At 35.2% G+C, this 121,896-nt stretch overlaps 2 protein-coding genes, 1 non-coding gene and 3 pseudogenes across 7 annotated transcripts; 2 read left to right on the top strand and 4 right to left on the bottom strand.

Moving 5' to 3' along the window:
- Window positions 1-14,966: 14,966 nt before the first annotated feature.
- On the bottom strand, window positions 14,967-24,671 carry ENY2 (ENY2 transcription and export complex 2 subunit). Of its 4 annotated transcripts, XM_074201200.1 has the most exons (6): window positions 24,539-24,671; window positions 24,185-24,328; window positions 22,197-22,273; window positions 19,088-19,158; window positions 18,467-18,541; window positions 14,967-15,116 (listed from the first exon to the last, which is right to left on the bottom strand). In XM_074201200.1, exons 3-6 carry the CDS (start codon window positions 22,262-22,264, stop codon window positions 15,040-15,042), a joined length of 291 nt encoding a protein of 96 aa, XP_074057301.1. In that variant the 5' UTR covers window positions 22,265-22,273; window positions 24,185-24,328; window positions 24,539-24,671; the 3' UTR covers window positions 14,967-15,039. The 4 variants fall into 4 exon arrangements, with proteins under 4 accessions (XP_074057301.1, XP_074057300.1, XP_074057302.1 ...); XM_074201199.1 differs by having other exon boundaries at window positions 24,185-24,671; XM_074201201.1 differs by lacking the exons at window positions 24,185-24,328; window positions 24,539-24,671 and adding an exon at window positions 23,805-24,159.
- On the top strand, window positions 24,219-120,995 carry NUDCD1 (NudC domain containing 1). 2 transcript variants are annotated; one of them, XM_074201196.1, is made up of 11 exons: window positions 24,219-24,683; window positions 34,051-34,205; window positions 51,468-51,653; window positions 58,903-58,959; window positions 68,595-68,769; window positions 71,105-71,287; window positions 74,414-74,618; window positions 84,370-84,514; window positions 107,541-107,666; window positions 115,260-115,419; window positions 118,288-120,995. In XM_074201196.1, exons 1-11 carry the CDS (start codon window positions 24,566-24,568, stop codon window positions 118,578-118,580), a joined length of 1,803 nt encoding a protein of 600 aa, XP_074057297.1. In that variant the 5' UTR covers window positions 24,219-24,565; the 3' UTR covers window positions 118,581-120,995. The 2 variants fall into 2 exon arrangements, with proteins under 2 accessions (XP_074057297.1, XP_074057298.1); XM_074201197.1 differs by lacking the exon at window positions 58,903-58,959 and having other exon boundaries at window positions 24,224-24,683.
- LOC141503849 (U6atac minor spliceosomal RNA) lies at window positions 30,443-30,565 on the top strand. Its single transcript, XR_012473148.1, has one exon. It is a non-coding gene; the product is annotated as a U6atac minor spliceosomal RNA (small nuclear RNA).
- On the bottom strand, window positions 39,349-40,737 carry LOC141496911 (adenosylhomocysteinase pseudogene; annotated as a pseudogene).
- Window positions 41,261-50,917, bottom strand: LOC141496906 (non-histone chromosomal protein HMG-14 pseudogene; annotated as a pseudogene).
- On the bottom strand, window positions 78,899-79,408 carry LOC141496904 (erlin-1-like; annotated as a pseudogene).
- Window positions 120,996-121,896: the final 901 nt, after the last annotated feature.

The raw sequence follows: 121,896 nt of genomic DNA, 5'->3' as shown, positions 1-121,896 counted from the left end.
TCCTGTGTCGGTTTGAATTATATGATTTTTTCCTTAGATTAATTTACATGTTTAGATTGTGAAGACCACATTCCTCATTAATGAGGATGGGTCAGTGGGGTGGGGTGGGGATTGGGTTAGGATAAATGTGACTCTTGAGTCTTTTCCCTTTGCCTCAGTCTCTGTAATTCATTGGGGTCCATCTTCATACCTTGAGAGATCTCTGATATTTATTTAAGTAGCATCCTTCCCTCAAAGTGAGATGAAGAAATAGATAATTTTGATTACATTAAATTGTAGAGGTACAAATAAAACCAATGTAGCCATGATTAGAGGACAAGCTCTTTGAACAGAAGACTATGCTTAAAAGATTCTTGCCAGAATGAAACCTATTGCTGCTGCTTCATATCTTGGCCATGACAGAACTGCCTAGCCTATCTAGACTTGATAAAGATTTCTGGGAAGTTGAAAGCATTCTGGCAAAGCTACTGAGAGAGTAAATGAACTTATCAAAGCACTAAGTTTAAATATTTTTAAACATATTTTTGGGAAAAAAATAGCAACCCTCAAATCACTAAACCATAGTAGAAACCAAGAGGAGGCTCTTTCTTCAAAATGGACAACAATTAAACTAGGTTTAGACATATCAACACTCATCTAAAAGTAATTAGGCACAAATTATTGATTGTATAATTTAGTCCTTTTCTTCCTCCTCACTCCTCCACCCATTGCATGTTTGGGTTTTGATAACTCAGAGTGTAAATAGCAATTGTTTCTGTTAGGACCAGAAACCGAGGGTTTTCCCTTCCCATAATGAGTCTTTTGTGAAGGCAAACTTTTGCCTCAATGCTTACTTAGCTTTTTAAATTATTGAATGGGTGTTGTCTCAGACAAGCTGGGACCTGGGAAAGATCTTAGTTTTAAAAGGTCGGTGTCTACCATTGCATCCAGGGACATCACTTAACTAAACTATTATTATAGTTAAATAAATTTGACATTCCATTTGTTAGACATTCTTCATTTAAATTGATGATACTAAAAAATATCCCATTCAAGAGCTAATCCCATGTTAGCTATATGCAATAACTATGTTCTAAAACATTCAAAAAGAAAACCCAACTCAAAGTCAGACATTCTAGTATGATCAAAGTAAGCAATTGCTAACATGACATTTTTTTTCCCATATCAAAACAGCCTCTTCCATGGGGTTTGACACAAAACTGTAAGGTCTTTATTGAATATTTGTCAAAATACTTGGGAAACATTTAAAAGGGTTTTTTTTAATGATAACATTGCCTTTATTTGAAAGTTCCCTTATGTCTCAACATCTGTGCAAAAATGATTAGATTATCAGTTCAACCTCTCACATATCTGGCATATAAAAATATTTTGGAACCTTCATTAACATTGAAGAATGGAATTTCTAGATTGCAATGAAGAATCAACCATGAATGGAGAATAATCTGATACTTGGCAAAATCTTGCTTTAGGGCAGTTCATAGTTAAGAGAGGAAACTAAGATTAATTTTTAAAACTGATAAAAATAATGAAAACATGAGAATGAGTTCATCTGAGGAAGGAGTGATTATAAAACAAGATGATGGTGAATGCTTATTTAAATATAGCATTAAATGTCAGAGATGAAGAAACTGCAGAAACTCATCCAAATAGTTCTTGAAAAGGAATTTCCTTTACAATACCCCCAAAGAGTGGATGTTCACCTTTTGCCTCTTTTTTCAAGATGTTCACAGCACTTTACAATTTTCTGACTTTTCTACTAAACTTCAATATGATCTTTAATGGGAAAACCTCATCACCCTGCAAGATCTTATTAGTCTTAGTACTTCATTTTATCACTATCTTCTGTCCCTCTGTATGAAGGGTGGAGCCATGGACTCCAAAAATTCCAGTAAGATGGGAGTTCAGTTTTGAACATTTTACTTCTTATAGGCTTCACTACTTTGAGACTTCTCTGATTTTTCCACAATGGTCTGAATAGGCTATTTCCCAGCTCCCTCTTCTCCCCCTCACTTTTCAGCTTCCTTTTGTGTGTTGGGATCTACTTAACTACCCCTGAAAACCCTCTCTGGCTCTCATTGATTGGTCCACAATAGGTCCCAGTCCAAGTTTCATTTGCTCATTGTTTGGGTTTTGATGACTCAGGGTGAAAATAACAATTGTTTCTGTTAGGAACAGATACTGAGTCTTCCCCTCCCAGAACGGTTCTTTTGTGAAGGCAGATTAGGCCTTCTTTTGCCTCAATTCGTACCTAAGTTTTTTAAATTATTGATTGGGTGTGGTCTCAGAAAAGTTGGGATCTGGGAAAGATTTAACTTTAAAAGGTCAAACTTTATACAGCTCTGCTTCATTTAAATCCAATTCACTTGTAAAGTCAAGACATCACCCTCCTGATGTCATTAATTCTCTTCAAAAGAAGGATGAACCACAATTGGGTCTTCCCTCAGTACATTATAATCTCCTGGAGTGCAGGGACTATCTTCCTAACTGTATTCTCACCTCTTTCCACAATTTTTTGGCACATAGTAGGTATTTAATAAATGTTTATGGATTTATTGAATGATTTTACTATAAGACCTCAAATGATGGGGAATGCATACCTACATAGACAATGCATTATACTTTTGAGTAGTTCCATCTGAAAGGAAGTGTCTGCCTTACACTGAGTCTAAATTTGCCTTTTTGCAGATTCCATCCATTGTTCTCATTTCTGTTCTCTGGGGCCAAACATAAACCATGTGATAACCCTTCAACCCTTTCCTGATAAAATGTGCTCAATTCCTTGAAATTATATTGAATGTATATGAGGCTCTTCACCAATCCGGTTGCTCCTCTTAAAGTACTTTTAAATCTGTGGCTTCCAAAACTGATCAATATATCATATATGGTCAGACTATGGCAGAGTGAAATGAGACTATTAGATCTCTATTTTGGGATACTATACATATTTTAATGTAGACTGAGATCTCATTAGATCTCCTGTTGCCATATTGATGCAGGGAAATGATGTAGAGAATTATGAATGTAGCTTTAATGGTGTTAATATCTTGTTAATTGTGGAAGGCTGTTTGCTCCTGAGATGTAAGCTGACCTTGATTGTTGATTGTATTCTTTCACCCCTTGTTGTTTTGTATCTCCCCCCCCCACACACTTTCCCCTTTACCTAATCTTGGCCATAGATGCTGGCCTGACAGGAAATGACATGTTGTACTTGGGTTCAAGCACCTTCGGACTGGAAAGACCAGTATGTAGCTTGTTATTGGAAGATACCTGGCCCAAGGTGTAAGACCACTCCCCAAGTGCTGCCCTATGCCTACAATAAAAGGGTTTTTAGCAAGAAGTACAGTGCCTTCTGCTCTCTCTCTTTTCCCTCTTCTTTGACTCTGGCAGGAAGGATTTTTCTCACATTCTTTCTTAGGCTATGTGGAGCACCATGGGCCTCCCCAGGTCAAGTGGCCAGACTGCCTGCCCTCCTCTCTCTCTCTCTCTCTCTCTCTTTCTCTCTCTCTCCTGAGCAATTTTAAATTCCCTGAGAGCTTGGGAATTCCTTCACCTTTTCAGTGACCTTTAATCTTCCATCTTCAATCTCTAAATCTTTAATAATTGTCAACAATATGACATGTGAAGTACCCTAAAAGTTCCAGATCTTCTTCGAACAAATTGCTACCTAGCCATACTTTCCCTACCTTGTAATTATGGAGTTTATTTTTTAATCCAGGTGTAAGACTTTATATTTATCTTAATTATATTTATTTCATTAGATGGCTCAATGTACTAACCAAATGAGATATTTTCCAATGCTGATTTTTGTCATCTAGGTTAGTTATCCCTCATAGGTTTCTATCATCTTCATATTTAATAGGAATGTCATTCACATCTTCCACTCCTCTTCATGTGTTACTTACCAGTATTAGAGGAAGTTTTCCATCCCACTGACTAGATCTACATTTATTGACTATTACCTCTCCTATCACTTTTTCTTTTGTCAACAAGCATTTAACTACCATATGCCACACATTTTGCTAATCACTGGGCTTAACAAAGATAAGGGGGGGAACAGTTTTTCCCCTCAGCAATCTAACAGTTTAATTAGGGGAGACAACATAAAACATCTATTTACCAGCAATAAGTATATATTTATTATAAATATATATGCATAAATACACATATATGAAATAAATGAGAAATAATTACAGTGATAAGGCCCTATCAGAAAGAATCAGGAAAGGTTTTTTTTCCAGAACATTAGTTCTGAAAAAAGTTGATAATTTGAAGGTAGTCAGGAGGTAGAAGTAATGAGGAAGAACATTTCAGATAGAGGGATAGCCAATGAATGTGCAATGATCTGGGATTTGGGAGTGTCTTCCCTGAAAAAACAGAAAGGAGGCCAATGGCAAGGCAAGACTACAGACATTTATTAAATGCCTATTGTTGGCTCCTAATTACAAATCTCTTTGTATCTGGGGTGACATGAGTGTGCAGACATCCCGGAGGGGAAGAGACTCACATTCCTTTGTGGAGGTCTTTAGCATAAATATTAAGACACCTCTTTTAATGGAATGTCTGATATCTAGCTTCTTGCCCCCCATCCTGAGTTGGGACCCTCTCCCTTCTTTGATTGGACTAGCCAGAAGTGGCTTTTCAGATCCTATCTTCTAAATGTCAAAACATAAAAGCCCCAGTTCAGGATTCCATTTTAGGAATCTGGGTCTCTAGCCAGCCCCCCCCCCCCCATGCATGCCTGCATAATCAGTGAATTTAGAAAATATTAATAAATGTGCATGCTAATCTAATTCCATTTTGCACTTTAGACTAAACTCTGGAAGTCTGTTCCTTACTAAGATAAACTCTCAGGTTAACACATATGGCAGAGTACACAACAGGGAGTAAAATGTAAGAATCTTGGAAAGGGAGAAGGGGATCAGTTTCTAAAGGGATTTAAAAGTTAAAATAGAGGAGTTTATATTTAATCTTGAAGATAATAGAGAGTCAATGCATTTATTGAATAAACAGATGATATGGTCAGACTTGTGTTTAAGGAAGATTGTCTCCTCTCAGTTCTTAACTCCTTGCAATCTCACTTATGACATCATTTCTCAACTGAAACTGAACATCTTCAATTGACTTCTCTTCTCTGTCTCTGTCATCTGTGTCTCTCTCCTCTCTTTGTTCTTTTATCTGTCCAGTCATCTTGATGGAGAAATAGTAGAAAAATATTTGTCTAGCCTTCCCTGAAATATTAAGGAACTATAACTGTGCTTTCTGGCATTTTCTATGGGTCTCTAACTTCTTCCCCATTGTTCAGTCCAACCTTTTTTCTCAAATGTAAATTCACTAAGACAATAGAAAGAAATCTTAGCCCCTTCCCCCTACCCCTCCTCTACCTGTCTGGCCCAGAGCCTTCCAAGGTGATTGCTGACTCCAGTCATGTCTGGGTGGGTCACTCCTTGATACCTTCCCCTGACCCCTCCCTGTAAAGGAGGTGGCCTAGGTTCCTTTTAAATGTTCTATCCACCCTCTTCTCCAGGTTGTTGAATCCATGTTGACTCCAGTCCAGTCACCCATCTTGTGCCTGTTCCCCTTCCTCTTTCTTCTTTCTTAAGTGTTGGTGTTCTCACCAGCTCAGTGGTTTCTTCTTTGCTTAATTTCACTACTTCTATTGAAACTCATTTTCTTTGCTCGCTAAAGAAATTAACTTGGGACTTTTTTGCCATAATCTGTGAATTAAAATTTAAGTCTGTTCCTACCCTTTTAAGTCAGAAAGCCTTTGTAATTTCTTCACTGATGAATAGAATCCTTAAAGTGCCCCCCCCACCCCCAAGTCACTCTCCCAGCTTCAAAATATGATCCCCCTTAATCATATGACATCTCCTAATTGAATGATTACCCAAGGTTCTGTCTTGGGACTTCTCTTCTTTTTTGACATTGTCTGTCTTGGTTACCTCATCAACTCTCATGTGTTCAGTTGTAAGCCTTATGAAGATGACTTCTAGCTATCTATCCAGTACTATTCTTACTATTCTCTCCTGATTTCCAGTTCTACATTACAAACTGTGTATCAGACATTTGAATTGGATATTTTATAGGCATCTCATACTCAATATGTCCAAAACAGAATTCACTATTCTTTTCCATATTTTTATCCAGAGCAACATAAGATATCAGATGTATATGTATGTATCGATTTATCAAACTTTCCCGATCTCTTTCATCTTTGTTATAAGATTTTTGGGATATAGAAGGAAGGGTTCATTAATCATTCAGCAAGTTTTTATCAAGCACTTTCTATGTATCAGACATGGTTTTAGGTGCTAGGGGTCCAAAGAAAAGGGAAAAATCCCACCAGTCCCTTATATCAAGGAGCTTACATTTTAAAAAAGAAATCATCACATATATGTTTACATATATGTATTTACAAACTCATGTATTCACACCTAAAAGTAGAATAAATGGAAGATAATCTCAGAAATAAGATATTGACTGAATGAGTAGAAGGATTTATTCAGAAATGAGTGTGATTTTCTTTTCTTTTTCTTTTTATTTATTTAGGCTTTTGCAAGGCAAATGGAGTTAAGTGGCTTGCCCAAGGCCACACAGCTAGGTAATTATTAAGTGTCTGAGGTCAGTTTTGAACTCAGGTAATCCTGACTCCAGGGCCAGTGCTCTATGCTCTATACCCACCTAGCCACCCTTGAGTGTGATTTTAAAAAAGAATCAATAAAATTTAAAAAATGTGATCCAATAAATGCTTTGAGAGCCATAGAATGGGAGATTTAGAAGGTACCTGAGTAGTTTATTCCAACCTGAAGCAGGAATTCCCTCTACAATATTTCCAACAGTGGAAAGAGTAGTGAAATCCAAGAAGAATTTATTGTGTGTACCTTTGTGGATAGGAAATGGAAATCAGAGAACCTGACTTCAAATGTCATATTTGAAACTTACTACCCATGTGACCCTGTACAAGTCACTTAAACTCTCTTGACTTCAATTTTCTATGCCTTAAAAATTTCAGAGTTGGACCAGAAGCACCTGAGATCTTTTCTAAGCTTCAGACCTATGATCCTATGATTCAGTAATCCTTTACTTGAAGTCCTGTAGTGATAGGTAGCTCTTATTTCTTAAGTAAATTCATTCTTGTGGACAGCTCCTGAAAGGTTTTTCTTACATTGTAGTCAAATCTGAGTGGCTCTAATTTCCAAATAAGGGACTAGAAGGCCAAGAAGCTGTCCAATTATCTTCCACATAACAACACTTCAAATATTTTAGCACTATATCCCCTAATACAAGTCTTTTTTTCTACATCCTAAACATGACCATTCCGAAATTAGTAGTTATGGGGCATGATTTTGTCATCATAATGTTAAATTTATTAATCCGGGTATCTAGGGTACTTTTCTGAACTTTTGGTTTCGTTTTTCAGATCATCCCATTAAGTTACACTATAATTTGACTTTATATGAGTAGAATTACCTCCCTCCAACTTGTAAATGTGTGCACCAAAATGTCAGATAATCAAAGTACTTATAGTTGTATTTGTCAGTCTGTAATAGAAGATGACCTGTACTCTAGTTGCTAATGACCAACTGTCACATTGACATTGCTCATGGGAAAAGATTTGTTGTCATAGTTGCTAACTGAAAATAATAAATTTTACAGAATTCTTCATGAACTTAGGTCATAGGATTTCATAATAATTTATATTTAATTATATAATCTCATCTAAGTTATGAAAACCTCATTAGGTTAGAAACATAGATATTATCTCCATTTTACAGATGAGGAAATTGAGAGAAAGATTATGTCACTTATACATGGTCATACAATACCTAGTAAGAAAATTTACATGTCAAAGCAGAATTTGATTCTATTTCTTCCTGAATTAAGACTAGCACCCAAGTCAAGCACAATTTTCTACTTTTAAAGAGAAGAGAGATATTAATAATCACCTACTTCAACATTACATTTTAAAAGATATGGCAACTGAGTTCCACAGATATTAAGTGACTTGCTCAAGGTTATATAGGTAGTAAAATATCAGAAATGGATTTCAAATAGATGTCTTGTAGTTGTGAACCAGGGTTTTTTCCAGCTTTCCAGTGTTTGTCCCAGATACAACTGACATAATTTTATGAATATGGGGTTCTGTAAACCACATGAAATTAAGCATACATGTACATATTTATAGAAAAAAACAATGACAACGCATTACTTATGACAAATGCATAAAGACTGAAAAATGTCAAAGAAACATGTCCTAATAGAGAAAATTGATCAGGGAACCCTACAAGTTTGAATTTCTGTGCCTTAATTTTTCATACTTGAAAACGCATCTGGTGATGTAATACACAGGAACTGGACTTGATATAAGGATGTTCTGAGTTCTGATCCAGACTTAGATTTTTAGCTGTATGACCCAGAGCAAGTCAGTTAACCCATTTGCCTCAGTTTGTTTTTATAAAATGAAGATAAAAAGAACCTCTCAAAATCCTGTGTTATTGTGAGGCTCAATGTAGTAATATTTATAGAGCACTTCGTATGTCTTAAAAGTATAATCTAAATGCTAAATACTATTATTATTATTATTTTGTTTTTGTTGTTGGTAGTAGTGGCATCTATGTGTAAAAATCCAACTTCAAATCTGTGACCTATGACTTACACTTCTTTCACCTTAAGGAATTGTCTTTGTGTGTCTTTATTTGAGATTTATGCTCTACTTCAAAAAACTCACTTGATGAGATTTACAGAATTAAATGCAACATAAAACAAAAATATCCTGCATCTTCCACATACTAGCTGTGTGATCCTAGACAAGTTGCTTAACCTAAGAGGGTCACAAGCTACTGTTTCTAAAATTCTATATTGTAGAGAAGTTGTCATATTATTTGGTAGTGAAAATTCCTCACTGGGAGTTCTGTAGATTGGCAAAAAACACATTTCCAGTTTTGAAAAGAAAAAAGAAATTCAAAATAAGAGCATTACAAAAAATAAAACCAGCTAGGTGTTAACAAATGAGCAATGCATTTATCTCTGAGTTTCGGGCAACTGAAGCCTAAAGGGAAATGTACTGAATTATAGAGTCTGATATAAGATTTCTGACATAAAAATCCAGGAAGAATTTACTGTGGGCATCCAAAAGACCCTGGGCAACATAACAGACAATGTTTTCCCATGATCATTTTTTAAAAGAAAAGCTACTTAAGATAAACTTAAAAAAAATAGCCTTCCATAGTAGTTGAGGGCATCACATCAAATTTTAATGTAGTTGAAGTTAAGTTCTTGGAAGAGCAGGGATAGCAATCGGTCAGATTGCTTTTTGGTGATCTAACCATACTGAGAGAAGCTCAGAACTCTGCCTTGGGAGTAACAAGACTACAAAGGGGAAGAAATACTCCCTATCAATTCCTTCTGGTGTTTCAGGGTAAGTGATCTCCCATCCCAGACACAAAGCCAAAAGTAGAGATCCACAAAGCGATATATTTATGGATGTGGGAGAATCTCCTATAAAGTTATTATATGCTATTGAAGTAGTGTCTTATATAACATTTATCAATTATCATCTGGTTATTTTGTCTTTTACTTACATAAAGGCTTTCCCTTGCCCTGCCATCAAAAACAGACTCATGGGAGTATCTGCAGAATATTCATTAATTACAAGTTATTGCATCATACTCTACTTAAAATCATCACCTACATCATATTTATCATTGATATGTTTTTAAGATTTTCAAAGCACTTTACATAAACTAATTTGATTCTCACAACAACCACAGGAGAAAGTTTCTATTATTATTTCTATTTTTAATAGATGAGAAATTTGAGATCAATAGAGATTAAGTGACTTGAAACTGGCTGCCAAGGTCACACAACTCTTAGGGACCTGGGGTCTGATTTGAACTCAGACTTAACTGATTTCAGTACTCTATGAATTGCACCATTTTCATTTGGACTGTGAATATCATACGAAAGAAGATGAAATGTTGTTGGTTATTATCACCACTTTCCAGTGTTACTCCTTGGATAACTCCTTAGGAACAAAGATATAAAATATTTCATTTTTATTAATAATTTACTATTTTTTCTCAATAATAATTGCATTTATTAAGTGCTTTAAGTTTTATAAAGTGACTTACAAATATATCATTTGATTCTCACAACATCCCTGGGATGTTTTTGTTGTTCAGCTGTTTTTCAGTCATGTCAGACTCTTTGTGACCCCATTTGGGGCTTTATTAGCAGAGATACTGGAGTGGTTTGCATTTCCTTCTCTCATTTATTTTAAAGATGAGGAAACTGATGAGAACAGGGTTAGGTGACTTGTTCAGCTAGCAAGCAATTGAAGTCAGATTTGAACTCAGGAAGAGGAGTCTCTAAAGGTCTTGAACTTTACCTACTTTATCTACTCTGCTGCCTAGCTGCCCACTCTGGGAAGTAGGTGCTATAATTATCTCCATTTTACAGACAAGAAAACTATGACAGAGATTGAATGATTTGCCTAGGTCATACAATTAATAAATCATCTGAGGTTGGATTTGAACTCGAGTCTTCTTGACTCCAGGTCCAGTACTCTATTTATGAGGCTGTCCTAAACTAGCTGCCCTAATCATCCCAAACATTGCTAGAATCAAAGGACTTAGTTTATAAAAGATAACCATTTCAATAGCTGCTCTACCTACAGGAATCAACTCTAGATGGATTAGTTGAATTACATTTCTTTTTTTGAAGGGAGGTGTGTTTAGTTAACTCAAATATCAAAATTTGTTGCTTAGTCCTTCAAAATTTATAACAAATCCCTAAAAATCCCCAAATTAGACTTGAATTCAATTACCCCATTTTTGAAAGAGGTAATTGAGGAGAACTGAGAAAAAAAGGGATTACAATTTGTTTTTTCACACAGAGCAGCTGGCTCCAGAGGATCATAAGAAAGGCTCCAGGTGCTCCCTGCTGGCCAATAACAAGAACAGCTAGATAGCTATTTGAATTTTTGAAAAAACAGGCATGCTATGCTGTCAATTAACCCACATAGGTTTATTGAGTATTTAGCAGGTAATAGCCATAGCTTTGTACTTAAATTTAAATAACCTTCTCCCTTGCATCTAAACAATTTGTTCCATTTGCATTCACAGTGCTTTTAGTCAAAGCTCTTAAGCATTTTTTATGATATTGAACATGATCACATAATTAGTATTTATCAGAGGAAGGTCTTCCTGACACAAGACCTGGCCCTCTATACACGATCCTGTTCCAGCTTCTTTGATATTTGCTATCCAATGCAAAATACAGCACTCATCAATTCAACAAAAAAGTATTAAGTACATATTATTGCAGGCAACAATATTATCATTAACATTTCTGAAATCAAAATTCTAGGGAAATGAATTCAACTCAATAAACATTTACTTAACTCACCCGTGTGCAGGTGACTTATGCATAATAAAGATGCAAAGATATGAAGAATGGAGGGGTCTTGGGGGATGAGGATGAAGGTAATTTCTTTTAGGTAAAATCCCCTCTCTCTCTCTCTGTATATATATATACATATATACATATATATGTGTGTGTGTGTGTGTGTGTGTGTATATATATATATATATATATATATATATATATATATATATATATATATATATATATATACACACACACATATATACAGGTAGCTAGGTGGTGCGATGGACAGAGCACTGGCCCTGGGAGTCAGAAGGATCTGCAAACCAGCTCTCAGACACTTAATAGTTGCCAGCTGTGTGACCTTGGGCAAATCACTCAACCCCATTGCCTTAAATAAATAAAAAAATTTTCAAAAAGTCTATATTCAATGGTGGTATTCTTGCCAGGAAGAGGTCCTTCACTTATTTATACATTTTCTTTTTTTTTAAGGTTTTATTTATTATTTATTTGTTTATTTGTTTGTTTGTTTATTTATTTATGCAAGGCAAATGGGGTTAAGTGCTTGGCCAAGGCCACACAACTAGGTAATTATTAAGTGTCTGAGGTCACATTTGAACTCAGGTACTCCTGACTCCAGGTCTAGTGCTCTATTCACTGCACAACTTAGCTTCCCCTATTCATAGATTTTCCACAAGATCTCAAGCTAGAAAAGACTTTATCACTTCAAATTTATAAATAAGGAAACTGAGGGCCCAAGAGATGATTTAGCTAAGGTCATACAGGTAATAAACAATAGAGCTGGGATTTGAACCAATCTTCTGACGCAAAATTCAGTTTACTTTTAACTATTTTGCCAGCATTTATTAAGTACCTTTTGTTTGCACATAGCACATTAGAGACTCCATACCTGTTCTTTTTCTCATTCCAGTCTTAGGTATCTCATATTTCTTGAAAGACAGATTAATGTTATCAGATCCATTCTGCAGATGAAGAAATTAAAAGACTGCATCTTCCTTGAAAATTCAGAGATGAGGACTAGAAACCAGAATTTTCTGGTGCTCAAGTGCCTGGTTCTCCGTATTGCATTTGTTTAGAACTTTGGTGTTCCTTGAAAGAAATTTTTGATGATACCAGAGGATAACTCTAGATAACTTTTAAAAATGCTAATAAATAAAATAGGATCATTTCACATGTTGGTCGTGAACACTGTAACAATTCTCTTGAGTTGGAATGAAGCTATTCACAAAATTATGAAAATGCAATATTCAATTACATGCCACTCCAAGTGATCTGGTCCTTGCTTTGGTATTGTTGGATAAAAAATATATTTGCTATACCAAAGCAAAGGGACAATGTAAATAATTCAGTTTGAATTCATTTTACTTTACACTAGAGTATATAGTAGTTCTAATTATTGTACTTATGCAGTAAATAGGAATCATTTTACAATGAATTTCTAACACAGTTGACAACCAGTGAAAATATCACCCGCTCTGAAGTCAGAGGTTCAGCTGTTGGCGGGTGCATGGCAGTATGACCAGTTGGAATGAACATTAAAAATAAAAGTTTTATTTAAAAAAACATTATCGGGGGGTGGGTAGCTAGGTGGCACAGTGGATAGAGCACCAGCCCTGCAGTCAGGAGGATCTGAGTTCAAATCCTGTCTCAGACACTTAAATTATTGTCTAGCTGTGTGACCTTGGTCAAGTCACTTAACCCCATTGCCTTAAATAAAATAATTAAAAAATTGTATTTTCTTCATTATAGTGGAAAATTCCTTAATGGCAAAGAATTTTTTTAAGACGAAGTGGAAAAAAAATCAACACACACATTGGAAAAAATGTGACATTTTATATAATGTTCCATACCTGTTGATCCTTTTTTCTTGAGAGCAGCAGGAGGAGGCTTCTTTTCCTTGGAGACGGCATTCTAGGTTTGATTGTTATGTGGTGGTTTGTTGTAAATTGTTTTTTATGTTTTTTCCTGGCTCTGCTTACACTTCATCAATTAATATAAATTTTTTTCTGCTTTGAATTTGAATTTTTTAACAGTAGTTATATCACATTCATGTACCACAGTTTATCCCTAAGTCATTCCTCCCACCCTCATCAATAGGCATTTACTTTTCCAGTTCTTTGTTACCATATAAGGTGCTGCTGTAAATATTTTAAGTCATAAGCTTTTCTTGTTGTGCATGTGCAAAAAGAGAATAAATCTAGCAATGGAAACAAAGAGAATGGACATTTAATTACTTTGTTTTTGTCTTTAAGAACTCTTCCAGCTGCAATGCCAGTGGAGGGACAATCTATAAAGAAGCCTTGATAATATTTCTGACATCTGTTGATTAACCTGGATTGACTCATCCCATAAGCAACAGGTGGTGAATTTCTATATTAAAAACCATCTTCTAAATAACAAAAGCTATTGATACTTTTTGGGCTTGTTTCTTGATGTATCAAATTAGGGGGCTCAAACTAGACCAGAATAACTTTTTGTGTGTCAGACTCCTTTGGGGGTCTGATGAAGCCACACTACTGCTGTTTGTTGCCTACCTTACTTGAAGGAAATGTTAATTTTAGTCAGAACTTGGTGAAAATAAAGATGTAATTTTCCCCCATTTATTCACAGGCCACTAACCCCACATTAAGAATTTCTGGGTTAGACAATCTTCAAAAGGTTCTTTGTAGCTTTTTAACCTTTTAAAAGTCAATTTCTGTGTACCTATTCTAGGGACCAGCACCCTATAACTTTGCTTATTGAAAAGGGCATTGTGCTTGTACTTTATTCAAAATAGGAGCTTAAGAAATTTTATTTCACTTCTAAAACATGAGGTCATTTTTCACCCTTCTTTAGACTAAAAGCTTTAATAAATGGCCTAAGCCCAAGTAGTATTTTATATATGAAAGCATAGCTCTGAAATGCAGAAATTCCTTAATATCAAAATGGCTTAAGTAGGGTTAATTAAAATTGAAGTAATTTTCAAATTTAGTGCAAAATGAGCTATTGAACTAAATGAACTAAATAATGGAGTTCCCTATAGACCACAACAATTATCAGTTAGTTATACTTATTCTCCAAGCAAAGGGGTGCCCTCCTCCAAAGGTGTTGACTGGATATATATATATATATATATATATATATATATATATATATATATATATATATATATATATATATATGGGGCTTTCATCTCAAGACCAAGCCTCCAGATAAGGCCAAAGAATTGTTTTGTCAACTTTCTTACTCCTAAATTTGCAAGCAACTAGGCCTTAAAATACATGCCAAGGGGGAAGGATGAGGAGCTTGGCCTAAAAATTTTTAGAGGAGAATCTTTCATTCTTAGTTATTAAAGACAGTTTATAATAAAAGAGAATAATACTTGGAAAATGATGACAGAATTTCTAATCAATGTTAAAAACTGAAAATCAAGAACACAGTAATATAGTAGAAATATCATTTTTAAACACTTATATTTTATTTTTATTATTAAAATAATCTTCAAGAAAAAATATCAATACAACACATGGGTCATTACCAAAACATAACATTCATCATACAAAAAAAAGGACTCATTTAGAAAATGCACTTCAAACCGATGGCATGTTTTTAATGGATAAAAGAAATCAAGTACATGTCGTGATACTCTAGCCCATCTTAAAGGCTGGCATGCTGAGCAAGGAAAGTTCTTATTCTTTGTAAAAGCTCCTTCTTCACACTGTCAGGTACAAGAGCTGAAAAGAACGAAACAAACGATCAAAAGTAAAATGGCATATGTACTATTTCCAATTACTATACAATGAAGTCTGCCAAATAATTCATACCTGTGAAAGAGGATTCCTAGAGAAGTCAGATGTTAACACCAGAAAAAGAGGTTAAAAACTCTTAAGTAGGAAAGACATATACACATGTATGTATGTGTGCATATATGTACATGTATATATGTGTGTGTATAAAATATCAAAGCAAAAGAGGATTCCTAGAGAAGTCAGATGTTAACACCAGAAAAAGAGGTTAAAAACTCTTAAGTAGGAAAGACATATACACATGTATGTATGTGTGCATATATGTACATGTATATATGTGTGTGTGTATAAAATATCAAAGCACTAAGATTTCCTCAACATGGGTACTAATCCTCTACCTTAGTAGAGGATCTACCTGTTAAAGGTCATTTTTTTGTGGCCAACCTGCTAGATGATGCTCTTTTGTGCCAACCTACTTGCAATTCTAGGCCACCCTGTTCATCTTCTCTTCTATTCTCTTCTATACTCATTTTATCTGCCCTTAGGTGGGGCCCATAATGCAACCTGGCAATTGGTAATTCAGAAACTTTCAGGGACAAATTCCTCTAAAACTAAGATGATGAAATGTAACCTATTATGGGCTTCCTGGAATGCACCTTCTTTACTCCTAGTCATGTTTCTGCCAAATAGGGTAATGTAGATAGACACGGGAGTCTATCTATATAATTGTAGAGGCAATTTCTCATGCCTCGGATCCTTCTTACTCATATCGACCTGTTAAAACCAGAGCTGGTGAAACTTCTTTATTCAATTTTCCTTAGTATCTTGGCTATATGTGAGTTTTTACTCCTCAAATTTTCTTGTAATTATGTCTTTTGCCTTTGTCACATTCAACTTTGTGACACACTTGTTTGTGTACATAGTATATTTTCTATTTTAGACTGAAAATTTTTTGAGGTTGGGAATAATGTAGAACTTTAAAAAATTTTACTGGCATCTTTTGTTTTTATATCACATTCATTTCCTTCCTTCCCAACCTAAGAGTCCTAGTGAGCCTTACAAAGAACCAAGACTAAAAAAGAAAAAAGTTTAACAAAACCAATCAATAAATCATGGTAAAGAGTAATGGCTCTGGAGTTAGAAAATGTGGATGCAAATCCCTCCTCTGCTTGTGTAAAATGAGGAGTCTGGAGTTGCTCAAATTTATGAACAATCATGTCTGACTGCACAGAGGATATCCTATATCCATTGTTCCCATTGTATCCACTGTGATGAAAGGAAGAAAGATATTTTTTCAAATCATCTCCAAAGTCAAGCCTGCTCTTTATAATCATACAGCATTTAATTTTTTTTCACTTAGTTTACATTATTTTTTTAATTCAGCATCACTATGTATCTTTTTTTGTTCCTCCAAATTCCTCTTATTTATCATTTCTTAAGCATAGTACTATTCCATAGGGTTTACTTACCACATTTTGTTTAGCACTATCCTAATAGGCATTGTTTCCAGTTCTTTCACAAAAACTGTTATGAATACATTGGTATATAAAGGACCTTCCTCTGTATTTTGATTTATGGAATATATAGACACAGATACATACATACATACATATATACACATAATGAAAAATTTATCTTTTTTTCTTTACCTATAACCTCATGATTGATTTGGAATTACACTAAAACATTCTTTTACCCTGAGATCCTACTTTTTTTTTGTGTAAAATTAACATTCTTGTCTTTCTGAAGACTCTCCAATAGATACTATTAGAATTTCTGGCCATCTCTATTTGCTGAATAAGAGCTGAAACTATCATTTAAATTTCCATTTTTTTAAATTAGAAATTTGTAACAGTCTTCCACATGGTTGTCAAAAATGTGCAATTCTCTTTTGTTTTTGAAAGGCAATGGGGTTAAAAGTGACTTGCCCAAAGACACAGCTAGGTAATTATTAAGTTTCAGAGAGACTGCATTTCAACTCAGGTTCTCCTGACTCCAGGGCTGGTGCTTTGTCCACTGTGCCACCTAGTCACTCTGCAATTCTCTTTTAAAGAACTGTTTATATTCTATGATCACTTAATAATTAGAGAGTCTCTTGATCATTTTCACACACACACACACACACACTCCACATTTACATATGTAATTATATATGTGTGTCTGTGTTGTATTTTTTAACATGTTCTAATACCATCTCTTTCTCTGAAATTAGAACTTTATCAAAAATATTTGATATAGGCACCTTTTTTGGGGATGTGAGGTAATGTTGTCTAGACCTATAGTTTTGTCTATATGGGAAAATCCCATATGTAGAAACTCCTATAGATCAGCAACTATTTGATAACTTAAAAATAAAGCAACTGACTAAAGAATGTCACAAACTGAAGTGCAAAATCACAAACTGAAGTACATATATGGAATATTATGGTGCTATAGGAAATGATGATTTCAGAGAAAATTCATGAACTGATATAAAGTGAAAGACCCAGAAAACAATATAAACAATAACAAAAGAAAAACAACAAACCAGCACATCCAAATGCTATAAAATTTTAATAACTAAGCTTTATCTTGAAGAAGGCATATAAGAATGAACTTCCCCTACATATTAGGCATGAGGCATTGCATTCAATTCCAGAATTTTTTCCATGCATTATTAGGTTTTAAACTACTCCATTTCCTCATTCCTTCCTCTTCCCTCTTCTTTTTAGTTCTTTATTGTAAGGCACAAATCTCTTAAAGGGAGAAGGAAGGAATACATAGGGAAATGCAGAAAATACAAAAACAAAAATTAATTTTTAAGGAAAATCACCAGTGGCCTTGTTCATTATTTACACAACCATTATGTATTAAAGGCAAGACTTAAGCTACAGGTCCTCCTGATTTCAAGGCAGGTTGCCTCTGAGTATAAAGGGTCTTAAGGGCTATGTGAATGATTAAACATTATGAATAATTTATGACACAAAGAAAAGCATAAATGCTATTATGAGATCAACTTCAAAAGAACAACTTGACAAGATTTGTGAACTCACTGCTCTCTCCTGTAGCTCCAGATTTTGGATCAAACATTCTTTCTTTGACTATTTATGAATAAATAAAGCATCAAAGGAGTACAAGGGTCGATTTTTGTGACATTTGTAGCAGTATAAATTTGGGACTTGGAATAGACCTACTAAGTCAAGAAAAAAATATCAGAATAATGACTTAAGAAATTAAGAAAGACCACATGACAGTCAACTGACCAATCTAGTGAACTAGATTTTTAGTTAATCCAGAGTATTTAGCTCTATAGAATTTAGATTCGAAAAGGAGATTGTTACCAACAATTCGTTTCTTACCTCTGCCTTTTGGAGTTATCTCTGCCACCAAGTCATCAACAGTAACGTGTTCTAATCCTTTTTCTTTAATCACATCTTTAAAAGTCCAAAACAAAAATACAAATACCTTAATTTTTAATGGTCATGTAACTAATTACAAGAGTAGAAATCATGATTCATAACAGGTAAAGCAGTGGGTACAATGTAACCTTGAAAATGAATTTTTAAGACTTTTTATATACTACTAATGCATAACAAAATTCTTATGTTAGACATAAATAAATTGGTTAGCTTCAAAAAGCTATGAAACATTTTGTAGACTAAAAAGATGTTAATTGTCCTTGACATATCCCAAGCTAGTAGTGTGGGCAATCTTTAAATTATTTAAGAACTCGTTATACATAAGGAATTTTGTATGTAAGGGAAGATTTTAGGTGAGAACATGACATCTGTTTGTCTTTTGTACCATATTAATAGTGTCTTATAAAGTTGCATGTAGTTGGTAAAATAAATAAAAGTGAAAAAATAATCCAATAAGGATAAATTGAGTATTTATGTGTACCTCTTTAATAGACATAAGATCAGTAGACCCTAGTACAGCAAGAGTAGCTTAAATTTGTGAACAAATTAAACACTGATTACCTTTACAATGAGCTTTTAATTGATCTTTCCAACCACATTCAATTAATTTAGCTCTTAGCAATTCTTTAAGTCTGGAAAAAAAAAAAGAAAATTAAACATTTTACAGTATAGATTTTAGTTAGATTTCATTTGTGAATCTTAAAGACTCCCTTTGTCTTTCACGAGTGCAAGTTCAAACTATTTCCTTAGTAATTAACTGACTTAGCTCCACAGAACTTCCCTTCATAAAGGTTTCACTGTGTTATGTATGGTCGTGAAGTTACAATCCACTTAACATTAGTCAAAAAAAGTGCTGTATTAGATGGTTCCTTTTCAAGGAAGAAGGTAGGTGGAGCCGTGTGTTGAACCTAGAACTGGGAAGACATGACTTCAATTGTGACCTTACAATCACCTCCCTGACAAAGTTTTATATGATACCATAAGAAACTGAGATTCGAAGAGACTGAGGTGATATTTGAACTCTGATTATATCATCTTCCAAATCCATGCAATTAAAATATTGGTTGAACCTTGGTACTATTATAAAATCTAGAAGTTCTTCTGGATTAAAATATTTTCAGTTTTTCATCATTACTAATGATCTTATAACTTAATCAAGGCAGAATAGTTATTATAACTATACCAAGAGCTCAGTTATTAAATTTGTTAATTTCTTTTCTTTCCTGTGACTAAGAAATTCAGAACTGAGAGTCTTGACAGAGGTAGATATTTAGAAGTTGCACAAAAACAGGAATAAAAAACATCCTTTGGAAACTTTATTTTTGCTACAGCTTCTCATTGTTACATAGTTTTCTTAAGAAATTGGAAATGGATAAAAGAACTGACATTAACACACTACAAAAATTTCTTTTAAGAAAATTTAATAAATATATGCCACTCACTATAACAAAGTCTATAAAATACCTCAGGAAAAAGAAAATAACTTTTTCTCCTTGTCAAGCAGACATATGATAAGAACAACATTAGTTTAAAATACAAACTAAATTCTAAAAGTTTATGGAAAGGATGATAGATGATGTTGATTACTTAAAACGTCTTAAAACATTGAGAATTAAATGGAAGATAAAGTTTGTAGAAAGTTTGGTAGAGACCAAATTAGGCAAGGTCATGTAGAAACCATCTACAACAGCTGTGTCTAGCCTTTTAGCTCTTCTGGACCACAAAGCCCAACAAAAAGCCCTCAAGGGCTCAGAATGGGTTGAAAGGGCAGCAGCCTGGACTATAGGTCAGACATAGCTGATCTAGAAAAAGGAAACTCAATGGAGATATTGGAAAATCAATATTTCTGTAACATTTTTTTTTTCCATCAATAAGTAACGATGTAGATGACATTGCAGTCTCCTACATATATTACATGAGAAAGGAGATACGATACTAAAGAATACAAAACTGGAAAGAATTACTACATTAGATGAAGTACAGACAGAACAACAGGCTGTGAAAATAACAATGTGAGGACCCAGAGGAATCCATTAATCAACAAGCATTCATTAAGTACCTACTATGTGTCAGGCAGGGTATTAGGTGCCTGTTCTGAAGAAGCTTACATTCTATCAGAAGAAACAATTAGAGGGCAATCTGAGAATATATAAATGAGTATAATAGCATTTGGGGCTTGTGGGGTAGTTCTGCAAAGGCTTTTTTACTTTTTTATTTTTTCATCGATATGCACACATATCTGCAAAAACTTCTTGAAGAAGGTGGCATTTGAACTGAATTTTTATGTTAATTATAGATTTTATGAGGTGGAGATGAGAAAGGAGCACATTCTAGGCAACAAGGGACTGCATATATAAAGGAGAAGAAACAGGAGGGCTATCTGTGAGGAAAAACAAGGTCAGTGTGGTAGGACTAAGTACATGAGTATGTAAATATACTAAAGCCTGAAAAGTAAATTGGTCCATTGGTATACATCTTGGATAGATGGATAATGAATGAATAAAGCATTTTAAAAATTGGCACTTATATGCAAAGCACTGTACTAAGCACAGGGAATACAAATAGAAAAGTAAGATATTTCTGCTCTCAAGGAGTTCACATTGTGTTGGATAGACAACAAAATTTGAAAAATTATCAACTTCAGATCAAAAGGGAAACTCCTATGTTCCTTAGGGTGCATTGACAAAACAGAGAGTGATGCCTTTTCATTTATGTCACTAATGTCAGTATTCCCAAGGTTCAATGTCCTAGGCTATTTCCATTAGGTTCTGAGGGGGGGATGGTAGTCAAGGTGGTTGGATTGTCAGGATGCCCTGCTGCTTTATCTAGGCTGGCTTGCCTACCCTGTAAATGGCAACAGAGATATAGTTGGGGGGATGACTGATCCCTTCTCCATACAAGTTGCTTCTTTATACCCATGAGGGCTGGGCTGGAAACTACTGGTTGGGGGTGGGGAAGGAGGTCACAAGACTCTCATTCCCAGAACTGCTGTGCCTGTGCACAAGGCCAAGATTTGAGTAGAATGGGGTGCAGTGTCTTTAGGTGCATAGAATGACTTCTCCCTCCAAGTTTTTCAAGAGCAATTATTCAGTGATACTATATGGTTGTGAGTCATGGGAATATTATCTTTCAAGAATTAAAATTCTGATTCATCTAAAAGAAAAAGAAGAAACACATGGTGGGTATGTATAGGTTGTACCATATTACCCACATAGAATTTTATATACAAAAACAGTATAAAATACATAGGTGAAAAGTATGATTAGAAACTCAGGTCATATTTCAAAAATGAGAGATAATGGAATAGAATTTACATACCACTAGTATTCATGTTATATATATTAAGAGAAGGTTCCCAGCTTATTAGTTGGACTCCTTATGGAGATTTTATGGGAGAAGATGGATAAAATAGTACAGGATAAGGTGTGGATAGGTTTTGATCTATAATGTAAGAAAGAGTATATCTGATAAGATCCACCCAAGTATTGAAGTAAGATTTCCTTTTGAAGTAAGTTTTCTTTATAAAAGTTAGGAATGAAGTTCATAATCCAATTTTCTATAAACCTTTCACATGTATTCTGCTATTTTCCTTGATGATATAGACATTTTTAAGAATTTATGTTACAGAAATATAAAAGTGTTTGACCAATTCCAGCAAAATATTACTTACCGTTCTCTTTCACCAGTTTCTATCAGTTTCTGGTTAATAGTTGCTCTCATCTGTGCATCTTTGTTCATTTTGCTTATCTATATTTTAAAAAAAACATGTTTTAAAGCATTATTTTCCAAATCCAATAGGCACTCACTGATTAGGAATGCTGTTTTAAAAATGATTTTTTAACAGTATTTACTTACAGAATGCCAGGAAGCTAACACATTGACAAATCTTCTAATCCTATCTACCCACCCTCTACTTTTTAATCTTTGGTTAACAATTTCAATTTTTATACTCACATGGCATTTGCCAAACTGACATCATAAAGCCCAAGAAAACACTGACCAATCAGTTTACACAAGTGAGACACCATAGTCAGTGAGCTCCATCAACATCAACTAACCAGTCAGTTCACAAACAAGTGCTTGATAGCCAGTGAGTTCCATCAATATCAGCTAAACACTTCTGGGAGAAAACATATAACTTACTTTCCTGGGTCTATTACTATTACTACTTTGATAACTGTGAAGTATATGAAAAAATTTTGCCTTAAAAGGGTGTCTAAATTTTTTAATCAGTTTATATTACCTAGAAATAATTTTAAGAATTTTCACAGTTTGGGGCGGCTAGAATACCTGGGTTCAAATCTGACCTCAGACACTTAATATTTACCTAGCCGTGTGGCCTTGGGCAAGCCACTTAACCCCATTGCCTTGAAAAATCTTAAAAAAAAAAAAAAAAGAATTATCACAGTTGCTTAAAAATCTTAAACAAAGATATATGACTAGCTTAGTGGAAGGTCAACTGGTTTAGAAATCAAAGACACGAATTCAAATTCCAGCTCTGTCTATATAGCATTTAGCCTCTCCATCAACAAAAGGGTTGAATTTAATGATTTTTGAGCTCTATTATCTAGAAAAGTACATCTAAATCCATGAAAAACTTCATATTTGGTTCTGGGGATACAAAGGAAAAAATAGTTAACAATCCCACACTTCAAGGAGCTGATAATGTACTTAGAGAAGAATTGTAGGACAACATAATTAAACTAATAGGTAATTTGAGAAGTATTAATATCTAAGGATATTAAAGAAATTAATCATATTTTAATATTAATTATACAATTTACCCCTTTTTTACTCTACAGTTCTAGTAGTTTTTGCCTGAAATTTCTCTTGGTTGTACTAAGGAAGTGATTTTTCTTTATTAAAGGTCATACAGGTATTTCTTTCTGTATCTGCTTACTGATCTTGAAAGCATTCTAACTAAAGGTTAAGGTAGAAAATTGGCTGCTTCCTTTAGCAGGAAATAAATAGCCAAACTCAAACAGTGGAAAAAGTTGGTATTGTCACTATAGACCTGAGCAAACAACTTCAAGTCTTTACATTTCAGTTTCTTTAATTGGAAGGGGAGGATGAACTCTTTGATCTCCACAACTTCCAGCACCCAAATTCTTCGGATCTACGACTTAGGAGTTAAAACGGTATAGGATTTCCAACGCAATATCTCATCATTTGAGGGCAGGACGGGCAAAGAAATTTCTGCTTCCCTAGTCTGAAGTTAGCAAGGAGAAAAAGTACCCGAAAATGAGGGCAAGTCGCGATGCATTTAATAAGCGCTAACCTTGCGTTCACTAGGCTGATTTTAAGCCAGCCCGCTGGGCTAGTTGTACAGACTGACAGCTCCGCCATCCAAAGGTCCGCTCCAGAACACCCCGATGGGTGGGTCTGCGGGAGCCCCCTCACCTTGCAAGCTTAGCCGCCAAATGTTGAAGGAAAAAGGGGGGGAAAAGTGGGCTCAGGGGATCTGGAGCAGGGGAGCCAAGGACTGGTCCCGAGTCCACCTCCCTTTCTCAAACTCCACTGGATATGAGTGCCCGGCTGGGGGGGCTCTCTCTGGGTTGGCCCCAGGCCCTCGGAGGGAGGAAGAGGAACGAGCACAATCTCCGTGGAGGGAGACGGAGACAACCGAGACTCGGCACACAACTACCTACCGACACTTACCTCCTTCAGAGCTTACTGCAGAAAACTACGCCTCCAACCAGCGGCCACAGGAAACCAGAAGTGCTTCCGGGACATAGCGGCTCCAAAGAAGCCTCGTACTACGCGACTGGCTCTCTATTCGCTTAGCCTTCTGGGTAAACGAGTCTATGAGCCAATGGAGGAGACCTCAAAATGAAAAAACAGAAACTACTTTCCCCAGCATGCACCGCGATTTAAGACCCGCCTTCCCCGCCGACTTTGGCCTGTTTTTTGAAAACTACATTTCCCGAAAGCCCACGGAGCCGGCGGAGCTCCCCGGGACAGGCGGGTGCTATCCCCCCAAGACTACTAAAGCCGCAGTTTTAAAGTTGAGACCCGCCGCGGTGGAGCGCCCGCGGAGCCATGGAGGTGGCGGCCAACTGCTCCCTGCGCGTCAAGCGGCCCCTGTTGGACCCACGCTTCGAGGGCTACAAACTCTCCCTGGAGCCTCTGCCCTGTTACCAGCTGGAGCTGGACTCAGGTGAGAGGGGAAGGACCCCGGCCCCCCGGGCCCCGGCCCACGCGCTCCCCGGGCCTCGGCCCACGCGCCCCACGCGCTCCCCGGGCCCCGGCCCACGTGCCCCGGCCCACGTGCCCCCCGGGCCCCGGCCCACGCGCCCCCCAGGACTGAGGCTTCCGAGGGCTGCGGCCGCCCCCGGGCTCGGGCCCCGGCCCCGTCCGACCGCTGGCCCCCCCAAGCCTTGCTTCCCGCGAGGACTCCCTTTCCCGCCCTCCCCAGTTGGCCGCCTTCCCTTGAACCGGTGCCTTCGATTTACTTAAAGACCTTGGCTCCCGGAAGGAGAGATTGATTTTCTTTTTTTTTTTGGCTTTGACCCTAATTTAGGGGTCTTAGAGTCGGAAGGCTCCAAGTCCCCGTACCCCAAGGGCCTGCTGTGACTCCCTTGGGGAGCAGGAGCTCACCAGGCTTCAGTGATGGGGAGCAGAGAGACAGAGTGGAAACTCCCCGCGCCCCCCAAGCCTCTGTGCTTCCTCAACACTTGCATTTCAGCTACTCCCTTCCCCTTCTCTGCACCCCAAAATAGGCATCTGCTATTGGCTTGGAGATCAATGGAGAAGAGGCAGCCCAAGTGTTTTTTTGAAGTAAAATCATCTGCATCTTCTGCCCCACTGGTCCAAATTCTTAGTAGAACAGACAAGTTTAATCCTTTCTCACTCCTGCCTTTCCAATACTGTTATTTATACACTTCCACCCCTTGATACTAAGGTCAGGTTTTTTTTTTTTGTTTCTTCATTCGAAATGACTAGGAAACCGAGTTATTACGGGTCATCAAAGCATGACTTTTTAAAATTTTCCAGTAACATAGTGAATCAGTCAGCAAACATTTTATTACGCTACACTGGGCCAATCACTGTACCAAGTACTGGAGATACAAAGAAAGCAAAAAAAAAAAAATCCTTCAAAAGGAACTCACAACCTAATTGAAGGACAACATGCAGACAGTTGTATACAAACCAAATATTATTGGTGGAAAATCTCAAAGGGAAGACACTATAATTAAGGGGTTTGGGGAAAGACACCGTGCTGACTTGATGAGACTTGAAGGAAGCCAGGAGGCAAATGAGGAGGGGAGAGAGTTCCAGCCACGAGGGACATTCAGTGTAAATGCTTGTGGGTGGGGAATTGTAGTTTCCTATGCCAGTATCACTGTATCCCAGAGTCATTGAGGGAAATATGGTATAAGAAAATTGGAAAGTAGTAATGGATCATATCATGAACTATCAAGATAATAGTTTATATTTTTATATATAATAATTTTATATTGCATGTAAAATGTATTTTATATATGTTTATATTTATATAGTGCTTATCTTCTCGTGGTTTCTTGTTAGTATAAGGAATAATATACCCATTTTACTGATGATGAAACTTGTTAAAAAGCTTTTACTCAGTAAAAATAATTAAAGTGATTGAGCTGTGACTGTCTGAGACCAGATCCTCTAATTGTATTCTTCAACATCATGCTTTTCCTAGAGTAATTTTGAACCTATCAGATTATGAAGAAGTGTATTTTAGGCAAATTTTGTGGAGATTTTCTGTTTACTAACAAAATTGATATCATCAAGCAAACTCTAACATTGCATCTTCCGCCACAGCGTTTTTTTTTTTTCAAAGAACTGAAGATTGTCCTCCCATTCTGCAAAGCAAGCACAAGTGCTACCAACATCAAGAGTTCTTTCCTAGTTTCAAAGTAGACAAAACACTGGCCCTGGAGGCCGGAAGACTCAAATTCTTTTGCCAGATACTTCCTGGCTATGTTATCTTGGGCAATTCCTTTAACTTTTCTCTTGGTCACTCAGTTACTTCATTTGTAAAATGAGGATAATGCTCTATGAGGATCCACCTCACAAGAATCTTTAAATACCTTAAAGAATTAAATGTCAACTATTATTGTTATTATAAATATGATTTAATAGATGTCTGAGCTACAGTTGATCTTAGTAAAGTTATTTTCTCTGTATAATACCATTTTCTTTTTAAATGATTGAAGTTCATTTTAAAATTACAAACATTTAGGGGCAGCTAGGTGACCAGTGGATAGAGACTGGGCCTGAAGTCAGGAGGACTTGAGTTCAAATGTGATCTCAGACACTTAATAATTATCCAACTGTGTGACCTTGGGCAAGTCACTTAACTCCATTGTCTTGCAACCCCCCCATTACAAATATTAAAAAAAACCTGTCCTTCCTCACCCTCCATTGAACAAATAAAATGAAAAGCAAAAATGATGTCATTGATACATAGTTATCAATACATAGCAGTATAGTCTCCTCTAATAAATTACCACATCAGCCTTGTTTGAAAATATGTTTTTCTGTCTTTAAGTTTATTACTTTTCTATGAGGAAGTGAATGGCTTTCTATATTATCTTTCTAAGGAAATGAATGAATATTTAATCTTTTGGATTTAATGGTTTATCAGAATGGTAATATTTTTCTAAGTTGTTTTAAAAATATTATATAATACAATTTTCATTGTGTATGAAAAACTATTTGCAAATTTTGTAACTTTCTGGGTTTGATGATCAAGGAAAATTGCCATAACATTTGCCTAGAATGAGATAGATTTGTCATCTAGTGACTTTAGTCAGAAATAAAAGCTCCCCAATGGGACATCTACATGTCCTTTAAGAAGTCTTTACTGATAAACTTATAGGCTTGTTTAGAGATCCATTTGCCAGACCTACTATGAGCAATTAACATAAGGATCTTCCAGTGTTAAAAGAAACCCTTTTTCACCATAGTCCAGCAGCAATTGGCTTGCAACTTAATATCTTTAGAGAATGGTCTGGATTCCTGAGATCTTGGGGTAAACCATTGTTCCCAGCTAAAGAGTTAATATGTGCTAGAGTCTCTCCCTTTTTTTAAAGATTTTATTTTGAGTTTTACAATTTTTCCTTTAATCTTACTTACCTCCCCCCCCCCACAGAAGCTATTGCCAGTCTTTACATTGTTTCCATGATATAGATCCATCCAAATCGAATATGATGAGAGAGAAATCACATCCTTAAGGAAGAAACATAAAGTATAAGAGATAGCAAGATCAGACAATTAGATATCAGTTTTTTTTTCCTAAATTAAAGGTAATAGTCCTTGTTCTTTGTTCAAACTCCACAGTTCTTTCTCTGGATACAGATGGTATTCTCCATTGCAGAGAGCCCCAAATTGTCCCTGATTGTTGCACTGATAGAATGAGGTAGTCTATCAAGGTTGATCACCCCCATGTTGCTGTTTGGGTATACAGTGTTTTTCTGGTTCTGCTCATCTCACTCAGCATCAGTTCATGCAAATCCCTCCAGGCTTCCCTGAATTCCCATCCCTCCTGGTTTCTAATAGAACGATAGTGTTCCATGACATACATATACCAGAGTTTACTAAGCCATTCCCCAATCGAAGGACATTTATTTGATTTCCAATTCTTTGCCACCACAAACAGGGCTGCTATGAATATTATTTTTGTACAAGTGATGTTTCACCCTTTTTCATTATTTCTTCAGGGTATAGACCCAGTAGTGGTATTGCTGGATCAAAGGGTATGCACATTTTTGTTGTCCTTTGGGCTTAATTCCAAATTGTTCTCCAGAAAGGTTGGATGAGTTCACAGCTCCACCAACAATGTAATAGTGACCCAGATTTCCCACAACCCTTCCACACAATGATCATTATCCTTTCTGGTCATATTGACCAGTCTGAGAGGTGTGAGGTGGTACCTCAGAGAATGACTAGGAAAGTTTTAATTTGCATTTCTCTAATAAATAATGACTTAGAGCAGTTTTTCATATGACTAGGGATTGCTTTGATCTCCTCATCTGTAAATTGCCTCTGCATATCCTTTGACCATTTGTCAGTTGGGGAATGGTTTTTTTTTTTAAATTTGACTCAGTTCTGTGTATATTTTAGAAATGAATCCTTTGTCAGAAACATTAGTTGTAAAGATTGTTTCCCAGTTTACTTCATTTCTTTTGATCTTGGTTACAGTGGTTTTGTCTTTGTAAAAGCTTTTTAATTTAATGTAATCAAAATTATCTAGTTTGTTTTCAGTGATGTTCTCCATCACTTCCTTAGTCATAAACTGCTTCCCTTTCCATAGATCTGACAGGTAAACTAGTCCTTGATCTTTTAGTTTGCTTCTAATATTTTTTTTTATGTCTAAATCCTCTATCCATTTTGACCTTATCTTGGTATAGGGTGTGAGGTTGTACTAGAGTCTTAACTTAAATTCAAGTGTTTTTGACGGCAAAACTGACTATCCTGAGAGTTATGCTGTTCTCAAATCCGGTGATCTGTCTGTCATATGGGGTAACTAGGTAGTGCAGTGGATAAAGCACAGCCCTGGAGTCAGGGATTCCCAAGATCAAATCTAACCCCGGACCAAATCTAACCCCGGACGCTTGGCACTTACTAACAGTATGTCCTTGGGCAAGTCACTTATGTGCTCTATCCACTGCTCCACCTAGCTGCTCCCAGTCTCATAGTTTCTAAGGTCTACATCTAAGTTATAGTTCTTGAACATTTGATAATTACAGTACTTTACTTTTCCCTACTTCACATTTGCAAATATTATATAAATTCACCAGCAAACACACTGCACATCAGTTTCACAAAGAGTGAATGTTAAAGTATTTGTAATTTATAACTTCTAACAAAGAGAACCACATGACTATTGTTTATCTTGTGGAGGCTTTAAGTCTCAAATTCTACTTGCTGACATATTGATTAAAGAGATATAATCCCTGAATAGAATAGAAGCTTCTTGAGCACAGGTAGTTTCAATTTTTTCCTTTTGTGTTCTTGTCATCTACCATGGACACTTTGACCTAGTGGGTATTTAATATGTGAATGTTAAATTGAAAAGTAGCAATAGGAATATTTGAAATAGATCTTTGAACCTAATGGTAAAGGAATCTCTTGCACTGGTACAGATTGTGAGCTTTGGTCAAGTTTTGATTCTGTGGTGTATAAAAATCCACTTTAAAAATATAGAGGAGATTGAGCAAAAAAAAAGTTTATTTTGGCTTTTCTCAAGAAAAGGGCACATTCCAAGTCTCACAAAGGTAGTGAATGGAGATCAAGGAGCTGCCCTGAATTGACAGTCAAGCAAGATTATATGACCTAACTGAATCTCCTCCTCCTCCCTATCATTCCTCTGTTGACTCATTGGTTAGTCTTCAGAGTTACACTCTGCTTGTGAAAATCTACCCCAGCAACAAAAAAAAGAATGAAAGGTTTTCATAAAATATTACCTCACCATCCAGGTGGTGAGCACAGCAAAAAAGACTTTTAATGACCTTCTGTATCTATTTAAGTGAAATAATGTCTGAATATATCAGGTCTTCTACTATTGTCCTGGTCAGTAAAAATAGTCTTAAAATCAGACAAGTGGTTTATGAGTTTCTTTGGAATGCAAAGTTTTTCCTGTGGGAAAAGTCTACTATCCTAATAGTAAAAGTAGTCTTATCAAAAGTTAGAAGAGTGAGCCACCTGTTTGGACTACAAGGGGCTTTCTTCTAGAAATAGTTTAATAAAAATAGTTTCCTTATCCTAAGAAGGTTTTATTGGGGAAATATTCCACTCAATTCTTGTTTATGTCTTTGTGTGTGTGTCCCCGAGTGGGTCCATTTGTCCTTTAAAGAGAGCTGGCCCAATAAACTAGAAACACTTCTCTAAGGCTTACTCTTAATACTACATGTTAGCTTACCTGATGATTTACATTTTGCCACTGTGTTGTATGAAAGGAGAGGTTAACATTCCCCTTGATAAGGATGGAAGAGGTCCTAGTGACCTTCACAGCACATATGGCTAATGGCATTGCCACCTACTTGTGGTTTCCATCAATCACCTCCTGAAAGAAATTCCAAAATAAAAACTCCCAGGAATATTATAGCCAAATTTCATATATACATACATGTATAGGTATATATAAAAATGTATCACTGCTTTATATTCTTTTAAAAATTTACTTAAGGCAATGGGGTTAAGTGACTTGCCTAAGGTACACAGCTGTGCAATTATTAAGTGTCTCATGTCACATTTTAACTCAGGTCCTCCTGACTCCAGGGCTGGTTCTCTATCCACTTGCACCACCTAGCTGCCCCTGCTTCATATTCTTTTGCATTGCTTTATGTGTATTTTTAAGTTTTATCCACACAGTAGTGCTAGAGAACAAAGAATCACATCACTGAATGATACCTATCCAGTAAGTGTGATTAAATAAATGGGTTTTTCCCTCCTCTATTGTAAAAGATTGTTCCCTGCCCCAGGCTTTTTAAAATGATTTTTTCAAGTTTTGTAATGACAAATCAAAACTTATTAAAATTATTGATTAAAAATGAATTACCAAATTTACGATATAGGGTATTACAAAAATTTTAGTGCAGTTTTCGTCTTTAATAGTTTAAAGTTTCACTAAGACTCTTGTGATACTGTGAAAATGTCCAAGTAGTTGATTTTCCCTTCCTGATGCTGAGAATCTGGGCGATTATATAGGAAAGACTTGGTTCAACTAGGAATCTACTCAGATTTTAGGATTTAAATAATGAAGCTAAGTATAATCCTCAGAAACAACAAAATACAATTGCATCTTTTCTATCTCATTGATAAAAAATCTGTAGTGACAATAGTGGCCAGGAGAGGGAGACCTGATACTATTGTTAATATCTCTAAATGACAATTTGATTTTTATTTATTTTTATTAAAAGCCATGAAATAAATACTTAGTAAATGAAATAAAAGGAAAAAATGCTTCAATATCTGGTATGCAAGCCAAAACCTTTTGTAGTGATTTGTCACACTTTGTACTTTTACACTGTGATACTGTGTACTATAATAAGGAATATATCACTTTTCTCCTCGGTATATAGAATTATCATCTCCCAATTGTTTACTGTGATTGGATGCAAAAAATACTGTGGAATTTAATGTAGGGAGATGAACTTCTGAGTTGGGGAAACTGGGCTCTTGACTAGCTTTGTGGCTTGTTATTCAACCTTTGGCAAGTCACTTCTCTCTTGGTATTATTTTCCTTAGGTGTAAAATGAGCTGAGATGGAGTGGAAGAATATTGATCAAAATCATTGACTAGACTGAGGGAATATCCATATGTATATTAAAGTTTCCTAATATGAGGACATGAGTTGGAGTGGAGGAGAATTTATAAGACAGCCACTGAATTCTTTGAGAATGGTGCGGAAATGATGTGGATGACCATTAAATGAGGGAGAGAATGATTACCATTAAACAGCAAATCCCTATATTCTAATAAGATTTTAGTATTCTTTAATCAATAAATAAACATTTGTTAAATACCTGTTATGTACTAGAAATACAAAAAGAGGCAAAAGGCAGTCCCTGTCTAAAAGAAACCCACATGGGGCAGCTAGGTGGCTCAGTGGATAGAGCACTGGCCCTGGAGTCAGGAGGACCTGAATTCAAACCCAACTTCAGACACTTAATAATTACCTAGCTGTGTGATCTTGGATAAGTCACTTAACTCCACTGCCTCGCAAAAAAATAAATAAAATAAACCCACAACCTAATGAAGGAAAGTGCAAACAAACTATACAAATAAACTATATGAGAAAAATAGGAAATAATAGAAGGAAGACATGAGAATTGAAAGAGATTGGGAAAAGTTTTCTATAAAGTAATATTTTAATTGGGACCTAAAGGAAGCCAGAGAAGCCAATAGACAGATGAGAAGGAGAGGGAGCATTCCAGATATAGGGGACAAGCAGAGAAAAGACCCAGAACTGAAAGAATATCCTATTTGTGTGGGCTAGTATCACCACCTTGAAGAGTATGTAGCAAAGAGTAATGTATAAAAAGACTGGAAACATAGGAGCTGGCTAGGTTCTGAAGGTTTTTGAATGCCGAACAGCATTTTGTATTTGATCCTAGAGGGAAAAGGAAGGGAACCATTGGGAGTTTATAGTTTATAGGGAGTGACATAATTGAATAGGCACTTTAGGAAAATCACTTAAGTGTTTTTTCTAAGAATTAAAGTGATTAAGCATTTTACTTGGAATTAAAAAGATAATTGAAATTGCTTGAGATTATAGTTCATAAACTCAGTGCTGTTTCATAAATTCTGATCTGATGTATGTAATTTCTTAAAATCAACTACCAAAACTCATATAAACCAAATTGCTTGACTTGTGGGATCTTGGATACTAAAAGTCTGGAGCAGAGACTGAACTTGGATTTAGATGACTTGTTCTCTAAGTCTCAGCCACTAGTACAAAGACTAATATTAGAGGTGACTTTAGAGATCATCTGGTGTAGGGCTTCTTAACCTTTTTTTGTGTCATAGCCCCTTTCTGAAGTCTGTAGAAACCTGTGTGTTTTTTTGTTTGTTTTTGTTAGGTTTTTGCAAGGCAAATGGGGTTAAGTGGCTTGCCCAAGGCCACACAGCTAGGTAATCATTAAGTGTCTGAGACCAGATTTGAACCCAGGTACTCCTGACTCCAGGGCCAGTGCTTTATCCACTGTGCCACCTAGCTGCCCCTGAAACCTGTGTTTTTAAATGCATATTTAGGATTACAAAGGGAATGAATTGTATTGAATTATAGCTATCAGATATAAAAATTTATGGACCCCAGTTTAAAGTCTTTGATCCTAACCTGTCTTTATTTCCACATGAGAAAATTAAACCTAGAGAAACTTAAATGACTTGCCCACAGTTGCAGGTATAAGAACTGGCAATAGAATTTAAACCCACATCTTCTAATTCCAAAGCTATTTCTTTGCACTTGTACCATACTGTTATCTCTATGAGGGACTTTGGACCAGTCACTTTACCTTTCTTTCTTAGTTTTCTTATCAATAAAATGAAGAGTTTGTATCTGAAGATCTCTGATGTCCTCTTCCAGGATTGACATTCTGTGATAGGTGATTTGGCTTAAGATAGGGGTCTCATGAATTAATTTTTAAAAATTTTTCACAAGGCAATAGGGTTAAATGACTTGCTCAGGGTCACACAGCTAAGTAAGTCTTAAGTGTCTGAGTCCAGGATTTGAACTCAGGTCCTTTTGATTCCAGGGCCAGTGCTCTATCGCTATCCACTGTGCCATCTAGCTACCCATGAATTAATCTTTTAGAAATTATTTGGGAATTCTCTTTTCTTTTCACATACCTGTCCCAGTGTTGTGATTAAACACTTTACAAATATTGCTACTTGATAAGAGTATTCTTTTCAGAATTTCTCTGCTTTTCTTGACTGCACCTTTAGTAGTATGGAATACTATGTCCTTTTTTTTTAAATCTATTTGGTGTTTTCTTTAGCCTTGAAAGGAGTCTAATTACAAAAGTGTATCCTTTCTTTTTTTTTTCCAGCTGTGGCAGAAGTAAAGCTCAGAGATGATCAGTATACATTGGACCACATGCGTGCCTTTGGCATGTTTAATTACCTGCATTGTGATTCATGGAATCAAGATAATATCTACTTTGTTGATCAGCTTGGAAGAGTTATGAACTTAACAGTTACACTGGTAAGAATAAAGTCTTTGAAAAAGAGAAAATAGACACATTTATATAGTAATCATTCAATCTGTGAGCATTTATTAAGTACCTGCTGTGTATAAGGCATTGTCCTATACATTGGGGATATAAAGACAAAAGACAGCATCTGCCTTCAAGGAGTTTATAATCTAAACTTTATCAGTTGCTTTACCTATGAGGTAAAAGTAAGTATCTCATTATACTTGGAAAAACTTTCTTTTCTTGACATTCCCTTTTGATGTACAGAAAACAGAAACTTAAAACTGTTTCCTTTTTATATAATATTTGAAAGGTTTTCCCTAAAGTAACAACACACATGACAAATGAACTGGAAAAGAGAGGTTAAGGAGAATGTAGCTTTTGGGGAAGAAAGCAGCTGGGTGTAGGGTCCTTAGGTATATATCTTGCTCCTGGCTAGAATGTGGTCAGAGTTAAAATGTACAGGTCTGCAAGCTCTTCAACTGTTTGGAGTCCTTGATAACTCTGTATCTTAAGGGATACCCTATAGGTTTATTTTAATAGAGTTTCACCTCTAGGTATGTTCTTTCTTCCAGTTACTTGTTACCTGGCTCTTAAGGAAGTGAAAGTCTGATCCTGGTAGTTATTCTGTCTCTCTGGGTGTAGATTTTTTCCTTTTTGGCAATGGCGTTAAGTGCCTTGCCCAAGGTCACAGTTAAGTAATTATTCAGTGTCCCAGGCCAAATTTGAACTCGAGTCCTCTTGACTCCAGGGCTGGTGCTGTATCCTCTGGGCAAACTAACTGTAACTGGCCCCAGGCATGTATTTTTTTTTAGGTTTTTTTTTTTGCAAGGCAAATGGGGTTAAGTGGCTTGCCCAAGGCCGCACAGCTAGGTAATTATTAAGTATTTGAGACTGGATTTGAACCCAGGTACTCCTGACTCCAGGGCCAGTGCTTTATCCACTGTGCCACCTAGCCGCCCCCAGGTATGTATTTTTAAGAAGTATTCCATTGCCCTACTTGCTTTGGTGTTTGTCCTTTGTTTTTGAAGAAAACCATGAAATCAGGGAAATGATGTCATGACAAACACATGAATTGGATTTGAGTGAGAGAAGTGTTATACTAAATCATTAACCTCACTTTCTCCTCCAGAGTCATCTAGGTCTAGTGGCCAGATATGAATTGGGATGACTGGAGATAGTCCTGGATGTGAGGCAATCAGAGTTAAGTGACTTGCCCTAGGTCACATAGCTAGTAAGTGTCTGAGGGCATATTTGAACTCAGATCCTCCTGACTTCAGGGCCAGCCCTCTACACCCTGTGCCATCTAGCTGCCCTGATGCTTTAAACCAGTAGGGAAGACCCTGTGTTCTGGAGGTTTGAATGGAGGTATGCAAGTCTCCCTTTAGATATAGGCAGTGTGACACATTAGTTATTGAGGCACAACTAGACTTAATTTTTTATTGTTTTGGAACTTCACTCATTTGCTTAGGTACAAGTTCCTGACTGAGGGCTAAATAGGTACTTGCTTCTTTTTGTTTTTATCTTGTAGGTTACAAAATATATGAATTTGTACTATACCTTTCTTCCATTTGACTTCTTCAACTATGTCTTTTTTAGTGGCTCAGAGTATGAATTATCTTTTCCCCAGTATTAGTAAATATTCGTTTCATGTAATAATACTTGCCCTATCACATAAATAGCTTGGTGGATAAATAAAGGATAAATGGACATAAAAATAAGGGTAATTGTAGGTTGGTAATATTTAATCCTAGAAGAATACTTACTTAGTAAAGGGAAAAGAATGGAAATCAGATGAGATCTTGAAAAGATTTTATAGGTGAGGAAATTGGGAATACTATATGGGGACAGAAAAGGTAGTCATTTTCATTGGTGGCTCTTGATGTCAGAACAATCTGGTCCTTGAATTTTACTGGAGAAACTTTTGTATCACTTAGTGCAATATTCAGGAGCATGATTCATGTCACAAAGTTTTATAATTATTGTTTGCATTCTGTGACAGAGGCCCCAGAGATGAACCTCTTCTAGATGCATTTCACTGGGGTCATATTTTCAAAAAACTGTTATATTTGGATTCTCATTGTTTTGTATAGGTGTAATGAGTGTCACTAGTCAAACTGCCAGGGGATAAAATACATTTTCTATAATGACATTGTAAACATCAAGGCCCACCACATAATTTTTGTACTCGTTTTCATGATCCTTGAAGATCTTTCCACAATTATGTTTATAATCATCCCAAAACAGTAACTTTGATAGTCATTTATTTTTTAAGTGTAGGGTCATGAAAGATAATATGATACAAGTTTCATTCATTATTTTGAATGGTGAGTTGGCCAAGTGCTCTGCATACATCATCTAAATAGTGCTGTTTGTTTTTGAGTTCTGTTTTTCTTTTGATACTGAGACTCATAAAATAATTGTAAATCTTAAAAAATCCTGCTTTAAATTAAAAAAAATTTGACAGGTTTTGTTGGGAAGAATTATAAATGAACATGACTAGATTGTAGAGTTTGTGAAGGGGAGTAGTGTCTAATAATCTGGAAAGCTAGACTGGAGTCAAGTTGTGAAGGGCTATTCGTGCCAAACAGAGGAGTTTATATTTGATTCTAGAGATAACTGGGAACTACTGGAGCTTTTGAGCACTCATCAGACCTGCCCCATAGATATGAATAGCTGGATAGATAAGAGCATTTATTAAATGCTTGCTATGTGTTTGAACTGTGCTAAGTGCTGGAGATAGTAAAAAAGAAGTAAGACTGTCTTTTTTTTCTTCAAGGAGCTTGGTTGTAGCAGGGATGGAATAAAAAGAACTGCAAAGCAAGGAAAGGGAGGAGGGCAAGGATGGGGATAAAAGGGTTAGGGATGGAAGGAGCAGGTCAGCCAGTGTGGGGAAGGTGCAAATCAGAAAATGCAGTAGAGAGAAGTGAGCAATATAGCTAAAAAAAGTGTGTTATTGCAGGGTGGTGCCAAGCAGGGACATATGTAGACCTTAGGATGAAGTCATCTTCAAAGAAGCAAGGCAGCTGCTATGGATGTGGACCAACTGGGGAGAGTGAGCTAGAAGTGAATATCTCTTAGGAACATCACTTTGTCAGTTGTGTAGAACATGAATTGGTTTGGGAAAGATTTTAGGCAGAAACAATAAGAGGGGAAATCCCTTTAACTCGGAATTTTTTGTTTCAAACTTTTGCATTGTTGGTTGAGGAATAAAGAAAAGAACAAGTGTTTTATGGAAATGTTAACACATCTAATTCCAATAAAGATGGTAATGAATGTTAGAGGGAACAAACTGAAAAGAATTTAAATATAAAGTTACTTTGATCTGTGGAATATGGGAGGGTGCAGTTATGCATTTTATACTCTTATTTGTTTTCTTTTACTTCCAGAATTAAATATCAAATCATCTATTTGGTTTTTAAAGTACTTCATAGCCTGGCCCTTTCCCACTTTTTTTCCCCCACCTTTTTGTCTCCATATACTCTACAATCCAATGATTCTGGCCTTTTTTTTGTTCCTATCACAAGACCCTTTATTTTTCTGACTATATGCATTTTATTTTTAGACTTTTCAAGGCAGTGGGGCTAAGTGGCTTGCCCAAGGCCACACAGCTAGGTAATTATTAAGTGTCTGAGGTCAGATTTGAACCCAGGTTACTCCTGACTTCAAGGCCGGTGCTCTATCCACTGTGCCACCTAGCCGCCCCAGACTATATGCATTTTCATTGGCTGTCTCCCAAGCTTGGAATTCTTTCCCTTCTTATATTTACTTCCTGGCATTCCTGGTTTCCTTTAAGTTGTATTTAAAATATCATTTACAAAAAGCCTTTCCCAGTTACTGTTATTGATATAATGCCTTTCCAGAAGTGTTTACTATAATCATCTGTTATGAATTCCAATGGACTATAAATTATGTATGGTTAAGGAAGTCCCCCAAATTCTTCTGCATAAAGATGATGCTGTGCTGATGACATTAATATTTTGGAATATTGTAGACCTTTGTCAGTGAGAGCTAAAAAATTGGAAAGATAATGGCTTAACCATCCATTCAGAAAAATTAAATGAATGAAATATCTCTACTTACTTTGACATAGAACTAAAGAGGCAGCACAATGACTTAGTCCACAATGAAATGTCTCTTAGATTCTCCAGATATAGGGCAGCAAGGTGTGCCGTGGATAAACCTGAAGTCAAGAAGAACTGAGTTCAAATTTGGCTTCAGGTACTCACTAGCTGTGTGTCCCTGGTCAAGTCATCTAATTCTGTTTGTCCCACTTTTCTCAACTGGAAATTGAACTGGAGAAGGAAATGACAAACCATTCCAGTAGCTCTGGGGATTAAAATTGTCCAACCTACAAAAGAGACTGAAGCAAAGCTCTGAGCTGATGGCACTGGATCCATGGTTCCAAACTAATGAAGGTTATCTTAGTTCTTCCTCACGATCTAAGATGCTTCATTTTCCAGGGCTTTATTTTTTATAAGACTTGATGCCAGATTTGATACTTGAACATTCTAGAGGGGCTGCATGAAATACTGATCCCATTGGTTGATAGACTTTACTTCATAGGCCAAAAATGAAATGTCAGCAGAGGATCACAGGTTGGATGAAGCAAAGGGCACCTCCACTGACTAATGTTGGATAAGAAAGCATCATCCCCAGTAAATTTGGGAACTTTCCATGTAATTAAGTCACCTCTTCCATGCTGGGATTGATCACCATAAAAAAGAAAAACAAAGATGGAGAGTCATTAGTTAATTTCTTATGATTAAGCTAGTGAACTTATAATTTGTGGGTCACAGTTCTGGGGCCCAGTATGCATCATTTATAATCACTGCCCCAATGAATTATATCAAATTGATTAATACTGATAATACTATTGAAGGATACCAAATGAATTATTTCTCACATCTCTACCAAGAAAACTCCAGATGGGGTCATGAAGAGTTGAATATGACTAAAAATCAACTGAGCAATTCCAGATATGCAGTGATGTTGACTAAGAATTAAAAATAATGGAAATAACATCTGGATAATGTTTTGACAATTGTGCATGCTTCCATTAATTCCCAGCTTGCTGATCAACACAAAATTGAATTTCTTTACAAAAGTTCTTCAATATTATAAGATCATAAATCATATAGTTAATGCCCAGTATCAAAAGACTAGGATGTCTGTGATCCAAAGGGGTATGGAAAGGAGCAAGATGTATATGTCAGTGATGTCCAGCACATAAAAAGTAATATAAAAGACATCTAAGTATTTTTTTTTCAAACTTAGGTATCTTTTATTTACTCTTTGCAGGAGAAGCTGGAGAGGCAGGAAAATGTGGTTGGTCACTTGGAGTTTTTGAGCTGATTGGGACTCAGTCCTAGTATAGTGGTCAGGTATGAAGGGACCCTGTCTGGGCAGGCCAGGTACTAGGACTGTTTCTCCATTAGCTTTGTTAGCTTCATATAGTTTGTCAAGTTGGGCCTCAGCTACAGCTTCATCTAGCTTCTTGGGAAGGAAGTATACTCCTAGAGGGTACTTGTCTGGGTGGGTCCATAGCTTAATCTGGGCCAGCAACTGATTCCGGAAGGAATCGCTCCTGCAAAAAGCTGGGATGACCCATAGCACAGTCCAGGTTGATTGGATGGCCTTCTATCAACAGGATGATCTATCATCCATTCTTCAACTTGTAATGGTCCATCTGAGGCTTCATTTTCTCCCTATCCACTACATTTTGATTCAACCACTTTTCATCTATTTCCACATGAAAGTGGCCATTGTTATATACTATGGCATCATTCTTCATTTGCTCAAAATGCCTGCCGAAGATGATAACTCTGTATCTTGTGGTGGTGACAAAGGTGTTTCCCTCTGCAGGTCTCATCCATTGAGGCCTGCAGTGCGTTGAGGGGTCTGTCTTTGTGATGATGACTCAGGCACCAAAGCTGGAAGGACCTGAGCACAACTTTTGCCCAAATCATTGCCACTATAGCCATCTTGCCTGCAATCATCACATCTATTGGCTCATTTGAAGCCATCAGTGGGGAACTCAGGGCAGCCATTCACGTTGTCAAACTTGCCCTTGTTAACAGAGTCATTCACATTGATGACCAGCACTTTCAGAACTCCATTGGCCTTCATTGGGTATAGATTGTGGATGTTTGTGGTGGTTTCCTCTGAGATGCTTCTAATACCCTTCAGGAGATCAGGGTATTTGGCATGAACGAGATTGGTGAACTCCCTACCATCATCCAGGATCATATTGCGGGACTGACTTTTCTTGAAAAGAGAGGGTCTGCTCAATGTACCAGAGATACGTTCCAAGCATACACAAGAATGTCTGTTTTGGCAATGGCAGCTGCTGTGAAGTCCTGAGTGTCTCAAAAAGAACAGCTTCCAGCTAGCAGTCTGGACACCCTTCACTGACTTGGTGGCTGAATACATCTCTCAATTTTTCATCACGCCAGGCCTCTCATGTTATGCTATGTCCAAGGTCTTGCATCCCCAGGCAGCTAGGCTGATGTCAGCCACTTTGTAAGGCAGTTTGTCAGTCATGTTTTACTTTACATGTAATTACTTAACAAAGACCGCTGCTTGGAGACTTCGAGGATTAGGGCAATGAGACTGTTGGAAGGCCAAGGTGGATAGTGGGCAGCAGTCGGAGAGACTAAGTATTATTTCTTTTTTATTTTTTGTAATCAAGATTTTATTAGTTTGTTTGGTCATCAGTACATAGACACTATGAATAAATTGTACATTTAAAAAATGCTAGAAAAGTCTAAAAATTATGTAGTTGTAATCTTTTTCTAAACTGTTATTCCAGTGACTTTTCTTACTTTGGAGGCAATTCTCCCTAAAAAGAAGTCATCAAATACCAGTATCCTGAATATAGATAAGGTATTTGATCTTTTACAAAGCAAGGTTCCACCAATTCTGTATTTAATAAAACTACACTCATTATAAACATTTTCCAGTCTTTTACAGTACATTAATAAAGTTACCAGGAAAAAAATTGTACCACTATTACCAAAGATGACAATGTCACTGATAGCACACAATTTTGAAAGGGAGAGCCAACACCAGGAAGCCATTTTATTTAGGAAACAATTATACTGAAAGACAAGATGGATACAGATTAATCAAAATAAGATCTTTAAATTCATGGTCACAACTCCAAATTACTATCTCTGCTTCATTTAATTTGATGTAAGGACTGCCTATGGAATGTTAAGTCTATGCACAAGACATGAAACACCTTCCTAATCAACAGACTACTAATTTCTGGTTGTATTAAAACAAACAAACAAAAAACCAAACTGACAATCAGCACATGATCTCACCTTTTTAAATAGGACTCTAAATAAAGCCACTTTAGATTGGCTTCACTTATTTAAATATTTTAAAAAATTAATGTGATGAGGTGGGACTGCCTCCTTCTTAAAAATGTGTTTCTAGAGAGCTACTAAAAAACTGGCATTTACAAAATAGTTGATAAAAATATTCCTCTGAATTGTACAAGAAGGGAGGTTACAGGGACAATTGTTAAGATTTTTATAAGATGTTATTCAGATTTGGTTTCTTTCTCTCCTGCTGAATTAGAGGCTGGAACCTCTTTATTTTTAGTTTCTCCATTTTCTGCAGGCAAATCATCTTTATTCTCTTCTTGGTTGGTAGCTTCTGCTTGTTTTCCTTTTGCTCCTTTTTTCCCTTTTGTGTGAACTTTTTTGTCCTCAGATTTAGCCTTCCCAGCTGTCTTTTTGGGTTTTGGTTCCACCTTTGCAAGGGCTGGTTTAGCTGACAATCTGGCCGACCTCCTCTTGGGCTCCTCCCTTACGTCCTCTTCTGCGGAGTTGACCGGGGTCTGGGGTCGCAGGTGGAGGGCTGCGGCAGCGGGAGCTTCTAGTGCAGTGGCTTGCAGGGCCCGGATGCTCCTCCTCCCGCCTAAGTATTATTTCTTTGAAAAATAAAATGATCCAATTACGTGATTAGAGTAAGATAATAGATTAATAGTCCAAACTAATTAACTCTAAAATAGTAATTTATATAATATTTATAAAATATGTAACTTTTTAAAAGTAGCTATTAAAACTTTGGTATTCTGCCTAGAACTTATTGGTCAGGAGAGGAAAAGAATTTGAGGTTTTCTTAAAATTTTAGAAAAATAGGAATTGAGAAACTGGAGATAATACAACATCTCATATCCTTTATGTTCTCGCTGTTAAAAGTATTGGGGAAAAAAAGTACTTTTTTGGTCTAAAGGTTCTCTAAAGATGTTCCTACACCCAAATTTTATATCATTATTGTAGGACTTCTCATGATTAAAAAAATCCTTTGACAAGATATAGAGTAAGAGCTCCGGAGCTCTCCCAAATTCCCTTCCAGACAATTTACAGAATTACCTCAGAATTGAACTAGGTGCAGGGAAGTAGTTTACCAGCACAAGAAGAAAATTCTGTCTCTGCTGGGGTGAGAGGGGAGCATGGTCTAAGAGTAGCAGCTTCTCAGTAGGGAGGGGGACTGCAGCCAGGCTCCATACCTGGGGCAACCCCCACCCTGCAAACTAGCAGCCCTTTAGGTACATGAACAGTTTGTGCAGCACAGACCAGCTCAGAAACCTAGCCCCAGCACAAAACACCAACTTGGAACCCATTGTCTACCTCTAGTGAAGCTGTGCCCCTGAAGCCAACTAGCAGAGAAACTGTTTCTTTAGCAACCCATCAGCAGGTCTCCACCCCACAGAGGAGCATCATGATTCTTTTGTCAAGACCAGTCACCAGAAAGACTATACTATAGCAACCCAGTAGCAAGGTCCTACCTCTAAAAGCAGACCAACAGCTGAACCCCCACACCCAGAGGAGGCCAACTGGGAGATTTTACCCCAGTACAAACCAGAAGGGAAGTCTTCCCTCCAGAGAAAGCAAGCAACTAAACCTTTAGGTCCAGTGAACCCAGAGCCCTGGCATAAAAAACTGTGCTGAACCAGACCATTTCTCACATGAAAACAGTAAGTGAGACATACACGTATACACACACGCACAGAGGCACACCCTAGGAGAAATGAACAAAGAGCTTGACTTAAAAAAAATAATTACTGTGGTGACAGTGTTGAGATGTCTTTTTGTGAAGCTTCAAAGAAAAATGTAATTTGGTCTCAGGTTCAAAAAAGAATTCCTAGAAGAGCTTAGCAAATATTTTAAAAAACAGATTAAAGACTGGGTGGCTAGGTGGCGCAGTGGATAAAGCACTGGCCCTGGAGTCAGGAGTACCTGGGTTCAAATCTGGTCTCAGACACTTAATAATTACCGAGCTGTGTGGCCCTGGGCAAGCCACTTAACCCCATTTGCCTTGCAAAAAAACCCAAACAAAAAAAAAAAACAGATTAAAGAAATAGAATAAAAACTGGAGTGGAGAAATGAGAGTAACACAAAAGAATCCTGAAAAAAAGAATTAATAATAGCATGGGAAAGGAAAATAACTCCCTAAAAATATGATTGGCCAAGTAGAAAAGGAAGTACAAAAAGCTTACTGAGTTGAACAAGTGAAAATGACTATGAACATTAAGGTATGATAAAATAAAATCAAAAAAGTTAAAAAAAAGAAAACGTGAAATTTCTCATTGGAAAAACAAATGACCTAAAAATAGATCCAGGAGAGATCATTCTCCTACCTGAAAACTATCATCAAAAATATATGATTAAAAAAAAAGGCTGGACAACATCTTTCAAGAAATTATCAAACTGACTTGGTAAATAGAACCAAAGGGCAAAATAGAAATTGAAAGAATCCACTGATCACTGCTTGAAAGAGATCTCAAAATTAAAACTCAGGAACATCACAGCCAAATTTAAGAGTTTACAGATCAATGAGAAAGTATTTGCAAGCAGTCAGAAATATTCAAATATTGTGGAGCTATAGTTACGATTACCCAGGATTTGGCAACTTCCGCATTAAAAAATAGCAGAGGGATGATTGTTCCCTTTTTAGAACTAAGAAAATTCAGAGTTGGACTAGCTTGTGCTCACATAGCTAGAAAGCATCAGAATCTGCAAGTGTTTGTTAATCATCCTGATTAATTTTTGCTTTCTAATTTAGATTAGTTGTTCTCCAAAGGTAGACTAGAGCTTGTCTTGCATTTATTATCAACCTGAAAAGCTGTAGTTTGATATTTCTTTGCTTATAATTAAAATGCTACTTTAGCTCATATCTAGTTAGCTTTTTTGCCCCTTACAGCATATCATAAATACTAGATCTAGAGTATTAATGGGAAACTGAAGGTTGAGGTCTCTTTGATGAAAGACTAGTAATCAAGAGACTGCTATTTTCTTACTAAGCTGCCCAATGCATTTGAACAACCATGCCCTTTTTGTATTTTTCTCCCCTCAGACTTCATGGTTTATATTTATAGTATTATTAGTATTAAAGGGATAGATTTTATATAAAGTCTTAGAAGGGAAATCTGTATTGTAGTCATCATAGCTAGGTAGGTCAGTTTCCTAATATAGGTGCTTGTCTTATTAAATAAAAATGTTAAAGATCTTAATGATGATAGAGTGTCTGTAGGAGGGAGGAGAAGGGGATGTGAATAAGTTTTTATATAACACCTGTCTGGCACTGTGCTAGATATAGATATGATATATAGATATATGATATGATCACATTTAGTCCTCACAACTCTGGGAAATAGGTGTTTTTATTGTCCCCATTTTATTGTTTAGGAAACTGAGGCAGATTAAATGACTTGCCCTAGGTCACATAGCTCTGGTAAGTATCTGAGAATGCATTTGAATATTCAGGCCCAGCTCTCTCTATCCTTTGCATTATCTTCTTATCTATGACTGTCCCTTCAACTTTCCTTTCAACAAATGATACTTTGGGGATTGTTGATCTCATAAATACTTTCTTCCTACAGTACAGAGAAGAGGCCCATCAAACTTCTTCATTCTATGTGATTTTCATCTGTGTTCTTCAGTCAAGTATATTATTTGCCCAGTATGTAGAATGGCTTTATTTGATGCTTTAATATCTTGAGTATCTTAATGTAGCATATTTGAGTTGTCTTTTTTTGGTCTAGCTAGCTATCTAACTGACCCACTCAGTTTTCTATGTGTTTTTGATAGTTTTTGTTCAGTTTCTCATATAAAAAACTAATAATGTACTGAAGTCATTTGGGTCATCTTCATTGAGAATTTTTTGAGATTGCATTGTTCTATGATTTGCAGCCATAAGACAGATATCATTGGGAAAATATTAGTTTTTAAGAGATGTTGGGTTTTTTTTAGTTTTTTTGCAAGGCAAATGGGGTTAAGTGTCTTGCCCAAGGCCATGCAACTAGGTAATTATTAAGTGTCTGAGACTGGATTTGAACCCAGGTACTCTTGACTCCAGGGCTGGTGCTTTATCTACTGCGCCACCTAGCTGCCCTGTGAGATGGTCTTTTTTTAAAAAAAAAAATTTACATTTTATTTAAAAAATTTTTTTCCCACTAATGCAAAAGTAACATTCAACATTTACTTCCCAAACCTTGCATTTCAAATTCTCTCCCTTCCTCCCACCTCAATCCCCATTGAGGAAAGAAGTTATTTGGTGTAGGTTAAAAATGTAAGGCCATGAAACACATTACTATAATAGTCATGTTGTAAAATAATCCCCACTCCCTTTCCCACCAAAGAAAGAGAAACCTCAAGAAAAATAAAGTAAGGGGGGGGGGGGGAAGTGTGCTTCAGTCTGTAGTCAGACACCATCACCTCTTTCTTTGGGATGGATAGCATTCTTTTTCATAAGTCCATCAGAGAAATTGCTTCAATATTTTTTCTTCCCACAGTTGTTATTGCTAGCTGTATTTCCTTCCCTCCATCCTATTCCCCTCACCCTCATTTATTCTATTTTCTTTCTCTTTTTACCCCGTCCCTCTTTAAAAGTGTATTGTAACTGATCCAAGGTCTTTCCTCTCTTCTATCCCCTATACTCCCCCTCCCCTCCCCTCCCCCATCCCCTTTCTCCCATCTCTTTTCTCTGCTGTTTTCCTCTAGGGTAAGAGATTTCTATACCCAATTGAGTGTGTGTGTTATTTTCTCTCTGAGTCACTTCTGATGAGAGTGAAGACTCACTCACTTCCCCTTCCCTTTCCCCTTTTCCATTCCATTTGCAAAAGTTGTAATATTGGATTGAATTGAGAGAACTGTTTCATTACAGTATAGTTAGGCAATTAATTTACTTTGATTTACAGCATCTAATTCCACATTGCATTAGTTCAGAACTGTTATAGTCCCCATTTTTTCTGTCTTTGGAATGTTAGATTTCTGCCAGTTGCCAACAGGTTGCAGTTTATTACTGAGGAAAATAAGTTTTGTGAAGTGATATGGAGAGGAGGAGGAAATTGTTGTTTGACTTTGTCAGGAAAACAAAAGAAAGACCATAAAAATTCTAGGGATTATGTACTTTAATTTTTTGTTGATACCTTTATTTTTCGTAAAGAGATTTTTAAATAAAATTGTACACAACTTAAAGTTTTTTAAGCTTCTGAGATTTATTTTTAAAGAAAAAAGTATCAATAGTCATACAGCTAAAAAAAAGACAAGAAATATTACTACTGAAAGCCTTTCCCTAGAACAAATTGCTTGTTTTAAAAGGCATAAAATATCTACTTTGATTTATACTTATTGAAGTTGATTGTGGGTTAAATTTTTTTTTATTCTGGCTGTAATCTTATTTTTTTTAAATTAAACTAACTGATTAAAGGTGAATGGTTCTGCTTAAGTCTTTGCAAGTAGAAATAAACATTAAGAATCAGTAGACATAGGCGACACCAGTGGATAGAGCACTGACCATGGAGTCAGGCAGACCTGAGTTCAAATCTGGCATCAGACACTTAAAAATTACCTAGCTGTGTGACCTTGGACAAGTCACTTAAACCCTATTACCATGCAAAAACCAACAACCAAAAAAAAGATTCAGCAGACTATTTTACTCAACATTGAAATCTTAGCCAGGCTGCTCAGTAAACCCACCTATTGGAAAACATTTATAATGGACATATTTAAAATACAGTTCTGTATAAATATTGCTATTATATTATCATATCATGTATTATCATATATTGCTATTATTATGTTAGTTGCCTTTGTAGTAGTTATAGTGTTGTATAATTTAAGGCTTTCACATAAAGTTAAAATGGCTAACATATACTACTCATTTATTTTATTAAATGTAATTGACCTGTTTGAAGGGGGGAAAATTGAAGTTGTACTTGAATGGTACAATTTTTTTGTCTTAGAAAATTTGTCTTTGCTGTTTTGGATCTATAATTTTATGATTGTGAATTTTCCTTTTAAGAAAGTAGATACATCTTGCAATGCTCAAAAGTTTTTTGATGTTTTATGTTTCTTGTTTATGTATTCCATTAATCTTGCATAGGACAACTTAGTGTGTTTTGCAAAGTTCTTGAAACATCAAGAAAAAAACCTGCTTCTGTTTATTAGACAAAAGATAGCTGAATCAAATTTTAGAATTTTAAATCATCTGTTGAGAGTAACTCTCAAGGTATTAAATTGATTTTAATGCTAGTGTATTAATTTACCCAGAATAACAAGAAATTATTTTATGTATTTTATGAATAGAAATGAAAAAGAATGTGTAACTTTAACATTTGAGATAAGATTCCAGACCTGTGTTTAAAGGTCTGGTTTACCTGTATTATATACTTTAAGCAGAGATTTCAATAGGCTACAATCACAGATTACTTATCTACTTTGTTCCTCCATAATTAAGGAGACAGCTAGCTTTTTGCTTCTAGCTTAATCAAATACCTAAAGGATAATAAAATGGTATGCATTTCCTTTGGTACTTAAGTATTGTTCTATTTAGAAAAGAGGAAAGATTCTATTAATATGGAACCATATGGCTTTCAACATAAACTGAGAACTATATGACCTTGTGCAAATCACTGAACATATGAAGCTTTGTTTTTATCATTTTTAAAATGAAAGAGTAGAATTAAGGTCTCTTCTAGATCCATCTAGGTTTATGATCCTACCACATATATAAGATTTGGAATTTTCTTTGGGTATCTTTAATCCTATTTGTGATAACATTTATTAGTCAGTCATAATTTTAAAAACTCAATTATCTGGTGTCTCAAAACTGGAAATGAACAGGAAAAAATTTTCTTGCATACAGAGGAAAATAATTATGCTAGAGATCATGCACATAGTTTCTTAGGAGGAGTTGAGCCATTGTATGGTCCAAGTTTAGTGATTAATAATTTTGTAGGAGATTAATTGTTTCTATATGAATAATATCACATAGATTAGATAGATATTGACTGCAGATGTCAGTAGCCAGGGAAGTGGTAAGAATCACCAATAATAATAATAATAATAATAATAAAACTAATATATGGTAGAATAAAATAATTGGTATTGTGATGTCTGAGTCATGAGAAAAATGTTGATTTGGATTTATTGCGCATATATATACATACATATATATATATTATGTATATATATATATTATATATATATATTATATATATATGTCTCCTATGAGTGTACAATGAGACAACGTGATGGTAATTGAAAGTTGGTCTTAAGATGAGTTGACTGAGGTTTATGGTCTAGTCAGTTAACTTCTTAGTGCTCCAAGCAATTGAAAAATGCCTAAGATGCATTGGTAGAACAAATTTCTTCACCAGGAGCCCCTATACCAGTGAAGTAACAGTTCTAGTTAAAAAAAAAATACTTTATATGTAGAGATATTTCTATCAAAAGTGGTTGATTTTTTTTAAAATTAAATGTTTTAATTGGCAAGATTCTGGCATTTGGAAAATTTATTTATGTAGAATTTCTCATTCCTTGAACATGGTGGATAAATGAGGCCTTTTTCCTCCCTCCACAATGTCAGAGGCAATGCTCTTGATTTACAGTTGTGTTTATGGCATTGATTCAGATCTATCAATAATCAAGTATAGTGAGGTTGCCAAGAGTGTCTTTGTTGATCATTCATTATGTATTTGAGGGCCAACAAGTAGCATACCTCATTTTGGTTAATGTTTAGACAAGTATGGTTACACACACACACACACACACATATTACACACACACACACACGTTAAAGATATATTGGGGTGGGAGAAGCAAAAACATGGGCAAATACTTATGCTTAGTGATTTAGATAATCTGCTAAATTGTCTATTTAACTGAAAGAAATGATTTAAGCAGTTGGATCAATCAACTTTTTATTAAGCCTATAATTTTTATAAATATTATATATTCATGTTATTTTTATATACTTTTTATAAATTTTGCCAATTATTAAAGCCTATAAATATGTATAAAACCTATTATAGATTAGGCAGTGGACATAGAAAGGCAAAATATGAACAAGGTCTGACTCTCTAGGAATGGAGGAGCAGGTATATAGAGGTTGTCTCAGGGTGTTTAAACTATTAAAGCTTAAAACTTCACCAAGACTTTTAGGACATCATGTACATAAGTCATATACAGAATAAATATAAGATAGTAAAGGAAGTACATTCTTCATATGGTAGTGGCTAGAGATGACTGTGGGAGACCTAAGTAAAGTCCACAATCTTGGTTCCAGTGCTTGGCAAGAATAGCGATGATTTGACTGTAAAGGGAGTTAGGGCCAAATGAAAGGTGTAAGAATTTAAAAGCAAAATATGATTTTGTATTTGATCTTAGAGCAATAGGGAGCCACTAGAGTTCATTTAGTAGAGTTTGACTTGGTCAGACCATAAGAAAAATCATTTTGCCAGATATATAGAGTATATATTAGGGTGGGGAAGAGATTTGAATTGGGGAAACCAAGTAAGAGATGTCAGGGTTCTGAATTAAAGTGTTGGATACATATGTAGTGAGGAAAGAAAAGATCTGAGATGCTGTGGAGGTAGAAACAACAAGAACTGGCAACTGATTAGGCTCTGTCTGGTGAGGGAATGTGAGAACACTGTGTGATCCCGAGAGACTAGAGGGATGACTACCATCAAGAGAAAGATGGAAGTTTAAAGAATGGTTTGAGTTTGGAAAGGGGTATTTCCTGTCTTTCACAATCTTTAAATGTTGAATTTCTATAATAATGTGGATACAGACATATTAAGAAGCTTTTAGAAAAAAATTAATAAAAGGATCACTAGTCTAAGTGAATTTTCCTTGTCATTCAGATTTGAAATAGTTTTCTGATAGTGGCATGGAATGTACAGGCACATTCCCACTTAACCTTTTGAATTGGTCCTAAGAAAACATTATTTTAGAATAGAAACATCTTTACTAGGAGCCATTCTTTGCATGGCAGCTATATTATAGGTGAAAGAAAAGTTTCTTGAATGATCAAGGTTCAGACTGTAAAAATTTTAAATGTGCTTTCCAGAAATAATTGACTAATAACTCTGGTTTGGACTAGGCTTTGTGAATAACAGTAAAGGACATGCATTAAGAGTTTTCATAGTATCAAAATGTGAAGACCTCTTTTACCAAATGAGGGTGTGTTGTGTGTATATATTCATACATATATATATACCCAAATGTACCTGGGACTAGCTGACTAATAACTACAAAAAAGATAGAGGACATTGGAGTGAATCGTTCTGTGTTCCTTAATTTAGGGTCTCGTTTAGGCGACTACTTGTTTCCAAGGTCAGATATAGGAAGCCATGTGTTATAGTAGAAAATGCTGTATTGGTGATCATAAGACTTGAGTTCAGATGCTTATTCTTGTTCATACCAGCTTCATTGTCCTCTTCTGTAAAAATGAGCGGGCTGAACTGGATGACCTATTCCTCTTTTTTTTCTCTCCTATGCTTCCTTTATTCTTCTTAAAGAGAGGGAGGATAAGGGCAACCAATGGGGTTTAAACTTTGAACTTCAACAGCTGATTTAAAAACCAAGACATTCAGCCTAAATTTTTTTTTAATCTTTACATATGTATTCTACATATGTGAACAATTAAGACTTCTTTCATGGTAGTAATGGTCAAAAAGATACTCAGCATTATATAGAAGGTTATCAGTAAGCAATCCCATTGAAAACAGTGAAACTGCATAGTTGGGATAGCCTCTTGGGTTGTCTGAAAAACAGTATAGCACTATAGGATGAGGCTTGATAATAATTTATCAGTTAAGTTGGATCAAGTCAACTTTATTTAGATTGGGAGTTTCTATAAATATATAAATTCTTAGTCAAAACTTTAAAATGAAAACTCAACATGATTATTTATCTATATGTATCTATGAAAAATGTTCATATATAATATTTAATTTTTTTTTCTTCTAGGACACAGCTTTAGGAAAACCAAGAGAGGTTTTCAGGCTCCCTACAGATTTAGCAGCTTATGACAACCGCCTTTGTGCATCTCTTCACTTTTCATCTTCTACCTGGGCTACACTGTCAGATGGAACAGGTAGATTATATCTTATTGGAACAGGGGAACGTGGAAATGGTACTTCTGAAAAATGGGAGGTAAGGTTTGAATAAACCACTATATCCAAATTAAGCTTATAAAGCAATACTTAAAAGAAAATTATTTTTTTCACAGAGTGGGAGCCATTTGAATTTTTTTTTATCATAGTCTACTAAACAAAATAAATAACTTGATCAAGAAATTGTATCTAGTCATGACATATTGCTTTGCAGGTATTGGAGTGATGTTAGCTAACCTGCCTGTGAAAGGAAAATGCCGACCACACACACCACACACACACACACACACACACACACACACACACCGACGAGCGAGATGGGTATTTGAAAAGGGGAAAGATCTTAAGTGTGATTTTTTTTTTTTCTCTCACTGGAGCCCAGGTTCCTTTCTTCTAGTGTATTTTCCTGGCTCTAATAACATTGCTTTTGGTTTTCAGGTTATCTATAATAAGAGTTTTCTGGCCCCTTTGTTCATCCTTGTCTTCTTTACTCATTTAAATTAAATCTTTATTGGATTTAGCTTAGGTTTCTCCAACTTTGTGCTCCCTTTCCTAAACTTGCCATCGTGCATAGTATGAAAGAATGTTGGATCGAAGTCAGGGAGAATCTGAATTCAACTCTTACCTACTTGAGCTAATTGGACAACTAGCTTTTCCTCCTATGGAAATTAATTTTTTCTTCTGTGAATGATGGAGGGATAAACTAAGTGATCAGTAAAATTCCTTTTTAACTCCTTTTAACTTTTCACTATTTCTTCTTTACATTTTGTTATATTATTATTATTTATTATTATTATTACTTTCTGTAATTTCCATTTACATATGTATTATTTTAAATTTTTTCATGTTGTATCCTCCTACTTCCTTAGTACCTAGGTTCTCAAATGTTCATTTTGAAGTTGAGTATAATAAACTCCGATTTGGGAATGTTGGTGTTGAAAAATTAAATTTTGTTACTCCATGATACCATAATGTTAATTGTTGTGAACCAGTCACACAATACTTATCTACTGTTTGGGTACTTAAGGAAATCAGTTAATTTCTCTAGATCTGAGTTTTCTCAATTGTAAAATAAGAGTGTTGAACTATATGAACTCCTAAAGTTTTTTCCAGTTTCTAATTTGTGATCCTTTGCTTATTTAGTTGGTATAACATTAGAGAATGATATTTTGGTTGTTTATGGGATATGGTTGGAGGAAGACAGAGGTTGAGGGGCATTTGATATCTCAGAACATTTCCAGAGACTTGTATGGGAGGATACATGAGGGCAGTGAGTACTTGAGAGACCCCCCAAAAAAAGGAAGCTAAAATGAAAGATGTAGGACTTTCAAGCTTTAGTAAGGACTCAAACAGTATTAATTTTATACTTTAACCAATCTTGTTTTGTTAACATGTAAGGGTTTGGGATTTTTTTTTTTTGAGGGGAGGTGGTTTTGCATTTACAAATAATGCTTATCTTAACTTTTTACAACAGCATTTTTATAGTAAATTCCAAATGTTGAAATTACTGATTGAAAAGAAATTTTATTTCCTACTTGATTGTGCTCCAAAAGATTCTAGTAATTTGCCATTTCAGCAGAAACGATTTGAGAAGGCAAGGCAATGGGAATATCTACTACTCACTTTATCTTTTCTTCATCTATTTCTCCATCCCAGCTCCATACAGACACCATACCCCCTCCAAAGGGTTATTTGGCTACTCAAAACTTGTAGGAAGTTCTGTTCCTGTGGGGAGATCAGTCTTGAACAAATTTTGTACTATTGCTTGGGGTGCAAGATGTGTGCTGATGTGTGAGGGCTGCTGCTTCATCTTTAAGGCTGTTTTCCACCTTTGATGTCCACTTGAGCCACCTAACTCTCACCTGTGCTCCAAGAAGTTGTAGCATTCACAGTGGCCACACCTTGGTAAACCGTTTTGGCAGGTGGGCTAAACCAGGTTGAGGGTAACCATGGGAGTATCAAGCTAAGTGGTGAGTAGTGGGGGGAGTCTCCCCCAAGCATGTGAAGTCTTTCACTGGTGGAATGGGCGGAAGAGAAAAATCCGTTCCAGTGGCCAGGAAGACAACTGAAGCAGATGCTGTGGAGTACTTAGAGCTTGGTTAGACATTGAAGACACCAAGATCATCCACTGCATCTAGAGCTATCACTTCTTGTCTTGACTATGTCTTGCTATGCTGGATCATGATGACTTTGGAAGAGAGAATGAGGCAGTTGACGTCATGCAGCTCTACCTCACTTAAATCCAATTTACACACGTAACAAAAGACATCACTCATAGCCATTCCTCAGAGTCCTGTAGTGACAGGCAAATGATGAAGCAGCAGGTGCAGATAACACTGGGAGCTGTAGTCACAACCCTGCACATAGGCAGTGCAGGCCATAGGGGCATTTCCCCTCTGAAAGCAGCATTGGGATTTGTCAGGCTCCTGGGTAACTGAGCAGTCCTTTAAGGATTGCAATATTTACCTCCTGATGTGAGGAAGGGGCTAGAAAAGGTGCCTTAAAATTTTGCCTGCTTACGCAACCCTGGCCTGATTACTGTGGCAGGTAGGGATCCCACAGTGTGGTCTAGACAACCCCCCCCCCCCAAAAAAATCTACAAAAACTTTCAAAGAAGATTCCACTCACCATTGATGTATGGCACATGTGCACACACTCATGGACAACAAAAGATCCAATAGACCTGAAAGACAAACAGCTCTTGTTACAAGAGAACTCAGCAGGTATCATATCCAAAGAGTAGACCTGAAAGAAACAAGGCTGGCAAATGCAGGACAGTCTACTGAAATCAGAACTGGAAACATGTTTTTCTGGAGTGGCCGCAGTGAAGGGGAACTCTGTGAAGCTGGGGTAGGTTTTGCAATCAAAACTAATCTAGTCAATATTCTTGAATGTCTACCAAAAGGAGTGAATGACAGGCTTATGACAATGACATTGCCACTTTAGGAAAATGCCATTCCACCATCATCAGTGCTTAAGGTCCCACCATAATGAACACTGATGAAATTAAAGAAAAATTTTATGAAGACCTGGAGAACCCTTATCATCAATGTACGTACCAAAAAGAAGACAAGCTTATAATTCTGGGTGACTTTGAGTAGGCTCAAATTACAGGACATGGCAGGGAGTCCTTGGGAGGAATGGAGTTGGAAACATCAACAGCAGTGGTCACTTCCTACTGAACTATCGGAAGAGGAAATAAATTGCAACTCATGACCTTCTCATTACAAACACTGTCTTCTGTGTACCTAATAAAATTCCTGGATATACCTTGTAGCAAACATTAGCACCTAATAGACCATGTGATTATAAGGAGAAGAGAAAGACAGGATGTGAGAGTGACAGAGACAATGTGTGGTACAGAGTGTCAGACTGATCACAAACTCATTCTCTCTATGCTAAATTTAGTCCATATTCAACCAAAGTGGTGGCTCCAAGGCAAAATGACTACTAGAAGAATTAATGTCTAGAGATTAGAATGTCTCTGAGCAGGAACAGGTTGTGGTTAACTACCAGGGAAAACTGAGCCAACACACAGTTGGCAACAGTGGAGCAAAAAAAGAGTGGGCAGCTTTCAGAAATCTGGTGCACAGCACTGCACTTGCTCATCTGGACCAGAACACTTGTAAACACAAAGCCTGATTTTGGGGAAATACAGAAGCTGCTAAATGAAAAATGAGAACTCCACTGGGTTTACTAGCAGGATTAGTTCATCCATTTCTAAGAAGGCAGCTTTTAATTCCATCAAAAGTAAAATACAAGCAAAAATTTAGAGAAATGCAGGACTCTTGACTCAGTAGGAAGGCAGATGAAATTCGGTTTTATGTAGATAGTAACAAACCAAAATGCTTTTATGATGCCCTAAAGGCTGTTTATGGGCAAAAGATTATGGCACATCTCAACTACTCAGTGCTGATAGATCTACATTGATTAACAATAGGGACATGATCCTAGAGAGACTGGCTGAACACTTCCATAGTGTTCTTAACAGACTGTCATCAGTCAGTGCAGAAGTCATTGACTGTTTACCTCAATTTGAAGTTAATCAGTCCCTAGCTGAAGTTCCAGCTGAAGAAAAGAGAAAAGGTTTTGCCATTAGGCTCCTTTCAAGTGGCAAAGCATCTGGTGCTGAGTCTATTACAGTTAAGATCTACAGTTGTGGGGATCCATTGCTCATCCAAGAATTAACTGAAATTTTCCCAGTTATATGACGTGAAGAGGTTAACCCCCAAGAATTCAAGGAAACCTCCATCGTCCATCTCTATAAAGGGAATAGTTGTCTTGTGACAATCACAGGAGTATTTCTCTTTTAGTTATTGCTGGTAAGATTCTTGCTAGGGTGCTTCTCAATAGGCCGATCCTTCACTTGGAAGATAGTTACTGCCCTGAGAGCCAGTGTGGTTTCAGAAAGGGTAGAGGAGCAGTTGATATGATGTTTGCTGCCCAGCAACTCCAGGAAGAATACCAAAAGAGGTCTGTATACAACATTTATTGATCAAAGCCTTTGATGCTATCAATTGTGAGGGTAATGGAAAATTTTGTCAAAATGTGGTTGCCCAGAGAAGTTCATCAGTTATTGTATGCCAGCCTCATGACAGCATGCATGCCCAGGTTCTGGATAGTGGACAGTGCTTTTGAAATTTCCCAGTCATCACCTTCACCAAAATAGACCATTTACTAGTGCACAAAAACCCTTATAATCAAATGAAGAAAGGCAGAAATAATAAATGCACACTTATGAGACTATCATGCAGTAAAAATTACATGTAATAAAGGATCAGAGAAAAATAAACCAAAAACTAATTGGAAATTAAATAACTATCTTAAATAATGGATGGATCAAACAACAAATAATAGAAATAATAATTATATCCAAGAAAATTATAATAATGAGACATTATACCAAGATTTAAAAGGCAGTTTTGAGAGGAAAATATACATATTCACACACACACACACATGCAATCTGCCCAGATTTTTTCAGAAGAGGAAATAAATTACTTTAAAAATCCTGATTCAGAAGAAGAAATTAAAGAAGCCATCAATAAATTCCCAAAGAAGGGTCCAGGTCCAGATGGATTTACAGGTGAATGCTACCAAACATTTAAGGAACAATTAATTCCTATTCCACCTAAACTATTTTTTTTGGGGGGGGGGGGTTCAAGGCAATGGTGTTAAGTGGCTTGCCCAAGGCCACACAGCTAAGTCATTATTAACTGTCTGAGACTGGGTTTGAACTCAGGTACTCCTGACTCCAGGGCTGGTGCTCTATCCACTGTACCACCTAGCCGCCCCATACCTAAACTATTTTTCAAAAAACAGGAGAGGAAGGAGTTCTACCAAACTCCTTTTATGACATCAACATGGCCCTGATACCTAAAACAGGAAGAACCAAAACAGACAAAGAAAATTATTAACTAATCTCCCTAATGAATATTGATGCAAAAATCTTAAATAAAATTTTAGCAGTGAGACTACAACAAGTTTTTATTAGGATAACATACCATGATCAGGTTGGATTTATACCAGGCAGGCAGGAATAGTTCAACATTAGGAAAACACTAAACATAATTAAACATATAAATAACAAAACCAACAGAAATCATTTGATTATCTCAATACATGCTGCAAAAACCTCTGATAAAATACAATATCCATTCCTATTAAAATACTCAAAAGTTTAAGAATAAATGGAGTTTTCCTTAAAATAATAAATAGCATCTATCTAAAACCATCAACAAATATTTAATGTGAATAAACTGGCAGCTAGTAAAATCAGGGATGAAACAAGGATACCCATTAACACCAATATAGTATTAGAAATGCTAAAGTAGCCAATAAGAGAAGAAGAAAAAATTGGAGTCAGAATTGGCAATGAGGAAGCAAAACTTTCACTCTCTACAGATGATATGATGGTATATCTAAAGAACTTGAGAAAATCATCTAAAAAACTCCTTGAAACAGTTAACAAATTCACATAAATCTTCAACATTTCTATATAAGAACAGCAAAGCCCAAGAGCAAGAAATAGAAAGAGAAATTCCATTTAAAATAACTGTAGATAATATTAAATACTTGAGAATCTACCTCCCAACACAAATCCAGAAACTGAATAAATATAATTATAAAGTATTTCTTACCCAAATAAAGTCAGATCTAAATAATTGGGAAAATGTCAAATGCTCATGGTTAAGTTAAGCTAATATAATAAAAATGATGATTCTACCCGAATTAAATTACTTTATTCAGTGCCATACCAGACTACCAAATAACTACTTTACTGAACTGTAAAAAAATAATAACAAAATTCATCTGGAGCAACAGAAAGGCAAGAATAACAAGGGAACTGAAAAAAAAAAAATGTAAAGGAAAGGTCCTAGCTCTACTAGATCTAAAACTATATTGTAAAGCAGCAGTCAGAAAAACTTCCTGGTACTAGTTAAGAAACAGAGTAATGGATCACTAGATTAGGAGAAGTTCAATCTACTATTTGACAAACCCAGAGACATCGGCCTCTGGGATAAGAACTCACTATTTGACAAAAATTGTTGGGAAAACTGGAAAATAGTATGGCAAAAACTAAGCATAGATCCACATCTCGCATCTATACTAAAATAATTTCAAAATTGGTTCAGGATTTAGACATAAAGAATGACACCATAGATGATCTATGGAAAATGGATAAATTTATGACCAAACTAGAGCATGTTATAAACTGCAAAATGAATGATTTTGACCATATTAAATTAAAAAGTTTTTGCACTAATAAAATAATGCTGCCAAAATCAGAAGGAAAGCAGAAAGCTGAAAAACAACCGTTACAAGTTCTGATAAAGGTCTCATTTCTAAAAAATAGAGAATTGCATCAAATTTATAAGGTTATAAATCATTCCCCAGTTGATAAATGGTCAAAGCATATGAACAGTTTTCAAATGAAGAAATTAAAACTATATATAATCATATGGAAAAAATGCTCCAAATCACTATTGATTAGAGAAATGCAAATTAAAACAACACACCTATTAGATTAGCCCAGATGAGAAAAAAAGGGAAGATGATCAGTTTTGAAGAGATTGTGGAAGGATTGGGATATTGATGCATTGCTGGTGGAGTTCTGAACAGATCCAACCTTTCTGGGGAGCAATATGGAACTATGCCTAAAGAGCAATAAAACTGTTCATATTCTTTGACCCAGCAATTACAATTCTAGGTCTATATCCAGAAGAAATTATAAAAAATGAGAAAAGTCCTACACGTTCCAAAATATTCATAGCAGCTCTTTTTTGTAGGTGGCAAAGAATCGGAAATTGAGTGGATGCCCATCAATTGGGGAATGGCTAAACAAGGTATAGTACATGAGTACTATGGAATACTTTTGTTCTATAAGAAACCATAAATGCTTGGACTTCAGAGAAACATGAAATGGCTCATGGGGATCTGATGCTGAGCAAAGGGAACAGAATCAAGAGAACAATGTACACAACATTATGAGATGAGCAACCTTGACGGAAGCAGTTCCTCTCAGCAGTCCAGAGAGTTAGGAAAATTGTATTTGACCTGGTTATGGACTAGATTACCCCAACCAGAGGAAGAAAAACAAAACCAAACAAAACACACAGGAAAAAACCCAACTCTTCAGAATCTGATGAACACTTTATAAAAATTGTCTCTCATGTATCTCTTTCCCTTAATCCTAATTCCTCATGTCAAAAATTACAAATTTTTTAACACATTTAACAAAATATGTATGTAAAAATGTTAACTTAACTGTTCCTTGCTGAGGGGAGGTGGGAAGGGAGGGTGGAGGGAAATTTTGTAGCTTAGAAATATGCAAGTACATATACATGAAAATAAATATTTTTTTAAAAAAAGAGAATAAAGGACAAACATCAACAGATTTCTTTAAAAAAAAAAAAGATTTCCCAGTCATCAATGGAGTAAAACAGGGATGTGTCCTTGCTCCCATACTTTTTAGCATGATGTTTTCAAACACCTTCACTGAGGATCAGCTACTGCACTGATGGCAAATTCTTTAATTTGAAAAGGCTACAAGCAAAGACCAAAGTAGAGGGAGTGTTGGTGTACGATCTTCTGTTTGCAGATAATTGTTCATTCAATGCAGCCTCTGAAGCTGAGATGCAACAAATTATGGATCCATTCTCTACTGCTTGTGCTAATTTTGGTCTAACAGTTAACACCAAGAAAACCAGGTGTTCCATCAGCCAACACCACACTGTCCATCTGCAGAACCATTGATTACAGCAAATGGAGAAGTTTTGAGTTCTGTGGGCAAGTTCACTTACCTTGGCAGTGTCCTTTCTAGGGAGGTATACATTGACAATGAGGTTGATAATCTCATTGTCAGAGCTAGCTCAGTATTTAGGAGATTCTGAAAGTAAGTGTGTAAGAGAAGAGGTATTAGATTGACTACCAAACTGAAGGTCTACAGAGCCATTTAGCTGACTTTGTTGATATATGCCTTCGAAACGTGGACAGTTTGCCAGTGCCATGTCAGGAAACTGAATCACTTCCCTTTAAATTGTCTTAGGAAGATTCTGAAGGTCACCTGACAGGAGAAGATACCAGACACTGAGATCTTTTCTCAAGCTTAAACTACCTAGCATTCCAACATTACTATAGAAAGTGCAACTACGATGGGCTGGACATGTTAGAATGCCAGTTTACACTTGCCCAAAAAACTATTTTATTGATAACTCACACAGGACAAGTGCTCCCAAAGGAGTCAGAAGAAGAGATATGGAGGCACCCTGAAGGTCTCATTGAAGAACTATAGGATTGATTGTATAGCATGGGAGACACTGGTACAGAACTGCCCAGTACGGTGTGCCCTCATCAGTCAGGGTGCTGCACTCTATGAGGAAAGCAGAATCAAAGCAATTCAAAGGAAACATGACATCCATAAATTTAGAGTGCCCACCCCAAGTGTTCACATGGATTATTTAAAAAAATTTTTTTTTGAATTTTATAATCCCCCCCCAACCAGAAGTCTGATAGTCTTTACATTGTTTCCATGCTATACACTGAGGTCCTTACTTTCTTTTTTCTTTTTTTTTTTTGCAAGGCAAATGGGGTTAAGTGGCTTGCCCAAGGCCACACAGGTAACTATTAAATGTCTGTGGTAGGATTTGAACTCAGGTCATGCTGACTCCAGGACGACTGTACCACCTAGCTGCCCCCCACATGGACTATTTGTGCCCGACCTGTGGTAGAACATTCTGAACTTGTATTGATCTGATCAACTACAATAGTACACACTGTAATTTGTCTCAAATGTAGTGATGTTGTTTTGGTCTCTATGGATAATGAAGGACAAGAACCAACCAACCAACCAGTCACTGCTTCCAAGAGTCTTGTAGGAAATAACTAACTTCTTTTTTTTTTAGGGTTTTTTTTTTGTAAGACAAATGAGGTTAAGTGGCTTGCCCAAGGCCACACAGCTAGGTAATTATTAAGTGTTTGAGACTGGATTTGAACCCAGGTACTCCTGACTCCAGGGCCAGTGCTTTATTCGCTGTGCCACCTAGCTGCCCTGGAAATAACTAACTTCTACTTGACCCCTGGTCCTTGCTATCTACCCTGAAGCTGAAGTTTTTGTTGTTTTTCTCCTTCAATTGAAGAGTCAGCTTCTTTCAGAGCAGACATTATATTGATTTTTTCTTTTACTACCCATCTCTCTTAGCTTGGCTTATTAGTAAATACTTAATGCTTTTCATTCATTCAATAACAATGAATGAATATATCTTTTCTCTACAATTCCAACATTTATTTTAATCATTTTTTTATTACTTGTTGAATATAGAGTACTACCTTAAAGTTGTTTCAGTTTGTATTGCTGATATTTGTAAGGTTGACCATTTTTTTCATATTCTTCAATTGTGTGTCTTTAACAATTATCGTTTTCAGATCTGTTGACCATCTATCCATTATGTACTGGAACCTACCTTTGTAAATATTTGTTATATTTTTGGATTTCAATTTTTTGTCATACTGACCATAACTATTTTTCTCATTTGTTATATTTACCATAAATATTTTTAATTTTCCTTTTTTCTTTTTTGTTTATAAAACTTATGTGAAAAGAGGAACTAAATGATATTTTTACTCTCAATTATTATTTGTATTTGTTTAGTAGATAGAATTGTCACTTTAATAATTAAAATAACATGTTACAATTTCAAGGTTTTATAATTTATATTTAGATTATCTAGCTAAAATTCATTGAGAATGGTGTTTAAAATGTGTTGACTAATTTTCCAAAGTACATTTGTAAATTAATGAAACATTTCTTAAGTTTTTATTTTCTCTATTCTTCTGTGACTTTATATACACTCTTATCTAGAGGCAGTTAGGTATCACAGTAGACTGAGTGCTGCAGTTGGACTCAGGAAGCCCTGATACTTCAGATACTTAATAGCTGTGATCCTATTCTAATCATTGAACCTTCATTTGACTCAGTTTCCCCAACTGAAAAATGGGGATAACCTATCTCCTTAGGGTTATTGTAACAATAAAATGAAGCAATTTTTTCAAAGAACTTTGCAAGTCATAAAGTTTAGTGTAACTGCTAGCTAGCTATTTATTTGTTAGGGTATCAGTAATACATGTTGTCTCCTCTAGCACAGTATCTAGGACATAATACTCTTTAATAAATGTTGATTGCTTTTTTTTTATTGATCTATTTCTTTGCCTTTCCTGTCCCATTACTAGTTTGAGAATAACTGCTTTTGTTGCAATATTTTAAAGCCTGGAAGCATAAGACTACCTCGTTCAATTTTTTTTGTCCCTGCATGGCCTTTCATCTAATATTCTTTATCTCATTTTTAATCTGCTTTATTTCCAATCCTACTTTGGAATCATCTCTAAAGTTCCTTTTTTTTTTAAGTTTTTACAGGGCAATGGGGTTAAGTGACTTGCCTAAGGTAATTATTGCCCTAAGTAATTATTGTCTGAAGCCGGATTTGAACTCAGGTTCTCCAGATTCCAGGGCCAGTGGTCTATCCACTGCGCCATAAAGTTCCTTTCTGAAAAATTAGTTTTAGGTTTCTCCTCCCTCTCTCTCTCTCTCTCTCTCTCTCTCTCCCTCTCTCTCCCTCCCTCCCTCCCTCCCTCCCTCCCTCTCCCCCCCACTATTAAAAATAAAAGTTGGTATCTGAATTGCTTGTCATTTTATTTAAAGAATTACTAATAGACCCTAGCATAATTGACATAATAGAGATCCATATATTGATGTCCTTTAGTTAAATAGACATTGTTGAATTATCTGAGGCCTTTAAGTAGTCTGTTTTATATGACATGTCATGGTTGTTCTAAAAAACATAGCTGTTTCACAGTTGCTTTAAGCTAAATAATACACCATTAGACAATATTAGCAAAATTATTCATTGAATAAGAAGTAGCAGTTCATTACATTAAAATGGGAAAAGCACTTGTTTCAGAAAGGAAAATGCCATTTGTGCTTGTTTGTATTAATCTAATAGGAAAAGCTTAAATGCTTTCTGGTTTCAAACAATTTTTCACAGAAGTGAGACCTAAAGTTAGTAGAATTGAATATAATTCAGTTATTCTTAAGTCTCAGTCTATGACCTCTTCATTCATTCACCATTTTTATTAAGGACAAACTGTGTGTGTATGCTAGGCATTAGAAATACAAATACAATGAGTGGACAATCCTTATTCTCTCAAGGAGCTTCCACTTTATTATCAGGGACATGTGCAAATATAGTTATATACAGAATAAATTAAACTATATACAGAATAAATTAATTTGAGGAAAAGCAGAGTGCTCACATTTGTTGGCAGCTGGGTTAGGTAGTGAGCAAGTGTGCTGGATCTGGAATCAGGAAGAGCAGAATTCAAATCCCACCTCAGATATTGATTAACTGTGTCTTTGGGCAAGTTATTTAATCTCTGAAAGTTTCAGTTTATACCCCTGTAAGATGGAATGATGATAATAACACTACCTTACAGAATTGTTGTTAGGATCCACCTTCCCAACCAATTCTCTTACTGTGTACTTCCCTACTGCCTACAGCCATGTTTCTCTTTCCTCTAACCTCAAACACTTTAACTTGATCCATCTATCCCTGTTAGCTCTCTATTCTATATATTTCCTACATATCTTCATGGCTAAATTGAGAATGCTTTCTCAATTTCTCTTTTCAATTTCTTTAGTCTGGCTCTCATAGCCATTCAATTAGAACTGCCAATTCTAAAGTTGCCAGAGATATTATCATCTAGTGGCCTTTTCTCATTCTCATCCAACTTGACCTCTCTCTACAACCTTTGACTTTTTCAGTGATCCTCCTCTCACTGATATTGCCCTTTTTCTGGGTTTTTGTTACATTGCTTTCTTGATTTTCTTTCGACCTGTCTGACTGTTTCTTCTTAGTCTAATTGTGGGAGTTTCCCAAAGCTCTGTCTTGGGTCCTCTTCTCATCTCCTTTTGTTCTGTTTCATTTATCTTATCATATTCTGTGGATTCAAATATCTCTATGCACATGAGTCTCAGATTTATTTATTGAGCCCTGATCTCTTGTCTCTTTGCACAGATAGGCAACAAAATGAATAGAAGCCTGAGTTCAAGTCTGGAGACCTGAGTTCAAATCTGGATTCAGACACTTACTAGTTGTATGATACCAGGCAAGTCATTTAACTCTGTTTGCCTCAGTTCCTCATCTGTGAATTGAAATGGAGAAGGAAATGATAAATCATTGCATTATCTTTGCCTAAAAATCCACAAACCTGGGTTATGAAGGGTCATACATGACAGAAGCAACTAAACAACACCAACAAACTTCCATCTTACATCCCCAACTGCTTAATAGACATTTCAAAATGGATATCCCATTGGGCTTAAACTTTAACAAGTCCAAAATTGAACTTAGCATCTTTACCCTGAAACTATTCCTTCTTTCTGTCCTGTAGCAGAGGGGACACCATTTTCCCAATCAACCAGGCTCAACACCTAGGCATCAGTTGATTCCTGACTTTCTCTTATTCCTTATGTACAATCATTTATCAAGTCCTGTCATTTTGACTTTTTAATATCACTCAAATATGTCTGCTTCTCTTCTGATACTGTAATAATCTATCTCATGACTGGATTACTGCAACAGCCTTCTGATATATCTTTCTGCCTTAAAAATCTAACCACTCCAGTATATCCTATGCTTAGCTGTCAAATTAATCTTAGTAAAGCACAGGTCTAACCATATCACTCCACCAGTGCCTGCCTTTTTGTCTCTCAGATCAAATATAAAAGTCTCTTGTTTGACTTTTAAAAGCTTTCATAATCTGTTCCCCTCTTACTTTTCCATTCTTATTCTTTTCTTAAAAGTTTTTGATTTATAGAATAAAATATGCAGTCTTTTTTTAGTCTTCTTAAACCAGACTTTCCTCTCTCTCCTATCCCTCCTGTACTCTGTGGCCCAGTGAAGTGACACTGGCCTTTTTTGCTGTTTTTTACAAAAGATATTCCATCATTCAAATCCAATCATTTTCATTCTTTTCCTTGCCTTGAACTCTTGTGTTTTCTCATCTTGATCTTCTGACTTCCTTCAGCTAAAGTCCTACCTTTGATGAAAAGTTATTCTTAGTTGTTTGCATGTTATTGCAAGTTATTCTTAGGCATCTTCACCATCAGATTGATTTCTTGTCTTTCAGTGCTTGGCACATACTAGGCCCTTAATAAATGTTTATTGACTGAACTTGACTCAGAGGACTCAGTAAAGGTTTTGTAGTACAAAGTGCTTCAGCTATCTCTCAGAAGGGTTGAGGTGAAAAAGGAGTAAATTCAAGGATTGAGAGAAGTCTATTTTGTCTTGATTGTAGAATATGGAGAAGGAAATAATATATGAGTCTGGAAAACTAGTATGAGCCTAGGTTGTGAAGGATTTTGAAAGACAAGCCCTTTAGAGGCAATAGGGAGTGATTGGAGTTTGAGTAGAGGGATGACATAGTCAGATTTTCACTTAAGGAGAATCACTTTTTTTTTTATTATTTTTTGAATTTTACAGTCCCCTCCCAATCTCACTATCTTACTCCCCCCCCCCCCCAAGCAGGCAGTCTGATAGTCTTTACATTGTTTCCATGGTATACATTGATCAAAATTGAATGTGTTGAGAGGGAAACCATTTCCTTAAGGAAAGAATAAAATATAAGAGATATCAAAATTATATAATAAGATAGCTTTTTAAAAAAATTAAAGGTAATAGTCTTTGGTCTTTGTTTAAACTCCACAATTCTTTCTTTGGATACAGTTGGTATTTTCCATTGCAGGTACCCTAAAATTGTCCCTAATTGTTGCATTGATGAAATGAGCAAGTCCTCTAAGGTTGATCGTCACTCCCACCCATGTTGCTATTAGAGTGTACAGTGTAACTTTGTGGTGGATGGGTTGGAGTTGGAGAGTTCCATTTTGGACAGGGAGATTTAAGAGAACATTAACAATAATCTGGGTGAGTGGGGATAAGAATCTGAATTTAGGCAAGTGTGAGTAAAGAGATACTGGGGATGTTGTAGAAAGTTTATTGGGATATGTTGAGGGATAAGTAGGTAAGGATAATCAGATCGCAAAGTGTTTAGGAATGAGTGAAAGGAAAGAAGAAGAAACTGAATGTAGGCACCTTTTTTCCTTGGAATTTTTTGGTTTGTTTTTTGACTGTGTATAGGAAAATAGCTTAAGAAAAGAAGATCCTCAGATAGTGAGGATTTTTTAAAGAGCTTATTTTCTGGCTTTGCAGAAAGAACCAGTAGTTAGGGAGGAGTTGAAAATTTGATAAGGAATACAGATATTTGAGAGAACTGGAATGGAGAGAGGTTGATATGATGATCATGTAGAATAGTTGACCTTAGTAAGAAGGACCACTTTATTATCTAAGTCTGAAGGAAATGAAGAGAAAGCAGATGATATTATAGTGTTTTAAGATTAGGAGAGAAAGGAGGACTTCATTTGAGAGAGAAAGGATGAATGGGAGCTGTAGAAATCTTTACAAAGGAAGACAATGTTTGGAATAACTTCTGTTGAGGGAGGTTATTAAAGTTAGAAAAATTTCTGTGCATGCAGTCAGGACAGTTGTATGATTTTTCTCCATTTAGCTGCATATAATGAGTGGAGGAAATGGATGCTGAGAGTAATCCAGGTTTTTCCTTTTGGTTAGGGATGAAAATTGAAAGTGTTATTGATTTCAAGGAAATTGTACTTTATACTAGACTCAGTGAGAGTGATGTATACTATATAACATAATATAGAGTATATTTAGGAGGGAAGGTGCTGTAACAACTTGGAGGATGGTGAAAGTGGCACCTAGTTGAAGATCAGGATTTGGGGAGATAAACCTGAGGAGGGTGAATATTTCAGGCACAGAGAAAATCAGTGAACTTCTGGGCTCTGGGACAGATAGTTTGGATGCACTTAGAATATGTTAAAGATAGATTTCAGAAACCTTTTAAATGCCAAACTGAAGGGTTCATAATACAATTAACTTAGATGATTCTATAGAGGCAGTATTAGTGAGAGAGTGAAGAAAGGGAAACCACTTAGGAAACTATTGCTATAGTTCAGACAACGATAGTGAATGTCTGAATTAGTTGAAGGGAGAGAAAGGTACAAATGCAAGAACTGTTTTAGAGGAAGAACTGTCAATATTTAAGCCATAATGGAGAGGGAAAGCTTGATACCACAAACCTGCCTATCTGGTTGGGTGATTGTACCATAAATAAATATATCCATTGAAAAATTGTTCGGTTCTAGTTAAAATAAATTGCATGCAAAATCAATGTGTAAAATAAATACTTTGCACTCAGTTTTATGTAATAATCACTATTTCAAGTGACAATCAGTCAGTAAAGAACAACTTGATTATGTCCTTTTTTCATTATGGACAAGGAGAGGAAAGCTAATGAGGTTTTTTTTTTTTTTACCCGAGCCCTTATTTGAATTATACAATATGACCAGATAGTTCATAGAACTTTGGATTCAGAGTCAAGAAGTCCTGAGTTCATATCCCACTTGAGACCACTTTATGTCCTTTGGCAAGTAAGTTACTTTAAAATGGCAATGATAATAGTTGTGGCATTTAACTCAGATTTGTTAGATTCAAGTGTGCCTTAAAGCATTATAGAATGCCAGTAATTGTTATTAAAATATTCCAGCTCTGTAATTTCAAAGCAACATAGAAAAAAATTCTAAGGATGTAGGAGGAAGAATAGTTTTTTTGAGAGATGAAAGAAATGGAGGAGGGAGGTGGGTCCTTAGGTATTATTATATCTCTCTATGGGAAGCTAGGTGGCACAGTAGATAGAGCACTTAACCTTGGAGTCAGGAGGACTCAAATTCTGCCTCATACTGATGAGTTTTTGACCATGGGCGAGTCAATTAGCCCTGATTGCCTTGAATCCAGGTCATCTCCAATCATCCTGATTCATACTCTACCACTGAATCCAGATGACTCTGGAGGAGAAAGTGAGGCTGGACTTAGCACAGCACCCCTTCACTCAAATCTAGTTCATGTACTTGTCATGGTATTACCTCCCCTGATGTCATGGTCTTTGAGAATAAAGGATATACAATCATCATTATTTCTATTTAATATACTGAGTACAGAGGTCTTCTTTTCACTTTCTAATTCATACCTAGAGTCTGGTATCAAATTTGTTTTTTTCACAGTATCCTAGTATTTTGGAATATGATTTTAAGCACTATATTCATTGTTCCAATGTTCCATTTCCAAGGAGAATTTTAGATGTTGTATCATTTTTCATTCTGAATTGCCCATCTCTTTATTGTTATATCTTTATATTCAAAAGTTATTTTGTTCAAAACTAGTTTAAACTGCCAAGTCACAATAATAGTGGATTGCCTTTTGTGTCATTTTCTTCCTTTGTTAAAATGAACCTTAAGTTCTTTTTTCAAAATTTATCACTTAAATATGTTAATTTCTCCTTTTATTTTTTCTTATAGATTGTGTTTAATGAAGATCTTGGAGATCCATTTGTTATACTTCACAGTATTATAAAATCTGATGACCATTCAGTAGCTACCATACTTCTTCGAGTCGAGAAAGAAGAATTAGATCGGAAAGGAAGTGGCTACTATGTTTCTTTGGAGTGGATTACTATCAGTAAGATAAGTAAAGGTAAAATATCAAAAGTTTTGAAATGTTTGAATCTCTCTTTGACATGTGCATTCATAAACCCATCCCTGATTATTTCTCAAATTTGCGTACGGTTTGTTTTTTTATGGGTGCATAGGGCCAGAGCATTAGCAATTACATCTTTCTGCATCAGAGTACTTTTTATTTAATAGAATTCTTATTGAAAGGATTGCCAATACTAAAATTCATGGGTACTAAGAAATATACAATATGGGGGAAAATCAAATATGTTGATATAGTTTGAAATTTCCTTCACTAAGCCTCAACTCTTAAAGACTTTTCTATTTCTATTCTCTGTAAAATCCCTTATTTTCACTAACAGTGCTTCTAATGGCTGAAAATGGTCAATTCTTTTTTTCCTATTTCTTGTATTTTGAGATTCATTGAGTTTGTTGGTCCTAATTCTGCCTTTCTAACAATATACAATGTATGGTTCAGAGTAGTATTCCATGAGAATAGGGAATATTGTTCTATGTGAAGAGGATTTCTGTCTTCATTTCTTCCAACAATTTTCCTGTTTACAATAATTTCATAAAGGTTTCACTTCTTTAGAAAAGGTCTTTACATTAGGTTTAGGTGTTACTTTTTTCTTTTAACAATTTGATCTTTTTTGGGGAAAGGGTTTTTTATTTTTTTAAACCAGAATTATTAAGTTGATTTGTATTAGAGTTATTTGATTTGAGCCCTGTAACCTGGCTTTACTTTGCATGATTTATTGATTTCTGGGCTCTGTGTTTGAATTCTTTAGTCCAATACAATCTGTTAAGAAATATCTGTTTAGAAGGGGCTTTTTTCTGTTAATGTAAAGCTAGTAAAGAACTTTAGTTCTGGATACATATACTATTTTTGGAAATTATAAGGTAATAGTACTATTTATATTTTACTGGTATATCTCATCCTATTGTACATTATGCGAATACTTCATTTTAAGTCAATCATCAAGCATTTATTAAGGGCTTACTATATGATGAACAGTGAGGATTCAAAAAAAGGCAAAAACAGTCTCTCCTCTGAAGGACCTTTCAATCTAACGGGAGATGGCAGCATATCAACAATTATGTATATACAAGATGGTGATGTTCGTCCTTTGTTCTCAAAGAAGACTGTGACTTCAGGGAGGTGATGCCATGGCAGGAATGTGAATTGGATTTGAGTGAGGGGGTGCTGTACTCACTTTTTTCTTTGGAACCATCTGAGTTCAGTGGCCAGATATAAATTAGGATGACTGGAGATAGCCCCAGAAGAGAGGCAATCAGGTTTAAGTGACTTTCCCATGGACACACAGCTAGTGAAACTCAAATGTCTGAAACAGATTTGAACTCAATCCTCCTGATTTCAGGACTGGCATTCTATCAACTATGTCACCTAACTGCCCTACATACAAGATGCATAGAGTAGATGGAAGATAATCTCAGAGGGAAGGCAATTAGCATTAAGTGGAAAGGATTTTTTCAGAAAATGGGATTTTTAGCTGAGACAAGAAGGTGAAGAGGGAAAGCATTCCAAGTCTGGTGCATGTTCAGGGACAGAAGACTGGGAAGCGCTAGAGTGTGAAAAACCTTTTAAAAACACATTGAAAAATTTATATTTGCTTCTGGAGGTAATAAGTACCGAGTCACCGTAGTTTATTGAATTGGTAGTGGTGACATGATCAGATCTGTACTTTAGGAAAATCGCTTTGATAGCCAAGTGAAATATGTATTGAAATGGGAAGAGCCAAATTGGGGAGACCTATCAACTACCTATTGTGGTCCAGGTGTGAGGTGATAAGGGTCTGTACCAGGGTGGTGGCAGTTTCAGAAAAGAGAGGACTAGACACCTAGGTATTAAGCCTAATTGACTAGGAGGTGATGAGCACTTTGACAATAATAAGGAGGTTTTCAAAATTAGGATTATTTACATAAAAATAGTTATGAGGTGAGTGATTAACTATATAAAATCATTTTAGAATTTCCCTAGTAAGCTGCCTTAAAACATTTAGAATTTTTGTTGATGTCCAGTCATGTCTGACTTTTTCTGACCATTTGGACCATACTGTCCTTGTTTCTTGACAAAAATCCTGGAGTGGTTTGCCATTTCTTTCTTCAGGAAAGCTAAAAATATTTAGCCCACATAAATTTATTTGCATATAACTGTGAAGAAATGCTTGTTGACAGAAGTGAAGCAAACTTTTTTGTCATGAGAACATTGTCATAATTGACAACTCATTCTTTTAATGCATTTTTCTAAAACCTAGTTTTAAGAAATATTTTAAAAATTGGGGGGAAGAGGAAGTTTTTTATACTTATTTTAAAATTACTTTTCTCTTTTTCTACAGAGATTCAAAAATATGAAATTACTGAGCGTAAAATACTTCATGGCAAATCAGTTCCACATTATGCTGCTATTGAGCCTGGTGGCAATGGTCTAATGATTGCTTCCTGCAAATCCTTCAGATTTGTTCATGATAAGAAGCAGAGTGAAGAAAATAAAGATGAGAAAATGAAAGATAATGATAAAGGTAATATTGCTTTTAATCTATTTTTGGCTAAATTCTTTCCGCTTACTTATGTATATCTTTGTAAATAGTATTGTTTTGTTTGTGTTTGTTTTTCCTGCTTCCTTAATTAGGCTATTAGATCTTTGATGACAAAGTTCTTCCTACATTCTTACATTATTTATACTTAATGTCTAGTATAGTGTCCACATAATCTTAGCATGTGTTTCTTACTTAAATATTAAACATTGTTTTACCTTATTCAAAATACATAGAAAAGTCTTAATATATCCATTGAAATTATCAAAGCATGTTGTATAGTTTTTTTTTAATCTACTTTCTCTTAATATAGTATAAAAGAAGTTAAAGGAGATTTACAGTACAGAGAAAAAAGTTATCGGATTACACGCCTTATGCTATCCAGTATCACCTGGAAATCTAAAACGTTTTCTTTGTTGCTACCAAAATGCTCTTCATTTGCCAGCTCTTCTCTTTATTTGCTACCATCTACTCTGCTTGGTTTCAGCTCAACCATCGTCCTCATCCATTCCCTGGTCATGGTGGTATACTCTTTCCCAGTATAAAGCCAGACCAGAAAATTCTTCATTTTGAAGATTGCTTCTGCTCAGACCTCATTAATACCCTTAATGAATATAAATTATAAAAAATAACCATAAATTTGAAATAAATATGAAATATTTCATAAATATGAAAATATAACTTGTGATTTCAATCTCAAGTTCTTTTTAACTCTAGTGAATCCATATTGAATCAACATCATTTATGTTTCTGGCCTTTTTTTAGCCTCATTTATTTTTGCCCCCAAAAACATAACCTCTAGGACCCATGTGCAGTCATAACTTTAGAAGTTTGAGCAGACTACATGAGCAAGAATCCCCAGGACAATATTTCTGGCAAGAATTTTTATAAACTCTACTTCAAGACCCCTAGTAATAGGAAATTAGCAACTTATGAAAATAGCATGTTCTGATTCTGTTTAGTTTTATCCCTGTCCTTTCTGACCACAAGAAAAAGTTTAATTGCTTTGCCATATGCAACTTTTAAGATACTTTGCAGTCATAGAATATCAGAGTTGAAAAGGGAATTAGGATTATCTAGTTTGTACCTTAACAGCACACCTAATTTGTGGTGTCTAGCCTATGTTTTTCACTTCATTTGCTCCCATGATAGCTATTTCTTCTTTTTATATAACTTAATCATTTTCCCTTAAATTATTCCTTTTTTCCAGTTTCTTCTGCTTATTTTATTTTGCCAGAATCCTTTGATCTTATTGGTTTTCTTCCTTGAGACATATTTAAGTTTTATGAATATACTTCCTTAACTATCACACCAGTACACAAAATCTGGCCATATTTGGCCAGATTATAATTCTTCATTTTGGCTATTACACGTCTTTATTCCAAGAACATGTTAATTTTTTTAGAGGGCATTATTACCTAGTTAATAAGTGCTTTGGAATATTCTGAAGTAACATTCCTTGTTCTGTCATTTTAATAAATATTTATTGCAAACCTGTTTTTTTAGTTTGTTATTTAAATACAATGGAACTGTTATTTTTTACATTGGCACAAATTATTTCTCTTCCATTCTCATATTACATTATTTTTCTTTGTGTCTTAGATTAAATCTTCTCAGGAATCTTTCTGTTGTGCAGTGGGCCTTTCTTTAGATTTTGTGACATTTTATAGATAGCAGTGCCACATGTCTAGTTTATCATTTTTTTAAATTGTCCATTTGATATTGTTGTCAGTTCTTTTATCTGCTTCCTATTTGTTTACTTTAATAGTTTGTTTAAATAAGCCTGGAGTTATTATTAATTACATATATTTTTCTAATGTGCTATTGAATTTTATCTTTCTTATAACATATCTTGGACCTGACTATATACAGTTGACTGATTCAGAAGTGATCTCCTTGTTGATCATCATTCATTTTCTGTATGTTAGGATATAATCCATTTTTAAAATGTCCTATTGTTCTTGCACTGTCTTGTGCTTATTAATTCCCTTTTTGAACAAAATATCATTGATTAAAGGAATGAGATCTTCATATAGACTATAAGCTCTAGGTCTCTCTTATTTCTTATTCTTGAACCATATCTTTGATTTTATTTTTTCTGTCCTACTATAGAGGCATTGAAATACCCCACTGAAATCTTTGCATTGAAATACCCAAATATAATATTGTTAAAAAGAAAATTCTCCACAAAGTTTCTCTACCTTAACATTCTCTTCCATAGATGTTATACATTTATCTTCGTGATGATCTTTTTGGAAATGTTTACTTATGTAAAACACTGTGTTATGAAGTGACCATGAAATTATATTTCCTGTTGCCTTTTGGTGAATGATAAAATCAAGTATTCAATTCTGCTGTTTGACTTTCCAGTGAGAACTTGAACTTCATTTGTCCATTTAGCTTCAATTTCCTTAAGTCTTGTTTCATTTATAATGAAAATGTTGAGGTTGGTGGAATTCACTTCCATATAATATGTGCATTCATTGGTCACTAGCCAATAGTTAAATTTATAGGCAAAATAAAAATCATGTGATTCTTAATGATTTAGATTTCATTTTTCTCCTCTGTAGCACTGCAGAAATGAAAGGGGACTTCCTAGAACTGATGGATATTTTGTGGTTTTTCTTTGTTAAATATTTTGTAATGGTCATGCAGCACATGACCTAATGACCATCTTCCTGGTGAGGAATTTTTCCTTAATTAATTAAGTTGGTCAAAGCTAGAGAGCAGTTTGTCTAGTTCAGTGTCTGGCACATAGCTGTTACTTAGTGAATACTTATTGATTGATTGATTACTTGAAAAGGATCTTTGTGTTTTACTGACTTGCTACAAGCTCAATATTTGTACAAAATGTGATAATGGCAGTCCCCCAAAATAGGTGATGTTCTCTCACATTCATTTCCTCAGGATCTTAGATGGATATGGCCCAAAGAAAGTGAGGCACTTGATCCTGATCATAACAACTAAGTGGCAGAACCAGCCTTTGAACATAGTTCTCACTTCAAATCTAGTGCTCTTCCAACTGCTTCACTTGCCTTAGAAGCAATGTGTGACTTACTGTACTCCAGCCGGATCAGAACTTATCTGAAGGGTATTTTCTTTTTACCATAGAACCTTTATATTACTGGCAGCAGACTGATGAAGATTTGACAATAACAATACAACTTTCAGAAGATATTTCTAAAGAGAACATTGAAGTACGGTTTTCTCCTGATCATATCAGTATTGCTATAAAAAAGCAGCCATACCTGGAAGGAAAACTCTATTCATCTATTGATCATGAAAGTAGTACATGGATAATTAAGGAAAATAAAAGGTATTTTTATACAATGTATTTTTATTTTAATGTCCATTTTTGCTATTGTTTCCTACCTGATTTTAAGAAATAATAGTATTTAATATAATGTTTGTTGCCTGAATGACCTGTGGTTTAAAAGAAAAAAGTAATCTATTGATTTTTTTTGTATGTCTGTCATTTCAGATTTTTGCATTATTAACTTTGCATTGTCTCTTGATAATTTACTTAATTCTATTTCATGACATGAAATAATTTGTACCTTTTTTGGGAAAAAGGAGGTGTTAATACTTTTTCCCCCACAAAGTGGATAAATTCATTAAATTGACAATTGGAATTCATGGTATTTTGAGTGACTCAAAGTTCATGTGTTTATCTACTGCTTCAGGACTTGGTGTCAAGAGTATCGGATTCAAGTGCCTTTGATAATAGTTTTGTGGTCATGAACCAGTCACTTCACCACTGAGAGCCCAAGTTTTTCTCTGAAGTCTCTTTCACCTATTTTTCTATGACTCTGTGATGTAACAGGGGAAATAAAAAAGATATTTCAAACTGTAGATAACTATTATTACTGGTTTGGATAAGAATATACTCTGCAAAATACCCAAGTATTGCCCTAAGTCTCATATTGCAGAGTTTACTATGATCCCCTCCCAGTTTTGTAACTATTGGTATGGATGACTTGCTAAGCACCAGAGAGATTAGGCAGCATATTTGAATGCATTCCTCCTGTTAGACATATAGTTCTAGAATTGTCCAGCTCTGTCTACATTCATAAACTTGAGAAAAGCAAAATATTTTGGGAGAAAAATTGGAAGAAATTATCATTAGATTGTGGACAGAGCTAAATTCAGGTAATGAAAATCTCTAGTACTTAAGTTAGTATATGAGACCTCAGACTAATTGGTATCTATAGAAATCAAGTAACCTAGTAAATAAAACAGAATAGCGAAGATAAGCAAAATAAAAGAATATGTTGTCAAAAATCTACTAGGGACATTTATGGAAAATAAGCCTTTTCTTTGTAGTAAAAGGAATAATGAATTCTTTAATTGGGTCCAAGTCATGTTCTAATCCAAACTTAGTTTTTCTAGAGCTGCAGTACAAAAATTTTTCATTGTCAGAACTAAAATAAAATATATATATATATATATATATATATATATATATATATATATAAAGTAGTTCTGAGAAAAATATGGAAATTACATATTCATTTTTTATGCTTTCCATGGTGTCTTACTGATCTGATTGTAGTCAAGTCAAATCAAGAAGCATTTATAAGTGCTTACTTTGTACCAGATCCTGTGATAAACACTAGGCAAATATAAGCAAAAAAGAAAGGCAATTCTTATCCTTGAGAAGTTTACATTCTAATGGGAGAACAACATATAAAAGGAAAGTTGAAATGCAGGAAGGAGGAAGGGAAGGGGAAAAATACCCCATAAGAGGACATAGTAGAGAAAGAAGTCCAGAGTCAGCAAAGGAGGCTAGAAAAAATTGAAGGAGTAACATGGCTGTCCTGAACACTTTCCACAAAGTGGAGGTTCCAGGAGGAACTGGCCAGTCAAAAGAAGGGGCTCCAGGGGGGTGGAGTGATCTTCAAGAATGAGAAGAAATGTAATCCTCAAATAAAGGAAATTAGTAGTATTTCAAAGAGCTGCCTTCAATAATCACTAATCCTCTAGAAACATAAATCCTTTAAGTTAACTTTATTCTTTTTGATATTTGTTTACATTATTTCAGTTTCCATAAGTCATTCCACAAATTAAGTGAATGATGAAATAGAGATGGTCTGTAGATATATAAAAAGGAAGTAATATGCACTATAGCATGATGTTCACTAATAACAGACCATGCTGGACTTTGTTTTTTGGGGTTTTTAGTTTTAAACAAAGGTACTAGACTACTAAATTAGGAAACTGTTGTAGGATATGCTGCAAATTTGGAGAAATTTTGCAAAGTGTCATATTTGTAGGAACATGGGTTTGATGATAGTAATCATTTTTTACATATATATAAAGTCCTTCATAGATTTTAAAATGTTTCCTTATAGTAGTTTTTATGAGGTAAAAAGGCAAAATTTAGAATGACAGGATCCCCCAAAATAGTATGATTAATAAATTCAAGTTTTTGAAGTATTTTGTTTTTAATTTATAAAAGAAATATAGTTTTGATATCACTCTATAGAACAGTACTAGAAAATGACAATTATATATATCATTCCATTAATCAATAAATATTAAGTGCTAAGCACTCTGAATGAAGCAAGGAGGAGAAAATGGCCCTATATAATACACACACACACACACACACACACACACGATATAGATAGTTTAATATATTGAGAATAATTATGGAGCCTATAAAATACTTAAAATATATTTAAAATTGAGAAGGAAGGTGAAGTTTGTGAGGAGGAACATGCCTTCAGAGCAAGCTTCAATCTCTGCTTAAATTGCTAAATTATAAAATTTTTAAGGAGCTAAACCAATTGAAAATATTTAAACTGTGACCCACTTCAAAAAATATAGTTTACATCTAGACATTAATGTGTCCAGTGTCAGTTAAAGTGACCTGTCCCTCACACATGACATTCCCTCTCAACCTTTCTGTGCTTTTTGTTCTTTGCCATGTGGATTCTTTAGTTTATTTTTAATCAATTTAGCAAGAACTTTGAAGATATAGGAAACACAAAGAATGCAAAATTGAATTCAAAATTGAACTTATATAAAAACATGTTTCCAATTACAATACTTCCACAGTGTACAGCCCAGGAAAGGTTCTAACAACAATGTTCTATTTCATATTTAAGCTACCCTCTTGTCACAATGGATTCCCAGAGCATCTTTTAACACCACCTATAAATGTAGACCATCTTCTTGTCTAGTTTCCTTGTCCAACTAGAGACATCTTTAGAAGAAACATACTCAGTTACTATTGCTTTCAGAAGAGCCAATTTTAGGGTCTTGATAGATCTAGGTAGTGTCTCCCAGACCAATCAGACATGTGTCTATTCAGACTCTTTCTGTGGCACTGCTCAAAAGGGACTTTTCTTCCTTTTCAGGTCCCTTGGCAGGATGGTGCCCTTCCAGTGACAGTTTGTAAAGGGAAAATAAGCTGACCCCCTTAGCCTCCTAAGATGAAGTAGTTACCAACTAGCCAATGAGAAGGACATATGGGGTAACTAATACTTGTTAGCTATATTTAGACTTTTGGTGAATAGTAGCCAGAATCATTGACCTACAGAGTTATCAGAGCATTCATAAGGCTTGATTTCAGAAATAGGTAGAGATGTTGGGCCATAGAGAGGTACAAGTATGTAGGGATTGTCACAGCCCTAGCCCATTCTCAGGCTGAGCTGAAAAGAAGCAGCACCCAAGTCAGAGAGAAAGGGGAAGGAGAGGTAGAATGGGCTAAATAATAACTTGCTCCTAGCTCCCTGGTCAGAGATAAAACACAGTGTAGGAGAGGTTTAGTTTTAAGGACCTTAGAAGCAGGAGCTCTCTATCCCTGAACCTGTTGCTGCAAAATCTCCCCACCTATACACAACGTCCACACATCTAAGATGTGCCAGCAAGAAATTTTCAGGAGTTTCTGGTTGTATGGCAAGATCTATGGGCCAACTGGCTGCATATTTTGCAGAATCCATTCACTTAGAACAGCCTTTTTCAAAGAACCTCCATGGAGTAGATTTCAGTTGCATCTGTGAATTCTGGTTCTGGACCCAAAAGGGAATATAATAAGCCCTGAGATCCAGACATTGCTATAGTTTCTTTTTACTGTACTTACCATACTTCTGGATCCCTTTGGCCTGTAAATCCATTTTTCAGGATCTGATGTAAACATTTGCAGGTTGCCATTTAGAAAATCAATAACTGATTATTATTCGCAAGAACCTAAACTTATAAAGAAATATACAGAGGGAGTTTGAAAGAATTGTGGTTGAAGAAAATCACCTGACTTCCAGGGAGCTGTGTCCAGCAGTCTGTGGATAAACCAGACCTATTTCAAGGAGAACAGAATAGAATGAGCAGTATTTTTGTGAATTGTCAGAAGAATCATTTTAACCATTGTCCTGATGATCCCCCCCCCAACCCCCGTCTGCCATATCTTGGTACAGACAAGTTTTTCCAGCTCTGTACAACAACCTGTACTTGGCTTTTGTTTCCATTGGAGCTTTTCTTAATGGGCTTTGGGTCCTCCTTAGAGAGGAGAGAGATTTCTCTCCTAGTTTTGGCATCTGGATATTTGAAAGCACAAGAGGAGTCCATGAATATTCTGGGGATGCTGCTGCCAAATTAGATGTTAATTGAATATTCCGGGGTTAGTCTGAGCTTGTTTGAAGTGGCATGTTTGTATGCAGAGTTGTATTCTGCATCTGTTCTCTCAGGCCAGGAATGCAGTATCTCTAATTTCATAAATTGATTTCTCAGTTTCTTTATTATTTTCTGCTGAAACTGCATTTTTGCTGCCTGTGTTCTGCCTCTATAATATCTTCTCTGTTTCTCCTTCTTTCTCCACTACCACCTTTTGCATCTCTTCAACTACAAGGAGTTTGGATTTCTCAGCTTCCATTAATTCAAAATTTCTTCTTAGGACTTTTGTGATTTGGAGTTTTGCAACACGCACAGCCTGTATAGTGAGATGGGGACCATGATCAACTCTTTCTGTAGACCTGCTTCAAGTTTTCTGCTGTCTGATCTAACAGTTCAATGTAAACTTCCTGAAGAGTGTATAAAACTAGTTCAACTCATGGTTTATTTTATTGAAGATTAAAGTCTTATATAATCTGCAGTATAGCTCCTCATAACACCAGTACTACTAAAGGAACTATCATTTTAGCACCTTCTCTTTAGTCAATAATAGAATATGACCGATGGGGGGTGGGGGGTGGGAAGAGCCAAGATGGCTGAATGAAGGCATGAAATCTCAGAAGTTCTTCTCCCTTTGATCTTTCCAAATGCCTTTAAATACTACCAAATTCTAGAGTGGCAGAACCCACAGAAAAACTAAATGAAACAATTTTCCAGCCCAAGATGATTTGAAAGATCCACAGGAAAGGTCTATTACACCAGGGCTGGAAAGGGTCATACTGCGCCAGAGCAAACTGGCTGCAGCCATGCAGGAACAGCCTGCAGGGTGCCTGGGTCCATGGCAGCAGTATTCAGGAAGGCAAAAGAGCTTGAATTACAACCAAGAAACAACTTCCCAGCAAAACTATATCCTCTTTCAGGGGGAAAGATGGACATTCATTCAGATAAGGGACTTTCAAACTTTCCTGTTGAAACAACAAGAGCTGAATAGGAAATATCTTTAAGTACAGGACTCAGGTGAAGCATAGAGAGGGTGGACAGGAAGGACAAATGATGAGAGATTTAATGATGTTGAACTGAGTGTATGCCTGCATGGGAAGAAGATACTGATAACTCAGATGAACCTTCTAATTAGGGCAGTTAGGAGCATGTATAGACAAGGCAGGTGGGAGATGAATATGAAGGTATGATATATTATAAAGATAGAGTCAATGGGCAAGAAAGGAATGTACTGAAAGAGAAAGGAGAGGTAGAACCGGCTAAGATATTTCATGTAAAAGAAAAATCTCAGGGAGGCTGGGTGGCACTGTAGGTAGAGCACCAGTCCTGGAGTCAGGAGGACCTGAGTTCAAATCTGTCCTCAGACACTTAATAATTACCTAGCTGTGTGACTTTAGGTAAGTCACTTAACCCCATTGCCTTGCAAAAAGAAAGAAGGAAAAACAAAGTTTCTACAGTAGAGGGGAAGGGGGGAAGATGGGGAATGAGTGAGCCTTCATTCTCATCAGAAGTGACTCAGAGAGGAGATAATATATATACTCAATAGGGTACAGAAATCTATATTACCCTAGAGGAAAATAGGCAAGGAAAGGGATGGGAGAAAGGGACAGGGGGAGGAGAAGAGGATTTAAGTGAGGAAAATCATGGGAGAGAATTCTTCCTACTACTCTACTTGTTAAAGGAACATTTCTAACTTCATCAGTTTGTAGTGTTTTCTACACCAAACTATAGGTGGTAATAAAAGCACATAATAAGACAGCCTGGTCCACCGGTGCTAGTAAGAAATGTCTCCTCCCTGTAGCCCACAATAAGGTCTTCCTCTTTCATCCTGTGGATAAAAGCATAGCAGCCAACCATAGAGGAGTACAATTCCTGAAACTGCAGCCCCTAGAATTTTGGCTTGAGTCATATTCATCCTGGCTTCTCCTGCTCTCTACCAGTGGAAACTGCCTCTTCCTGATATCACCTCTACCCTCTACAGTCTTGGGGTCAGCACCCACAGGCTGTTGAGAAGCCCTGCAACTCATTTCTTTCAAATTATAGGTCACATGACAATTTCAGTGTGATATTTTTCCTAGAATTACCCCCTACATTACTATTCTTTACACACACTCCATCTCCCATCTCCTTGCCCTTTCATTCTAGCTGCTTTCATTCCTAGAATGTACTAGCTCATCTTCTTTACTTAGTATCCTTTGTTTTCCTTCAAATCTCAGCTCAAGCACTACTTCTGAATAAAACCTTTTTTTGATTTCACAATTGCTAATGCTCATCTCCCCCAAATTCATCAGAAATTTTTTTACAAGTATTCTCCCTTCCTCTCCTCTTCTCTCTCTCTCTCTCTCTCTCTCTCTCTCTCTCTCTCTCTCTATATATATATATATATATATATATATATATATATATATTTTATATACATACACTCACATACACATATATAGGTTCCTTTAAGAGTCTAACAAAACCATTTCAGTTTAGTCTTTTATCTCCAAAGTTTAGCACAGTGTCTATTGTTATAAAAAGTTTTTAAAAAATGATTGACTTGGGGGGATTTAGTGAACTTAAAATTATATTAAAGTAATATAACAGCCAAAAAACCTAATGTAATCTTAAAACTACATTAAAAAAGACACAATGTCCTGAACTGTGGAGATGATATCTTGTATGTGGATCATTGTGGTCAATTTGGAACGCTACATATTGGGAAGAATGTCAGCCTACTTGAGGAAGTTCAGAGGAGTGTGACCATGATGGTGAGGAGAATGGAGACTATGTTGTTTGAGCATTGTGTTGAGGAATTGCTTTGAGAGAACTTAGGAGCATATGTAGTCTTTCTTAAAGTATTTAAGATTGCCTCTTGGGAGATTTGAATTGTGTTGCTTGAACTCCATGAGTGAAGGATGTAGATTGCAGAGGGCCAGATTTTGGCTTTGAAATAAAAAAACCCAACAATTTCATAATAGTTATATTGCCCTAATGATCTTAAGAGTGTTAAATTTTCCTTTGCCAAAGGCCTTTAGCTTAAGAGTTGGATGACCACTTGCTAAAATGTCCTGAAGAGCTGCCTTGAGATTGTTAGGTTCCCCTTTACTACAAAGTTGGGTCAGTGTGACTTTTTGTTAAGATGAATACCTCTGAATTTCCCTATTCTTTTTCTAGTCATGGTTCAATTCTTGTCTATCATATCTATGCTACTACATAGCCATATATTGGGCTTAATTTTTTTCTTTAGCCTGCTCTATTATACCTGAAGTGTGGTATTATCTGAATCTGGTATTCCTTAGGATATTATTGAAGTGCACTAGACTTGATCTATTACTTCATTGAATGGCCTAGACTACTATAATGTAGTTATCTGTCTTAAAATCAATAATAATAATTCACATTTTTTGTAACAATTTAATGTATGCAAAAGGCTTTCCTTATAACAACTCTCTGCAGATATTTTTGCCATTTTATAGGTAGGTGTTAAATGACCTGTCCACGAAGGCATCTGAAGGGTTTGTTCAGATTAACATTTTTTCTAGGTCTGGTATTCTCACCAAGTATAAATTATCATAGATTGCTATGGAGTTCTGTTTGATATTTTTTCTGTTCTCAACCCCTTTGGAGGAGTGGCTAGTCTCTTCTATCATTACATGCATCTCCGTTTCTTTTTTTGTATTACTGCATCAATGGTGTGTACATTTGTTTTCTGCTATTTGAACCTGGTGACTTTTTGTTCTAGTTTTTGAGAATTCTATCAGTGGATGGTGGATTTTAGCATGAATTATTTAGCATTATTAGCATGAATCATGAATACTAAAATATCATGTTTAGTTAATTAAATTCGTTAGGGATGGGGTGGCTGGGTTGCGCAGTGGATAGAGCACCAGCCCTGGAGTTAGGAGTACTTGAGTTCAAATCTGGTCTCAGACACTTAACCTAACCGTGTGGCCTTGGACCAAGCCACTTAACCCCATTGCCTTGCAAAAGAACGCATTAGGGATGAGAGGTTTAACTTTTTCAAATCATTTGGCATGAGTACTATTTATCCTCAGTGTAAAGGCAGCTTTTGTGGATGTGTAATAGCTAGAGAGCTGGCTTTGTATTCAGGAACATGTGGAGTTAGGTTCTCTCTGCCTGTGACACATATTAGGGAAGATGGTATTTGCATCTTCTAAAAACTTTATTAATATTAGGGCAGTTAGAAGTCATATTCATAGACAGAAAACACAGGTGTAAGAATAAAATGGGATGAGTAAAAGGAATGTACTGTGAAAAGGGGAAGGGCAGAAGTAGAATGAGGGAAAAAAGAAAGAACTTAAAGTAGAGAGAAGATTGGAGGTGGCAGGCAATGTTTGAACCTTACTATCATTGGAATTGACTCAAAGATGAAATAATAAATGCGTTCATTTGGGCATAGAAACCTATTTTGCCCTTCATGGAGGGGTCAGTCATCTTGACCTTTGTCTTAACACTGAACTCCAAAGACCCTGGAGGAGAGAGTAAAGCTGACCACTACCTGGTTCTGCCTCACTTCAGATCCAATCCTCACATAGGTCAAGATATCACTTTCATGGTGTCATTGTCCTTTTCAAAGACAATGATGAACACTAATACTATTTGTACCACCATCTTTTTTGGTCTTTCAGATTTCCAACCTTCATATTTTTTCCCTTTTTAATCTTGTTTCCCCTCTTCTTTTAGTCTGAGGTATATAAATATAGTTTTCTGAGGTATATAAGCATAATTTTTCTTGGAACCAAATGACATTTCTCAGCGACCTTTCATAAATTTTCTCCTTCCCTACCCACATCCCTAGTTCTATTGCATATCACTTCATATATCCTTTGTTGATAATCTTCTAACTGTTCAACATGCTACTGGGTTGTTTTTTTTAAATATATGCATATATATTATAATTATATATAGCAATATATAATTATAATTATATTATAGTATATTAATGAATAATGCAGTTAATTTCTCCAATAATCTTTTTCAAATGCTATTTACTGATTTCTTAGCTCCTAGAAGGAAGGAAAAAAACCTTTTATAGCAAATAAGATTTGACACATGGTGTAGGTATTTAATAATGTCTGTGAATGAAGGAAGCAATGGATCATTCTTTTTTTTAAAAGATTTTATTTTGAGTTTCATAAATTTCCCCTAATCTTATTTCCCTCCCCCCACCCCCCACAGAAGGCAATTTGCCAGTCTTTGCATTGTTTCCATGGTATACATTGTTGATCGTTCTTCTTTTTAAAAAGGAGTGTCTACTTATACCTGTTTTACCAAATTAAATTCCTTAGATCATTTTCTTTAATATTTTTTAGCCCAAGACTCTTAAGAATATGTAGCAAAAATCCTCTTTTTTTTCTAATAATGCATTTTAGATGATTTTCTCCCGTGTATTTTATAAATGATTTATTTCCAGACTAACTTTTAAAACTTTTTCTTCATCAATCTTTTAGTTTGGAGGTGTCTTTGATTAAGAGGGATGAAGGACTAACATGGCCAGAACTAGTATTGGGTGATGAGCAAGGAGAATTCATAAGAGATTCAGCCCAGTGTGCTGCCATAGCTGAACGTTTGATGCATCTGACATCTGAAGAACTGGTAAGTAACTTAAACAACTCTTCTGAATTTTAAAAGTCTTAGATTATCTATGAGTTATCTTATGCTTTCTTCTGATATTGTAATGTTATTCTTTTAAAAATATTTCTGATTGGGTCAATAATCTTGAATATATAATTCCAGTATGACAATCATGCCACTCTACTAAGAATATGATAAGTTTTCTTTCCTTGTTAAGTAGATTGACTACTATCATATTTTCACATAGTTCAAATTAACTAGTAAACCACTATTCAGTTTGGGAAGTTGCATAATTTTATTATAGTATAATTTGTATTGAATTAGCATTTACTAAATTAACATTTCACTGGCAGTAAGTCACAATATTAGCTCAATAGATGCTTGTCTCAAAAATAGAGTTAATTTAAAATACAATATCATATTTGCATAGTGATACTTGTAAAGTTATATTTTAATTTTTTAAATAGTCACAAAATCACAGGGATTAAAAGTATACTAATAGCTTAGTAATGTCGATTGTTATAATGACTTCTCTAATTGGTGATAGATGACCCAGGTAACAGAATACCTTCTATTTACAGAGGAAGTTTGTGGTTAGGAAACCTTTAGGTCACCTTCCTCTAGAAAGGAAAACTATTGATAGTAATTAGGAAGGAAAAGAGAGCCAGAAATTTAGTAAAATAATTTCATCATTTTGTTTTATAGCTAATTAGAAATTTCATTCGTCATACTAATATCTATAACATGTAGACCAACTAAACATCAAGTCTGTAATTAAATGATCTAAGTAAACCATTCAAAAGCAACTCAGTGCTGTTAAGGTGATGGTGATAGCATATGGGATAATTTTGCACATTGTAAATAATAATTTGGAGCAAATTCTGTTCTATGATGAATATTTGATCTCATTGGTGTGGATACACCCCTCATTGGTACAGTGCATTCCTATTATTTGTGTTTGATGTTCATTCCCTTTTATAAACTCTTCACAGAAGTCTATTTGCTAGGACATCCTATATTATTCCTTGAATATCATTACAACCTTGGAATTGACATGTAGTATTCTACAGACTCTACATCTATTATTCTACAGACTTGATACCTTTATCTACCCACCCTTCACTTTTTTCTCCTCACCCTTCTTTCTAACCACTCTTCTTTTGGGATTGATCTTGAGTCTTTTTACAAGTATCCTGTTTGTCCTTTTTGGATAATATCCAGCATTTGTATCTTTAATTTGTCACCCAGAACTGAACACAATATTTCAACTGTTATTTTCTCAAAGATAGTATATCTCCTTCTTCATCTTGGCTTCTATTCTTCCCTTGTTGAGTCATTCATTTCTCTACAATCTTCATGATCTCATGGACCATACTGTCCATGGGGTTTTTGTGGCAAAGATGCTGCAGTGATTTGCCATTTCCTTCTTCAGTGGATCTTGCTGACTCCAGATCCATTTTCTATCCATTTTTGTTATAGTTTTTAACACTTCCAATATTGCCTTAGTTTAGCCCTCTCCTTGAATTATTCATTGTATTCAAATATGAAGTGTCTGAATATTCCTCAAACATTTACTTCTTGTGGGGTGGCTAGGTGGCATAGTGGATAAAGCACCGGCCTTGGAGTCAGGAGTACCTGGGTTCAAATCCAGTCTCAGACACTCAATAATTACCTAGCTGTGTGGCCTTGGGCAAGCCACTTAACCCCATTTGCTTTGCAAAAACCTAAAAAAAAACCCCAACATTTACTTCTTATCATGAGCTATTACTTCTGAATACTATATTTATTTTGGCAACCTCTCTTGCATACCTGTATATTGTAGTTGCTGAATTAGGTTTGGACAATATTGCCTGGTTTTTGGTATAATTTTTCTTGTACTTCATCCTTAAAGGCAACAGATGTTGACCCTTAATGTAATTATATTTATGACTATTGGCTTGTGAGCAAACTCACTCATTGTGAGCCCTGTAAGGCAGAATGATTCAAAGTCCTGTAATGTTTCTTTTTGCCTTTTGGTATATGAAATAAAGTCCACAAATCTCAGGATAAATTGTAAGTTGCCTTTATATTAAGCTACACTTTAATTTCCTTTTTAGCAAGGATGCCAAGTATGTATTTTACATACTTGGTATGTCAACTCTATATTCATATTGAAAGTAGCATCTATGTAACTTTATTGGGCCAGGCAGGGATCTGGTCTTTTTAAAACTTTGCATCTCCCTTAGGGCTTATCACTATATTCTAAGGATTTATGGAACTTAATTTAGACTTATGGGTTTGAGTTGACCTATTTGTGAAGCTTCTAGGACATTGTAAACTAGTGGCACTCAAATTTATGTAAATAAAAATAAAATAACTAGATAGTCTTAGGAAAAAAGAAATAACCACATAAAACTGGTGGGAATGTGGCAAACTATATTTTCTTCAATGTAAGGTATTTCTTATAGTAAATCTTTACTGTGCTAATCTGAAAAGTCATAAGGTATATATTATAATGGCAGCAGTGTAGGGTTAGTTAATAGTGTACTGCAAAACATAGAGACAGACTCTAGTGTATCTAGATGATGTCTAGAATAATGAGGTTAGAGAATATTCTACTCACTGATCAGCTGAAGGTAATAGAGATATTAAGTTTGAAGAGATACAATTTGAGTGATAACCTCTTAAAAAATGTAGAAGGCTTTATGTGTAGTATAATTAAACTTGTTAACATGCTCCCAGGCAGCAAAATTAAGAGCACTGAATAGGTAGAAGCTTAGACATTCAGATTCAACTATAAAGACAATTTTCTAACAATTGTAACTCTTCATAGTTCATCAATCATTTATTAAGGATATACTATCAAGATTCTGGAAATTAAAAATAAAACTAGGGGCATCTAGGTGGTGGTAGTGGATAGAGCATTATTGACCCTGTAGTCAGGAGGACCTGAGTTCAAATATGGCCTCAAATACTTAATAGTTACCTAGCTATGTGACCTTGGGCAGGCCACTTGCCTTTCCAAAAAACAACAAAAAATAAAACTAAAAACAACTATTTACTACAAGGAATTTGGTACAAATGGAAAAAAAGCATTAACTAAGGACTAAAAAAATATTCCTATAGATGTGACATGGTTTAAAACTTGAAAGAAGTTAGAGGTTTTGAGTGATGAATGTGAGAAGGAAAATTGTTCTAACTGTGCATTGTGCAAAACAAAACATCCAGAAGAACAATTTGACTAGACTGGAGATTTTGCAAAGTTCTGGCAAAGATATGCAGTAAATTTGGAAAAGTTGGATTAGTGGCAAATGGTGAAGACATTCAAATGGCAAACCAAGACACTTGTATTTTGTTTTTAGGCAAAAGGGAACCATTGAAACTTTCTGAGTAGGTAAATGACTTGACCTGAACAAGGCTTTTTTTTTTTTTAGCAAGATTTTATTTTGAGTTTTACAATGTTTCCCCTTTCTTACTTCCCTCCCCCCACAGAAGGCATTCTGTTAGTCTTTACATTGTTTTCATGGTATACATTGATCTCAGTTGACTGTGATGAGAGAGAGAAATAATATCCCTAAGGAAGAAAAATAAAGTATGAGATAGGAAAATTACATAAGATAATTCCCCCCCCCCCCCAATTTGAAGGAAATAGTCTTTAGTCTTTGTTCAAAGTTCATAATTCTTTCTCTGGATACAGATGGTATTCTCCATTGCAGATAGCTGAGGATAGTTGAGGGTTTATTTTATATCCTACTACTTTGCTAAAATTTCTAATTGTTTCTCAGATCACAATAAAAATCATATGCAGTATTGAGCCAGGGAGATATAGACCCAGAACTAATTGGAAACAGCATAACCTCATTTAAAGAATGAGTGGATCAAACAACAAATTATAGAAAGAATTAATTATTTTATCCTAGATAATGACAATAATGAAACAACATACCAAAACCTGTGGGATTCCCTCAAAGCAGCTACAGGGGATATATTATATCTTTAAATTCTTACATGAATAAATTAGAGAAAGTGGAAATCAGTGAACTAAATATGCAACAAAAAAAATTAGAGAAGGAACAAATTAAAAATCCCCAATTAAATGCCAAATTAGAAATTGTAAAATTAAAGGAGAAATTAATAAAATTGAAAGCAAAAAAATTATTGAATTAATAAATAAAACCAAAAGTTGGTTTTATGAAAAAAACCCAATAAAATTGATAAACCACTGGTCAATTTGATTAAAAAAAAGAAAGAAGAAAACCAGATTGCTAGTATCATAAATGAAAAAGGTGAACTCACCACCAATGAGGAGGAAATTAAAGTAATAATTAGGAATTATTTTGCCCAACTCTGTGCCAATAAATTGACAATCTAAGTGAAATGGATGAATATTTACAACAGTATAAGTTGCCCAGGTTAAATGAAGAGGAGATTAAATACCTAAGCAACCCTATCTCAGAAAAAGAAATTCAACAAGCTATCATTGAACTCCAAAAAAAAAAAATCTCCAGGGCCTGATGGATTCACAAGTGAATTCTACCAAACATTTAAGGAACAATTGGTTCCAATTCTATATAAACTCTTTGGAAAAATAGGTGAAGACAGAATTCTGCCTAACTCTTCTATGAAACCAATATGGTGCTGACACCTAAACCAGGAAGAGTTAAAACAGGGAAAGAAAATTATAGATCTAGCTCCCTGATTAATATAGTGGCAAAAAAAACTTAAAATCTTAGCAAAATGATTACAAGTTATCACTAGGATAATACATTATGATCAAGTAGGATTCATCCCAGGAATGCAGGGTTGATTCAATATTAGGAAAACTGTTAGTATACACAGTTATATCAACAACAAACCTATCAGAAATTATATGATCATATCAATAGATGCTGGAAAAGCTTTTGACAAAATACAGCACCCATTCCTACTAAAAACACTAGAAAGTGTAGGGATAAATAGACTATTCCTTAGAATAATAAGCTGTATCTGTCTGAAACCATCAACAGGCATTATTATATTCAATGGGGAGAGGCTAGAGGCATTCCCAATATGATCAGGGGTGAAACAAGGATGCCCATTATCACCACTGCTATTCGATATTGTATTAGAAATGTTAGCTTCATGTTAGCTTAGAGAAGAAAAAGAAATTGAAGGAATTAGAATTGGGAAGGAAGAAACAAAACTCCCACTCTTTGCAGATGACATGATGTTATTCCTAGAGAATCCCAAGTAATCGTACAAAAAACTACTGGAAGCAATTGGTAATTTTAGCAAAGTTGCAGGATATAAAATAAACCCTACTGTCCCCCTTTTTAAGGAAGTATTGTTTTTAAATCATTCTGTCTGGGTCACAGAAAAGTTATGAGTGTCCATCACTTCTGACTATGTATATTCTCTCTAATAGAGCTCAATTCTCAAGAGTTATGAAACTCTTTCTCCCAAGTGAGTATATAACCAGTTTCATCTTATTGGATAGCAGTTTTTTTTTTCTTTACCCCCCTTTTTTTTTTTTTGCTTTTTACCTTTTCATGTGTCTCTTGAGCCTCCTGTTTGTTATCCAAATTTTCTATTTAACTCTGGTCTTTTCACCATGAAATCTTGAAAGTCTCCCATTTCATTAAATGTCCATCTTTTCCCCTGAAGAGAAGGGTCAGCTTTGCCAGGTAGTGGGTTCTGGGCTGCATTCCAAGCTCCCTTGCTCTTCGGAATCTCATTGATCCCTTAATATTGCTACTTCCAGGTTCTGGGTATTCCTTACTGTGATTCCTTGGTATTTAAATTTTTTCTTTCTGGCTGCTTGCAGGATTTTTTCTTTTATCTGATAGTTCTAGAATTTGACCACACCATTCCTTGGTGTTTTCGTTTTAGGATTTCTTTCAGGAGGGGATCAATGTATTCTTTCTTTGTTTTTCTTTTTTTTTCCCTTGAGGTTTTTTAAAAAACCTGTACTTTTTTTCACAACATGACTTATGAAATGTTTTACATGAACATTTATGTTATTACAATAATTTTGTTATAAGAGTAAACATAGCCCCCCTCAACCCCAAGATGATTAGAAACCTCAAAAATAGTGAGAAAAAAAAAAGTACTTCAGTCTGTGTTCATATTCCATTGGCTCTATCTCTGGGGTGAGTTGCTTTCTTTATCATAAGTCCACCAGGGAAGTTGCTTCAGTATTTTTCCCACAGTTGCTATTACTAGCTGTATTTCCTTCCAGTCTATTTCTCCCTACTCCCATTCTATTCTTTCTCTCCTTTCATCCTGGCCCTGTCCAAAAGTGTGTTGTATCTGAGTACCGTTTCCCACAATCTTCCCTCTCTTCTATCTCCTATCCCCCCCTTTCCTCCCCCCCATTCCCCCTTATCCCATCCCTTTCTCCTTATTTTTCTCTAGGATAAGATAGATTTCCTCATCCTATTAAGTGTGTTTGTTATTTCCTCTCTGAGCCATTTCTGATGTGAATGAAGGCTCCCCCATTCCCCCTCGCTTTCCCCCATTCCACTCCATTGAAGCTTTTTCTTGACTCTTATGTGAAATTTCTTAGCCTCTTCATCTCCTTTCTCTTCCTCCCAGTGTTTTCCCTTATCATTCATTGACTCCATCTTTTTACTATATTATACTATTATATTCAGCTCTTTCCTGTGCCCTGTCTATATATGCTACTTCTAACAGCTCTTATAAATGAGAAAGTCCATATAAGTTATCCACATCTTCTTCCCATGCAGGAATACAAATAGTTCAATATCATTAAGTTCCTCATAGTTTAGTCCTCATCCACCCCCTCTGTGGTTCACCAGAGCCCTGTACTTGGAGATCTAACTTTCTGTTTAGCTCTGGCTATTTCAATAGGAAAGTTTGAAAGTCCCCCGTTTCATTGAAAGTCCGTCTTTTCCCCTGAAAAAGGATGTTCAGTTTTGTTGGGTAGTTGATTCTTGGCTGTAAACCAAGATCTTTTGCATTCTGAAAAATCATATTCCAAGCCCTAAGAGCCCTTAATTTAAATGCTACCAGATCTTGTGTAAGCCTGACTATAGAGCCCTGATAGTTGTAATTATTTGTTTTTGGCAGCTTTTAGTATTTTCTTTTTGGCTTGGGAGTTTTGGAATTTGGCTACAACATTCCTGGAAGTTTTTCTTCTGGGATCTCTTTCAGGAGGTGACCGGTGAAGTCCCTCAATTTCTATTTTACCCTCTGCTTCTAGGACCTCAGGGCAATTTTGCTATATTATTTCTTGAAAAATGAAGTCTGGGATCTTTTCCTGGTTGTAACTTTCAGGTAGCCCAATAATTTTGAAATGATTTCTTCTGGATCTGTTTTTGAGGCTGTTTTTTTTACCCCAGTGAGATATTTTACAGTGTCTTCTAATTTTTGGCTTTTTTGGAAGAGTTTTGTTTTTTTCCTGGGTTCTCACAAAGTCATCAGCTTCCATAGTTCCATTCTTCATTTGAAGAAGTTATTTTCTTCATAGAACTTTTTTATCTCCTTTTCCAGCTGGCCAATTCTGCTTTTTAAGGCATTCTTCTCCTCATTTGCCTTTTGTTTTGCTTTTTTCCATTTGACCTAAACTGGTTTTTAACATATTTTTTTTCAGTTTTTTTTTGTATTTCTTTCATCAAGCTGTTGATTTGGTTTTCATGATTTTTCTGCATCACTCATTTCTCTTCTTAATTTTTCCTCCACCTCCTTTAATTACTTTTCCAAGTCTTTTTTTGAGCTCATCCATAGTCTGAGCCCATTTTCTATTTCTCTTGGAGGTTTTGGATATGGAAACTTTTATTTTCTTATCATCTGAGTATGTGTTTTGATCTTCCATGGGACTAAAGTAACTTTCTATGGTCAGATTCTTCTTTTTCTGTTGTTTACTCATTTCCTCTGCCTAAGACTAATTTACAGCAATTCCAAGGCTTTGGGGCTTTTTGGGGGGGGGGGCATCCCACTGGGACCTTTATTCCTGTAAGGTCTTGTGCTCTCTTTCTTGTGCTTTGATATGTAGATAACCACAGTACTCCCATCTGCCCTGGAGCTGTACGGTTATCTTAGTATGGAAGCCCAAAGTGCAGCCTGGATCTGAGTGGGCAAACAGCAGAGTCCTGCCCCCCAGGGAGAGCAGAGAAATTTCTGCCTTCTCCCCTGACCCCCTTACCATCTATGGGCTGTGCTCTGGTGATGTAGGCTGGTTTCTCCCAATTCTCACTGCAGGTTCTGCAGCCGATGTTCCTCACTCCAAACTCATTCTGGTATAGCAGAATTCTCTCGCTTCCCCTTTAAAAGCTGTTCCTGGGTTGTGCTGTGATGGGGGCTTTTTCCAACTTCCTGTCCTGGTAAAGCAAACCTTTCCTCTGGAACTTTTAAGTTATTTTGGACTGGGAAAAAGTATCATTGTCTTTATGTGGGTTCTGTCCTAAATTTTGAGTAAAGTAATCATAGTTTGATGACTTTTGGAGTTCCCTGGGGAAGGAGTTCCTCAGAATTACTGCCTTCATGCCGCCATCTTGGCTCCCCCCCCCCCTTTTTTTTTAGTTTTTTGCTAGGCAAATGTGGTTAAGTGGCTTGCCCAAGGTCACACAGTTAGGTAATTATTAAGTGTCTGAGACTGGATTTGAACTCAGGTACTCCTGACTCCAGGGCTGGTGCTCTATCCACGGCACCACCTAGCTGCCCCCAATGTATTCTTTCAATAACTATTTTGCCCTCTGGTTCCATGATGTCAGGGCAATCACTAAATCCTGTAATGTTAAGTCCAGGCGTTTTTTTCCTCTTGAGTGTTTTCAGGAAGGTCTATGATTCTCAGGTTCTCCTATCTTACTGTTCTCGAGGTCAGTGCTTTTGTTGATTAGGTATTTTACATTTTATTCTATTTTTCAATCTTTTGGTTTTAGTCTTGTTGTCTCATGAAGCCATTAGTTTCCACAATTCCATTCTTTTTTTCAGAGAAGTAGAATTTTCTTCATTTACCTTTTGCAACTCCTTTTCCAGTTGGTCAGTTTTATTTTTGAAGGAGTTTTTCATTTGCTCAAATGCAGTTTTGAGATAATCATTTTCTTTTTGCATTTGCCCAATTGAAGATCTAAGAGAGTTTTGTATTTGTCCAACTGTATTTTCTAAGGCTTTGATTTTTTTATTGTGAATGTTAATTTTCTCTTGAGTTTCTTTTCCCAATTTTTCCAATTGATTTTTAAACTCTTGTTTTCTTCAGGGAAGTCTTCCTGGGCTGGAAACCAATTCATATTCTCCTCATCAGCGTTAGATCTCTGGGTTAGAATCTGTCTCTTCTCAGTCTTTCTCCATGGGCTCCCCCTTTCTCTGACCTTTTCATCTTTCTAGGATCTTCTGTTGGGGGGGGAGCTGGCTCTCAGGCTTTCAAAGATCCTAGAGGTTTTGTTCCCTTGGCTTAGTAATTCAGAGGGACGACCAGTAGGGGGCGCTTGTTGCTTTCTCTGGAGTGTTTTATTGTTTGTTCTGGGCAAAGGGCTCTGTTGAAAGTATGGAGCTTAGGTCCCAGGTCCTGCTGCTTGTTCTCCAGGTGTGCTCTGAGACTGCCGGAACTCACCCTCCCGTAGCTCCTTTACTCCTGCCTGAAGATTCCATAAATAAAGTTGGATCTCACACTCGCAATGAGTGCACTGATTGCTGAGCCTGGCCCTCTGGCTTCCCCCAGCTGCTGTCCTCACTGATCCTCTGCTCTTGTCTCCCATTTCACCCACAGTCCCCTGAGACAGACCTTCTTGGTGGGTGTTCTCCTAGCTTCTCCTTCTTGATTTTGTTGATTGAATTTCTGTTAAGAGGTTTCATTTATGTTGTTTCTGAGTTGAAAGAGGAGCACTTAACACAGTACCTGTCTTCTCTCCACCATCTTGGCTGAAAGTCTGAACAGGGCTTTTTGAATCAGTCATTTATTCAATCAATGAGCATTTATTAAATGCCTACTATTTGTCAAAATATTGTGTGAGGAATGGATTGAATTGGAAGAGACTGATAGACTGGAGTCCAATGAGGGATTTTTGTTTCATGAGTTCAAGCAAGAGGTCATAAAAGCATGATAATAATATTTGTCCTTCATTTTCGAAGACCACGGCATCAAGGAAATGATTACCATGACAAGTACATGAATTGGATTTGAGTGAGGGGGTGCTGTGCTAAGTCATCAGTCTCACTTTCTCCTCCAGAGCCATCTGGGTCCAGTGGCCAGATGAATTAGGACAAACAGACATGGCCCTGGATGTGAGACTGTCAGAGTTAAGTGACACAGCTAGTAAGTGGCAAGAGTCTGAGGCCAGATTTGAACTCCCATCCTCTGGAATCCAAGGCCAGTGCTCTATTCACTGTACCATCTATCTGCCTTATGAGAGCATGAACTCTGTTAATGGTTGATGTGAGAAATGGCAAGAAGAGAATAGATTCAAGAAATATTGTGGAGGTTAAATTGATAAGATTTCATTATTTGTTTGCAATCTGATTTCTTTGGGAGCATTGTTGAAACCTTCAGAAAGGTCAAGAGAGTGACTTAAGAAAAGATCAAAGCCATTGAATTTAGCAGTTAAGAAATGATCACAGATTTAAGATCAATTAGTCCCTTCCCTCATTTTATAGCTCAGGAAGATGAAGTTATTTGTCCAAGGTTGCACAGATAGTAAGTATCTTGGGTGGGATTTGACTCAGTCCTTTCTAACTCTATCTACTCTTGCCACTATAACCTGTCTTCTTCATGCCAGCAGGTGCTTGTGTTGAACATTATAAATGGATTGAATGTACCTCGAGGAAATTGAGGGTACTGATAATTGAGCAATTGCTTTCTGTCAAGGGGAAGGGAAGGGAGGAAGGAAGAAAAATTTAAAACTCAAAACCTTAGAAGAAAAGATTGTTGAAAACTACCATTGCAATATGCAATAAATTAATAAAATATTTAATAAAAAATAAAATATTAAATTTGTGAAAAGAGAAATAATTGATAACTAGAGATCAGTTCCAATTGAATGCTAAGGGTCGAAGCCAGATTATAAAGCATTGAAAATGATTGAAAAGAGAGAAATTTGACATAACCAGCATAGACAACTTTGTTTAGAAGTTTGTCTAAAAAAGTAAAAAGATATGCAGAATGTTATTTGAGGAGACAGCAGGATCTTGTGAAGGGTTGTTGTTTTTTCTTAATAGGTTAAAGCAACCTTGGATATCTTTGCAAGAGATAGGGAGAAGTTGAAGATTGAGGAATCAGTAATAATCATTAAGCATTTATTAATTTCCCCGTTTCCCAATTCCAGGCATTGATGCTGAGCCCTGACAATACAAATAAGAAAAAGAAAGGTAGTACCTGCCCTTGAAAAGCTTATAGTGTAAAGGAGAAAGATCATAAATAAAAGGAAACTGAAAAGGAATGGGGGAGGTGGGGAATGACTCAATTTTGAGAATATGATCTTAGACCTGATACTAGGTGGAATAGCTGGTGAGAAATGAAGAATTGGAATGCTTAAGGGGCCATCTCTTGATGCAGATGGGGATGAAATCAAGTTAAGAAAAGAAGAGGGTCCTGAGCAGTGCCTTGAGGGACAGATCCAGCAAAGGAGAGTGGGAAGGAAAGAGTGTAGAAAGGAATAATCATAGAGATTATTGCTGTTTGTCCTTTATTCTCAAAGAGGACAATGAAGTTGATGCATGATATGAAAGTGAGTTGAATTTAAGTGAGAGAGACTGCAAAGTCATCAGCCTCACTGTCTCCTTCAGAGCTATTTGGATCCATTGACCAGATATGGATCAGAATGACTGGAGATGACTGTGGAATAGGAGACCAAAAATAATGTTAATAAGAAAACCCAAAGAGGAAAGTGTATTCAAGAAAAGGGGTGATCAACAATGTAAAACTCTATAGAAAAGTTAAGATAATTGAGGACTGGTATAATAGGTAGTAGGATAAGGTAGCAAAGACTAGTTTAAGGAAAATACTATATAAAACTTTGTTCTTTAGAAGATTTATAGCTAAATTGTATTTTCATTTTAATGTGATTGAAATAGTTCTTAAAGAATAATTAATGAAGAGTCCAAACAGAATATGAAATGCTCAGTTTAAATTAAAAAAGATTAAAAAAAGATTTAAAAAAATTAAAAAAAATCCCACCTCTGACATTTAGTAGTTGTGTGATTATTAGCTTATCCCCTTTAAGCCTCATTTTCCTCATTTGTGAGATGGAAATGCTCTTATTGCTTACTTTACAATGTTAAAATGAGGAGTAACTAAAAATGTATATAAAGAACATTACAAGCCTTAAAACAGCATTGTAAATATCTTATTTTGTTTTATTCTTCTCATCATTATTCCCCAGTGGCTCAGAAGAAATGGATCTGAAACAAATTGCTTTTCTACTCTTTTTTGATACTTGGTGTTTGGCCAACCTAGAGTAGGTAGGTGAAATTTAACTCAGAGAAAGTAAGTCTAAAGACTCCCTGCTCAACTCCAATAGCAGATAGAATGACTCAGGTGATAAGTACTTTTTCCTATTTCCCCCAGACAATCAATCAGTTGATCAATTAGTAAACCAACCAACAAGTCCTTAATAAGCTCCAAATCTGTGCCAGTCACTGTGCTTGCTGGAAGCTGGGGTGCTAATGCAAAAACTAAAAATAATCTCTCCTTGCCAAAAGTTTTTGACATATTCTGTTTCAAAAATCTTTTCATTCCACATAATTTGGAGGCTATACAGTTTCAATATAGGAACATGTATTGAAATTATTGTTCTTAAATTTGTGAGAAGCACTGTAATAATATCTTGAGTAATTTAGGGTGATTGTTTTATTCCCAACAATGATATATACAGTCTCTTTGTTGAATTTTTGAGGATATCTTGAGCTTTGTATTTTTGTCATTTGTTATTTTTGTCATTTTCTTATTTGTCATTTTGTCATTTATCATTTGTTAATTTTAAGAGGAATACCAAAAGTTTAGTCTGTTGGTCTGGTCTCTTTGTTATTTGGCCACTCGATCATGTCTTTCTTAGGTAATTAATAGACGTGAAATCTTTGTGCAATTGTCATCTTATATTTTGAAATTCAGCTAGAAATATTCCAGGAACAAATTGATATCTTACCATTATTCTTTTGTTTCATATTTGGTGGACTATTATGCAGGTGAATTAAATGATTGTCTTTTATAGCAAAAATAAAATTAATAAGTTGTAAATTCATCTTCTGTAGAATTATTGGAATTATCTGATACAGCTTAAATATTAGACATAGGAATGATATTTATTTCATCCTTACTATTTATGAGTTTGGTTTCTTCTTCAAGGTCTCTGTTGTTTTCCATTTTTTTAATAATCTGAAGATGGAGAGTTTAAAGGATGGCAATATATTTTTAAAATGCTACTTTTCAATTGTTCTGTTTTATTTCTATGCCTAGTATTATGTAAGCTGTGGACAATTTTTTTCTGTGATGATAAAATTGTTCTAGTATAGTTTATTTGTTGAGTTACATAGATCATCCTAGCATTTTAGTTATTTAGCATGCTTTACTTTTGTCAAAATTTGGTTGTCTTGGAGAAGTTCATCAATATTATAGATCGATTTCATGACAGCTTGCTAGTGTCAGTTCTGGATAATGGATAGTGCTCTTCACTTCATCAGTGAATTCATCAGTCATTTGGGAGTGCTTAACACCAATTATTTTTAGCATGATATTGTCAAATGCCTTTAATGAGAAAGACACCATTAAGGTCAGTTAACTGCACTGATGGTAAATTATATAACTTTAAAGGTGAAAATAGCCAAGATGAAAATGGGAGAGTTGGTGCTTGATTTTTTTGTTTGCAAATTATAACTGGTTATTAACAGGTTTTGGTAACATGATTACATTACACCATTTCTACCAGTTCTTTGAAAATCCTGTACTGATTGATGTCTGGGCTCCATACAGATGACCTTTCCATAATCTCTTGTGTCTAATATTATTATTGCAACCAATATCATATATGGACAGTGATGACTGGTGGAGAACTTTTGTTTTCTTGGTGTTATTTTTTTTTTGCAAGGTAACAGGGTTAAGTGACTTGCCCAAGGTCACATAACTAGATAATTATTAAGTATCTGAGGCTGGATTTGAACTCAAGTCCTCCTGACTCCAGGGCAGGGTGCTCTATTCACTGCACTGACTAGCAGCCCCTTGATGTTAATTATAAGCCAAAATTAGCACAAGCAGCAGAGAATCAATCCCTACTTTGTTGTATCTAAGCTTCAGTACACATTATACATCAAATATATAATAATAAGCTTTGTTTTCATTTCTTTTCCTCAGAATTACCACTGTTGAGATTAAAAAGAATGGGTAGTTTGAAAAACTAATAGACTTGGAAGAGAAATAATGTGTGCAGTGGGGAAATAAAGATGTTGGAGCAAAAATTTTTTTTTTTAGTAATGATATTAGCAACCTAATTTTCTACTGAAGAGAATATTTTTAAAAAACTTCATTTGAAGTAATTGAAAATGAATTTGCCAAATAATTAGAGAATATACAATAAGAGAGAAGAACAAATAACTAATCATACTTTTCTTTTGTATCTTTTGTGGACATTTTAATACTTTGCCCCCTGTTATAAATTTCATGTATATAATTTTAAATAGACTTTTAAAAGAACCTTGTATTCAGTGTTTACTATGTAAAATTATAGTCATTATAATAAAAATGAGTTTAAATTGCTTAGAGAAAAAAACTAATTCTATATTTGAAAAGTAATTAAATTTTAATAGATTACATTTTACATTCTTAGCACATAGTCTCATTTTATGAGAACAAAGTGTCAACCTATAGTCAGGACTCCAAAACATTTAAGTAACAACCTATTTTATTACAAGAGAAAACAGAAGACATGAATGTCAGGTACTTACAAATACAAAGGAACCCAACAGGACAGGTCAAGCCTTGGGTATTTAGGGATTACAATGAAAATGGGAGATTTCATGGGAGGAGGAAGGGTCAGTCTTCTCCCAAAGGGGGGGGGGGTTAATGAAAGAAGAAAGGGTTGAGTAGAAGAGGAGCCCCCCCCCCCCTTTCTGGAACTGCTAGATCATGGAGACAGGATGTCCTTGCTTATCTGAAAACTTCCAGCTGCACAGTTTATCAGTCTGGTGAAGACTGGCTGGAGCCTTTCTTGTAAAAGACTAGACTTCAAGGGATCTGAGGGTTCAGTTAGAGTTGAGAGTTGCAAAAGATCATCATTATTAGCTTCTTCTCATATGCCCTGGCTTCAGGACCCATGAAAGATAAGGCAACTCAAGAAAACAAGTGAGGTTAATTTCAGGGTCATATTCACAAGAATTAGAACCATTGTGCTCTCAAAAGCTTAAGTGGGGTAGGAGGAGCCAGGATGGCAAAGTATAGGTAGGGAATTGCCCTAACTCACCCAAATTTCTTCCAAACAATATTAAAATAATATCTCAGAACAAATTCTGAAGCAGCAGAATTCACAAAAGGATAGGGTAAAATAATTTTGGAGCCCCCAAAAAGTTAAAAATTTGTCAGGAAAGGTCTGTCTTACTGGGGAGGGAATGGAGCAGTCCAGCGTTGGTTGCCCCCTAGCAAACCAGCCCTAGACTTGGAGGATCAGTGAATCATCAGCATTTTTATATATATTAACAACCAAATCCAGCCTTGAGAAATAGAGGAATTCCATTTCAATACCTGTAGGCAGTATAAATTATTTAGGAATAATATTAACCCAATTGCAAAGCATTTTTAGATCTGAAAGGTTGGAAAAAATATTAATTGTTCATGAGTCAAACCAATATGATGAAAATGATGTTTCTACCTAAAGTAGTTAACTTATTCAGTGCCCTATCAATCAGACTACCAAAAAAATATATATTTTGTTGAGCTAGGAAAAAATATCTAAAGAACAAAAGGTCAAGATTATCAAGGGAATTAATGAAAAAAAAGGATGAAGGAAGATGATGTAGCCAAAACATATGTCAAAGTATAATATAAAGTGGTAGTTATCAAAACAATCTGATACTAGCCAAGAAATTGAGTGGTGGATAAGTAAAATAAGTCAGGTACATAATATAGCATATTAATATTAATGTTTTATAAAACAATGATCCCTATTTGATAAAAACTACCAGAAAAAAACTAGAAAGCAGTTTGTCAGAAAGTAGGTATACAATGTAAACTGAAATAAGGTTAAAATGAATACATGATTTAGACATAAAGGATCATTCCATATTCCAATATATAACGCTTGAAATAGTTTACCTGTCATATATATGATAAGGGAAGAATTTATTATCAAACAGCACTATGATGCATGGTTTTGATTATATTAAGTTTAAAAGTTTTTGACAAACAAAACCAAGGCAACTGCAATTAGAAAAAAAAGCAGAAGCTGACTAAAAAAAATTACATCAAGTATCTCTGATAAAGACTGCTTTTGTCAAATATATAAAGAATTGAGTCAAATATATAAAATGTAAGTCTTTTCCTCAAGTGATAAATGATATAAGGCTTTAGCAAGCAATTTTCAGACAAAGAAATCAAAGCCATTCATAGTCATCAGGGAAAAAATACATAAATCATTATTAGCTAGAGAAAAAAGCACCACCCCACACCTCACAAGACTGGTTAATATGAAAGAAAAGAAAAATGATAATTTTGAAGGAGATGTAGGAAAATTGGGACATTGATGCATACCCCTGATAGAATTTGGAACTGATCCAGCCATTCTGGAGAGCTATGCCAAAGGGCTTATAAAGCTTTTCCTACCCTTTGACCTCCTCCTCCTCCTCCTCCTCCTACTACTACTACTAATAATAATAGTGCTAAGAGATAAAAAAAAAAGGAAAAGGACTTATTTGTGCAGAAATATTTATAACAACTTCTTTTGTGGTGGAAATTGAGGGTATGCCTATCAGTTAGGAAATGACTAAGCAAGGTGTTCACTGTAATAGAATAATGACAAACATCTTCAGAAAAACCTGATGAACTGATACAGAGTCAAGTGAGCTGATCCAGAAGAAGAGTGTACACAGTTATAGAAATATTGTGTAATGATCATCTATAAATGACTTAGCAGTATATAACTATATACACTTAGTAATGTAGTGATCAAAAACAATTTCATAGACTTCTGTTGAAAAATTCCATCCATCTACAGAATAAAAATTAAATGAGTACAGATTGAAGCATTCTATTTTTTTCCATTTGGGTGTGTGTGTATGTTGATCTGTTTTCTTTCACAACTAATATGGAAACATGCTTTTTCCACGATAGCACATATGTAACCTATATCAAATTGTTATGGATGAGATTTGAGGGGTCACCAGTTAAAAATAGAAGATCTAGGGTTATTGAAAAAAAGTAATTCACATGCTCCCTGAGATTTTAAAACTGCTCAGGATTTATTACAAATTATTACAAAGTATACAGGTTAACACTAGAAAAGGAGGTAGCACTTTGAGGACAGGCTGGGTGAAGTTTTAATGAGAGGTGAGAGTGAAGGGGGGAGGGGGAAAGTGGGGGGGCAGCCATAAGGGCTGGCTTAGTTGAGCTACATGGCATGGGGTCGGGGGGTGGGGTGCCCAGAGTGCTCCAGAGGGTCTACGTTGTGAGCATGTGGCCTAAGAAAGAGTGAAAGCCATCCAGCAGGGTGGAAGGTAGAGTCAAGAAGAGAGTAAAAAGGGGCAGCCCTTCTTCCTAAATATACTTCTATAGTGGGTTGGTGCTTGGGGGGTGGGCTAGCACCCAGGCCAGGTGTCCTCCAAAGTTAAGCTACAAACCGGTTCTTCCTGTTCCAAGATGCATGATTACTCAGTTGAACCAGAAGCTGGGTGAAGGGGGAATGAGGAGAGGGCACAAATTTTACATTTAACAGTGAAACATTAGGGGTCAGTTTACATCTCAGAAGCAAATAGCCTTCCACAATTAACAAAATTTGATAGCCATAAAAGATTACAGAATGTTTCTAATTATAAATTTCCTATATTCATAATTCTCTGCATCAAAATTGCTTGCCATCTCAGGGAGAGAGGAGGGAAAAGAACAGTGGGAGTGAATTTGGAACTCAGAATTTTTAAAAATGTTAAAAAATTGTTTTTATGTGTAATTGGAGAAAATTAAATAGTATTCAAAATGGAGGGAAAGCATTAAGTAAGCAACTGTATGTATTTTGCAGTAATTTAAATTTGCCTATGATATTTCTTAGCAGTCTTTTTTTTTTCTTTGTTATTACTTTTGACTGAAGTATAGTGATCATAAAACTTTGGTTGTGCTGTTTTCAGTGTCTTTATCAGGAATAAACTGAAACTGCTTAATACTTAATTTTAATTGCTTTTGATCAAATTTTTCACTTTTATTGCAGATTCAGGAATTTAGATTTTTGGTTTGAACACATGTAGACTAATGAGAAATGAATTGAGCACTTACTATATTGCCAGGCCTGGTGCAGTGTTGTTCAGTCTTGAGTGTCTCTTTGTGATCCCCATTTGGGATTTTCTTGGCAAAGATACTGGAGTGATTTGCTATTTTCTTCTCCAGCTCATTTTATATATGGGAAACTGAGGCAAGTAGAATTAAGTATCTTGTCACACAGCCAGATTTGAACTCAAGAAGATGAATCTTCCTGACTCTAAGCCTGGCACCCTATCTTCTGGGCTTCCTAGCTTCCTTAAGTTTAGATGGTAGGAAAACAAAGATACATACCTTGAAACCCTTAATCTTCAAGGAGCAAGTGTAATTTTCATTGATAATGGAAATCTTCCCAGAAAACCAATACAATTAGTACTATTAGTTTGGTATGCAAAGGCTATTTTCTGATTGCATAACTATATAAGCATAAGTGTTAAATGACTTTCCAAGATATATTTATACAAATTGCCCAGAATTTACCTCTAACAGCTGATAATTTGGAGTGAAGAATAATCTTGATTAAAACCCTGACAAAGTCAATGAATGGCTAAATTGCTGTTTTTTCATAAACGTTTGTGTCTATTGACATGCAAGTTTTATAGTCTTCAGTTCTTAGAAGATAGCTGAATCTAGAGGATTAAGTACTTTCATTCCCCAGTTATTATAGGTACTTCTGCAATCTATAGTATGTTTCTTCTAGGAAAGATTTAGACTACAACAAAGCAATTAGGAATTACATTCCTAATTTATAGATTCAGTTAAACAATAGTCAGGACAGATACTCCTCAGTAGAATTCTAATTCATTAAAGTTTAATCAAACATTTCTCTTCATGTACATTTTCCAACTATGGTGGACTGAATCTGTAGTTAAAACCCTTTTAAAAGTCAGTAATCTTTCACTTTATAGTATTTATAGTATTGCAGTTTTCTCCACATATTCTATTATTTTTTAAATTAAAATTTAAATCGCTTTGTAATAAAAAAAATGCTCTTTAATTCCTCATAGTTTATTTATCATTCTAAGATCATTCTTTTAGACATCAAACCTCTGTAGTCTTTGTATTCCTATTTACCTATTTTCCTTCCTGAAGAATTTGAAAAAAAAATTCTTCTCTAAAAAGGAGTAAGGAGTAAGTAAAGCTTTTTTTAAATAAGTAGTTTTTTAATGCCCAAAGGATTATAAAATCATGCACACCCTTTGACCAACAATAATACTGCTAGATCTGTGTTCCTGAAGAGATCAAACAAAATGAAAAGGACCTATTTGTGCAAAAATATTTATAGCAGTACTTTTTAGAGAGGCAAAAAATTGAAAATTGATGGAATGCCCATCAATTGGGGAATAGTTGAACAATTGTAGAATATGATTTGATTGAACACCATTGCACTATTAGAAATGATGAGGGGGGTGATTTCAGAAACACCTAGAAGCATTATATGAAGTGATGTAAATGTAAGTGAGTAAAACCAGATTATTATACCGAAACAACAGTATTATGACATTGATCAATGATCATTGTGAAAGACTTAGGTATTCTGATCACTAAAATGATTGCAGAGAATTCCAAAGTATTCATTATGAAAAAATGCTTTCTACCTCCAGGAACCTGATGAACTAGTACAAATTGAAATGGGGTTGTTTTTTTTTTTGCTTTATTTTTTGAGACTTTTTTTTTTTAAAGCATGGCTGATGTAGAAATATGTTTTGTTTGGCATCATATATATATTTAATTGATATAATATTGCTTGTATTCTCATTGAGTGGGGAAGGAGGCAGGGAAGAGAATTTGAAACTCAATTTAAAAAGAATATTAAAATAATTTTCTAGAAAATAAAAAATTAAAAGCTTTTGTTCTAAATTGTTAATGATTTTTAGATAGGTACTTATTGAATTCCTTTTTAAAATGATGATGTCAAACATAATCATACAATTTAAGTGGGGAAAAATGCCTTAGAAATCATCTTCTCTGGTCCTTTCATTTTATATGAACTTATGACTCAGAATAGTTAAGGACTGAGTTAAAAGGAAGGATATTTAAGACTTATAGCTTTAAATAATTTGACTAAAATCACATGCCTATTTAATGATAAAGTATTTCTAGAAATTAGAGAGTCTTGGTATTTTTTTTTCTACTGGAGTCCACTGACTCTACCAATAGATATCTTTAAGTTAGAATTTCTATACAGGTTTTAGCTCTAGCTTTTCTTATATTGGTACAAATGCTAAAGATAAAACATCTTCATAGGTTAACTTAATATTTTTCTTAAAGTACAAATTATTTCATAGAAAAACTCCTCTCTGTTTCATTTGTTCTTCAGATATGTATATGGTATCCATTTTTCCAAATTGAGAAAAAGAAACAAATACTTTACATTACAACAAATAGGAATATTATAGTTAGTTGACATATCTGTAGAACGTCTTTCCAAAAGTTTTTGTAAGTTGTTTTATACTAAAATGGGATGGGAAAAAGTAGTTTCATTTTAGTGGGTAGATCGGGCAATCAGCAGTTTTTGTGTAACAGTTGTCCTTTGATTTTGAAGAGTACCACACTAACCAAATTAATGGTGGCATGACTTGCACATTATGTTTATTATAGTGTGGGGTATGTTGTTGTTGGATTTAATAAAAATAAAAATTTTTAATTTATTTTTCCAGCTACACACAAAGATAGTTTTCAACAATCATTTTTTGTAAAATTCTAAGTTTCACATTTTGCTTCCTCCCTTCCCTTTTCCTTCCTCTTGACAGTGAGCTGTATAATACATTATATATGTTATGCATGTATAACTGTGTCAACATTTCTGTATGAATCATGTTTTAAAAGAAGAATCAAGCAAAAAGGGAAAAAAACCCATAAAACATGAAATAAGTTTTAAAAATTGAAAATAATGAGCTTTGGTCTGCATTCTAACTCTGGATGTGGATGGTATTTTCCACTATATGTCCTTTAGTATTGTTTTTGATTATTGTACTTCTGAGATGAGCATGTCTATCATAGTTGATCACAGTGTTGTGGTTAATGCATACGGTGTTTTTCTGGTTCTGCTTCTTTCACTCAGCATCAGTTCATACAAGTGAAGTCCTGCCACTCATGCTATCCTATAGAATAGTAGTACTTCATCACATTCATATACCAAAATTTGTTAAACCATTCTTCAGTTATCCCCTTAATTTTCAGTTCTTCGCTACTGCAAAAAGAGCTGCTATAAATATTTTTGTACAAAAATAAAAATATTTTGTATGATCTCTTTGGAATGTAGTCCTAATATGACTGGATTAAAGGGTATGCACAGATTTATTAACTTTTGGGCAAAGTTCCTAATTGCTCTCCAAAATGGCTGGATCAGGTTACAATTCCACCAACAATGCATTAGTGTCCCAATTTTCATGAGGGGACAGAAACAACAATATTATAACATTGATCAGCTGATCATTGTAAAAGACTTAGGTATTCTGAACTATAAAGTCATTCTTTTCACTTGGCTTTTCCAGAACCATTTTACCCCATGGTCTGATTTGATAGGAAGCAGGATTTTCTGGTGATGGTCTAAATGCTACAGGAATTTCTTGGCCTTTGTATTCTTTCTTCTCCCATATCAAAGAACCACTTTAGCACCCAGCAAAGCACACTGGTCAAAGCATGTGATTATCTGACAACAAGTTTGGGACAACAAGGCATATCCAAATCAAAACTAATCATCAGCTTGGGCTAGACATTCCATCTGAAGGCTTAATTTGTGGGACAACCTTGTATATAAAAATCTGTCTCTCGATGGGCTAATCATCAGTTTACACCTAATTCCCCAGAACCCAAAGCCTTTGGTTTCCCAGAAGCTGCCTGCTGGGTCTTGGGAATAATGTTGCCAGATTTATAGTTGGCCTTGTTTATGGTCAGAACTATGACAGTATCTGGTCGTTTTTCAAATCCCCAACTTTCGTTCTTGATTAATGAAAACTTTCTTAGGAAAAGCTTCCTCTCCAATCCTCCTAGGTGACCCAGAGCATAAGGGTGCTTGACTCATCTTCCTGAGTTGAGCTCTGGTATCTGACATTTAGTAGCTGTGTGATCCTGGACAAGTCACCCATTCCCATTTGACTCAGTTGTTCCTCCATAAAATGAACTGGAGAAGGAAATGGCAAGTTATTCCAATATCTTTGGCAAGAAAACCCCAAATGCAGTTCATGAAGAGTAGGACTTGATGGAAACCATTGAACAACTGCAGATTCCACTCAGTTTTCTGACCTTTCAAGATCATGAATCTTTGTGTTGTGCAGTATTGTAGCTCATTCTCCCAGCTTTTGACAGTTGCCAATTTGACAAGTTTGCCAACATGACCATTAACTCCTTGATCTACATAATAAATTAGTACAGGGCCAACTATAGTAAAACCTATGACAAGCATACTCAATTTTGGAGCATCTGCTTACATTTCACTTTTTAAGGTTCTCATTTCTGGTGTGTTTATATGAATCTTCATATATAATTAAGTAATAAAATTGAAGTCTTTAACTACAATAGTCAAATAATTTTCACAAAATAGGAATCCTATTTTAGTGTAGCTGCATATTAAAATTAATATTTAGTGAGTAAATATTGAGGTATACATTTTGTAATATGACAGTATTTTGTGTTTAGTGTTGATTTAAGTGTCTAATGTTGATTTTGATTATTTTCTGCTTTAAGAATCCAGATCCAGATAAGGAAAAACCACCATGTAATGCTCAAGAATTAGAAGAATGTGATATTTTTTTTGAAGAGAGCTCCAGTTTATGCAGATTTGATGGCAATACTTTGAAGACCACTCATGTGGTAAGTGATTTACATTTATTTGAGTTTTCAGAAAATAAAACAGGTCAAACTTGAAAAAGCTAAATAGCCAAGTCATTAATTGGCATTTGAGAACTAAAGGATTCAACACTTTGCTGATTATTAAATTATCTTGTCACTTCAGAACATTGATCCTAGTAGGAAAAAAGGAGGGAATTTGCATGGGATAAAAAATATTTTAGAATAAATACATAGGAAAAGTTTAATATTTATTTCAGTGATATTTAAACTTTTATTAATCAGAATGTATAGTTATGTAGACTCTAGCCATCTGATTTGTACTCTGGTACGTTTCTAAAATTGCTTTCTTTAAAAGGGAAATTAAATTTCTTTAAAACAAAAAAAAAGGATGTATTAAAAAATAATTATATAATGATCGCCTCCTTGTTTGAGAGAAATGTTATTTTTTTCCCCTAAAAGCAAATATGTTTGATTCAAGCACACAATACACTAAAATAAGACATTGTGGTAACTTTAGAGGTACTCTGTCAACAGGCAATCACAATGACATGAGACTTATGTGAAAACCAGGTTTATTACATGAGAAATGAACAGGTATGTGAAATCCAAAGAGTTCAGTCCTTACAGGAGATGGCATATTTGTGACAGTCAGAAAATAAAGGGCATTTAGAAGCAAATTGGAACAATTGTAAAGAGCAATTGGGGAGACATTTGAAAATATGAAAAATAGAATTTTTAAAAATCAAAGCAAAATTTATATTAAAATGTTACTATAATCTGAATTTTAAAATATAATATTTTTATTAAAACATCAAATATGCAACAACTACTAGTTTTCTTCATAGTTCATTTATATTGAGGCATTATTCCCCTAAAAAACTGCAATTTTATTAGCAAACAAATTGTTAAGAGTTTTGGAGTTTTCAAATTCTAGCATATTTTGATCACATATGTGTTTGGTGGCATGACCAAGTGATATGCAATAAAATTTTACTTTCTAGATGCCTCTTAATTTGCCTTATTTTAACAATGTCTTATTTCAGTGTGTTGTGTATTGCCATTCAGCAATCTATCAACTAATCAGTAAACATTTATTCAAAGTACCTACTATATAGCAGGCATTTTTGGTTTTGGAGATACAAAGGTAAAAATAAAATATTCTTTGCCTTCAAGGAGCCTCCAGTCTCTTGTGGGAAATGAATATAGGCACAGATAAACAAATCAAAAATATATGTGTAGAAATCAAATACACCATATATATTTTTAGTAGGCAGCACTAGCATTTAGAAAGATGAGAAAAGGCCTCACGTAGTAGATTGACATTTTAAGACATTAATAAGGAAAGAAAAGGCATACTTGGTACGAGAGACAAGTTACAAAGGCACAGAGATAGGATATGATGTCATGTATGAGAAAAACAAGGAGGCTTATTTGCTTGGAAAACAGTTTGTGAGGATGAGTAAGGTGTAATTATGAAGGTAGGCTAGAGCTAGATTGTGAAAGATTTTATCTTCCAGAGGAGTTTATAGTTTATACCTTGAGGCATTAGTTTCTTAAAGTTACATGATCATATCTGTGCTTTTGACTTGCTGTGGATGATGGATTAGAAAGGGAAGAGCATGGAAGCAAGGAGACCAGATAGGATGCTGTGATATGGTACACAGTATACAGAAGTAAATGAACAGAGAATCATAAAGTTTGATAAACCCCCAAAACCTAGTTTCTGCTTAAGAACTTGACATTTTACAAAAACTGTTAGGAAAAATGGCAAAAATATGTGTAAACCAATTTTATGCCATATCCCAAAATAAACTCCCTGGACTACATTTTTTTAAAAAATCACTTCATAAATCAGAAAAATGAGGTATTTTACATCTTTGTATATAGGAAAAGTTTATGACCAAATAAGAAATAAAGAGAACAACAGATAATGAAATGGATGTTTGAGCATATATAATTCAAAAGATTTGCACAATCTAATCTAATGCAATTTAAATTAGAAGGGAAATAGATAACTAGTGAAAAATCCTTTATAGCAAGTGTATCTGATAAACATCTCATGTTTGCATTAAGAAGTAGATTCACATTTATAAGACATAGCCATTCTCCAATGGATGAGTGGTAGTGGTCAAAGATTATGAACACCCAGGCTCAAAGGAAGAAATCTAAGTTACCAACAAGCATATTGGGGGGGATGCTCAAATTTACTGATAATTGGAGAAATACCAATTTAAGCAACTTTAGTTCAAACCTCATTCACATGAGATTGGCAAAGATGACAAAAGAAGACCCTTACAATTGTACGGTAGATAAACAGACACATTAATATAATGTTCCTGGAATTTGGAATTGACTCCAGACATTCTAAAAAGAAAATTGAAACTATGCTTCAAAAGTTACTAAATTGCATTACCTTTGACCCAACAATAACTAAAAAAGAGGGATGAAAGAAAGGAAGGGACTAATATGTAAAAAAAAATGTACATAGCAATTTTTTCTGTAGTAGCCAAAAATTGGAAATAAAGTAATTCCCTGCCTATTGGGGAATGACTAAACATATTATAGTACATGTGTATAATGATGCAGAGTGAATTGAGCAGAATTAGGAAAAACAATTTATACAGGGACAACATTGTAGAGATAAATAGCTTAAAAGATTTGAAAACATTGTTGGATGTAGCGGTGAATTATGGGTCCAGAGGACTCAAACACTTCACCCATGGCATACCAGAGAAGAATTTCAAGTTGAAAGAAGTGATCACTATAAAAAGAGATCCTATCCATACTAATGAAATTATAGTGCTGAATTGGACTAGAACACCATAATTCAGTCTTAATTTTTATTATTTATGTGTTCATATATACATATACACAGACTCATTAGAAGTGTGTGTGTGTGTGTGTGTGTGTGTGTGTGTTTACATAATTTTATATGTGTCATTTTTAGGGAAAGTAAATGTCAAAGTAAATAAATTTGAATGGTCCCTTATGGTCTGTGGATGACCATGTATAAGTGGTCATGGGTTTTCCACATGTCTTTGAATAGTTAAAATTTGACAGTGAATTTTAGAAGGTGAACATAGAATTGAAAGGTTTCTTTTCATGAAATTTTAATTTTCTGGCTCTCTTCTACCTATGGAAAATCTACAAGAATGATTTAATTTTATAAACACAAAGAAATTATGCCATTTCATGTGTCTTTGTGATTATATTTAATTTAATAATAGTAGTGAGCAGAGAAATATTGTAAAATATCTTTAGTGCTTAATCTTCTTAGTTCTTAATTGTTAAGTTGTCTACAAAAAAGAAAAAACCATTGACAACTTGAAATGAATGTTTCAAATATTTTCTAAGGGATATTTTATTATAATCATATTCTATTGTCCTTAAATCATTGATGACTATTTCTAACAAGTAACAGTATAGAAATGATGAAATATTTCTTTTTGCACTGGCAAGTGGTAAATCTTGAATTTTTGAAAACTCTTTGACAGCATGCTTTTATAAAAGTACAATAAATCTGAGAAATCTGCTGATTTGTTTAAATTATTGTAGTCAATAATTTGTTCCTGTTTAATCCTGGGATTGCAAACAAAAAATAAATCACTCCCTTTCATCAAGAAACTTACATTTTGCCCATAGGGATACAAGGTAGGATTGGAAGGAATGTCTGTAGTGACAAAACAGACAATGTAGAATGAATATAAACTAGGGGAGCAATAGCTGGATGAATTGGGTGGAGAATCTGAAGAGCCTAATCAAGGAGGGTGATACTTGATACTGAACTTTGAAGGATTCTATGGATTCTAAGAGGTAGAAGTGGATAAAGGAGTGTGTTCTAGCAAGGGTAGTTGACAGGATGGAGAAGGAACTTCAAAAGTATCCTAGAATGGAGGAAAGAGCCCTGGATCAGTAGAGTCCTTGATGCTGTCATAAAGATGAGAGCTCTTGAAGTGAAAAACTCACAGGTAACCCTGAAGTTGGAAAAGCTCAGAATTTTTATTTCACAAACCTACAGAGATAGTCAGTGCTTAAGGACAGGGTGAGTGACAAAGGTCTAAGGTGAGAGTACCTGAAGGAAAGAGAAAGGGAAACAGCTTTAAGAACTGACTGGGCTCAGACTAGTGAGTCTCACCCCCACACACACACCATGGGGACTTTTATACTCCTTCCTGTGCAGAGTCAGAAAAAAATCTGGCAAAGGGGGATCCCACCCCCTTTACAGGATTGGGGTCAGGTACCTTTTGAAAAACTGGAAGCTGGAAGAGGGGTAGTGACTTTAGCTGTGGTTGCTCTTGTCTTGGGGAATTTGCATTTAACTTTGGTGTTACATTGAACAGCAGGAGGTAGTTTACATTGGATTAGGTCCCTTGTAGCCCAGGGAACCCTCAGAAAACATCAGACAGACACAAATATCATTTTCTTATTATTTAAAAACTAATCTGTTATCCTTCATGGCAGCCTATTTAATTTCTGGATAGCTGTAATTGTTAGAAATTTTTTTCAAGCTTAAATTTTCCTCTTTGAATCTTCCACCCATTGCACATGGTTTAGCCTTCTATCACCTATTAGAAGTTTAATTTTTTTTTTTCCACATCATGACAATCCCTCTCTTAATTCAGCCTATGGGCATATGAGCTTTTTTTTTTTGTCAGATCACACATTGCCTTAGATGCTGCCTTCTTCTAGGAACAGCAAAATCACTATTGATTTTTTTAACCTGTTCTTCTACTCTCTGATCATAAACATGAAGTGAAACATAAAGCAAGGGATTATATGCTCACTAAAGGTCATTGTAGTGCAGGAAATCTAAGCAGAAACTACATGGCTACTCTTTTAGATATTGTTGGAGGTTTCTTATTTAGGTATAGATTGAACTGTTAGGCCTCCATGATCTTTTCTAACTCTAAGATGTAATATATCTCTATTTGCTTCTTTAATTTTCATTGGTCTTTAATAATTGCGTATTAGAAACATAGTAGAATTTCAGAGTTGGAAGGGATCTCAGAACCATTGATTTCATCCTATAATTGAAACATTTTTCTTCTGTACATTAGACTTGACCAGGGTCATCACCCAGGCTTTGCTTAAATGAGACAGACTTAAGTACTTTTTTTAAAAAAATCATTTTTTTTAAGTCAGTGAGGGTTAAGTGACCTGCCCAAGGTCACACAGGTAATTATTATGTGTCTGAGGCTGGATTTGAACTCAGATCCTCCTGACTCCAGGGCCTTTGCTCTATCCACTGTGCTACTTACCTGCCCTCAATCCATTCTACTTTTGCATATTGTTAATTATGATTATAACATTTTACCTCAGACCTAAAATTGCTCCTTCACGTTTTCTATTTGTTGCTCTTATATCTGTCCTCTAAAACCTCAAAGCATAGTTCTGTTTTCCTTTCTACATGTTACTCCTTCAAATAATTTTACAATCATCTTTCTATTGATATTTATCTATTATTACTGCCCCTTGAAAATCTGTTATCTATTTACCATTTACAACATTTCCTTACAAATGTAAAAGGTTCTTTTCCAAATGAAATGGCCAGAACAGCACATTAAGAGAGAATTTAATCTTTGAACTGTAGCAATGGGAGGATAGACCTTAGCCCCTAAATGAAAGCAAACCAAGAGTTAGAGTAAAATTTTAAAGAATCTAAATCTTAATTGAAATGTAATTCTATTCCTATTCTCCCCTCCCACTTTCCTCCTTAAGGTTCAATCCCCCCTGGCCTCCTGATTTCATTGATAAAGGGTACTTACTCTCAAATGAAAATTCTCTATGCAACTCTGAAGCTTGTAGAATTGTAGGAAATTACCTAGAGCACTGAGTAGTAAGGTGATTTGTCTAGGGTCCCTGGGAGTCCAGCTTTTTAGCCTCTCCATTCTAGGACCCTTATACACCCCACAGCACAACTTCATTTTGACTCCATTTATTTAAAATCAAAATTGTCTTGATCCTTTGCTTCTTTTTTTCCATGCCTTCTCTTCAGTGTAGACTTTTCTCCCCCATTCCCAAGTTAAAGTGCTTAATACCTACAACTACAGGAATTTTTAACCTGTAATCTTAGAAAAAGATTTGGTTTTTTTTTAAATAACTACTTCAGTATAGAGGAAGGTAGACAAGGGGAACAAACATTTATATAGTGCTTACTGTGTACCAGGGTCTATGCTAAGGGCTTGACAACTATTATTGCATTTGATCCTTGGAGTGTAGCTGCTGGCTACTTGAGTTCAGTTCTGCCTATGAGGAATCATTATTCAGACTAGGGAAAGCAAGGGTGGAAATAAAATAAAAATTTATTAAAAGAAGTTATAACACATAAGAAGGAATAGGGAGAGAGAGAGATAAAAGAAAGCCAAGCGGTGTTGGCTGTACCATAGGTCAGAGAAGACTGTAGCCCTGAACCTCTGTCCAATCCAGGTTTTTATGTTTTGCCTCTCATCCAGGTGAACTCCCTTCCCCTATACTGGACCCAGAAGGATACAAATTTTACATTAAACAAGGAATCAATAGTAATGGGGATCTCCACCCAATTTGAGCAGCCTTTAAGATTACAAATTGTTTCCGTTACAATCTTAGTTCTCTGCTTCTAGTCAATTTACACCTCAGGAGTAGGTGGGAGTCAATTTACATCTCCACCCAATTTCTACGTTCACAATTCTCTTCATCTTTCCCCTGCATCAAGAAATACTCCTGTTAGGTGCTGTTATTATTCCCATTTTATAGAGTTATAGGCAAACTGATTAACTGACTTGTTCAAAGCCACACAATTAATATATGAGACCAAATTTGAACTCACCTCTTTCTGGTTCTAAGTCAAACACTGTCCAATTGTACCACCTCACTCATAACCTTTGGTTGGTTGCTTTCCTAATCTTTTGTTTTAAACATTATTCTTTTAAGGGGTCTCTAGATTTCAGATTGCCAAAGGGTCCATGATATGAACAAAGACTGAATGAGCAAAGGCAAGGAACAGAACAGGGAGGATCTGTACTCTCTCCCCATCCCACTGTCCTCACTCCTAGTGATTAAGCAACAAATTATTCTGCTTCTGGCATGTTTTCAGGAACTTTTGAAACAGAGAAACTTGTTTTTCTTTATCAATGACATTTTCCAATCCTTAGAGCCCAGAGTTCTACAAACTTCCTTAATTAAGACCCTTCTTTCTTATTCCACTCAGCCCTCCTAACAAATTCAGGGAATATTCCATTTTCCAAACCCTCCCAACTCTACCTAGATGGATATTTTGTTTTTCTTAGCACATCTAATCTTGTCTCTTCTCAAATGTAAATTAATGTTACCTGTTACTTCTAGTCATGAAGTTTTTGATAAATTGTATTATAATCTGTTATTTTTATAATTGAAGTATTAATGTAGTTAAGTTCCTGTGAAATTGAATGATGTTATCACATAACATTGATTGGATTCCAAGTATTAGTACTTAAAATACCTATTCTATATACTTCCAAGAGTATATATTATGATTACAAAACATCAAATTCTTTTAAAGAAATTATCACGTCCTGATGAAAGTTATGTTGCTGTTGTTATCTTTCTTATGCTATTACTTTTTACGTCAAATAATTGCCATTATCTTTGTTTTTTTAGGTGAATCTTGGGAGCAACCAGTATCTTTTTTCAGTTTTAGTGGACCCCAAAGAAATGCCCTGTTTCTGTTTGCGTCATGATGTAGATGCCCTACTTTGGCAACCACACTGCAGCCAGCAAGATGAGATGTGGGAGCACATTGCAACTTTCAATGCTTTAGGTATATTTTCCATTCTATCAGAAATGATAGTCATCAATATTTTTATTTTATTTTCCATCATTTCTTTTTTTTTTTAATTTTCCAGGGCTGTGCTAATTACATTTCAATTGATCTATGCGATAATTTGGTTTATGGTAAAAATGGTAAATGATTTTTAATTTTATAACACTAGGAATAATCTATATGCTTGTAAAGAAGATAAATTTAAATAGAATATCTAAATTCTAATCACATGAATCATTACGATTATTCATTGCTATTCCAATGAAATGATATAATAAGCTATTGAATTTATAGAATAAAAGAGTTAATCATCTACTTTCTTTGTTGTGGATCACAGAATCTCTGATCTCAGAGACTTTTAAGACCACTTAGTCTAAACCATTCTTGAAAAAGAATCTCCTCTTCAAGATAGCCAGCAAATGGTCAGCCAGCCTTATTCTAAGGATTTTTAGTGAAGGAGAATCCCTTCTGTAGAGGCAAGCCACTCCATAATTCATTTAGAAATTTAGCATAAATTATTTAGGAAATTTTTCCTTAAATAAAGACTTATTTTGCCTCTTTATCACTTCTACCTGTGCTCCTAGTTCTTAATTCTTAGAACAACCAATCTGATCCTTCTTGTTAACACTTCAAATACTTGATGAAAGCTATCTTGCTCTTCCTTATTAACTCCAAGACCCTTAAAAAATGATGGGCTGAAAAAATCCTCCATTATCACATCTATAGTCCTGTGTATTATGATTCTCTGACCATTGTCTAGTTAGCTTGTTCAAATACAAAAGCATATTGCAATAGGAAATTAGTCCATGTCATATTTAAATTTTGAATCTTGTTACTTCATTTCATGGCTTCAGATTGAAGCCTTCCAACTCTAATTCTCTTTCATTATACCACAGTCTCCCTAACTTAGGCTTTGGTTAATTCATATAATAACTTTTAAATAGAAACAGGTAGCAAATATTAATCTGTATAGAGTATTTCACTTATTCATACTTTGGCAAGACCCTTTCTCAAAAAAATATATTGGGAACTCCAATAATTATATTCCAATTGAGAAAACCTACTACTTGTTTTTGAGAGTAAATATTCAGTGTTTTGTCTATTCATCTGAATGTGTTCTTTTCAAATGTTCAGATAAATAAAATAGCAATATTTTGAAGTTTAAGTTCTTTTTTTTAGTTATTATACTAATTGTTTATAATTTCGAGACAGAGTAGTTTTACTTTCTATGGTTCCCAAAACAATGATCTGGGTTTAGATCCTGCCTTGGACATTTACTAACAGTATGACCCAAGGCAACCTCCCTCAGCCTCAGCTTATTTTTCAATAAAATGAAACTCAATTAGCCAAATCAATCAAAAAGCATTTATTAATGTCTTACTTTGTATTCGGCATTGTGCTAAGAATTAGGTATACAAAAAATAAAGGTGAAAATAATCCCTGACCTTAAGGAGCTCACATTCTAATGAGGGAAACAAGGGCAAGATAGCTACAATGTAGATAAGAGGCAGTCTAAAGAGTGAGGCATTGGCAATTAAAGAGACTGTGACCCCAAAAGGTGAAATTTGAACTGAGATTTGAAAGGAAGTAGGATAAAACTAAAATGCAGCATCTGTAGCACAGTGTTGTGATGACCATATGAGACAAGATATGTATTAAAGTGCTTAAAGTCTACATAAATATTAACACTTTTCACTTTGTTTATTACTTTGCAGTAAATTATATCATGATGTTAATATTAGTTCTAAATAGAACACCATTTCTGGCATACATAGGGTCACCCATGCACACACATTCCTGGCACAGCTTTACATTGGAGTCATTTGGAATTATGAGAAATAAAGAATTTGAGTAAATTTGCCAGTTATTTGATATGACAGATGAGATTACTGAATCTTAGTGTTATGTTAGCTAACTTTACTATTGACAAATGAATTTGAAAATATATGTCTGGAGATAAAGGGTATAGATAGTATAGGATCATAAATCATATATTAGAACTGGAAGGAATGACCCTTAGAACTGGTAGAAACCTTATAATTATCTAACCCAACTTCCATATTTTGTAGATGAAGAATTCAGGTCTAAAGAGGTCAAATAACATCCGAATCACACCAACACTAGAATAGTAAGAAGACTGATCCGTTGCCTTCAAACCCATTATTCTTTCTGCTATACCATATACCTTTTACACTAATGTGGGTCTCTTGAAATTTAGTAATTTTACTTAAATGAAAGCAAATTTTAAGATTTTGAGTAAGATTGATTCTTATTAAAATTAACATCATACTTATCCTGACTATAAACATATTAGATAGACATTTTAATATCAAACTTGCCTTTAATGTATTAGAATATTCTTACCTCTGTCATTTTTGCATGTCCCTAATACATGACTTAAAAGCTTTCTTTTTTGTAGTAATATTCTTTATATCAAATTTACTTTTGTCCTCTATACATTTTAATATAAACTGAATGGTTTTGGGAATTTTTTTTTTTGGCAGGGGGGGAGTTGGTTTTGCAAGGCAATGGGGTTGTGAGTTGCTGAAGGTCACAGAGCTAGGAAATTATGTCTGAGGCTGGATTTGAACTCAGGTCCTCCTGACTCCAGGGCTAGTGTCTATCCATTGCACCACCTAGCTGTCCCTAAATTGAAGGCTTAAGAGTCAAAACTGACTTAATGTGTTAGGGCTTCCTGCTTGGGGAGTCTAAAGATTGCATTGGAGAGATGAGTTTGCTGTGGTGACTTTGGAGTGAAGCAAAGCCCAGTTTTGCTCATTACTTCAGTATTATATTTTAATTTTGGACAAGTGTAAAAAATACATATAAACATTTTTTTAATTCATCTAACTTTGGTTTTGGCAGGCTATGTCCAAGCATCCAAGAGAGACAAGAAATTTTTTACTTGTGCCCCCAATTACTCCTACGCTGCCCTTTGTGAGTGCCTGCGTCGAGTATTCATCTATCGTCAACCCACAGCCATGTCCACTGTGCTGTATAACAGAAAGGAAGGAAGGCAAGTTGGGCAGGTTGCTAAGCAGCAGGTAGCCAGCCTGGAAACTCATGATCCTATTTTGGGGTTTCAAGCTACAAATGAAAGATTATTTGTTCTTACTACAAAAACCCTCTTTTTAATAAAGATAAATACAGATAATTAATGATGCCAACATGCTGGCTTCTCTGTATTTGAGAAAAGTTGTGAAATATACAAAAGGATGAAAAGTCTATATACTGTTGGTTTTAATGTAAAAAAATATGCTGTATCATTTCATATTTTAAAAGGATGACTAAGTTGTACTCAATAGATTTTTAACTGTCAGAAAATTGTATTGTGTTTCAGCTCCAGTGTTATGGCTCTAAGGAAAATAACCTTTATAGAAAATGCAAAAATATGAACAATATATACATACATATTTGTTATTTTGATTTATTAGAATCTTTTGTATGCAGTTGTACCATGTAGTATTTATCCAATAAAAATATCTACTACATTCCCTTTTATATTGGTACAGTTTGCTACATTCTGGAATATAGACATTTTTTAAGAGGTTTGAATATAATACTTGAATCTACAAAGATGAGAGAAAGCAAACACTGTGTCTGGGTGATCAGTCATTAGCTTATTGACAAGAATTGAAGATCTATTTTGGGTTTATCTTATTTTTTTCCTCAGATTATTTTATTAGCCTATCCCCCCTTTTCCTTAAAAAAATCATTCTTTTGATTATATGCTTCACTGTGCATAAATGCTATGCATAGTGTAATATTACATATTTATGCAGGTACAATAACCTCATATGTGTTAAGTTTGTAAGCCTGGTTTAAACATATAAACCTCTTAAAATTCAAATAAAATATTTTCAGAATAATTATTTTTTTCCTTTAAATTAATGTAGCATTTTCTTTGTGTACAAAGGTGTTTATAAGATATGAGAAACATGTTTATTGACTTAATACTTAATAAATCAATTGTATATATTCATACATTATGGATTGTATACATATGTATTTATGATTTTTCATATTAATTGATTTTTCTACATAAGATAGGATTCTTCTTTTAATAAATTGATTTGAAGTTCAGTTGAAACTTCAATTGAAAACATTGTCAAATATGAAGTGTTTGTTGTCCTTTTCTGAAGAGAACCACAGAATCTTTGAATTGAAAGGGACATCAGTGATATTTTAGAATCATGCGCGCGCACACACACACACACACACACCCCTAAACAGCATTCCCAACAAATCCATACTTCCAGCCTAAATCTGCTCTTTTATAGCTTCTGCCCATTCTTCTTCTGCCCCCAGCATAGTCACAAGAATCTAATATTTATCCCTGAGATGGTTTTACAAATACTTTGAAGACAGTTATATTTCCCTTTGTATACTGATTAGTCTTATATGACTGATCATATTTGAAACATCACAGTGATTTGGTTCTTTTCCCCTTATTGTCTTTTTTAATCACCAACATAGTACCATAGATATAACTTCACTGTATTAAATACACTAGCAAATACAAATAATGCTGTTAAGTGATCTGATATTTGGAATTTATTATATAGTGATGACAAAAGGAATTGTCTTTTTTTCATATTACATATCTTCCCTATCCTTTTGTCTTTCTATAACTATTCCTATTTATTGTGATCCTTTGATATGATTTTTTTCTCTTGATAATTTTATCATATCATTCAATAATGGCCTAATGTTAAAGCTCTATAGGAAACTAATAAATATGTAAGACCAAAATTTATTTCGAATTGATATTTTGTCAAACGATATGAACAAACATCTCAAAGGAATTGAAAACTATTAAACAAATATTGCTATTTATCATTAATAAGAGAAATATTCATTAAACAAGTCTTAAATTTTACTGGATGGCCAGAAATTTAGCAAAATTGATAAGTTTGAAGTTGGAAGAACTAAAACAACAGGCATGTTGGGGATCTGTGTATTGATCCAAATATTCTGGAGAATAGTTTAGAGTTATGCTTAAAAAAAGAAATGAATAAAGCATATATGCTCCCCAAGGAGACCAGAGACAGAAAAGAAGGTCCTATATACAGCTAAGTATTTACAGGAGCACATTATGTTAAAGCAAAACATAGGGAAACAAACTGGGAAAGTCTATATAACTTGTGATATTTCATATATTGGAATGTGACTGCATCATAAGAAATGGTGAATATAAAGAATTTAAAGAAGCATAGAAAGTCTTATAGGAACTGATGCAAAATGATGTGGAAAGAACCTGGCAAACAATGTATACACAATGACCATGAAAGTGTAAGTAGAACGAACATGTATAAAAAAAAATACCTGAATGCTATGTAATTATAATGACCAAACTTGATTCTGAAGAAGAAAGGTGAAAGACCACCTTCTTCCCTACCTTTATTCCATCATTGCAGAAAGGGTATACTATAAGGCATATACTCTCGTATTTAAAGATCCAGTCCTTACTTTTTATGATTTCATAATAAAATGGAAAAAATGAACTGTTACTTCTTAAGTGAGGGAATGATTACTGTAACAAATATAATAAATTTTTCATTTCAGCTTTAAACTGTTCTCCCTGACTTTATTTTTCTGATTAAAAGATATATATATATATATATATATATATATTATATGTGCTTTATCATATATTATATATATATGTCTATATAGTTATATAGATATATAATCTAAAAAGATTTGAGAATCAGCTCTTGGCTAAAAGACAGTTCTTTGTCTGTTTAACCTAGTTATCCAGTGTGTGGGGACCTGCCTCATATAATTATTAGGTTACTAACAATATAACCAAATTATGAAGGGAAGTATAAGTGACTGTATGTGCATATCTGGGTGAATTTCTTTAAAACTTAATTTATTTAGTAGGCTTTTTATTTTGTTCCTCATCTTTCAATGCTATATTTTATATTTTTTTGTAAGTTAAAAATTTTTATCTATGGCAAATTAGAAATTGATTTTTATTGTTTTAAAGAAAACCAGCTGTGTTCATAAAATAAAGTAATAACTCATAATCTAGGTAATGTGTAGTGGATAGAGTGCTCAGGAAACTACATTCAAATCCAACCTCAAATACTTAAGTAGCTGTGCGACCCTGAACATATCAAATAACCTGTTTCCTCAGCTGTAAAATGGGGACCTTGGAGTAGGAAATGGCAAACCATTCTAGTATCTTCCAAGAAAACGCCACTGTGGTCAGGAGGGGTAACATGTCTAAAAACAATAACCAAAAAAAGTGCCAATACCTTCACACAGGGAATAATCAAATTAGCTTAATATTTACACTATTATAGATAATGTAAATATCATTATTTCCATTTCCAGATGTGAAAACTGAGAACCAGAGTCACGTCTCTGGTATGAGTAAGGCTAGAAATCAAATGCTGATCTCTTCACTGCCCATCATTTGCTATTCCCAGTCTTGATTGCAGGTTCCATGAACCTTCCATGAACCCA

The sequence above is a fragment of the Macrotis lagotis genome, chromosome X (assembly GCF_037893015.1).
Source record: "Macrotis lagotis isolate mMagLag1 chromosome X, bilby.v1.9.chrom.fasta, whole genome shotgun sequence".
In the NCBI taxonomy this organism is placed as follows: Eukaryota; Metazoa; Chordata; class Mammalia; order Peramelemorphia; family Peramelidae; genus Macrotis; species Macrotis lagotis.
Note: the sequence above shows the minus strand (reverse complement) of the source record. Positions and strands in the feature narration are given on the sequence as shown.

What these genes read in the sequence shown, in the direction of transcription:
- NUDCD1 (XM_074201196.1), top strand. Translation starts at nt 24,566, where the DNA reads ATGGAGGTGGCGGCCAACTGCTCCCTGCGCGTCAAGCGGCCCCTGTTG. An exon ending in CCAGCTGGAGCTGGACTCAG is followed by an intron (nt 24,684 to 34,050) that starts GTGAGAGGGGAA and finishes TTTTTTTTCCAG; the next exon opens with CTGTGGCAGAAGTAAAGCTC. An exon ending in GTACTTCTGAAAAATGGGAG is followed by an intron (nt 51,654 to 58,902) that starts GTAAGGTTTGAA and finishes TCTTTTTTGTAG; the next exon opens with GTGGCAAAGAATCGGAAATT.
- ENY2 (XM_074201199.1), bottom strand. Translation starts at nt 22,264, where the DNA reads ATGAACAAAGATGCACAGATGAGAGCAACTATTAACCAGAAACTGATA. An exon ending in ATTAAAAGCTCATTGTAAAG is followed by an intron (nt 18,542 to 19,087) that starts GTAATCAGTGTT and finishes GGACTTTTAAAG; the next exon opens with ATGTGATTAAAGAAAAAGGA. An exon ending in GATAACTCCAAAAGGCAGAG is followed by an intron (nt 15,117 to 18,466) that starts GTAAGAAACGAA and finishes CGTTCTTTTCAG; the next exon opens with CTCTTGTACCTGACAGTGTG.